The sequence below is a fragment of the Lycium barbarum genome, chromosome 5 (assembly GCF_019175385.1).
Source record: "Lycium barbarum isolate Lr01 chromosome 5, ASM1917538v2, whole genome shotgun sequence".
NCBI lineage: Eukaryota > Viridiplantae > Streptophyta > Magnoliopsida > Solanales > Solanaceae > Lycium > Lycium barbarum.
Window position 1 is genome coordinate 17,169,368 of NC_083341.1, and position 144,179 is coordinate 17,313,546.

The following is a 144,179-nucleotide window of genomic DNA, read 5'->3' on the forward strand; positions in this document are numbered from 1 at the left end:
CTTTGTTTCTGTTTGCTAGGACTTGTAGGAGTAGTTAACTTCTTTGGACTTTTCTCTTCACAATATAGTTTGAAGTAAGTGTGGGGTTAAGCCACGACCTCATCATTACTAATCTAAACCTCTCGTTTGGTAATGCGTTGTTTTGCAGGCAAAATGGTTCATGCTAAATCCAAGGGCAAAGTTGTCGCCTCATCCTTCCAAGGTATAAAAAGAGGGCGAGCACAAAACCCGCCCAAAGAAAAAAAGGGGCAAACATCCGGAAAAGGCAAGCATCCCGCGGTTGTGATTCCTCCAGCAACTAAAAGGACCACCAACTCCCGTCTCTCGGGGGAAGAAGCAGAGTGGTATGCGGGGTTTGACACCTCGAAAGGGTACAACCATGAGCGAGCAATCAGTGGGGCCCCTCTGAAGAAGACTTTTCGGAATATCCACGACCGTATAGTTGCCATGGGATGGACGTTTGTGTTCGAACAACCGGGGTCTGTGAACATCGATTTGATCATGGAACTTTATGCGGGCATACCAATCCGTCGGGCTCGAGATTCTGTGTACATTCGACAAAACTGGGTACCATTGTCGACATCAACCTTGTGCGGGGCAATCGGAGTCCCGGATGTGCCTGTCGAGCCCTTACTAGAGTTCATCAAAAGGCCGGATTATAGGGCTATCCGGGAAACTCTGTGTGGAGCCAACTCAAAAGCTCAATGGGCACGATATTCAGGACCTCTTCGAAAGCACCGAAGTATGAGCATGAGCAACTTTTATAGAGAGGCCCGAGTGTGGCTGCGCCTCCTAAATGCGAGAATAATGCCACTTGATCACTTCTCGGAGGTACAACGGGAGAGAGTGTGCATTGTGTACTTCCTGATGACAGGGCAGCCGGTAAACATAGGGTATTGGATGCTACAGGAAATCCGTCGAGTGCGTGCTGGGAAGTCGAAAAGGCTAAGTTATGGGAACACTCTCACTTCCTACCTAATGCGGCTCGACGGTGAGTTAGCGTACTCTACTGACAGAGTACTTGAGGCACCCATTGACCCACTGGACATCTCCAATGTCATGGCCCCAGCAAGCGTATCCGGACATCACTTGACCCCGGCGGAGGAGAGGTCTGCCCAGTCCACCGTACTAGCTCAGCTGTACTCGGGGATGAGGGTTGCGAGTGAGAACTTTAATATTGATCTCACAAGGGTCTTTATTGATAACTCACACACTCCACATTCTCAGGCACTGGTGGGCGAGCTATCTCAGTTACCCGCGGATGAGGACGAGAACTCGGCTGATCGAGTAATGGCCGCATTCGAAGAGGAGGAGGAGGCGGAGTCGCTGATTCAAGGCGACGACGATGAAAAGGAAGAGGACGCCGAGCCAGATAAGGGCGCGGCTGATGATGAGGAATTCCTTGATGAGGACTACTAGGCCCTAGTGGGCCCCAGGGAGTATTTCTTACCTCGCTTGTGCTTTATTTGTTTTCAAATCTACATGTATTGAGGACAGTGCATACCTTTAAGTGTGGGGTGGGTAAATACGTCCCTGGTTTGTAACACCATGTTTTGAGGTTGCGGATGATGATTCGTATGCCGTAGGAATTGTTTTTGGATTATTTTTAGTTTTGCATCTTAGTGTCGAAAAAAAAAAGATTTTATTTTCTTTATTTTTCTTTGATAACTTCTTAAGCCCCTCATTAGTAGGCATTCATCATCCACCCCCTTTGGTTTTCTTATGGCCTCGGTTCTTTCCCGAGGGGGGGCCTTTGAACCGGGCGTAGGTAGATTTTTTTCTTTTATAGTCATAGAAAGGGTTGTTCTTGATGACGGGTGGATGACAACCTGCTTGAGGGAAAATCAGTCCGTAGGATAGGTACATTCAAATGCTAGGTGCACGGGATAGGTAAAGTCTTGGCATATGAGCGATCTTGAAATGTTTTATGAAAGCATGCCGTGAAATTGTATTACTTTTCTTGGAAACACTTGAAAATGGTTTTTGTGTTGACTCGTATGACCCACTTGGCATTGTTGATTTCCATTGTGTTTGATTGTTTCGAGGGACAACCGGATCCTTCTTGCGTTGATTATATGACATGTGTGAGTAAGGTTTCGTTTTTTAATCCATGTTTGGTATTGACATCTAGAACTTGCCCTGTGTGTGCACAAAGCGAAATGAAGTTTGGTTGAGCCTAGAAAGTGATAGAGGCGTTTCTTTGATTAGTCACTAAAAAGCCTCAAAAGTTATCCTACCAGCGTGCAAATAACACCCTAGTTAACCCCGTTGAGTCGTTAGCCTTTTCTTTGATAGCAGTTAATTAGCCTTACCCCTTCGTTCTACAGCACTCAATGTTTGATCCAAAACACTCCTGAAGCACTTTAATCAATTTACATGCATAATGGGAGTTGGGAGGCGAAAAGAGGGGAAATGGTTGTTAACTGTAATCTAGGAAGATAATACGAGCACCGAATGAACAGAACTAATTCACGTGTTAGTTGGGAATTGATCGAGAAAAAAAAACTAAAAAAAAAAAGTTTCCCTTCTAACTTGTGTGATTTTAAAAAGAGTGGTGCTTAAACAAAGAAAATGGGTGAATTGGGAGAAACTTAAAGGTTGGTTGGTATCGAATAAGGGCTAATAAAGAAAGCGTGCAAGAATGTATAATGTATTAAAGTGCTTCGGGAGGTTAGTCACTATTATCCAAATAATCCCTACCCGTCCCGTAGCCTACATTACAACCCTCGAAGTCCTACTTGATTCTAGACTCGTCTTACTTGTATTAGTAGAGTGGTTACACTACGGGCAAGCATATGGTATGTAGTACATTACATGTGATGTTCTTTGCGAGAGTGAGTGCATTTATTGATTTCAGGTCCATTGATTTAAACATGTATTTCTTGATGAGATATGGACTACTTTGTTGAGGTGAGGGCACATAATTAGCAATAGAATGGTGAAGTGTTGATTTCTCGATCATAAGGTTACCTATATGCGTTAAAGTGGTGTTGTTGAGTCAAACTGTTTTGAAATTCGAAATGTTTTCGTTGAAAAGAAGTACTTGGTGCTGAAAATGAGTTTTGTTTTTAAACCTTTGGCATGGCCTTCGCAATCTGGGTCGCTGGTTTGTTTTGAAAATCTCGCTTCAAGAGTTAGCCATACTAGCCGAATCCCATTGCAGACCTGTTTGAATGAGTGAGCTAGAAGTGTAGTCTGATGTTGGTTTGTGTCTGCTCGAGGGCGAGCAGAGTCTAAGTGGGGGGGTGGTGATATTTGGCACAAATATCATGTTTTGTGTCGTATTACAACTTCTTCTTATGACTTTTATCGCTTAATTCATGAAGTAACCGTCGTATTTGAAGTTATGTCATTATATTTTATTTGTATAGGTACGATGACGACAAATGATGGGAAATGTGCTTGAAGTGATTGGAATTCGTAGCATATGTCGATAAGCTGAGGTGAAGAGTCGACGAACGAAAACAACGAACTGAAAAGGAGAGTTAATCGACTGCAGATCCTCGCTCGCGAGAAGCTCCAGAAATTCAGGCCATCGACCCGCATCGCGTGAAGAAAGCGGAACAACCAAACTCAGTCATCAGGGTGCGCGATCGACCCGCATCGCGTGAAGAAGGCGAGAAGCTGCAGATCATTGCGCGATCCTTCCGCGATGCGGAAGGAAAGCGGGACTCTGCGGATGTTTTCCCGATTAGACTAGGATTTGGATCCCTTATTTATTATTTTTACCCTAGCCTATATATAGACGTTTTTACAGCTGAGAACGGTATTATGGGATTATTCAAGGATTTGTAAGCCACCGTTCTCCTTTTTATCTCTCTAGGTTATTTTATTTTTCATCTTTTTCAACCCTAGTTTATTCATGGCTTCTTTTGTCTATGATCGAATCATGAGTAGCCAAATCTCCTAGTTCTAGGGTTGTGGCGAAAGACTTAAAAGTTGATGTGATGACAATTATTATCTATTGACTTTCCATAATGTGGGTTGCTTATTTATTCTTGATTTCAATTGTTTGATTATCTGGCCAATAGTTAGACACTATCTGTGGTGCGTGGGTTGAACTTGAGAAAGGGAATTCACGTACGTAATAAGAATAAATAGAGTTTGTTTGATTTAATCGTTTAGCTAATGAGGATAGAGATATACCCTTTAGCCCTACTTAGTTGAATACGGTAAAATAAATGCGTTCTTGTTACATCTGATGACCATAGAGATATAGGCATTAAGGTAACATCTACAGGCTTGTGAGTAGTTCGAGAGAATATCATAAAGCTTAATTAACCCGTTAACTAGTAATCCAGGAAAGAAAATAGGTGGAATTGTCTGAAGATCAACTGGATTGTCGAAAGCCATAACCCTAGATCTTTCTCTCATCTGAAATTTCTTACAATCTTTGTCGACGTAGTCCCAGTCATAAAAACACCCATCGCAAATTGTTTACTTTTCAATTTTAGTTTAGTACCACAAACAATCTTGATTTTCACTTTCTTGAATAGTTTCAACTGGATTTGAATTAGTTTAACAGTAGAATCTAAGTCTCTGGGGGATTGATATCTGGACTTAACAGTCTATATTACTTGTACGACCACGTATACTTGCGTGTGTGTTTGAGAGCAACACCACTCTTTGTAATTGATCTATATTCTTTTTCTTCTTCCTTTTTCATTTACTTGTATAGTCTCTCTCAATTGTCAAAAGAGTTGATTGGTGTATTGAGGAGAAAGAAGCAACTGAATTGCATTGTTAATACTACTACTTCTATTATTTATTTAGATGAACAATATTTAAATAATAGAAAAAGAAGACGAGAAAGCTTAGAATACTTAAAGTCTTTTCTCTACAAATTGAGTGTTAACTCTCTTCCCCCTCGGAGAGAACTGTTCTTGGAGAATATTATATGCTGGCTATTTTACATGATGAATTTGCTTTTCTGTTTTATTTCTTCAATATGGTTTTTTCCTTAATACATTTTATTTTTTATTTTTCCTTTGCAAGTATTGGATTATATATTTGTTGGTTTTATTTTTAGCACATCAAAGTTTTAACTCTTCTATATCAAGAAATTTATACAATGAAATAAGATATCGCGTGAAGCGCGTAAGCTTGATCGAGAATGTCTTTCATGAGTTTGTTTAGCCAAACAAATATTATTTGAAATAGAAATAGATGAATTGCAACTAGAAAATGGTCATATCGTGGATGTAGGTGCATGTACGTAGTTCAACATTTCAACCAATAGGTGCTGATACAATATACTTTGTTGAGACAATAGCTATGAACTAATATGCATATATAATAAGCTTTGACTGCAATCGCATTTGTTAACCTACTCACAGATTGGATAGAAAAGTAACTACTCTCTAATTAGGGCGGAGCTAGAGTATCAACTTCGAATTCGGTCGAACTTAATAACTTTAATTCAAACCTTTATATTCATCTTAAAAATACATTGAATATATGTACATATTATAAATTTAAAACCCAAAAACTTAAAAAAGTTAGAATCGATATTCATAAATTTCAAATTTTGTCTTTCGCCTCCGTCCCTAATCACATAGCTAGGGTTGGGAACATGGCTGCTTAGCTAGTGTTAGAAAAAAGTACTGTTCCGTCCTAAAAATGATATTAGGGTTGTTAAAGTACATTGACCAATGCAAGCATAAATCCAAATATCTATTCTTAACTTTTAGAATAAAATTTGTGTATTTAAAACTACATGAAGGTATTGTAAATCACAGTAGTTTATAGATAGAAAATCACATATCAAAGAAAAATAGTTATTTGACTCTTTGATGTTAATATTTGGGGATAACCAGGTTTTTTCCATAATTTTTAATATTTTAATTTACTACTAGTATTTCATCTAAATATGTAAATTTAGTGTTTTTTTTTTAAATCAGTGGATTTTAGTACTACATTATTAAATAAAAATACAGTTCAAAAGCTGCCTTTAATTCCTTTTCTCTCTCTCTCAACCAATTTAACATTGCATGCTATCAAATCAACTATTGATAAAAGAGGGTCATATTGCTAATCAACATATATTCTTCATCAAGAATATAATGTTACTTTGTTGTGTTCCCGTGATTAGTGCACCTCTCATGCGTTGTCACACAAACGAAGAATCTTTGATAAGATAATTACTTTCATGCATGTTTCCCACTAATTACATCCAATTGATACAATAATTATTTTCTATTCCATTCACTGGATTTGGATAATATACGGCTTAAGCAGTTTTGACTTAATTAAGACATGCTTTATACTAGGAAAGTTATGCCAATTTTGGAACTTTTCTGTAGCAAAAAAAGAAAAATAATTAAACAAACACCATTTTAAGTGTCTTGCTATTTGAAATTCTTGATTAACTATTTCTACGAGAAAACAAAATTCTAACAAACTTCTGAATAAATTAGAATTTTGGCGAAGCACAAAATCTTGATCGTATATCGTATCTTTGAACGTGCAATTATTTTAAGTTTTTTCGGAAAAATACTAGAGGAAGAAAGGGAAGATTCAATCATCTGCCGCCTGCCGGCTCTATATAGATATTGGAATTAAAGATAATAATAACAATAATAATAATGATAATAATAATAATAATTTATTGTTATTTTAATAAAAATTTAGCATAGGATGTTTACACCAAACCAATGCAATTTATCATGGTTAAGTGATTTACAGCATACCCACAATGTGTGATCTGGAGAGGACAAGGTGTATGTAGACCTTAAATCCCACAATGTGTGGTATGAGGAGGATAAGGTGTACGTAGACCTTATCCTTACATCGAAAGGTAGGGAAGGGTGTTTCTGAAAGATCCTCAGCTCAAGAGAAAACATGACGTAAAAAAAGTCGAATAAGGACAAGCAGTTCAAAGCAGTATGGAAATGAAATTAACGAAAACGAAAAACCCATGATAAAGCAGTCTGAAAAAAAGAGCAGTAGCTACCACAGATAAATAGTGAAGTGAGTATATACATTAATCGATCATGGTTAAGTAATAGTTTTAAATTTTCAAACACATGTCATACATTCATTAATTTGGTGTAAACACCCGATTTAAGGTAAAGTACGTACACACACACACATATATATATATATATGGGTTTTGCTAACCTACAACATGAAGGTTGTAGGATAGCAATGTACCCACTTTTTATTTCACTAAAATGCCCCTAATTTTTTTTATGCCAATACATTAAATGCAAGGACCTTTTTGTCTTTCACCAAGATTTCTCTCCTTTTTCTCATCCCAGATAGAACCCCTGCTCAAAACATGTTCTGCTGCCTCAGTCTCTTATTTTTCCACCTCCATCTCTATCTATCTATCTCTTTGTTCCTTTTTCTTTTTCTCGTAATAAAGTTTCTAATCCTTTTAAGCATGTAAAACCAGCAACTAAAAGCTAAACCAAATCTAGTCCATTTCATCGTTATATTTGAAAATGTAAACCCAGTAACTAAGAGCTGAATCAAATCTGAACAATGAGTTATAAAGAAAAAATGTAAACCCAACAATCAAAACCTAAACTAAATTTAACCTATTTCCTTGTTATAATCTGAAAATTTAAACATAACAATCTCTTTAAGCTAAATTTAAAAATGGGTTCTATTTAAATTATTCTTTGCAATGTGAAATTACAGCAACTTAGTTTATTTATGCCCTCTTTAAGTAACCCATTCACAATCCCCCCTAATTCATGGAGACCCATTTACAAATTAATGCACCAAAGAATTAGATATAATGCTTGTTGAGCAAAACAAAATGTAATTTTTAAAGAGAAGGAAAAGAAATTGGAAGCTTTTTGCAGGAGGGAGATGAAAAAAAGAAAAGAAAATTCAACATAGAGATTAGAGATAGGGAGAGAGACAACAGACAGAGAAATGAGGAAGGTGTAGTAAGTTTAACTTTTTGGCTAAAAGACTGAAAGCCTTTTTCATTCAAGAGGACTTAGAATAAAATTAAGGGCATTTTAGTGAAATAAAAAATCGGTACATTGCTATCCGGAGAAATATTTATGAAACGTGACGATAGTTTTTAATCTACAAAACATAACATTATAAAACCTATACAAAACATTACTTAAAAAAAAAATTGAAGTAATTTTTTAATCCTTTGAGCAAAAAAAAAATATTTTTTTTTAAAAAAAATATTTTCTGAAAAAAATAAAAAAACGAAAAATATATGAAAATCCGTCTCGTTTCGTAAAATACCGTTATGTTTTGTAAGGAAAACTATCTATATATTTTGTAATACAGAGTTTTAAATAGGTACCCTATGTCATTTTACTTTGATTTTTTGGGTAAAACTCTCACGGGCCAGCCTGTTTTGACACTGCAATCTAACATATATACATGTATTTATTAAAACTTTGCACATACATCCACTTTAGACTACGATAACTGAAGTTTTGGTTGACAAAATCAAGCTTCAGATCATGCAAGTTCAAGCAAAACTGATTGGACTTAAACCATTTATGCTTGACCTTCAGTCATATTAAATTTTAGATAGTGTGTCTGACATTAGACTTTGTTAAGAGTGACTTCTGACATCATATGTCTAAAGTTATTTTGAAATGGTTCACAAGCAAAAATTTAAAAAACGAACAAAAATTAAATGGCGGTGTCAAAATCGAGTAGCCGTGCTCTTCGCCAATTTTTGGGGTGTTGTTTTTCACCTCCAAAAGTGGGGTTAGATTGATGTGTTTAATTAAATTTACAATGACTTACTATTAATTAGTTGCTGTGTCATTGTTCTAATTGAAATAATATTAACTTATTGTTGCATTACTGCTTTTTTGTCGCAGTCTGGCGCGAATGGCATTATCTTAAAGTGAATATCCATAGAACATTGCACTTCAACTTTTTAACTCTTGTCAATTTTGAGGGATGAAATTACATGGTTTGTCCTTCAAATGGGTTGGTCTTTACTTTTGTCCTTCAAAATCAAACTTATTATACCTAGAGGGCATAAGTTACACATCATAATATTCACGAGTTATGTCAGCGCCCTTAAAAAACGTATGCCCCGCTAGGTATGTGTTCGATTATAAAAGCCAAAAATTAAAGACCACCCAATTTGAAGGGAAAAAATTAAAGACCAGTCCATTTGAAGGGAAAACCGTGCAATTTCTTTGGCCTACCCAACTATCCATTGGACATTATGATGCAAAAATATAAATTTATGTATCCACGAAAAAATTGTTTGTTATAAGGGACAAAAATTAAAGACGAGCTCAAAATAGGAGGAAAGTGCAAGTGACCCATTTTGAAGCGGGTAGTCTAATGGTCTTGGACTGAAATTATAGCCTATGTTTGGATATCAGCTCCTGTTGGGCTGACCCAACTTGCAACCAGAGTTGCAGCCCAAGTCTATTCCCAGCCCAAGCTCTGAGTGATCTTAACTCAGATTAAGTGGTTTAAGTGGGCCAGTTAATCCAGCTCCAGAATTTAGGGGTGTGCAACTGTACGTAGTTTGGACAAACCCAAGAACCTTTTGAATTGCTAGTTTGGATTTTCACATTACGGATTGAATTTTGAATCTAATTTTTAAGTTTACTGGATATTGAATTGGATTTCGAATTTGGAACTTTGATGTTTTGGATATTTCAAAATTCGAATTTCTTATATCTTATATTTAGTCCTACCCAGCTATCATCGGACATTAACGCATTAATTATATGCAGAGATGGATCCAAGATGGGAAATTTGCACGATTTTCCTTATTTGAGGGGTGGTCTTTGATTTTTACCCCTCAAATTGTTGGTCTTTAATTTTTGTTCTTCGCCTAAAAATCCATGAGTTCCGAGTTTGAACCCTCGCTAAGTCAAAATCTTTTAAAAAAAAATTGCAAGGCAGAATTTGGATTTCGCATGGCAGAATTTCCTGCAAAACTCTACCTTAAGGCAGGCAAAACTCTCCCTTAAGGAAGAGTTTGCTACCTTATAGCGCAGAGTTTGCTACTTAAGGCAGAGTTTGCCTTCAAGCATAAGACAAACTCTCTCTTAAGGTGGAGTTTGAATTCAAAACTCTGTCTTGCGAATCTAAAACTCCATCTTGCGATTTTTTAAAAAAAAATTTGACTGAGCGGGAGTCCGAACCCGGAAAACATGGGTTTTAAGGCGAAGGACAAAAATTAAAGACCAACAATTTGAGGGGCAAAAATTAAAGACCAGTGCCTTTGAAGGGAAATCCACCCAAAAAAAAAAAAAAAAGATCCAAAATTTGAAATTTATGGGTTCCCAACGATCTCAAATTGAAAAAGTTTTTTTTTTTTAAAAAAAAAAAAAAAAAGAGACAAAGTAAAGACTTGCGTGGTTTCTTGTAAAACAAAGCGAAAAATAGGTTCCACCTTTGCCACTAAACCAACCGTCCACTTTGATACTAGGTTCCCAATTAGAAATTTGTTATATGCTTAGTGGATTTTCATAAGATCCGAGCAAAAGTTACTAGGTTCCCGAAACCCCCACCTAAATACACTCATTTCGCCCTTGTTTATATGTTCGATCTTATAAGTAAACATACCCTACTCACTAGACATCAGCTCATATACTAATATATTAAGTCCAATATGTTTGTATTTGTTAATTTTCAAGATGACTATTTAGATTTTTTTTCTTCTATTTATTGTCATTGTCAGCGTATTCTATATTACTCTGTAGGACTTGTTTATTCGCAGGGTCTTATTACTGCTTTTGTTGCATTTACTTGGTAATAGTCTCATTGCTTGAATGAATACTTTATATAGATGGTTGTGATAGGAATGATGAACTACTAAGGCAATCTGATATGAATATACTTTATTTGGATGTTCATTTTTGTAAGAAGAAAGAAGCAACTTAACTTATAAACTCAAAATAAAATAAAAAATTGTATTATTCCAAACCGATTAATCTGAAACCAAACTTAAGAAATTGAATCCTATCCGAACTTAATTGGATCGGATTGAGATTACATTTTGCAAAATTCGAAAACTGAAATATATATATATATATATATATATATATATATATATATATATATATATATATATATATATATATATATAACTGCAATTCCCAAATCCCAATTCCAATCCAATCCATTCCATGCACGGCCCAATAGTACTTCAGATCACTCGAATTTGGGCTGGGAATGGACTTGGGCTAATCCATCAACCTCAGCTTCAAAACCTCCCTTCTTCATCCATAATTTTAATTAATTAATTCTGAGAACATGGATATGTAAGTACCTTAGATTATTGGCAAAAGATTGATGCTTTACTCAGTCAGAGAAATAAGATTCCTCCGAGTAGAGCCTATCAGAATACATGATTAGTACAACCTGCATGCTGGATCTTTATTATAGAGTAATAAATAAAATTAAAGAATAAGTGGAAAATTTATGAAGATTCCTTTTAGCTAATTAAGATCATGTACATTCATGGGGTAACATGCAATTAAAGGTCAACCATTACTTCTTTACATTTTTCTTTGCCTACACGACGACATCCTTCTTCTTGAGAAGGAAATGTATGTATATACAGTATATTTATATATGAATATGGTAATGGCATGCAATAAGTTTAATTGAAAGTCAACTCTCTGTTACTCCATTATATTTATTCATATAATAATGAAGTATTTCATCATTGGCAAACTAGTTCAAAGCCAGCTTATCTTGCATGAAAAGTTCAAATCATGCATGGTACTTCATATCGACTAATTATTACTATAAATAACCAATCTGTGTCACATACCAAGAGCATCAAATCCAGAAAGAAACAAATTACTCCAATTTAATTTCTCTGTTTCTAATATTTCCAACAATGGCTTTCCCAAGACTAATTTTCCAGTTGTTGTTTGTAATTGTTCTTGCATTTGGCCTTTGTAATGCACAAGACTTGAAACTTGGCTACTATGGTAAAACATGCCCAGGAGCTGAGGCTATTGTGAAAAAGACAACTTCACATTACATCTCAAGAGCACCAACTCTAGCTGGTCCTTTGCTTAGGATGCATTTCCATGATTGCTTTGTTAGGGTAAATTTGCTTTATTTTTTTCTCATTTCCATCTTCCATCTTTATATATATATATATATATATAATGAAAATAACATTGTGCTCAAAGATTTTTAAGTTCTTTATGTACTTCCTTTGTCCCGATTTATGTGGTATTATTTGACTAGTATAGGCACATAGTTAAAGAAAGAAAGGAAATTTTTTTAAACTTAAGAGTAAAATGAGAATTGTAAAGTTAAAGTGCTCTAAATTGAGACAGGTGATATTATTTCTTGGACAGACTAAAAAGGAAAGTGTGTCACATAAATTAGGACAAAAGGAATACTTAATTAGGATTTAAGTTATCCACCGATAGTATGAGATGGTCACGCATTTCAAGATTTTTTTTGGAATTACCCACCTGATAGTGTAAACTGCAAGTGCATATATATATATATATATATATATATATATATATATATAACTTAAACTCTTATTAATATTAATCATTATTATATCTATTTACCAAAAAAAAAAAAAACAGTAATCATTTCTTTTATAAAAAAAAAGGTCCTTATAAAAATGTTTCTACAGGGATGTGATGGATCTGTATTGCTAAACTCAACCAAGACCAATCAAGCAGAGAGAGATGCCATTCCAAATCAATCCCTTAGAGGATTCCAAGTGATTGATGCTGCAAAATCTGAATTAGAACACAAGTGTCCTGGTGTGGTTTCTTGTGCTGATATTCTAGCCTTAGTTGCTAGGGATGCAGTATCTATGGTGAGAGATTAATTAACTTTACTTATATGTAAATTAAGAAGAAAAAAATCATTGTTAAGTTTTAATTAAATGGTTTGGTTTTACAGATTAAAGGACCATATTGGAAAGTTCCTTTGGGAAGAAGAGATGGAAGAGTGTCAATCATGTTGGAAGGACTCACCAATTTACCAGCTCCTTTTGCAAATATTACTTCCCTTAAAGCTCAGTTTGCCTCTCTTGGTCTGAATGCAAAAGATTTAGTTGTTCTATCAGGTAATATTATAAGTATTTGGTTTCAAATAATAAATGGGAACATGGTATATTCACTCATTTTTTTCAAGTTTTGCTAGCCTATGCCAGATTTTAATTATAAGCAATTTCAGAACTCATAAATAATTTACATCGACAAATATTTAATCAGTCTTAATTGTTTGGTGTTTTTCTTTAATTTATCTTTACTTTTCACACTATACAAAAGTGACATATTTCTATATCTACAAAACACTTTTCTCTTACATTATCATTTTTAATGATATCAGTATGTTTATAGAAATTTTAGGGTGTCAAATGCAACTACGGTGAACTTGGGCTGATCAAAATAAGCGAAATTAATAAATGAGCATATCATCAATCAGATGAAAAATTACTCTTTACGCGGAAGGTCCTTCAAAGGCACTGGTCTTTAATTTTTGGCCCTCAAATTGTTGGTCTTTAATTTTTGCCCTTCACCTAAAAATTCATGGGTTCCAAGTTCGAACAAAAATAAAATAAAAATTGGCAAGGTAGAGTTTGAACCTTATAAGACAGAGTTTGGACAAAAGTCTGCCTTAAGGCCTAACTTTTGCCCGAATTGACCTAATTTTGGGCAAAAGTTAGGCTTTAAGGCAGAGGTTTGCCTTAAAGCCTAATTTTTGCCCGAATAGGCCTAATTTTGCTATAAACTTCTGTCTTACGAAATTCTTTTTTTATCTGACTGAGCCGAGGTTCAAACCCGGAACCTCGGGGTATTAAGCGAAGGGAAAAAAAATTAAAGACCAACAATTTGAGGGACAAAAACTAAAGACCAGTGCCTTTGACGGACAATCGTGCAAATGACCCAAAATTACTTGGGCTGGGTCAAATAGTTATAGCCGAACCTGTTCATCTCTAACCAAGTTTTATTTTTGTATTTATTTTCTTATAATTTATTTAAATATCAAACATAAATTAACTAAAAAAAATTACTTTATTTTGACTATGTCTAACATATCAAAGAAATGAAAGTTTTTCTCAAATATGTTGACTAGTTCTCTTATGGTCAATTTGGTCTACATACTTAGCTCAATTCAACCCAACATTCAACCCAAATAACTTTGGGCCAAAATTGAACCCCTGTGAGAAAAGTGCTCAGCCCAAATTGCCAAGAGCTGGCCACATTTCATGGACAAGTTACCCATTTGGCAAAAATAATTATATTTGCTAGCCAACTATATATTATTTTGTATCAAAAATGTATATTATAAATGAATATACAAATACATTTGTTGGCAATTATTTTTGTAAGCGACTATTTAAGTCAATTTTTCTATTTTTTTCATAGACTAATTTTGTCATCCTCTAAGAAAATCAACACTATTTTGTTGTGAAGCCTATAATTAGAGGTGTACATTTGATCTTTTACGCACACTTGGAGTTGTTTCGCCATAGATTTTGGCTAAAGTTTTTGAAATAATATTTGACAATTATATTTCAAATAAGTGTTTATTCATTAAATTGGGATAACGGAACTAACCAATTGTACATGTTGTTCAGGAGGGCATACCATTGGAAATGCTCATTGCTTTGCCTTCACAAACCGAATGTACAACTTTACAGGCAAAGGTGACACTGACCCAACAATGGATCCTAACTACATTGCTCGTTTAAAAAGCAAATGCACCTCAGTTAACGACGTGACAACAATTGTGGAAATGGATCCAGGAAGCTTCAAGACATTTGATGGAAGTTATTACACTTATGTAGCCAAAAGGAGAGGACTTTTACAATCTGATGCTGCTCTTCTTGATGACAAAGAGACTAAAGCTTATGTCAAATTACAAGCTTTGTCACATGGATCAACTTTTTTCAAAGATTTTGCTAAATCAATGGAGAAAATGGGAAAGATTGGAGTCTTAACTGGTAAAGCTGGTGAAATTAGGAAACGTTGTGGTTTTGTAAATTAATTCATTTAACTTAAAGGCAATTAGCTCTTCATGTTTTTCTTTTTCTTTTTTGCTTTACCTTGTTTATTTTTTGTTTTTGTTTTAGTTATTTGGTCTACCTTCATAGCTAATATTCTTATCTTTTGATTATTTATATGTTCTCTTATTAGAAATAATAATGGTTGTGGTTGACTTATAAATTGTTATGCCCTATTAAAGTTTTTTTCCTTCCAAATATCAAATTCATTGATATTGTCCATAATTCTTCCCTCATCCCAAATTTATGTAATGATGATTGACTAGACACGGAGTTTAAAATGAAAGAAGAACTCTCGAAGCATGTGATTTAAAACAAATCATAATTCTTTTTTTGATAACAGCTGTAAATACTACCATTAACTAATATAAAACAAATACACCTAACGAATACCTAAACTTCAAAACCACCTTATAAGAAAGGTGTTATGAGTGTTAGGCCTACAACAAGCAACTAATTACACAAAGAATCTGTTGATTAATTGCCTCAGTTATTGCAGTAAAAGTTTAAAAGAAGTTGTTGGATTGTTTCATGTTTTTTAGCCATTTTCAGTAATGTTAACTTGGTTGTTGATTTTTAGGAGTTTGTTCAGATTTTAGGGGTTTGTTGATAATGGAATCATGTGCAAAGTAGTTGCTTAAATCTAGGCTCTAGTTGTTGAATTTTTCTGTATTTAAACACCATTTCAGTTCAATGAAAAGATATCTTTCCAGCAGCAAATTTTTCTTCTATTCTTCTTGCCTTTATTTTTGTTTCTAGAGTTGTAGTTTAGCTTAAAAACTCCAACAAAGTGGTGTCAGAGCTCTCTTCTTTAGGGGCATATAATAGAGGGAAATACATCTTTTTTCTTCTTCTATGGATTCAGAAACTCCTTTCACTGCACTAGCACCACCTGTCTTCAAAAATGAAGGCTATCAGATCTGGGCAGCAAGAATAGAGGCACATATGGAGGCAAATGATCTCTGGGAAGTTGTTGAGGAGGACTACGAAGTTCCTCCCTTGCCTGCAAACCCATCCATGGCGCAGATAAAGAATCAAAAAGAGAAGAAAACAAGAAAATCAAAGGCTAGAGCGACGTTATTTGCTGTAGTCTCATTTGAAATCTTTGTCAGGATTATGACAATGAAATCAGCGTTTGAGGTCTGGAATTTCCTAATATAGGAATATGAAGGATATGAAAAGATCAAAGGAATGCGTGTTCTCAACCTAATCTGAGAATTTGAACTTCAAAAGATGAAGGATTCAGAGACAATCAGAGAGTATTCTGATAGATTACTCAGCATTGCCAATAATGTAAGATTACTTGCCTATGAATTTCCTGATTCTAGATTGGTTCAAAAAATTCTCGTAACAGCCCCTGAAAGGTTTGAAGCAACCATTTCCTTGCTGGAAAATTCCAAGGATCTGTCAAAAGTTAGTTTGGCAGAACTATTGAATTCTTTGCAGGCACAAGAACAGAGAAGGCATATGAGGTCTGAAGGGTCTGTCGAGGGTGCATTACCTGCAAAAGTTCAGTCAAACCAGGGAGACAAAGGGAAAAAAAAAAGTGGAACAAGAAGGAGAACTCAGGTTTTGATTCTCCTAGGTTCAATAGGGAAACAAAACATGATTTTCCTCCTTGCAAGCATTGTGGAAAGAAAGGTCATCCACAGTTCAAATGCTGGAGAAGACCAGATCAACAGTGTGAAAAATGTCAGAAGATGGGACATCATCAAAAGATTTTCAAGAACGACACTCAGCAAATAATGTTGCACAGGTTGCAAATCAGGAAGATGAGGAGCAACTCTTTGTAGCAACCTTTCTTGCAACTAGCAGCTCAAGTGACAAGTGGCTTATTGATAGTGGTTGCACCAACCACATTACATTTGATCATGATCTCTTTAAGGAGTTGGATACTTCAGTGATTTCAAAAGTACAAATTGGCAACGGAGAATATCTTCCAGCTGAAGGCAAAGGTACTGTGGCAATAAAAAGCTCTTCAGGTACAAAACTAATCAAAGACGTGTTTTTTGTACCTAATTTAAGTCATAGTTTGTTAAGTGTTGGCCAGCTGCTTGAGAATGGTTTCAAACTTCTCTTTGAAATCAATTATTGTCAAATCAAAGATGTGGAAGGTAATAATCTATTCAAAGTAATGATGAAAGCAAAGAGATTTACATTGGATCCTTTAGAGAATGAGCAAAAATCTTATTCTGCAATTAAGATCAATGCAGAAGTTTGGCACAAATGGCTCATACATTTCAACCATGCTGCTCTACTGAACTTACAGAGGAGAGATCTAGTTCGAGGGTTGCTTAACCTTGAAGCTGAAATACCAGATTGCAAAACTTGTCGATTGGGAAAGAAAACAAGGCTTCCTTTCAAGAAAGCAACCTAGAGAGCTACTGAGAAACTAAAATTAATCCACACATATCTAGCTGGTCCTCACAGAACTCTATCACTCAAAGGGAGTAAGTATTACATAGTCTTCATTGATGACTATACGAGAATGTGCTGGATTTACTTTCTCAGGTTCCAATTAGAGGTTGCCACTATCTTCTGGAAATCCAAGCAGTGGATCGAAACTCAAAGTGGCTGTAAGATTCAATCTTGAAGGTCTGACAATAGCAAGGAGTACACATCTAATCAATTCAATGTATTCTGTGAAAAAGTCGAGATTGAACACCAACTCACTGCTTCATATACTCCACAACAAAATGGAGTTAGTGAGAGGAAGAATCATACTATAATGGAGATGGCTAGACGTTTTTGTACGAGAAGTGTTTGCCAAAAGAGTACTCGGCAGAAGCTGCACATACCTCAGTCTTGCTACTCAACAGGCTTCCAACAAAGGCATTAGAAGGAAAGACACCATTTGAAGTCTGGTATGGTTATAAACCTTTTTTTTTTAAAAATCAAAGTGTTTGGATGCATGTGCTTTACTTATGTGCCACAGACTAAAAGAGATAAGTTGGATAAAAAGGCGGAAGCTGGAATGTTTGTAGGTTACATCACTGTTTCTAAGGCTTATATAGTTATCCAACCTCATACAAGGAAAATCCTGATAAGCAGAGAAGTGCATTTCATGGAGGATGAGCAATGGAACTTGAAAGAAGCACAATCAATATTAGTTCCATATCAAAGTACAAAACTCCAGCTGGAAGAAGATGAATTGGTAGATGACGTTCCCGTAAGATGCATGAGATCTCTCTCTGATAGCTATTAGAGATGCAATATGGTTGTTCTTGAGCCGACAACTTTTGGGAAAGCAAAAAAAGATCCAAAATGCAAAATGAAAAGCTGCAATGAAGGAAGAACTCATCATGATTGATAAGAATCAGACCTAGAAACTATTGAAAAGGCCTGAAGACAGGATAGCCATAGGAGTGAAGTGGATTTTTAGAATCAACCTGGATGCAGATGGCTCTATCAACAAGCATAAAGCCAAACTTGTTGTAAAAGAGTATACTCAAATTTTTGGTATTGATTTTTCTGATACATTTTATCCTGTTGCTATATTAGAAACCATCAGATTAGTGTTGGCTATAGCTGCACAAAAGGGTTGGAAAGTGTTCAGTTGGACGTTAAATCTGCATTCTTGAGGAGGAAATTTATGTTGAGCAACCGGAAGGATTTGCTGTCAAAGGGCATGAAGATGAAGTGTATCGGCTCAAGAAAGCTTTGTATGGACTAAAGTAGGCGCCCAGAGCTTGGTACAGTAGAATTGATGAGCATTTGTTGCAGCTCAGTTTTAGAAAAAGCCTTAGCGAAGCTACTCTCTACATTAAAGGTGATGAAATCAATTTTATTGTTATATCACTATATATAGATGACCTGCTGGTTACAGGAAGCAATAATGAACTTGTTAAGAAATTTAAAGAAGATATGCAGCATACTTTCGAGATGATAGACTTGGGAGAAATGGTTTATTTTCTGGGAATGGAAATCAAGAAAGAGCAAAATTAAGTGTTCATCTATCAAAAGAAGTATGCAAAAGACATTCTAAAAAAGTTCAGAATGGAAAATTGCAAAGATACAACTACTCCAATGTGTCAGAAGGAGAAGCTGAGCAAGAATGATGAAACTGAAAAAGTGGATGAGATTCTTTACAGAAGTATGGTTGGATGTCTCATGTATCTTACAACAACTAGACCCGACATTTTATATGTTGTAAGTCTTCTATATAGATTCACTAGTTGTGCAACTAACACTCATTTTAGAGCAGCTAAAAGGGTGATAAGATATGTTAAAGGAACACTGAGTTTTGAAATCAAGTTCTATGCAAATCAGAAGTGCGTGTTGCAAGGGTATTCTGATAGTGATTGGGCTGGTTCTTCTGATGACATGAAGAGCACTTTTGGTTATTGTTTTAATCTTGGTTCAGGGGTATATTCTTGGTGTTCTAAAAAGCAGTAGATTGTTGCACAATCAACGGCTGAAGCTGAGTTCATTGTAGTAACAGCTGCTGCAAATCAAGCCTTATGGCTTAGAAAAGTGGCGCTTGATCTTAATCTAAAGCAAGAAAAGTGCACAGAGGTGTTTGTGGATAATCAAGCAATTATTGCTATCTCAAGTAATCCTGTTTTTCATGGAAAACCCAAGCATTTCAATATCAAATTATTCTTTTTCAGAGACGCGCAGAAAGAAGGATTTGTTAGGTTAAAGTATTGCAAGACAGGTCTTCAACTGGTAGATATGTTTACCAAAGCCTTGCCAAGGAGCAGATTTGAATTTCTCATAGAGAGGCTTGGAATTTGCAGCAACTGAAGCAAGGAGGAGTGTTGATTAATTGCCTCAGTTACTGCAGTAAAAGTTCAAAAGAAGTTGCTAGATTGTTTCTTGCTTTTTAGCCATTTTCAGTAATGTTAACTTAGTTGCTGATGTTTAGTAGTCTGTTCAGATTTTTAGGAGTTTGTTGATCATGGAATCAAGTGCAAAGTAGTTACTTAAATCTAGGCTCTAGGTGTTGAATTTTTCTATATTTAAACACCATTTCAGTTCAATGAAAATATATCTTTCCAGCAGCAAATATTTCTTCTATTCTTCTTGCCTTTATTTCTTTTTCTAGAGTTGTAGTTTAGCTTAAAAACTCCACAGAATCTGTATCAATATACTACACCTTTGGGACTTCTTAGACAACCTAGTTATGTCTAATCTCTCTACAAATTCTTTTGAAGGTCATTTTAATTTTGATTCATTATGCATTATAATCGAATTCAACTTATAGAAATATAAATCTACTAATGTAATTGTCCTTATCATAGAAAAAAACTATATGGTAACTATTTTCAATCAGCATTACTCCCTCCTCTTTATCAGTCATTGTGCCATTTATATTTTACTGTATAGAAGCATGAGTTGGGGTGGTTTCGTCGTTCACCTTCCAATTAAAAAAAAAAAGTGAATCCCATACTAAAAAAATCAAGTAATGTAATAATAAAAAAAAATAAAAAGGAAAAAAAGAGTGGACCCCACTACCTCCAAACTCATGTAAAAAAAAAGTGAACCCCATATTAAAAAAATAAGCAATAACAAAAAAAAAAGTACACCCCATATTAAAAAATTAAATAATATTCATGTAATTCGCAAAGTATCCCCATTAAGTCAATAATAGTGAATTCATTGTCACATGCATATCAACCCATTAGTGGGAGCAAATGAAATTATTGTACAGCAAAAACATAAACCCCATATTGCTTTTTTTCAAAAGGTTAAGTAACCAAACCATACAATTTCCTTTCTTTTCTTATGTTAGCTTGAGATCTAATCTAGACATTTAACTGTTGTATTTACTATTCCGCCATGTCAAATATTTGTTATGTTTACTAAAATAAATATACTTAAAATATTTATATTTTAAAATAAGATAGAATTTAATTACTTTTTCATTTTTATTCTTACTCTAATAAATGTGAAAAGAGATTAACGTCGTAAAATAAAAAATAATATTAAATGGAGATCAAATAATAAATAAAGTAAATTAGTCAAATTATAATTCTAATTGACGTTTCTTAAAAAAACGTGCAAAAGAAACATGACAAGTAAAATGAGCTAAACCAAATATATTCACCAAAAATTAAAAAATAGTAGTTCTTCGTTTAAGTAGAAAAACAAATGTCTACTTTGTTTCATTTTAAACATGTAAAATTAATTAAATAATTTGAATTAGAATTATCCAAATCAAAATTTGATAAAAAAATAATAAGTATTGTTTAAGTCCAATCTACATACATTAACAATAGAATATTTTACACTTTTAAATTAATCGAATTAAAATTTAAAGTATCAACTGATGTTCGAATATTGCTATTGTTTTGTTTCAAAGAGAGGAAAACAGTTTCCTTTTAAACAAATCTTCTCTTTTAAAAAGTATTAATAAATTTTTACAAACTTTGTATTCGTAGCAAACACTAATATAATAAATTTTTGGATACGGAGCACAAACTACAATGTTATATTAATCGTGTTTTGAACATAGTGTGTGTTTGTGTGTGTGTGTATGTATATATATATATATATATATAAACAATACAAACTTATGTATGGTTATTAGCAATATAAAATATATATATTATCACTACCTAAACACAACTACATACACATAGATACACTATAATCCAAAGTGTGCACGGGCATATGCCATCTAGTAGTATAAAATAAAAATAAATTAATGCAGGAATCAAGCACCTATTATTTCCCCTGAAAATTATAGAATAATCGCCAATTCTACAAATAATAGCAATCTTGTAAATCCTAAACAAACAAAAAAGTAAAAAAAATTGTCATTTCTGACAGTCTAATAGTTATGATTCTGATTTCGATGAATGTTGTGGCTGTCTTCATAAGGACTACTGAAGGCTGTGATAATTTAATATCAATTAGCTTCATTAGACAGATAAGGCATCACTAAATGTAGTTGAGACTGTCATATTAATAAAAATAGCACAACATAACAATAATACAAAGACTCGAAAAACAAAAATGAAATTTTCATATATCTAAAAATATGAATAAATTTGGTATAACTGAAAATAAACAAATTTAATAGCAAAGCTTTAAAGCAAGACAATGAGAAATGAGAAAACCTGACTATCCTCACAAGTTTAATATTAGGTACTCTTGGTTGAATCACTGATTGTTGACGCTAGCGTGCGGTGACAAAGCTGATAACGATGAAACAAGGAATCCTTTTGCGAAATACTCCGTCTGTCCATTTTTACTTGTCATTATACTAAAAATAGATGTTCAGTTTTGAAACCTAAGAGATAATTTACCTTTTCATACCTACTTTACCTTTATTATTAATTATTGAGTTTGAAACTTCAATGCATTGTTAGTGGTTGCACAACTTTTAAAGTATTTTTGATTGATTTCAATCGATAAATGACTAAGTAATAATTAGAGGTGATAAGATAAAATTGTCATTTCATTTCTGACTCCTTAAGGAGCCAAGTCAATACAGAACAAGTAAAAATGGACGCAAGAAATATGCAGCAACACTAATGTCGGCAAGGGTGATTGAAAATCTTGGCAGGAAGATATCCTACCGAAGATTGTTGCAAAAAGTTATTTAATCTCTGTAAATATCTAATTTTGTTGTGCATGCATTCATAAATTTGAATTGAAAATTTTAGAATGGAGTAATAAATAAGAATATTTTCTAGATCTTTTAAAGTTGGAGACATTGATAACTTTGGTTGTAACTATAGGGAAGTTTTGTCCAGAATTCTAAGCATCACTAACTCTTCCATTGCTCCTAATTAATACTCCTCCTTCCATTTTTATTTGTTCTATATTGACTTGACACATCCTTTAAATAGGCATAAATATAATGACAATTTTACTATATCACTCTTAATTATTACTAAGTCATCTAATGATTGAAATGAATCAAACATACTTTAAAAGTTGTGGCACTACCAATTCTTTGAAGTTTCCAGCCTAATAATTAATAGTAAGGGTAAAACAGGTATGAAATATAAAATATCTCTTGCTTTTTCAAACTAGACATCTATTTTAATATATAGGAGAGGTAAAATTGGACGGAGATCTTTTAAAGTCGGAGAAATTGATAACTATGGCTGCGACTATACAGAAGTTTTGTCTAGAATTCTAAGCATCACAAACTATTGCATTGCTCCTAATTAATACTTCATCCGTCTCAAAATATTTGTCGTCTTTATTAAAAATACTTATCTCAAAATATTTCGTTTTATTTACCCAAGATAAAATTAAATAGTTTATTCTCATTTTACCCTTTGTATTAGTTACATCAATGGGCTGATTTTGTGAGTTCACATACTAACATTTAAAAGTTGTGTAGTCACTAGCAATTCTTTAAAGTTTCCAACCCAATAATTAAAAGTAAGGGCAAAACAGGTATGAAATGATAAATTATTTCTTAGTTTTCCAAACTGGATGAGTAAAAATGAACGGAAGGAGTACATTATACATCATGTTCTTGCCTTTAAAACATGAACCATATTAATTATGCATCAATGTGTAATAAACAATGAATAAAGAAGGCTAAAGTCATAGATAGATCCCTGAACTTGTCTTGATTTTCCATTTAGACCCCCAACTGAAACGTTGACCATCTGGACCCTCGAACACAAGCTAAACTGTGACATTTGAACACAATCCAGATCAAGTGCAGTGCATGAGCTATACTTACTGTGACATGGAAAAATAGACCAATAAAAATAAGTCATGTCAACAAAAAAAATTAATTTTAAGAAAAATTAATTTTAAAAAAAATCTGAAAAACCCAACCCATCCTCCCCCATAGCCCACTTCGCCGCCGTCACTGTCGCCGCTTCAAAATCTATTTAAATAATTAAAAAAATGGTGTCGTTTTTTGTCGGAGATTTGTTTAAATAGATTTTGAAGTGGAGCGGCGGCGGAGGCAGTGGCGGCGGGGAAGTTGGCTATCGGAGAGGATGGGTTGGGCTTTTCAGTTTTTTTAAATTATTTAAATAGATTTTAAAATAGATTTTTTCTTAAAATTAATTTTTAATGATTAAAAATTTAAAAAAAAAAAATTGGTCTCTCATGCTCTGTTTAAAGTAGGGGTGGGCGTTCGGTTTTTCGGTTCGGTTTTATCAAACTTCGGTTTGGCTATTTCGGGTTCGGTTTTTTAAAGGTGGACACCGCACACCGAACCAAACTAGTTCGGTTCGATTCTTTCGGTTTCGGTTTTTTAAAGTTCGGTTCGGTTTCAGTTTCGGTTTTTTCAATTCGATTTTTTTATTATGATATTAGAAGCGATTCCCTTGACACTAATTCATATTCTCAAAAGCAATAAAACATAAAACTGATAAATTGAAATCAAAATCAAACAAACAGGATATACAAGAATAGAAAACTATAACCATGATATAGGATTACTAGGTGTTATATACATACCGTAAGAATAATTGAGAAAACACATAAAGGACATACATTAATCCTAAAGACACATCCTAGTTGCCTTCCTTAACATATTTGATTTTCTCAACTGAAGTAGAAAATTAGGGATACAAATGCAAAAGGGGACTTGTTACAATTGAGTTTTTTTGGCTTTAAACTTAATGGGTCTGGACTATTTTAATGTTTTTGGGTAATGTATTAAATTTCGGTGTGTGTTCGTTTTTTGGTTCGGTTTTATCAAACTTCGGTTCGGCTATTTCGGTTTCGGTTTTTTGAAGGTGGATACCAAACACCAAACCAAACTAGTTCGGTTCGGTTCGGTTTGTTGAAGTTTCGGTTCGGTTTGGTTCGGTTTTTCGATTTTCGGTATTTATGTCCAGCCCTAATTTAAAGCAGTGTACTGCACGCACATGCCAAGATGGCACGATGTGTTCAAATGGCACAATTTAGCTTATGTTCGAGGTTCCAGACGGTCACCGTTTCAGTTGGGGGGCTAAATGAAAAATTAGGACAAGCTCAGGGGTCTATCGATGACTTTAGCCAATAAAAAAGAGATAATGGAAAGGTCATAATTCTATTCACCTGCCTAACCTGGAGGTAATAAATGTTGAGAGAAAATAAAATGTCATTTCCGTACGCACTTATATGAAGCATTTTTATTCAAAAATAAAACGAAAATGAGAGAAAATAATATAGCTTTTAAAGGGAAAAATGGTCGTTCAACTATATAAGGACAGTTTGGCATTTCAACATTTTACTTTGGTAGTTCCCACTTATAGTATAATATGTTGATGACAAGAATCTAATATGTTATCAATATGCTAAAACAATAAATAATTAACCAAATTTTGATTTTTAAAAAGTATCCAAATATGGAGAATTGAATGACGTTATTTTCTTTCTAAAAGAGTTAAAGCAACATATCTGATCCTATTAATTGCATCCTCATGTATCTTCACAAATACGTTCTCTCTTCTCAATTTAGTTATCTATATATACACCTCTATATTTCACCCCTCAAACCACATTACTACTCAAATGTCATTCTCGCGTTTTCCTTTGAATAAATTTTGTTTCTCTTTTAATTTCCATCTTCATATATACATGGCTACTTCATATGAAATAAACACTTGTCGTGACTTCATCTACGATGAAATTTTGATACAAAGAGAGAGGAGGCTGTAAATTCTTGATCGTGTTCATCGATCCTTATGATTTCTTCATTGTGAAATTTTGACTAGTCACGATATATGATTAGGGACGGCGCAAGGTTTACTTAACCTTATTTGCATTTACAAGAAATTCATAGTCGTTGATGCTTGTGGTTATGCAAGCAACAAATGGAGAGTTTCCCACATTTTGGATAACTTCATTTCGAGTACGGACGGCTATTAATGATTTTACAGTCTGGATCAACAACAAACAATTGCTTATTACAGTAGAACGTTTTCTGAGGCAGTATCATAATTTATACGAGTATGATTCTGAGATCAATGGATATATAAAAGCAAACATGTGCTCTTGTCTCTTCATCCTTATTATACCCATTGATCTTAGAATCATATTCATATAAGCCATGATACTGTCTCAGGGGATGTTCTACTAGGAAAACACTTGTTTTATGTCGATCCAGACTGGAAAATTAATAATATAGTCGTCCGGACCTGAAACGAAGTTGTCCAAAATGTGGGAAACTCTCCAATTGTAGCTTGCATAATCATAAGCAACAATGACTACGAATTACTTGAAAATTTAAATAAGGGTAAGTAAAGTAAATGTAGGAATTACTGGAGAGGATGATGATGATGAACATAGAAGATATCGTCTTCACCGATGATGAAGAACAACTTAGGACATATCGAACAAAAGTCCTAAGTGTTCATAGTGGTGTTAATGGGCTGCTGCAATTATTTTGGGTTGTTTGGACTATTGGGCTCAAAATTAAGCAGAACAAGGATATGGCCCGATATCATATTTTTCTCAAGATTGCATCCTAGCCTTCTAAAAGTTGATAAATGAATATTAGTCATGTGATCAATTAATCTTTATGAACAAGGACAAGTCACTATCATATTTACATAGAAAGGAATAAAGTTAGTTAGAGAGTAGCCAATAGGATTTAGACAAATTGTATAGGAATTAAACATTATTCTTTTATTCTTATTTAGGATACATGTATAAATAAGTGCACCTTCTTTTCAAGAATACACACAGAAAATTCCAAATAATCTTCCATTACATTTTGTACATGGTATTAGAGCAGTGAGCTCGATCCAATCTAAATATCAACATAAATCATATTCTGTGTCTCTTCCTCAGTGAAGTCAAATGCCTTAATCAACACCAACTATTGCTGAAGCAAGCAGCACTGAAAGAACAATCACATATGACGCCAATCACCCTTATCATCTCAATAATTCAGATTCACCAGGAATGACACTAGTTAATAGTGTGTTTGATGGTAGGGGATACCCGGGATGGAGGAGATCTATCCTCTTATCTCTGTTAGCCAAGAAGAAGCTTGGTTTCATCAATGGAACCTGCAAATCTCCAGATCTGAACTCTGCAGAATATGAGCAATGGTCATGTGTCAATGATATGGTCATTACTTGGATCACAAATGCATTGACAAAAGACATTGCAGATAGTGTGATACACTCTAAGACAGCAAAGGAACTATGGGAAAGTCTAGAGCAAAGGTTTGGGAGGTCAAATGGTGCCAAACTCTATCACTTACAAAAAGAGATAACAAGTCTGGTTCAAGGTAATGATGATGTTGCTAAGTATTTCACCAAACTCAAGAAATTATGGGATGAATTAGATGCAATTCATGTCATTGTATGCTGCTCTTGTCCTTGTGTGTGTGAGGGTAAAGCAAAACTAACAAAATCTCTATAGGATCAAAGACTAATTCAGTTTTTGATGGGGTTAAATGATATTTATACACAGGCAAGAGGGAACATTCTAATGATGAATCCCTTGCCTAGTATGGACCTTGCATACTCACTACTTTTGCAAGATGAGAACCAGAGAGAAATTTATGCAAATGCACACTCAACTTTTGATTCTGCATCTTTTATGGCTGCTGGATTAAGTAAACAACCCCATGCTCACTTATTTTCTGAGTTTGCAGCTTTCATGGCATTAGGGAATGGCAAACATGTTCAGAAATTTAAGAACCAGCCATTCAAAGGAGGAAACACACCACAGAGGTTTAACAATTCTGCTTTGAGGTTTGTTAAGCCACAACAAAGGTTTAAAGGAAAGAAGAAGTATAACCCAAATGTTAACTGCACATATTGTGGGAAAACAGGACACACACAGGATGATTGCTACAGATTGCATGGATTCCCTCCTGATTTTGAGTTTACTAACTCTAAAGACTATCAAGGGACAATCAAGGGAAATGCAGCAGTGACACATGAGGAGGAAGAAAGCATGGGTGGATATAACAATGACATCAACAACAATCTGGCACAACAATACACCAAGGGAGAAATCAAGGAAATGATGCATTTATACAAGCAAGCAAAACTGGGACAATCAGGAAATCCAAGCATAAATGCTAATGTTGTGGCTGGTACTATTCTTAAATACTATAGTTCAGTTTTTAGCAGTCTCAAATCAAGCACCTGGATAATTGATTCAGGAGCATCAGAACACATGTGTTCTAATCCTAATTCATTCATGTTTCTCATTCCTCTTCCTGTACCTTTGAACATTAATTTACCTAATTCTTTCAAGGTAAGTGTTACTCATACAGGAAGCATTCCTATTCTGCCAGGTCTTATTTTAAAAAATGTTCTTCATGTTCCAGAATTCCAGTATAACTTATTATCTGTGCATAAGTTATGTGTTCAAATCAAGTGTGATGCAATATTTACATGTAGTAAGTGTCTCTTGCAGGACCATTCAATGAAGAGTCCTCAAGTTTTTGGTGAAGTGAGAGAAGGACTATATCTACTGGAACCTACTGATTCTAAGTCTAGGTGTTTATTTAATGCAAATGTTCTTTCAATTCCAAAAGGAAGAATTCCAATTCAGAGTCTGTTCCTATTTCTGCACATGTTAAAGCTACTTCTGATGTAAAACTTTGGCATGTAAGGTTGGGACATCTCCCATTTTCAGTATTGAAGCATTTACATTTCCTTCATTGTGATTCTATTTCTGATTTTATCTGTGATGTGTGTCCTAAAGCTAAACAAACTAAGCTTCCATTTCCTGTGAGTAGTATCAAAACAAAAGGAATATTTGAACTCATTCACATTGATACATGGGGACCATACAAATCAACTACTTACAATGGGTTTAGATATTTCCTAACTATTGTGGATGATTTTAGTAGAGGAACTTGGACATTTTTGTTAAGTACCAAGAGTAATGCTTTTCCTATTCTCAAGAGTTTTCTTTCTATGGTTGAAAGACAGTTCCATGTGAAGGTGAAGATGATAAGATCTGATAATGCCCTAGAATTAGGAAAAGGAACACAAGAAGCAGCTTATTTTGCTTCAGAAGGTATCATTCATCAAATGTCTTGTGTAGGGACCCCTCAACAGAATGGCATTGTTGAAAGGAAACACAAACATCTCTTAGAAATTGCAAGAGGTCTGATGTTTCAGTCCAACATGCCTGTTACTTACTGAGGGAAGTGCATTCTAACAGCTACATACATTATTAACAAATTGCCTTCTAGTGTTCTCAAAGGGAAAACTCCTTATGAAATAATTTTCAAACAACTGCATGATTATTCTCACCTAAGGAACTTTGGGTGTTTGTGTTATGCCTCTACTCTAACTCAGGAAAGGAGTAAGTTTGATCACAGGGCAAAGGCTTGTGTGTTGCTAGGATATCCTTTAACTCAAAAAGGATACAAATTGTTAGAATTAGATACCAAGAAAATTGTGGTATCTAGAGATGTCAAATTTCATGAGAATCATTACCCTTTTGCTATTTCTACTGCCTCTAAGCTGCCTATTTTTTCAGATCATTCATCACATATCTTTTTGGATACCATTTCTTCATCATTTGATATAACTAATCCTGATGCAACACATGATCAGTCTACTCCTAGTTCTTCCAGTTCCCTGACAAATACACTTAATTCTTCCCTATCTTCTCATTCCCCTTCTGATCATTCTGATCCTACTACATATCTTGTCTCTCCTCTTATCTCTACTGATCTAACCCATACTGTTAACACTCAACTTGAACCAGAACCCAGAAGGCCAGCTAGATCAAACAAAGGAACTCTTCCTTCCCACCTTAATGAATACTTTTGTAATACTATTTTTCTTAGTAATGTTACAGAGTCCTGTTTTGCTACTCCCACCATTCTATCTTTCAATGCCCTTTCTAAGCCAAATCAACTCATTTTAGACTCTGTTTCTACAATTAAAGAACCTACCAGTTTTAATCAGGCTTGTCATCATCCTGGATGGATGAAGGCCATGAAAAATGAACTAGAGGCACTACAATCAAATCAAACTTGGGATTTAGTTTCTTTACCCCCAGGAAGAAAAGCTCTTCCTTGTAAATGGGTATACAAAGTCAAACAACATGCAGATGGTACTATAGAGAGGTTAAAGGCTCGACTAGTCATAAGGGGGGATATACAGACTGAAGGAGTTGATTTCAATGAGACCTTCTCCCCAGTAGTTAAAATGACTACAATCAGATGTTTGCTAGCTATTGCAGTAAAGAAAGGTTGGGATGTTTCACAATTTGATGTGAATAATGCCTTCTTGCAAGGTGATTTGCAAGAAGAAGTCTACATGAAATTTCCTTCTATTTTAGATCCACCTACTCCTGGTTTGGTGTGCAGACTTAGAAAGTCTCTATATGGTTTGAAACAAGCTTACAGGTAGTGGTATGCCAAGCTTGCAGGTGCATTAACATTTAAAGGATACACAGCCTCTCTCAATGATTACTCTCTTTTCTTTAAACATACAGGGTCTTTGGTTTCTATTGTTGCAGTGTATGTTGATGATATACTTATTACTGGAAATAATCATCAGGAAATTAGGGATCTTAAGGTGTTTCTTCATTCAGAATTTAAGATTAAGGACCTTGGTCTCATCCACTATTTCTTGGGAATGGAAATCTTAAGGGAAGATCATGGTATGATTATCAGTCAGAAAAAGTATACCTTGGATCTCCTGGATGAATTTGATATTTCCCACCTTGCCTCTGTCTCTTCTCCAATGGATCCATCAGCAAAACTATCTGTAACAACAGGAGAAGTATTATAATATTCCACCATTTATAGACATCTTGTTGGAAAATTGAATTATTTGACTCATACTTGGCCGGATTTATCTTTTGCTGTTTTGACATTGAGTCAATTTATGCAAACACCTACTATTGATCACTTTAATGCTGGATTGCGAGTGTTGCGTTACCTTAAGAAATACTCCTGTCATGGGATTCTCCTCAATGCTTCACCGAGTTTTTCTTTATCTGCCTTCTGTGACGCCGATTGGGCGACTTGTCGTGACACTCGTCCTTCTGTAAGTGGGTTCTTTATTAGCTTGGGTGGATCACCTATTTCTTGGAAGTCCAAGAAACAAGCTTCCGTCTCTTTATCCTTCGCCGAGGCTGAATATCGCTCCATGCGGCGATTGGTTGCAAAATTGACCTGGATGACTCGTTTACTTTCAGATCTATCGATTCCTTCTCCGATTTCGGTGCCTGTACATTCTGACAGCAAGGCGACTATTGACATTGCTCGGAATCCCATGTTTCATGAAAGAACGAAACACGTTGAGCTCGATTGCCATTTTGTCCGGCAACAGTATCTCTCCGGCTTGATTTCTCTTTCTTTTGTGCCGTCAAAGGACCAGCTTGCCGATATTTTTACAAAATCTCTATCTGGGCCGTCGCATCATCATCTTCTTCGCAAGCTGGGAGTCACTACGATCCCCTCCAACTTGAAGGGGGGTGTAGGAATTATTGGAGAGGACAATAATGATGAACATAGAAGATATCGTCTTCACCGATGATGAAGAACAACTTAGGACATATCGAACAAAAGTCCTAAGTGTTCAAAGTGGTGTTAATGGGCTGCTGCAATTATTTTGGGTTGTTTGGACTATTGGGCTCAAAATTCAGCAGAACAGGGATATGGCCCAATATCATATTTTTCTCAAGATTGCATCCTAGCCTTCCAAAAGTTGATAAATGAATATTAGCCATGTGATCAATTAATCTTGATGAACAAGGACAAGTCACTATCAGATTTACATAGAAAGAAATAAAGTTAGATAGAGAGTAGCCAATAGAATTTAGACAAATTGTATAGGAATTAAACATTATTCTTTTATTCTTATTTAGGATACATGTATAAATAGGTGCACCTTCTTTTCAAGAATACACATAAAATTCCAAATAATCTTCCATTACATTTTGTACAGTAAACGCTGCGTCATTCCTCACAATATATCGCAACCAGTCAAAATTTCACTACTAGATGAAATCACAATGATTGAAAGTTTGAAACAACTCTGGACGGTCAAGAATTATAGCCTCTTCTCTCTTTGTTTCAAAATTTACTGTAGATGAAATCACAACAAGTGTTTAATTTGTTTGAAGTAGCCATATATATATATATGTAAAAAGAAGAAACACAATTTATTCGTACATGGTGTTGTTGGCATTTGGATTTGCCCTCATATAGCTTTTTTAAAAAGAATATAGGGGAAAGACTAAGTTTTTTTTTTTTTTTTTGGTTGAAGAAAGAAAGACTAAGTTGTATATCTAAGTTAGAAATATGATTCCTCAAAAGAATCACATATCTGAAAAAATTGTTACTTAACTTTTGTTTACCCGATTTGCTTTTGTTTTATCAGTTTATACAATTACATTATATCTAATAAAATTGTAATTTTCATTTCTGTTAAACTACAAATAATGACAAATTGTAGTTTGAGTTTTTCTTATTGTTCCAATTTTATTTAATGTCCCCCGAATGGACTAGTTATGAATTCTTTCTTTATGTGGCTTCAATTATGTGTATCGTGGAATTAATTTCATTACTAATGCAAAACTACAAGAATCAATTAATAAAAAATCTAATTAAATATCTTAATATTTGCAATGTTTTCTCTGAATGGCCTAATTATATATGGTAAGAAAAATTATTGCTTCAAGTCTAAAGAAAGTTACACTGACCAACTTTTTAATGTTAATTTTTACTTTTATTATTAATTCTTGAGACACACCTTAATTATTCTCATTCGGGTATGTTTGGAGATTAGCGTACGTTTTCTCATATTTATTTGATATATTCTTATATACATAGTTTCTTTTGTGTGAATTATTGAGAAAAATTTATACTTAAATATCGTTATGTTTTCTATAAACATAATTGTTAAAGTGAGGTGCAGATTCACGGTCTTATATACTAGATATGAACAAAAAGAAAATTCATCAAGTAATAAAAAATTGTAGGTTAGCAAAAAAACGAAATAGCCAACCCTTTAGTTTTGTCCATTTATTAAAGACTAGACTGCCTATGCCCGTGCTGCGCACGGGCCCAACACTTCGGATTATAGTGCATCTATATATATGTTGTTGTCTTTGAATAGTGATTATATATATATATATTATGTTCAAAACACGATTAATATAACATTGTAGTTTGTGCTCCGTATTTAAAATTTTATTATATTAATGTTTGCTACGAATATAAAATCAGCAAATTTATTAATATTTTTTAAAAGAGAAGACTTGTTTAAAAGGAAACTATTTTCCTTTTTACCAAATTTTGATTTGGATAATTCTAATTCAAATTATTAAATTAATTTTACATGTTTAAAACGAAACAAAGTAGAAATTGATTTTCTATTTAAACGAAGAAATACTATATTTTTTATATTGCTTGATTTTGTTAATATGGGGTCCACTTTTTTTTTTACAGTGAGTTTGGAGATGGTGGGTTCCAATTTTTTTATTATTATTATTATATTGCTTGATGTTGTTTAGTATGTGGTCCACCCTTTATGGGGTGCACCCTTTTTTTTGTTAGATATTATTAGTTTGTACTATTTTTATGCATATATTATATATACATATATTATGTTCAAAATACAATTAATATAACATTGTAGTTTGTGCTTCGTATCTAAAACTTTATTATATTAGTGTTTGCTACGAATACAAAGCCAGCACTTTTTTTTAACATTATATTTTTTTTAATATGGGTTTCACTTTTTTTTTTTTTTTTGATATTGCTTGATTTTGATAATATAGGGTGCACTTTTTTTTTCCCATGAGTTCAGAGATGGTGAGTTCCACTTTTTTTTTCTTCCTTTTTTTTATTGCTCGTTGTTATTTAGTATGGGGCCCACCCCCTTTTTTTTAAGGGACAACGGACGACGAAGCATGGATCTAAACCCATGCTTTATATAGTTTCTTTTTTTATTTATTTTTTTATATTGCTTGGTGTTGTTTAGTATGGGGCCCACCCTTTTGGACATTATTAGTTTGCACTATTTTTATGCATATAATATATATATATATATATACTATGTTCAAAACACGATTGATATAACATTGTAATTTATGCGCCGCATCTAAAACTTTATTATATTAGTGTTTGCTATGAATATAAAGTCAGCACCTTTTTTTTTTTGACATTGTTTATTTTTTTAATATGGGATTCACTTTTTTTAATATGGGATTCACGTAGCAAACGCACGTGGCAATGAATCCATCATTATTGACTTAATGAGATACTTTGAAAATTACATGAATATTGTTTGATTTTTTAATACGGGATGCACTTTTTTTTTACATTATTAATTTGCACTATTTTTATGCATATATATATATATATATTACTACTAATATAACATTGTAGTTTGTGCTCCGTATTTAAAACTTTATTATATTAGTGTTTGCTACGAATACGCACGTGGCAATGAATCCATCATTATTGACTTAATGAGATACTTTGAAAATTACATGAATATTGTTTAATTTTTTAATATGGGGTGCACTTTTTTTTTGACATTATTAATTTGCACTATTTTTTTAATATTAGTTGTTGTTTAATATATATGAGGCCCATAATTTATTTATTTATTTACATTTGTTGTTGTTTAATATATATGGGGCCCATAATTTTATTTTTTTATGGGGCCCATCAACGGACGACGAAAGTGCCCCAAACTCGTGCTTCTAATAAGTAGTAAAAATTGTTTGCTATTTTTTCTTTTTCTTTTTTGGATTCGAGGAGTGTTGAGCTAGAGAAAAGGAATTAAGGAGTAGCATATATTGGGCACTTACTTAGGCCCCGTTTGGTCATGGTTTGAAACCATGTTTGGACATACAATTTGGATATTTTAAGTTGTATTTTCTCTTATAGACATAAAAATCTCACAAATTGTGAAAACTATCAAAACATTCTCAATTCTTATACAATCTTAACAAATGAGCAAATCATAGTTTATAACAAAATTAGTACACTACTAGAAGGCTTTTCTAAAAAATGCAACATCAATTAATCAAACTTTACTTCAATAAAATCGAAAATTTAACATGAATAGTAATGTAACTATTATTTAATATAATCTTCCCACATAAATTAAAGGTTGGTAGACATAAATAAAGGTTGGTGGAAGTTAATGAGATTGGTAAATAATTGATGTGGGTAATTGTTGAAAATATTTACCAACTTATGAGCCTTTTTTTTTACAAAATATCAACTTATGGGTTAAATTTTGTATTTAAAAAAGTTGAAACCATGGTTTCAAACCCAAACCATGCTTTTTGGATGATTTGGGTTCAAACCATGGTTTCAAACCAGGTTTCAAACCATGATTAAAAATTGATGACCAAACGCTGGTTTGAAACCATGATTTCAAAATTGATGGCCAAACGCCTACTTAGTATAACAATTCTATCATTGGATTTAGTTAGTATGTCTAAAGGGCAGCCCGGTGTTAGTTAGTATGTCTATTAGGCAAAATATTATTCTCTCAGTTCTTTTTGTGTGACACTGTTTCCTTGTTCATTTGTATCGTCAAAAACCGTACATGCATTTCTATATATAAACATAATTTAACTATGAATTTTCAATTTTTTCTTTAATAGCAACAAAACTTTAACATATTTAATTTTCTGATCATCAATTGTAGAATGATGTCGGAATTATAATAGTGCCCCAACGACTAGCGCGCTGGAAGGAACAGGAGACTAGTTAAATTTTGTTAAAAGAATATTTTGTTGTTTTAATATTAGGTAAATTAGCATTTTATATGATTTTTACATTTATTTATCTTTAAATAAAGATAAGATTTATATATTTAGATGTTGAAGATAAAGAGTCTTAATTATTTAGTATTCAAATCTAATAAAATTTTGATGTTCAGCTATGTATTCAGATTCAAACGATTTAATTTTAGTAAATTCAACTGGGCCTTTGGTCTGTTTAATTGTTTCTACTTAACGATGGAGGTTAGAATCTGAATAATTTATATTTCAGTTCATGATGTGAATTTACTTTACTACTATATATAGAGGAGAACCAAAGGGCTTTTGTAGTCCTTACAAAAGTTTCTCATAAAATATCAAACTTTTCAATTAATTACTTTTAGATCCTGATCTTATTTTTTTAAAGTAAAAATTTACTTTTTTTTTCTTATGGTTTACTTTTCAAAAGCTGTCGAAACTCCTATCTTGCTTTTTTATTTTTTTATTTTCTCTCCGGTGTCAGGTACCCGCATTGGATCCTCATTAATCCGGGTTCGCGTCGAATAGGGCCTAATTGGGGGAAGCACTCCCTACCCAGAATTTTTTCATACTCAAACTTGAACCCAAGACCCGTGGTTAAGGGAAGAGCAACGCCATCCGCTGCACTTTATTTTTCCTGGTGCTTTCTTCTATTGATCTTATATATAAACCTTAAATATAGTCATTTATTCGCCAGATATTCTTGCTTCTTGTTGCCCTCTCATTTTCTCCTTTTTCATTTGTTGCTTATTATAGATTTTTACATATGAGCATTTCTTTTACTTTATATTTTTATTATGAAATTTGAGAATTTCTGAAAATTATTTTACTTATGCATACATTTCTTTTACTTTATATTTATACTTTAATGAGCTCGTGTAAAGAGCTCAAATGTGTTTACAAAGATTATTACTAAAATGATTTTCAAATAGTTTTAAAAATTATTAAATGATGCCATATACTGTTGAAAATGAAGACAATGTTATCAGTCAAGATTGAATTATCTTTAAAATTTCTTATTTGGTTAACTAAAATTAATCTTTTAAACACAAAATGAGTTTGACGCAGGGCGGAGTTAGAGTTTCAGCTACCAGTTTGATCGAATTCGGTAGCGCTTTTGTTCGAATTCTGTATTTGTCTTAAAAGTTCATTAAATGTGTATAGATTATTAATATAGAACTAAATAACTTAAAAAATTAGGATTCAAAACTCATAAACTTCAAATTATGGCTCCGCATTTGATTTGAAGTAAATAATTTCATCAAAATAAAAGTTTAGATATTAAAGGAGTGAAATGAAAGTTTTTCTTTTTATATTTAGAAAATATACTTATTTGAAATTATTACTAACATAAATTATATTTTTTTAATTAAAATATTTATTTTTATATCTTGAGTTTGAGCCCGGGCTCAGCACGGGCCTTTTGAAAATGGTATAAGGGAGAATCCCCAACTTTTGTAGCCTCAAATGATTTTTTTTTTTTTTTGTCCCCCTATTGAAACTTTAATTATCTTAAAAGTTATCATCTATTTTAGTAAATTTCAATAACTATGGGGGCATTTTAATACTACAAAGAGTGATGATATGTAAAAGGTGGTAGTGACCCTACTAAAATTTATTTTTCAACCAAATTGATATATTTTTTTATCCATTTTACCCCTAATTGAAGTTTTATGTACCTTGCAAGTTCTTGCTTATTTTGGTAAATTTGAATAACTATATGAGCTTTTTTAATGCTACAAAAAGTGAGGATGTGAAAAAGATGATAGTAACACTACCAAAAAATCTATTTATTCTACCAAAATTTAAAATTTGATCAAAAAGTTTGTTGTCTTTCTTTTATGTGTAAATGATTATTGAACTTGTTTCAAATTATTTGATTCCTATAAAATTTATTATAGACAAGTAAAAAAGTTATCATTACATTCTCTTTCTACGTACCTTAGTACATGCTTAGTTGTTAAATTAAAAATTATCTCTATATATAGCTAAAAATATTTGAAAAGAGTAATTACATATTTAAAAATAAATTAAATTAAGAAAAAATACATCATTTCTTAACATGCTTTTTTTAAGGAAAGAAAAGATCAAAGTAAGAAAAATAAGTAATTTCATTAACTTTTCAGTTCCTTTTGTATGATTTTGTTTGAAGGAACATCTACTAAGTATTTTGTCATATCAAGACTTTTATTTTTTTTATTCTAAATGTTATTTTTATTTATAAGTCAACTTCATTGACGTCATCATACAACAGTTTGTAGCATCAAATATTTTTTATATTACTTGAATACCGTATATATTTTACTTTTTCCCAAAAATGGGTTAGCAGTATAAGTTTATTGAGAAAAAAAAAAGTCAATCCAACACTAGGACTCAATTTGAAACATTAAATACTTTAACCCCAAAAAATTCAGTATAATAAAAAGAAGAAGAACTTTGGTGCAGGTATTTGTTTGAAAATAAAAAGGAAGTCTAGATATACTCTAAGAAAATGTTGTTTTCTAACTTACAATTTTTTTTATATGATTCAATATTTTAGAAACATTGAGAAATTGTCGAACTACCTTTACAACTAATATAGTGTTACAAAAACAAAACAAAAGGCAAGAGTAGCAAAAAAAAAAACGTTGTAAATATAATTTATAATGTAGTTTGGGCCCGGGCTCAGCACGGGCCAAATGACACTAGTAAGAAGAATAAACAAAATAGGCGTCCACCCCATTGCTTAAACCAAAAGTAACCAATAGATATTTAATACGGAAAAGGGTCAAATATACCCCTGTACTATTGGAAAAGGGCCAAATATACCCTTTGTTATAATTTGGGTCTAAATATATCTCTGCTATTATACTATTGGTTCAAATATATCCTTCCTCCGTTAAAGTTGTCCAAGGTGGACATCCGATCCTATGTGGTACTAACATTTGATGAGTTAGATGCCACGTGACATACCACCTCAACACCCCTTACCCATTTTACTCCTCCCCTCTATTTGTTCTCCATCGCTAAAATGCTTTCACTGTGATGAAGAGCTAAAGAAGTGTAATTGTTTTTGCTAATTCACCTTCTCTTTCTGTTGTGATGGAGAGCAGAGGAGCAATGGTGGCGGCAATGATGGTGGAAGGGAAGGAAATTTTAGTGGTGGAGAACAAATAGAGGGGAGGAGTAAAATGGGTAAGGGGTGTTGAGGTGGCAAGCCACGTGACGTCCATCTCATCAAATGTTAGTGCCACATAGGATCGGATGTCCACCTTGGACAACTTTAACGGAGGAAGGGTATAATTGAATCAATAGTATAACAGCAGGGGTATATTTATCCAAAGTATAATGAAGGATATATTTGACCCTTTTCCTGTATAGGCCCACGTATAATATATGTATAATTGTCTATAATCAATATAAAATTCTGTATACTGATTTAAGAAAAAGTAAACAATGAATCCGACCGGCTTATTATATAAAAGTTACTTAATTAATCTTTTTTTTTTGGAAGCACTTATTTGCTTTTAATGGGTATAAATCATTCAAATATTGCAAAGAATTTTGAAATCATTAAAACATTCACTTAAAAGTTATTACAAATACCGCTATGCTCCATCAATTACAATCACATAACAATTACCTCCACCGCCATAGATTCCACTTTTCTAAATTGTACCCAGCTACTACAATCACATGCATCAGTATGTTAGAAATTGTTAAGTTGTCACATGGACCTCTTGGGATAAACCTATGATTTGCTGATTAATGTTCATCTGAAAATTTGAACTAATTTGTGCTTCACACTTAGCTTAAACGCTTATCATTTGACAGATTCACTAACGCAAGAGGTTTTAAAAAGTTTCTAATTTGCTTAGTCTGAAGTCTAAGGCTGTCTAATGGGATCGGGATATCCCGACCCATAAGCTTAGTGGGATGAGACGGGATAAGGGTTTCGTCCCTATCCCGTCTCACTTCTGTCCCAGTCCCCCCATCCCCTTAATAAGTCCGTCCCCATCCCATTCCGTCCCACTCAAATCATCCCATCCCTCGTCCCAACCACTCGCATCCCACTTAAATTAGAAAAATCATGTTTGTACGTTTTAAATTTGCAATGTTATCAATTTAGTTTTGAAGTTCACTTTAAATTATTGTCATTTACTAAATGTATGTAGTTTTGTATTACACTATCATCTATTTATAATTTTTTAGTGCTTAAATATTTAAATTAAAAAAAAATCCATTAACGTGCCCGATTCGTCCTGTCACGTTAGCTTAGTGGGATGGGACAAGCCTAGTGGAGCGTTCGTCACCTCTGTCCCGTTAACTAACATCCTGATCCCGTCAATAATTCGTCCCGTCAAGAATTCGTCCCCTTTTGTCTCGTTAGACAGTCGTAGTCTAAACTAAAAAGAATTATATACTTAAAATTTGAATATGAATTAGCTAAACAAAGATGATTGATAAATATTAGTCTACACCAAGCTTACTGATTCCTAAATTGATCTAATGTGCTCTAATCTTATGTTATCTTCTTTATAAAATACAAAATAAGGTTGTCTTTTGAAGCAATAAGAGCTATAAAAATGGTACCCTACAAATTCATCATCATTAAAATCTGCCAAAAAAACAGGTGAAATAGGAAAATGAAAGGAAAAGAAACGAATATTAACGTGACAAGTGACTTTATGAATGCCTCAGAATCCTTGTAGAGGTAGCACATGCATTAACAATCTCTGTCTGGACTTTTCAAAGTAAATCCAACAGAAAACACATGGTCCCCTAAATTCAAGTTTGAAGTTCAGTTTAAATTTGTGTTCATTTACTAAATTTATGTAGTCTTGTATTACAATATCATCTATTTATAATTTTTCAGTACTTAAATATTTAAATTAATGAAAAAAATTAAAAAAATCCCACTAAGGCTAGTGGTTCGTCACCCCTCCGTTCAGTGGCGGAGCCAGGATTTATGTCAAGGGGGTTCAAAAATATAAAGAAGCCATAAATGAAGAAGCTAAGGGGGTTCAACGTCTACTATATATACATAAAAAATAATTTTCACCTTATATATACAGTGTAATTTTTCGCCGAAGGGGGTTCGGATGAACCCCCTCGGCTCTATCTACATCCGCCACTGCCTCCGTTCACTAACGTCCCGTTAGCTCAGTGGGATAGGACTAACCTAGTGGTTCGTCACTCCTATCCCGTTCACAAACATCCCGGTCCTCCTATTCTGTTAAGAAATCTCCTCGTCCCGTCCTATCCAGTCAGACCACCTTACTCTGAACTAAAAAGAATTGCTTACTTAAAATTAGAATATGAATTAGCTAAACAAAGATGATTTTTATTTTAATTGAATACCACTAAGCAAGCTTAGTAGGGCTTTTATTTATATGGAAATAAAATAACAAAACAAAAGTCCAAATAAAGACAACAAAACGAAAAAACAGGAACAAAAAGAAAATATCAGGAATCTAGGAGCTTCCACTCCAAAAAAACACTCCACATCAAGCTCCATCTCTAAATCTTTGATCGATTTTCCGAGCTAATATTAGTCTACACCAAGATGATTGATAAATATTAGTCTACACCAAGCTAATTGATTCTAAATTTGATCTAATATGCTCTAATCTTATGTTATCTTCTTTGTAAAATACAAAATACAGTTGTCATTTGAAGTAATAGAGCTACCCTACATATTCATATCATTAAAATCTGCCCAAAAAGCAGATGAAACAGTGAAATGAAAGGAAAACAAACGAATATTAACGTGACAAGGGATTTATTATTGCCTCAGAATCCTTATAGAGGGAGCACATGCATTACCAATCTCTATTCTGGGTTTTTCAACGTAAATCCAACAGAGAACATATGGACCCCTACCCCCCTGATTATAAGAAGGAAAATAAACTCTTGCATTATTAACCCAATTATTTATGACAACATGGCCAATTACTATACGCAGCAATTGCTTAATAAAATTGGGCAATAAATTAAGAGAAAATTTCATAAATAGCTATAGCTTAGAGCATAATTACAAAACATATCTATCATTTGCGTATTCACAAAACGTAGCTAGAGTTGCTTTATCAGGCGAGTATCAGCTGTATCAGGCGAAAGAGTTGTATCCAGAAGGTAAAAAATTTATCAGGCGGGTATCACCTATATCATCGCATACTGTCAGCTGAATCGCGCGAAAGAGTTATATCAAATGGATACTATATCAGCGTTGATCAGTGTTTTAAAAGGCGGAAGCGTGAGACAAGGCGTTTTATTTAGCACGGGCGAGGCGTTAGCCCTGAGGCATGGGACCCATGGATATTTAATATTTAATTTATAATATAGTAAAATAGCATAAATAACACAAAAATTATATTAAAATACATTAATAGTTTAAAAATATTAAAAACACTAAAGAAAACTCATAGAAAATAAAACTTCTAACATGATATTACAAGTATAAATAATGCAATGATATAAAAGTTATTATGAGATGCAAATCAACTCTAACATCTTACTTTCAAACAAAAAAAAGAATCACAATTTCTTAAAATACATTACTTTTATACTATGCAATTTACCCCTTGAAAGAAAAAAATCAATAAACTTTATTTGTATGTAATTAAAACATTACTACATGAATAAAAGCAAAATTTCAAATAGTGAAATAATAAAATATGATAATTTTGAGACATATAGGACATAAACATGAAGACCAATGATAAGTGAAGATGTAAAATTCGTCAATCTATTTTTAAAATAAATTGTTAATTGTTATTCACCCTCAATTAGTGAGTATGCAATGCCAGGGCTTGTTACTTGAGTTACTCTCAATCTTCTTATTTCTATAGATGAAAAAACTATTAAACATCATTTTATTAAAGAATTATGAGGGTCAACAGTGTTTAACTAAATACTTTGACACATAATTTGTGTAAGAACTCTTAGGCGAGCCCCGAGAGTTGGGCGTTAGGCGTGTTTAGGGCGTACAGTCGGGCGCTTAGGGCGTAAGCCTCACAGAACTTAGCCCTACCCGTAAGCCCCGAGGCGAGCTCCGAAACTGCCTTTTAAAACACTGACGTTGATAGCTACGTCTCATAAATTTTTGAAACTATAGCTACATTTCGTAAATACAGTAAATGTTTGCCACGTCGCCTTTTTTTTTTTTTTTTGCCACAGTTTAGAAATTTTATTTCTTGAGAATACAGACAGTGTTAGGATCTTCTGAAAATTAAATTAATTTGTTCCAAATTTATAAATTGAAGTTGTTAGTTGCTGATGAAGTTTTAATCACGTACTGCCATGTTCCAATTTCTGAAAACAGAACTATCTTTTGACTTGCAAATAGTTGTTATTACTCTATTAGTCTCTACATCTAAATCTAATTAGTTGCGTTTAATTATAGTACTAGACGGCCTATATCCGTGCTGCGCACGGGCCCAACACTTTATATTATAGTGCATCTATGTGTATGTAGTTGTCTTTGAATAGTGATTATATATATATATAGTATATATTATGTTTAAAACACAATTAATATAACATTGTAGTTTGTGCTCCGTATCTAAACTTTTATTATATTAATGTTTGCTATGAATACAAAATCGGCAAATTTATTAATATTTTTTAAAAGAGAAGACTTGTTTAAAAGGAAACTATTTCCCTCTCTTTGAGATAAAACAATAGCAATATTTAAGCATCAGTTGATACTTTCAATTTTAATTCGATTAATTTAAAGGTGTAAAATACTTATTATTTTTTTATCAAATTTTGATTTGGATAATTCTAATTCAAATTATTAAATTAATTTTACATTTTTAAAACGAAACAAAGTAGAAATTGATTTTCTATTTAAACGAAGAAATACTATTTATTAATTTTTGGTAAATATTTTCGGTTTAGCTCATTTTCCAACAGTTTAATAACTAGATTAGATCTCAGGCTAATATAAAAAAAAAAACTGTATGGTTTGACTACTTAACTTTTTGAAGAAAAGTAATTTCATTTGCTCCCACTAATGGATTGATACGCACGTGACTATGAATCCATCATTATTGACTTAATGAGATACTTTGGAAATTACATTAATATTGTTTGATTTTTTAATATGGAGTGCACTTTTTTTTTTGACATTATTAATTTGCACTATTTTTATGCATATATATATATATATATATATATGTACTATGTTCAAAACACGATTAATATAACATCGTAGTTTGTACTCTGTATCTAAAACTTTAGTATATTAGTGTTTACTACGAATACAAAGTCTGTACTTTTTTTTTGACATTTTTTTTAATATGGGGTTCACTTTTTTTTTTTTGATATTGCTTGATTTTGTTAATATGGGGTTCACTTTTTTTACAGTGAGTTTGGAGATGGTGGGTTTCACTTTTTTTTTTTATATTGCTTGATGTTATTTAGTATGAGGTCCACCCTTTATGGGGTGCACTTTTTTTTTTTGGACATTATTAGTTTGTACTATTTTTATGCATATAATATATATACATATACTATGTTCAAAACATAATTAATATAACATTGTAGTTTGTGCTCCGTATCTAAAACTTTATTATATTAGTGTTTCTACGAATACAAAGCCAACACTTTTTTTTTAACATTATATTTTTTTTAATATGGGGTTCACTTTTTTTTTATTTTTTATATTGCTTGATTTTGATAATATAGGGTCCACTTTTTTTTTCATGAGTTTGGAGATGGTGAGTTTCACTTTTTTTTCTTCCTTTTTTTTTTATTGCTCGGTGTTATTTAGTATGGGGCCCACCCTTTTTTTTTAAGGGACAACGGACGACGAAGCATGGGTCTAAACCCATGCTTTATGTATTTTTTTTTTATATTTGTTTTTTATTTTTTATATTGGTTGGTGTTGTTTAGTATGAGGCCCACCCTTTTGGACATTATTAGTTTGCACTATTTATATATATATATATATATACTATGTTCAAAACACGATTGATATAACATTGTAATTTGTGTTCTGTATCTAAAACTTTATTATATTAGTGTTTGCTACGAATACAAAGTCTGCACTTTTTTTTTGACATTGTTTATTTTTTTAATATGGGATTCACTTTTTTTTTTTTTTTATATATATATATATATTGCTTGATTTTGTCAATATGAGATACTATGTTCAAAACACGATTAATATAACATTGTAGTTTGTGCTCCGTATTTAAAACTTTATTATATTAGTGTTTGCTACGAATACGCACGTGGCAATGAATCCATCATTATTGACCTAATGAGATACTTTAAAAATTACATGAATATTGTTTGATTTTTTAATATGGGCGGCACATTTTTTTTACATTATTAATTTGCACTATTTTTTTAATATTAGTTGTTGTTTAATATATATGGGGCCCACATTTTTTTTTAATTAAATTGGAACGGATATATATATATATATATATATTAGAATTATGGGGCCCATAATTTTTTTTTAATATTAGTTATTATTTAATATATATGAAATTTAATATATATGAGGCTCATATTATTTTTTTCTATTAAATTGAGACGGACGACGAGAAAGTGAGTTGGACTCGCTCTTCTTAACGGTAGTAATAAAGTAAAAGTAAAAGTAAAAGTAACTTATCTGGCTGAATAAATTTGAAATAAAACAATAGTTAACGATTTGACAATGGCATGCCAAAAAGCAGGTACTAGCTCCTATTTAGTGATACAACTTGCATGTAGATATTTCCAGGAGCAGGTGACTTTTTCTTTTTTCAATTCTAAAAGCAGCCATCAAAGTAAGAAATAATTAGAGGGACAAAGTAAAGAACAAACACAAGATTTGGTTTTCATGTGTCTGTATATGTTTGTATGTGTAAAAAATTCCCGGCTCAATTTATTTGGCATAGTTTGATTTAATACGGGAGTTTTTTAAAAAAAAAACTTTAAATTTCTGATCTTAAATATGTCATAACATTTGTGTTATTTTAAGACTTTTGACACTTGTGACCGGTAAAATTTCCTGCATACATCCTAAATAATACAATGATGTAGATTTTTCGCTTGACAGTTGACATGTATATGGTGCAATTTCAGACTAGAAATTGTTTGAACGTTCACAGTATTGTTGTCTTGTCGGTAGTAGTGTTGCATTGTTAAAAATGGCGTAAAAGAAAATATTACATTTAGTTTAAAAATTGTTACTCAAATTTTTTTTTTTTAAAGAAAATAAAAAATTGTGGCCTCAAACATATATACCATAACATTTGTGTCAAGGCCAATTAATGCGACACAACCCAGTAAATTCGGCTTAACTTCGGCTCACATCCTGTATTTTTGTGTATTAAACATTTTATTTAATTTGTACAAATAATGTATTCAGAACTCCACAAGAAAACAAAATTGTGATCCAGAGCTCACATGCTAAAAATACTGACTCCACCTCTGAATTTTATGTGGCTGTAAAAGTTTCTTATTAAGGAAATATAGAATGCATCATTCTTTTCTTAATGGACTAATAGGGGATATATAATGCCAAACAAAGTGAAACAGAGGGAGTAATAGGGTGTGTCCGGTACGCTGGAAGTAAATTTCTAGAAAATAATTATTTGAAAAAGCGACTTGTTTTTTGAAAAATATACTTGGAAATAATAATATCAGAAAATCGGATAATATCTTAATTCGATAAATTTTTTGAGTATTAAAGATGAATAATGATGACATTTTTTAACTAAATCAGATAAGGAGTTTTTATGCATAAAAGAGGAAATGTCGGTCTGATTAAGAAATATGAAACTCACTGAACGAGTACAACAAGAGACAGAGTGTGACTAATTAATCAATCAAACAAGTAGAATTATAGAAAATTACAAGTATAGTACTAAAAAAGCACATGCTAGTTAGCTTGTCAAAGTTCAGTGCCTATAAATTTCCATTTGGAATTGAAACAAACACAACAAAGAAAAGTAAATAAGCTAGTACGTACTACACTCTCTTTTGAAGATAAGAAACAAAATGGCTACATTCAGCTATTTGTGTCCTCTAATATTTATGTGTATCATAGTGTCTAGCCATGCTCAATTACAACGAAACTTCTATGCCAAGAGTTGTCCAAAAGCAGAGAAGATTATTTTAGACTATGTCCAGAAACACATTCCAAATGCTCCATCTCTTGCTGCTGCCTTAATAAGAATGCATTTCCATGATTGCTTTGTCAGGGTAATTAATTATTACTCCCTCCGTTTCAATTTATGTTTGTTACTTTTCATTTTTAGTTTGCTTAGAAAAGAATGTCCCCCTTTTATGTTTAATAAGTTTGAAATAACATTCTTACTTTACCTCTGTGTTGTTACTCGGACTCTCCAAAAATATTGCTCAGATCCTTCAAAAATGTACTACTTTTGGAAAATTCAACATGCACCCGCCATTAATTTTGAAGAGTGCGAGAAACATAGTTTTATCTTAATAGACTCTCTGACATGACACTTAAAACCACACATCTCAAGTGTTTTTTTTTTATATATATATTTTACTTTCTTAAATCTTGCCCTTCAAACAACAATAACAACAACAATATACCCAGTATAATCCTACAAATGGGATCTGGGGAGGATGTATGTATGCAGATTTCTTTGTGAGATAGGGAAGGTGTGTTTCCGATAGACCCTAACTATGACATAAATTGTTTGAGATGGAGGGAGTAGGATACATATCTTGTGCTATTTCACATGAAGATATTCATTTGACAATTGCATATATAGCTAAAGTGCTATTTTCTTGGTTCTTTTTTCTTACCTTTTGGGGTTGTCATTGTAGGGTTGTGATGCATCTGTGCTCTTGAATTTCACTTCAAGTACAGGAAACCAAACTGAAAAAGTGGGAATCCCAAATCTAACACTGAGAGGTTTCTCATTCATTGATGATGTGAAGAAAATAGTTGAAGCTGAATGCCCTGGAGTAGTTTCTTGTGCTGATATTATTACCTTAGTGGCTAGAGACTCTGTTGTGGTCACTGTAAGCCAAGGACTTGAACTATCTAATTTCCAACTTATTCAACCATTTTCCATTTGTTAATTGTCACCATCTTTTTTCTTTTTTGGGCATGATAGGGAGGTCCTTTTTGGAATGTACCAACTGGAAGAAGAGATGGAAGAATTTCTAATGCTTCAGAGACATTATCAGACATCCCAGCTCCAACCAGTAACTTTTCCACTCTACAAACTGATTTTGCTAGGAAGGGTCTTGACCTCAAAGACTTGGTCCTATTATCTGGTAAGTCAAATTATTACTCTTCCGTTCCATTTTACGTGACCCTATTTTCCATTTTTATATTTGGAAACAACTAACTACATAAGCTTTTCATTTACCCTTAACGAGGAGATTTTGCAACCGCACAAATGATATGATATGCTTAAGTCACAAGTTTCAAAAGTCTCTATTCTTCGTTTGAACTACGTCCCGAGAAAAACTATCACATAAATGAAAATAATTTGACTCTCCAAATAGTGATAGCACCCCATATAATTCAAAATAATTACAAAAGATATTTCAATAATTGCAGTAAATGAAAAACCTATTTTGCCCTTCAAATAATACTAGCTCCACAAAAAAACAGAAGAGAGGCAGTGCACTCAGTTTTGGTCCTTTTCCTAATTTGCCACGTAGAATAAAAGAATCTCTTGTATATGATAAGGAAATGATTACATGTGCTTACTTACAATTTAAATAGAAGAAAATAATCTTACAAAAATCTTGTGTTTCAATTCCTTCAGGTGCTCACACCATTGGAGTCTCTCATTGCTCGTCATTCTCAACGCGTCTATACAATTTTACTGGGACTTTTGGTACTCAAGATCCATCTTTAGACAGCGAATATGCAGCTAACCTTAAGGCCAAAAAATGCAAATCACTCAACGATAACGCAACAATAGTCGAAATGGATCCGGGGAGTTTCAGGACATTTGATCTTAGCTACTACAAGCTCTTACTCAAAAGGAGAGGCCTCTTCCAATCTGATGCAGCCTTAACAACAAGTACAACAACAAAGTCATACATCGACAAACTTGTCGAGGGATCACTTAAAGAATTCTATGTTGAGTTTGCTAAGGCCATGGAGAAAATGGGAAGGGTTGAAGTTAAAACAGGTTCTGCTGGTGAAATTAGGAAGCATTGTGCGGTTGTAAATAGTTAAGATGAATCTTTGGTTTTTTTGGTTCATGATTTTGAGTTGGTATTTTTACAAGCCCTGCATGAAGATGGTTTAGGGCAACATGTATCATGTTCCCTTTTTATTTGTTTCTTCATTCTTTTGTAACTTGATGGTTGTTTAAATAAAGGCTGAATATATATATATATATATATATATATATATATATATATATATATATATATATATATATATATATATATATATATATATATATATATATATATATATATATGCAGCCCCTTAAATTTATAATTTCATATAGACACTTGAACTTGTTATACCTAATGAACACTTAAATTCGAGTCAAATTGTGTCGATTAGACACAATGTGATGAAATAGTTAAGAAAACAAAATATTTGTAGTACACACGCCAGTAATGTGGCAAAGAAGCAAATAAACTAATGTCACGTGGCTTTGATCCCAAATAATTAAAAATAAAAAATAAAAAATCTTTTGAACCACAAAAAAAAAATAAAAAAATTACTCCATTTATCTTAATCTATGTGATACTTTTCGTTTTTCGAATCGCTTTGACTAAATTTTAAAGCTATATTGGCTAAATATTTTAACTATCTATATTCATAAGCTTAATATATGCAAAAACATTTTCTTAAAGAGTGGTGCAGAGAGTTTCACATTTTTCATTTTAAATGGGTCGCAACACAGCGAGTCATGTCCATCAATTGTAAAAAGGAGGTACGAAAATTAAATATCTTTTATTGTCCTTTTTGAAATATATTTAAAGTGGAAAAGGGCTAAAAATGCCCTTATCCTATCATATTGGGTTCATGAATGCTCATAGGGATGGCAAACGGGCGGGTCGAGTCGGATACGGGTCGGGTCGAAAATGGGTTAATCAAAAACGGATCAGTTACCCGACCTCCCCGTATTTAATACAGATAAAAAATGGGTTACTCGATGGATAATATGGACATATTATCCATATTATCCAAAGTTACTTTAAAGAAGCTGGTTTCATGTAGCTAATATGGAGAAGATTAAATTATCTTCTTGTCCACAAATTCAATCCCTAGCACATAGTTGCGCCTCTGCATTTGTGGGAAGAATAGAATTTAGGAACTTTCCAATGACACGACCTCCAAGAAAACATATTTCGGAAATTACCACCCAAGACCCACCATCCCCCCGGCCCCGCTCCAAGCCTTTTAGAAACAAAAAAAGAAAAAAAAAAAAAAACTTCAAAAACTTTTTTTTTAAAATTGGTTTTTGAGGGTGGTGGGGTGTGGGTCGATTTGTGGGGGGGAGGGGTAGTGTAGAAAACCAAAAAAAATATTAGAAACTTTAAAAAGAATTTGGAGGGGGTTGGGGGTTAGTTGGGTGGTGGTGGAGGGTATGGTTGGGGGAAGGGAGGTGTAGAAAACCAAAATAAAAACTTTTAAAAAAAATTAAATTTTTTTTAGGGATGGTGAGGTTGGGGGGTGGGGGAGGGGTAGTGTAGAAAACCAAAAAAAAAAAATAGAAACTTTAAAAAGAATTTGGAGGGGGTTTTTTTGGGGGGGGGGTGTTAGTTGGGTGGTGGTGGGGGTGTAGAAAACCAAAATAAAAACTATTAAAAATTTTGATTTTTTTTTGGAGGGGTGGTGAGGTGGTTGGTGGGTGGGGTAGTGTAGAAAATCAAAAAAGATATTAGAAACTTTAAAAAGAATTTGGAGGGGGCTTGGGAGTGTAGGGTTAGTTGAGTGGTGGTGGGATGTGTGTAGAAAAACAAAATAAAAAATTTTAATTTTGTTTTTTGGAGGGTTGGTTCGGGGGGGGGGGGGGGGGGAGGTTTAAAAAAAAAATTGTTTTTTAGGGTGGGGTTGGGGGGTGGGTACTGTATAAAACTAAAAAAAATATTAGAAACATGGAAAAAAAATTGGAGGGGGTGTGGGGTGGGGTGGTTGGTAAAATGTCAAATGTGGGAGTTGTTTTCATAATTTCATTAGGGAAGTCATTTTTCTCATTTTTAAGGAACTTGTTTTTTTAAAGAAAATATTTTTAAAAATCTTTAAACAAACCAACATGAGAAAATGGGCATACCGAACACACCTTAAATGTTGTGGGTTTTATCCATTTTACCCATTAAATTACCCATATTTTAAGTGGATAATATGGGTTGACTCATATTGGACCCATTTTAAATGGGTTGGGTATCCAACCAATTTTAAAAGAGTTGAATCAGGCGGATAACCATATTTTTTGAACACTTGACTCGAGTCAAATTACGTCGATTAGACACGATGTGATGAAATAGTTAAGAAAACAAAATATGTGTAGTACACACGCCAATAATGTGGCAAAGAAGCCAATAGAATAATGTCACGTGGCTTTTGATCCCAAATAATTTTTTAAAAAAAATCTTTTGAACCACAAAAAAAAAAAAAGGGAAAAACTTAATCCCTCCATTTCAATCTATGTGATACTTTTTACTTTTCGAGAGTCGTTTTGACTAAATTTTAAAGCTAAATTAGCTAAATATTTTAACTATCTATATTTCTATTATATATAAGTGGCTAAGAGGGACCAACACCGCAATACCTAAAGCTTTACAAATTGTACACGCAATGAATGCTTGTACCAAAAGCTATATAACTTGTACACTTTAACCAATTGATTTTTTATCCCACGTGGACATATGTCATACTGCTTAATATTTATTCCCTTCTCATATATATACGTATACACTTCAATTTTAATTCTCCGACACATTTATTTCCTCCGTGCATTTTTACTTGTTCACTTTTGACTTTTCACGTTCTTACTGAATATTTATTCCCTTCTCATATATAGACGTATGCAGTTCAATTTTAATTCTCCTACGCAAATTTATTTTCTTCGTGCACTTTTACTTGTTCACTTTTGACTTTTCACGTTCTTTAAGAATTAATAAATCCCTCGTGGACATATGTTATAGTACTGAATATTTATTCTCTTCTCATGTATACACGTATGCACTTCAATTTTAATTCGCCGACACATTTATTTCCTCCGTGCACTTTTACTTGTTCACTTTTGACTTTTCACGTTCTTGCTAAATATTTCATATGTCATAGTACTTAATATTTATTCCTTCTCATGTATAGACGTGTGCACTTTAATTTTAATTCTCCGATACATTTATTTCCTCCGTATACTTTTACTTGTTCACTTTTGACTTTTTACGTTCTTGCTAAATATTTATTCTTTTCTCATGTATAGACGTATGCAGTTCAATTTTAATTCTCCCACACAAATTTATTTCCTCGGTGCACTTTTACTTGTCCACTTTTGACTTTTCACGTTCTTTATGAATTAATAAATCTCACGTGGACATATGTCATAGTACTAAATATTTATTCTCTTCTCATGTATACACGTATGCACTTCAATTTTAATTCTCCGACACATATTTATTTCCTCCGTGCACTTTTACTTGTTCCATGTATACCCGTATGCACTTCAATTTTAATTCTCCAACACATATTTATTTCCTCCATGCACTTTTACTTGTTCACTTTTGACTTTTCACGTTCTTGCTGAATATTTATTCTCTTCTCATGTATACATGCATGCATTTCAATTTTAATTCTCCGACACCTACTTATTTCCTCCGTGCACTTTTACTTGTTCACTTTTGACTTTTCATGTTCTTTAAGAATTAATAAATGAAATACTCCATCCGTCCCATATTACTGGCCACATTACTTGACTTTTCACATTCTTTAAGAATTAATAAATGAAGTACTCCCTTCGTCTCATATTACTTGACCACATTACTATACTTGACTTTTCACGTTCTTTAAGAATTAATAAATGAAGTACTCCCTTCGTCCCATATTACTTGGTCGTACACTTTAACCAACTACTTTTTTATCCCACGTAGACATATGTCATAGTAGTGAATATTTATTCTCTTCTAATGTATACACGTATGCACTTCAATTTTAGTTCTCCGACACATTTATTTCCTCCGTGCCCTTTTACTTGTTCACTTTTGACTTTTCACGTTCTTTAATAATTAATAAATGAAGTACCCCCTCCGTCCCATATTACTTGGGTCCAAGAGGGGCGAACACAACAACAACAAATAAGAGAAAAAGAAAAAAATTATGGAGACTCACTACGGAAAATCGCAGTATCCTTTGCAAAATATGCAAATAATAAAGACTAACTAAATTGAGTAACCAAATTAATTATGTTGGGCCCCGTGCATCGCAGGGCATAGTTTGCTAGTATATAAGCTGAAGGCCAAATCCATCGACCACCTGTGGTCGTTCGGATTTTTCAACTGAACACCTCAAGTAACCTTTGTTCCATTTAGATACCTACGATAAGATTTGACTGTGTCATTTAGACACTTTTTACTGACATGACAACTTGGGTGGATTGTACACCAAATAGGTGCGTGAAGAGCCCAAAAAACAGATTTTTTTTCTTTTATTTTTTTCTTTTTAGTTCTTCTTCTTTCTTCTTCATTCTTTTTCTCTACTATCACCAAGCTTACTCCTTTAATGGAGGTGGGATTCGACTCAAATCTGTTACCATCGCTATTGCTGCTATTTCCACCACCACTACTGCTACACCTAATAATCAATCTACCAAAATTTCATTTCAACATTTGCTTCATTTGGATTCTTGAAAAAACCAAATTGGTAATTGATTTTGTTCTTAATGTTCTCAGATTGATTAATTCAATGTTGTCAATTCATTTCTCATTCAGTGCTCAGTATGAAAATATTCTTACGCATAATTTGCAGAAAACACTAAAAAAAATTAAGTGAACAAAAAAAAAAGATTCTTTTTTTAAATCTTTTGGGAAAAGAGCAAACTCTTCAACCTTAAGAATTCTTTTTTTAAATCTTTTGGGAAAAAAGCAAACTCTTCAACCCTAAGAATTCCTTTTTAATCTTTATCACTGAAAACCCGAATAAATTTGCAGATGGATATGAACATAAAAGCAAGATTTCATCAAAGACTAACGATTGCATGAAAAAACAAGAAACTTCATTGTTCCCCCGTGCATTCTTCTCTGCCATGGAGGTTTGGGCGGGGAAGATAATCACATATTGGGGGGGGGGGGGGGGAGAGACAGAGATGATGATGGAAAAGGAGGGGTATGGAGGAGAAACTCCTTTTTTGTAATTATTTAGGTGTGTGTATAATATGGTTGGGGGGGGGGGGGGGGGGGGGTAGGGACTTTTTTTACTTTTTGAAATATTATTTTTTTTCTCAAAATTTATTTTTAATATTATTATTTGATCAAATGCCACATGTCATAACTTAATTTGTCATTTCGCCACGGCGAGTGTGTTACGCACATTTTACATATTTGGCTGATTGTGCAAAAAGTGTCTAAATGACACGATCAAACCTTATCTTAGGTGTCTAAATGGAACAAAGCTTACTTGAGGTGTTGAGGTGAAAAATCCGGACAACCACATATGTCTATCAATGGATTTGGCCTAAGCTAATATATGCAAAAGCATTTTCTTAAATAGTGGTGTAGAGAGTTTCACATTTTTTCATTTTATATGGGTAGTGGTTGAAGGTCCCAAGTCCCAACACAACAAGTCATGTCCATCAATTGTAAAAAGGAGGTACTATTGAAATATATTTAAAGCGGAAAAGGGTAAAAATGCCGCTATCCTATCATATTTGGTTCATGAAAGCTCATAGTTAATCTATTGGTTCACCAATGCCCTTATCCTTTTTTTGGAGCTCATATTTGCCCCTAAACTAACAGATCCAACATCTATCAAAAATCATGTGACGTGTAACTCTTCTATTGGTTTTATCTCAATTGAATTAAAATACTCACCCACAAAGTGGGATCTGGAGAGGATGGAGCGTACACAGACCTTATCTCTATCTTACGAAGGCAGAGAAGAATAACCAAAAGATAAAGCTAATCAAAATAAAAATATGTTCAATACCAATGAACATATCCGAGAAATTAAAATCAAACCGACAAATTTCGCAGTGAAGTATTACTTACTTTAGAACGGGAAAATTTGCAGAATCTACGTTATACGTCATAAAAGTATAAAAACCATTAGGAGAGTGACACGTCACATGATTTTTAACAGATGTTACGTCTGTTAGTTTAGAGGCAACTATGAGCCCAAAAAAAGGATAAGGGGCATTTTTAGCCCTTTTTCGTATTTAAAAAGAGGGAAAATAAAACTCTATGTCTATTTGGAGGAAATATTTACCTAAAATGGAGCATATTTTTAATTTTACCCAAAATGGCCCTTTTATACATTATTATACACTGTATACAAGGTTGATACATTATCTACGGTAAGTGTATAACGTTAAACACTATTGCAAAAAACTACGCGGATGCAAATTAAAGATGTGACTATGTGAATGTAATATTTTATGTTAGATTGTATATTATTGAAATTATATAGCGTGTCACATAAAGGTAATAAAAGTAAATATTTTAAAAAAAAATGTTACTAGTAAATAGAGTACTATACAACTTTAGAATGTGCAGAAGTAATAGTAGTTGATGGGCCTGACTCAGTCCAAAAACAGTTTATCTGATCCAAACCAAGAGGAAACTCAAGTTTGTGCAGGCCCATCAAGAATCCTAGTATAATAAGGCAAAATTTCTCAAATGACTACCTTATTGTAGCTTCCTACCATTTGTAACTACCCTTTTTAATATTACCATTCGTAGCTAAAAATCTGCTTATTTGTGTATGTTTTCGGATGTAGTTGTTGTCAGCAAATACATGAGCATACGGTAAAAAAAAGAACAGTTTCCTTTATTTTAGCCTCTAAACGTGGTGATATTAATTGAGAAATCAATATATTTTTTACCTTCCTTTCCACAAAATAAGCTGTAATATTCCCTTTCCTTATACGTATCTTTTCTTCCATTCATTCTTCAACAGTCAAAAACGTAAAAATTCAAATTTCAAATTAAATCTTTCAACACATCTGAAATTACAGTAACAAACACAAACACGTCAATCATCAGGTAATTCGTGCAAAAACACATTTTTTTTATTTCACAAATTTCGTCTATTCAATTTGTATTTATGTGATTTCAATTTTTTTCTTTGATCATAATGTCAGAGTTGTTTTATTCTTCTGTTTTTTTTTAAATTTTCTGATTTCTGTCTTCATCACTGATATTCGAAAATAATGATGTAATCTCATTGTAAGCGTGTCAATGAATGAATAATGCTTTTGGAAATTTCGGTTGAAAGTGTGTTAATGTACATGAATGGTTAGGAATCCAAAAAAAAAAAGGATCCAGATCATATCTTTTATTTTTCTGAAGCTAAACTATGTTTTTCTGAACTAATTTTCATATTTGTAGCAATTTATGCTAAAACTAAGTATTTCTGAAGTGTCAAAATATATGTATGTTATATTCCAATATGTTTTCTCTTTTACACGTTCCAATAACTTTTCGAAGTGTTCATCAATAACTTTCCGAAGATCCAGTTCATATCTTTTTTGTTCATCATTCTAAACTATGTATTTCTGAACTGTAACTCAATATCTAAACCATGTATTTCTGTACAATGTGAACTGAACTATGTTTACTATGTATTTTTATAATATCCAAACTATGTATTTATGAACTGTTTAAACTATGTATTTCTGAACTATATAAACTATGTATTTGTCAACTATTTTTCATATCAGTTTATGCTAAACTATGTATTCTGGAGTGTAATTCAATATGTGTATTAACTATTAGAATTATTAGTGAGTAATTCTAATTTATATAAATTATTTAAATTTGAACGTGAATCTTATGTAGGGCATACATATTACAGGTTTTATGTTGACACAGTGATTCAAGGAATTTTTTATTTTATAAAATGGCCAATATTTCATCGTTGATTAGACACTCTGGTATTTGGAACGACGAGAATAAATACGTCAATTACAAAATCGATGCTGTGACTTTCAAGGAGTATTCGACGTATGAGGAATTGTTACAAACAGTTGTAACACAATTGAATTTGGACACGAAAATGAAAAATATAAGCATAAAATACATGGTTGAAGGTGATTATATTCCAATGGAAATTCACAATGACATGGGTGTTAGGGTGTATGTGGAACTGAAGAAAGAGAACAAAGCATTACCAATGTACCCATTATGTATCATTACAACTGATAGAAGCATGGAGATATGTATATCGGATGAGAGTTGTGTTGAAGGTGATTATTTGCAAATCGGATACACGAATCAAACAGTTGGTTCCCATGATTTTGCATCATCAAGTTGTGGAAAGGCTGATTTGTTATTCGAAAACAACAAGGGTATGGTTATTGATGACAAGAACCAAAAAGTAGTTGTCGTCGATCAAGTATACAAGGATAAAGATACATTAAAATCTGTGATGGTGAATTATGCAATTACGAATAGGTTCAACTATCGGACAGAAAGGAGCAATGCAATAAGGTACTAAATGTGCATTTGTTTATGTATTTGCAACTGTGTGTTGTTATGTATTTGAAACGTGACAGTGTATGTTTGTTAATTTGTACGAGTGGAAGTATTTCTCAGCATGTGTATGTTTATTATAAAGTAGAATCAATACTGATTTGTATGTATTTGTATTCATAAATAATGTATTTGGTCTGGTTTGCATTTGATTAACTTATTTACATATGGTAAAGTTACTCATCTGTCCTTTGTATTAATAAAACAAGAATAAATACATTACTGATGCATTTTACATTAATCTGTTTTTTTATTTATTTATTTATTTCTCTTGTTTTTTTGTTGTAGCTACACTCTTTTGTGCGTATCAGGAGAGTGTGATTGGAAATTCAGGGCGTCAAGTGTCGGTAAGTCAGGAATGTTTAGATTTAGGGAGTTTCAAGACAAACATACATGTCCATTGAAGGAAAAGGTTTATTCCCAATGCCAAGCTACAAGTCGGTTGATAAGTGGGATTGTCAAACCAAAAATATCAAATCATAAGAGGAAATATACGCCTAAATACATTGCGGAGGACGTCAAAAATGATTTCGGAATGGATGTGTCGTACATGGCTGCTTGGCGGGCCAAAGAAAGGGCGATGAACAATTTAATGGGTGAACCGGCTGATTCTTATAAAAGACTACCTGGATATCTATACATTTTGGATAAGACTTACCCGGGTTCACATATCAGAATGCGTAAAACCCGTGAAAATGAATTTCTGTATGTTTTTATAGCACTATATGCATTTATCAAAGGCTTTGATTATTGTCGGCCAATTGTGGTGGTTGATGGAAGCCACTTAAAAACACCATACAATGGAACATTTGTCTCGGCAAGCACATTAGACGGTGCAGGTATGTCAAAAAAATACATATTAAATTATTACCTCAATATATATTTTATATGTTTTGGACAAATACAAAATGTATTATATTTTTTTTTTTCTTCTTAACTATATCTCCAGGAAACATACTTCCCTTAGTATATGGTGTGATTGATTCTGAGAATGACAGATCATGGACGTGATTTTTTGAGCGTTTCAGAGAATCATATGGAATCAGAGAGAATATGTGTATCGTATCAGATAGGCATGAAAGTATAAACAAGGTTGTTTGTCGAATTTATCCAGAAGTTGCACATTATGCATGTATTTGGCATTTGTGGGGTAATGTATGTAAAAAATACAAGAAGAGCCATGATGTGCTGAGTCCTGTTTTTTATTCCATGGCAAAGGCATACACGCAGGATGATTTCGATGAGTTAATGGGAAAGGTTCAAAAGGTAGATATGCGCGTGGCAGAGTATTTGGAATCGGCTGGTAGAGAAAAGTGGGCTAGATTGTATGCATCTGTTAACCGAGGGTGGACAATGACTTCTAACATAGCAGAGTGCATTAACCGACATCTTCTAGCAGCTAGAGAACTGCCTATACATGACTTTCTCGAAGAAGTTAGAAGGATGTTTGGGAGATGGAATTATAATAACCGGAGAAATGGAACATACATGTTCACTACACTCGGTAAAAAGTTTCAGGAAATGCTAATCAACGCGTAACTATGTCTACGAATGACGGTATGTTTCATTTTAATGCGTGTTATAATTTATTTGACAAACTTGTACCTGTACTAATCTTGTGTTGCTACACATTATACATTTGTGTATTTGGTATCCATGAACAGTTAGTGTTAATGTAAATTATATGACTACCTTTGAAAATTGATATGTATTTGTTTAATGATTTGTTCATTTATTTTAAAATTCTGATTGTTTCAATAACAAATACATGTAATATTTATTTTTTCAGGTAGAACCGTCAACAGAATTCGTGTACACAGTACATGATGGAGGACGACGATTCATTCTTAATTTGAATAGCAAAACTTGCAGTTGTCGTATGTTTCAACTAGATGAAATCCCCTGCCCGCATGCATGGGCTGTCATTAAAAAGAAAAATATGGTTGCTGAGGATTATTGCTCTGATTTGTTCAAACCGGCGACCGTGTTGAAGACATATGATGTACCTGTGGATCCTTTACCCGACGAGCGTGAATGGAACATTCCTAACCACATCTTGGAGGATGTGGTTTTGCCCCCAAGATACAAGAGACCGCCTGGTAGGCCAAAGAAGAGGCGTGATAAGCCTTTAAGTGAATTGTTGTTTGGAAAGGGCAGACATGCTTGCACTACTTGTGGACAAGCTGGGCACAACAGACGTTCATGTAGTTTTGAACCTCTGAGGAAGTGAATTTTTCTTGTGTTCCTATCCATTTAACTTTTTTACCGAAGATAGATTGGTTATTTAAGTATTTGAACACCTGTGTCAAAAACTTCCATTGACACTTGTTGTAGTATTATAGAAATTTTTGCAATGAAATGAATGTCCCATTCAAAATGATCTTAATTGAATTTTTTTTCACGATACGTATGGTGTTTTTTTCAACATCAAAAAATAATGCGTACTTGGTAAAATAACATACATATTATATCTGTAAAAATGATAAAGGTTGTTTTTATTTTCGAATTTTTTTGGATTGGAGGATCGTAGTTGTGCTGGTAATGTCAACTTAAAATTATGTATTTATTGGCCTTCTGAAAAATTGTATAAACTGTAATAGAACATACATGGTTTTTGTGATCCTGGTGTCTGAAATTACACGGTAATGTTCATGTATTTTTAACACAAAAAAAAGGCAAACCATGTTCCGGTATGAAAATGGTGTTGTCTATTCAACCTCGTAGCACAGCATATGTGGTATAAAAACGTACGTATTGTTTCCGAAACTGATGAAGATGGTTTATTTGAATTAATTTTTTTTTATTGAAATCATATAGTTGTGCTGGTCATATCAAATACGCAAGATGTGTTTATTACCTAAAATATATCTAAAACATACATATTTTGTGAACCTGGGGGAATTAAAAATACATATTTTGTGAACCTGGTTAATAAATGTATTTGTGGATTCATGATGTCGCATTTTACTGTATTTTTTCGAAACTTCAGATTTATTTGACAATATATGGAACTAAAGTACATCAAACAGATGGAACATAAAACCACTGAGATTTCTTTGGTTAAATGATAATTATCCAACATAAGTCAAAATACATCTAAAAGCATCAGATTGTTTGTTGTAATGAAAAAAAGGACAAAAAACATTGAATGCACGAATAGTATTTATCAAACATCAATTGCATCTACAGTGTCGTAATCGATTGTTGGCCAAATCGGTCTTGGTGGAACTTCATTATCACTCTCTGCATTGTCAGCAACCTTGCCTTCAGCGTAGTCCCATAAGAGTGCACCGTATCTCATACGCTACATGTGTGCATCAATGACATCTGGAATCCTTTCACCCAATGTCAAATACTCGACATACGCTGCCACAAAAATACCACAGTCCCTCAAAAAAAAAAAATAATAAGAACTTGTATTAGAAAATATATGTTTCTAGTTCTAAACAAGGTATCTCAAGTTCAAACAACTCATGTATTTTTGAAGAATAATAAATTGATATGATATATCATGTATTTGATACTCTACAACTTACATGCTACCAGCAGTTTGATGCGGAAGATTATCAACATAGACAACTTCAAGGATATCGATCTGTCCCTTATCCGCATATGCTAGGTCTTTCACCAAATCTATGCTTTTTTTATTTACATAGAATCCAGCCAGATGTAGGAAATGTGGCAGCAGTGTGGCAAGATTTTTTATTTCATTCCCAACAACTGCGTTGTGCCCGGCTGATTGATACGAGTTGTAAACATTCAAACGCATGTACATTTAAAAAAAATAAAAATTCAGCGGCCAATTAATGAATGAAAAACTAATGATAAATATTTAATTCATCATTAAAAATACCTGTCCTTGAATGAAATAAGTACCAATAACCAATGATTTTCTTCTTGTATATTCATCGGTATTAGCACGTTGTCAACGGTATGCCACGGGACATTGGCAATAAGCTTGTGGCCCTTAACATACTCAATCAATACTTGCTCTTCATTTGTCACATTTGTCTGTGTTTCAACATTGCGATATGCGTGGTGGACCACATCAATTCTCTGCTTGAATAGGCAGTCAACAGTGGTGAAGCTGAAATTGTTCCTTTTATCGTACTTTCCTTTCTTCCGAAAGTAATAGAAAATGACGTCAATGCGCCGGAATTGTTAAAAAATACATAAATTAGATCACAGTCAAATACATAAAAAACTTTGTAGTAGCAAAAATGTGGATTTCAGAACCTCTCTGTATTTTACAAAAACACAGCAGACCGAATGTACTGAAATACATCCATCTTTGTATTTTACAAAATACACAGCAGCTAAAATACACAAAGTGCACTTGTAAAACAACTAGTTGATAGGCATATCATTGCTGATAAAAATCACCTCGTCATTCCAAAGCTGACCATCCATCGATAACAGGTAAACCCAGTTCTTATCATTGACAGTTGTGATGCCAAAATTGAATTTGACTCCATTGTCAAAAACTGTCATTTTTTTTTGTAATGGTCTTCGTTGTTCTTTCTGCGGCAACAAAAAAACCAAATACATCAACTTATTAACAAAAATCATGCGGAATCACTATGTGTAAAATTGGGAGAAAAACACATACTTGCTATCGTGCCTCACAAGCAGACCGTTTCGGAGCCAAGTACGGTATTCATCCACCATCTGTACATCAAGTGGACCAGTAATGGGATCTATCTGGAATGGATATTTTTTATCAAACCCATGTACATGATTCTTGCCCGAACTACTACCTGTGTATTTGGTCTTTAAACATTAACAGTTGCGTATTAAAAAAAAAAAACAAGTAAATTAAAAAGTAGATATATACCAAAATCTGTCACAAACGGTGAAGACTTGTATTTACTGGGGCGTGTAGCTCGTGTGACTGATGGATGTAACATGATTTCTTTCCCTGGGGTTTGTCTTGGTAAATACTCATCAGGCAACAACCACTGAGACAACGGCTGCGCGTTACAAACTGCTGTCTGGGGTTCCTCTAAGACAGTTGAGCTGGTGTTTTCCTTGGTTTTTTCTGCGTGAACTTGTTCGTTGGTCATTTCTGATTCTGCTATATTTGCTAGCACCTGTGCGATCATCTACACAAAAAAAATACAAAAAAGAAACATTATTCAATCACTTGTATGATACATTTTAAAACCGAAAAAATGGGTGAATCAGAATTCGTTGTTGTCGAACCTCAGAATTATTTGAATCATCAGAACATTTTTGCTCTTCCATAGTATGTTTCCCCGAACGTTCAACCGAAGTCTTCGGTTCCCCTGAAAGATCACCTCCTTCTGCAATGTCTTCGGTTGAAGCTTCCATCGTATCGCCGCTCTCATTGCAAATATCAACTTGAATATCCGGTGCAATACCCTTTTCCTTAAAAAAAAAACACAGGCCAAAAGTCTATAAAAATACATAAATTTAATAGATAAAGAACTATATAAAATACATAAATACATGAGAAAGTATTTGTTGATGATGTCCAAAAGCAGTAAACAAATACATAAAGAAACAGTGAACAGTCATGGTGTGAAACAAACAGTACACAAAAAAATACATGACACTACTCTTTGTCATATTAATATCAAATACATAATATTTTAAATGCCAGTAGTTCCGAAATTTTCAGCATACCTGAATTATATTTTTTTTAAAATAAGATATACAAATGAATAAAAAAAATACCTCTGTTGGATCCACCGGACGTTCAACCGAAGTCTTCGGTTCTCCTGAATGATCACCTCCTTCCGCAATCTCTTCGGTTGAAGCTTTCAGCGTATCGCCGCTATCATTGCCAATACCGACTTGAACATCCGATTCAAGACCCTTCTCCTTATGAAAAACACAGGCCAAAGTATATAAAATAAATGAATGTAATAGATAAAAAAACAATATTAAAAACATAAATACATAGAAGTATTTGTTGATGATGTCCAAAAGCAGTAAACAAATACATAAGGAAAACAGTGAACAATCATGCTGTCATACAAAACAGTACACAAAAAAAAAATACATGACACTAGATATTATAAAGTCCATAATATTATAAAGTCCAATAGATCCCAATTTTTCATCATGTCTGCATTATCTTTTATTAAAAAATAACATATAAAAATGATTAAAAAATGATAAATACATTAAATATATATATATATATATACCTCTGTTGGATGCAAATCACCCGTATCAGTCTCCATGTGAATATCGTCACCATGGTCCATGTAATCATCAGCTTGTTGATGTATGTTGCCATCATGTAAAGGAACATGAGTTTCACTGTCATCTTCCTAAAAAAAATATGTATTTGTTAGATACATATGCTTCCTACTTCACACTAAACGCAATCGTTTGAATATGTATTTATTGATTTTTTTACCTTTTTTGAGTTTTGTTTCCCTTTGACATGTTCCAAAACCTTTTTGAAATTTTTATCAATAGTTTTGCGAAGATCCTTGAGCTCAGTAAAAACAACCTTAAATTCAGCAAGCACCTATATGGTAAAAACAAAAAATTCATCGTAAAAATCCTCATTTGCTTGTAGTTTGATGAATATCAAAATAAAATTAGAAAACATACTTCCTTCTTAAATTGATTAAGTTCATGCCTCAAACTTGTGAGGTCAACTGATTTGCTGGTTGATACGTCGTCAACAGGAACGCGGTGGACACTTGGAGCAGCTTTTTCTTTTTCCTTTGATTGAACTGGCTTATCTACCACCGAAGCAGATTTTTTAGATGATTGTCCAACTGTAGGTTTTTTTGGGATAGTGGTTGGTGACTTCTGAACAAGCAATGCTGCCGTCGACATCTTCCTGGTCTTCTTGTGCGGTGGAGATTTTGAAGCATCGTTCTTTTGAGTTTTCTTGGCAGCGGCAACATGTGGAGGTGTTGTGGTAAAATCAGCATATTCATTTTCCTCCTCTTGGTGTGTTTGGGGTGGTGGTGCACGTCTGTTGACCAGATATGCACGCAGACCAAGCTTCTCAACCTCTGATATGGTCGGAACAATGTTGTTGAATTTACAACTAATGTCCTGCACATAATATATTGTGAACTGTCAGTTCAGAACCTCTGTGTATTTTACAAATACACAGCAGACCTATATTGCTGGAAAAAAACCCATATGTATTTTACAAATACACAGCAGCAAAAATTACGCAAAATGCACGTGTAAAAACTAGTTGGTAAGCATATATTTAATGTAAGTATTTTACCTCACTGTCCTTAAACATGCCCAACATCAAGTAGTTAACAGATGGCTTTGGGTTCACTGTTCTCCAATTAAACATTCTTGGGATTCGGCTTCCGGTTTTAACCATTAAATGAGGGTCAACATTAGAGCAACACTCATATATCCACACTTGCATAGCAAAAGGGAAACCCCGTAGACAATAAAACTGCTTCGGCTTGTCCATCTTGTGGTGAATACTCTTAATCAAATCATCAAATGCTTCCTTACCCCAAGTATGTTCATTGTACTGTTCACTCTCCACCAAGTCAAAATGATGTCTTGGGACTGTGACGTTCCTCTTTTCACTTGAAAATATGTAATTATGAATGAAATACAGGATAGCAATCTTTACAGCATCTTCATCTGCGTTATCACCAACCCCCCAATCTTTGTCTTCAAAGCACTTATTTAAAGTCATCTTTAAAACACTATTACCAGAACCACCGAAATATTGATCCAACAATCTATTAGAACCCTCGTCAAAAACAACTTCATCCCCGTAACACTTCAAACCAGTAATTAAAGCAAATTCAAAAAGACCGAATGTCAATTCGGTCCCGTTAATATCGATAACAAACGCATCGCTATTACTACGCTTCAACTCCCTAACCATAAAACACCTAAATAACTGACCCTGCACCTCGGTGTCAACTTGCATCTGCATATATTTTCCAAAAACAGTTTTGAAAAATAGCTTGAATTGTCTATCTATCAGTTTTTCCTTCAACTCATATTTAATGTTATGGTTCATATATGAAGCATAACGTATCGGTTGAGTGGGGGGACGATTAACCAGGAATTTGGAGGCCTGAAAGTTTGAATATAATGGCAACACATGAGATACAAAAATACATACGAGTGCTATCACAGTAATTAAATACATGCAAACAAAAAACAGTCATTAAGATGTTTAGCTGACAAAAGTTGAACAAATACACCTTTTATCTGACACATACACATGTCTGCTTTTTAAAACATACATAACCTGTTATTAATTTGAAAATTGTACAAATGTGAGGAATTACAAATACATGATACATAGTTTGATAGCAAAAATGGTTAGTGAAATACATGACACAATTGTATGTATGTTTTATATACAAACTCTTTCAAAACACAACAAAAATAAATATGAATGCTATCCCGTATGAATTGTTCATATCAATAAATACATGGAAACAAAAACACAGTTATTAAAGATGTTTAGCTGATAAAAGTTGAACAAATACACCTTCTGAACTGACATTTACACATGCCTGCTTTTTAAAACATACATAACCTGTTATTAAATTGAAAAAATACACAAATGTGAGGAATTACAAATACATGATACATAGTTTTATATTTTGATATCAAAAATGGTTAGTGAAATACGTGACATAGTTGTATGTATGCTTCATACAATACAAAAATACAAAACTAATTCAAACAATACAAAAATACATACGAAGGCTATCTCCTCTATTAATGAGATGTTCAGATCAATAAATACATGCAACTATACTTACGGAAGTGGTCAAAAATACATCAATCATTAATCGAAATTGGGCAACATGTACAATATAATTTTATTCACAAAATATATATATATATATATATATATATATATATATATATATAATAAATGAAAAAATATTTGCTTGTTCATAGTTAATTGTTGTTCTCCGGCATCTGTCTCTACAACATTCTTCCCTTTGCTACTATAAGCAACATCGGATGTTTTTCTCCTCTTTGTGGCAGTATCAACATCATTTTTTTCTCCAAATTAACAGTTGAAGGAATTCTGATTCTGGAAGGATCATGGATTTTCTTAGATCTCCTTTCAGCAACAAATTTCTCAGCAGAAGCTGCATCAACATCATGTTGTTGCTGAGAAATACCCAAATCAAAAGAAGGAGAATCTAAATTTTGAAGAGTACGTGGGATACTTCTTGTAACCCTACCAGATGTGCTTTCATCCGCCATTAATTGATGTTTTTCACTACTCAAAATGGGAAACTCTAAGCATTGAAAGTTAAATTTTTTGAAAACAGACAAGAATATTGAATTAAGTTGACTAAAATTCACAAAATAATGAAAACTTACACAAATACACAGCCACCCACGAATCTCGGCAAAGTAAATGTAGTGGAATCGTGCTTGATGGTAATGGATAGATTCTGAGGAGAAAAAAACGGTTAAAATTAATGGAAAGGGAGAGAGAAACTAACGTATATTACGTGCGTTTCAAATATGGGAAGTTGGGATAGTGTTTACCTTTATTTACGGTATATTTGAGAACTGATAAGTGGAAGTTACTGTTGTATCTAGAATGGGTAATTTAGAAAATTAATTAGCTATTATTATTAATTTTAGTAAAAGGTAGTTATTAACATTAAATAGGTAGTAAAAGTAGCTATAACAAGTAAATTTTCCGTATAATAATCCTAGCACCCATCAAATTTCATATCTTTGCGCGGATTGTCCTTCATTTGGGGTGGTCTTTAATTTTTGTCCTTCAAATTGGTGGTCTTTAAGTTTTTTCCCTTCGCCTAATACCTCAACGTTGTGGGTTCGAACCCTAGCTCAGTAAAAAAAAAAAAACGCAAGACAAAATTTTTTCTGTCTATGCAAATAAAATTTTGCCTGTGCAAATTCTACCTTAAGGCCAAAATTTTGCCGACCTTGCGATTTTTTTTAAAAAAAAATTGACTGAGAAAGGTTCGAACCCGAAACCAAGAGATTTTTAGCGAAGGGCAAAAGTTAAAGACCACCAATTTGAGGGACAAAAATTAAAGACCACCCCCAGCGAAGGCCAATCTTGCAAATAATCCTCCCTATTCCATTCTAGAGATAATTACGGGACATAACTAACTACTACTATCTAATTATATTTAGTAGCTATAGTTTCAATTAATTACATCCTATAGCTAATAGTTGTATCTTAATGACACTTAATAACTATTGAAATAAAATAAAGTAAGGGAAGAAAGAAAAAAACATTGGAAATGTTCGTTCTTCTTTGACTCTCTCGCGGTACTTACCCACCTTTCCTCTTCTTCTTCCTCTTCTTCTTCTTCTTCTTCTTCTTCAACTATGTTCTCTCTCTAAAAACACACACCCGTTTTCTTTCTCTCTCTAAAAACACACAACAATTCTTTCATTTTTTAGTTGTTTCTGTGTACTTTGTTGAATATCTTCTTTCATTTTTTTTATTTTAACAAAAAAACGTTTCTGACATTGTTAGGGTTCTTGAACAAGCTTCGATTTTATTTTAATGGCAGAGTTGGTGACGATGACGATGAAGGATAACATCGGCGGTTGTTGGTGACAGCGATGTTTTCGTAAATCTGGTAGCGTCGGTGTCAGATCTGGCCGAAGTTGTCGTATTCACGAATACGGCGATTGTATTTACTTTTTTGAGCCTTTTTTTGTTAAGTTTTTCAATTGTATTCATTTTTTAGGGGGTATTTGTTAGCATAAGCGTCGTTGTTGTGAAATTTCCGGCAATCTGGCTAGAACTAGTGGTTGATGTTGTTGTATTCATGAATAAGACGGTTGTATTCACTTTTTTGAGCTTTTTTTTTTGTTAATACTTTAGATTGTATTCATATTTTTTAGGGTGTATTTGTTAATTTTTAGAGTATCTATGTTTTTATGTATTCAATTTTACTCGCTATATTCATAAATACAACGAGCCCGTTTATGAATACAGATAGTCATTTTCATGAATACAGTGTAAAAAAAAATTGTTGTATTCATGAATACAACAAAAAAAAAATGTATACAGCGAAAAAACAAAACGAATACAGCGAAAAAAAGAAAAGTAGCTATGCCATGTAAATATTGAAAATATAGCTATGACAATTTTTAAATCCCAAAATGTAATCATTTATGTAAAATTCCCTATATTCTACCTCGGTATATCCTCTTTTCATCACCTTATTCTTGATATGTTGATTGCCGCATCCTCTATTCCTTCTCTTGTCTCTCTCTTAATATATTCAGTTCCTCTTTACTGTTACATTTTAACTTTCTTTTATTGATTCTCATTACTATAAATAAAGACTTTTTTCACGGACAATCAGTGAAAAAAATTTATATTATAAAACATGATTTTTTCCCACTAAATTAGTTCACTGGAAAAACTCATGGAAACAGTTTTCCTTTAAACGCCGAAAAACTTTTAAAAAATTTCGTTCGAAAACGCTATTTTTTTTCACTGATTTGGAAATTAGTGATTTTTTAATTGTGTGCAATGATGATACAATTTGTGGACTAGAGTTTCTGATCTGGGGATTTAGACCCCCATTGGTTGAAGACAAACCCTTGGCTGTCTGAGCACACTTTTCTTTATAATTTTTTTTTTTTCATTTTGGATTTTTAAAAGATTTTAATTTTCCACTTTTTTTCTGCTACCAAAATTTTTGTTAAAATTTGACTCGAAAAAATTCCCAAATCAAGCTCCATCTCCAAATCTTTGATCAATTTTCCGAGCTAATCCTTTCAAAACCATAGTCTTTTTTGTGAATCCATAGCAACAGTGCTCCATCAACCAGATTTGGCTTTCGAAGGTGGATTTGAGCACAATCTTCCGATTTATGGACTTCCATCCTTCCATAGAGTGAGCAATTGGTATTAGTAGGCGTTTGGACATGCAATCATGAGATGAAATCAGCGTTTGGACATGCGATTTGATGTCATGGGATGAAATCCAAATAATCCAAAAAGACATGATTTGAGATTTAAAATCATGATTTCAGAAAATATAAATATAAAATTTGACTCATGCGTTTATATTTTATAAAAAAGACTCATAAGTTGGTAGATATATTTATCAATCATGTTTACCAACCCTTTGTATTAAATATTAATCTGCAAGTTGGTAAAATATATTTACCAATCATATTTACCATATGGAAGGATTATATTAAAGAGTAGTTACATTACTATTCATGTTAAATTTTTTGTTTTTATTGAACTAAAGTTTGATCAATTGATGTTGTATTTTTAGAAAGGCAATCTAGTAGCGTATTAATTTTATTATGAACTATGATTTACTTATTTGGTAAAATTGTATAAGAATTTTTTTTTTTATATATAGTTTTCACAACTTGTGGGGTTTTTATGTTTATAAAAAAAATTACAACTTAAGAAATTCAAATTGCATGTCCAAACATGATTTCATCTCATGAGATGAAATCATGTCCAAACGGCTCCCTAGTCTACACCAAGATGATTGATAAATATTAGTCTACACCAAGCTAATTGATTCCTAAATTTTTATCTAATATGCTCTAATCTTATGTTAACTTCTTAGTAAAGTACAAAATACAGTTGTCATTTGAAGCAATAAGAGCTATACACCCTACATATTCATATCATTAAAATCTGCCCAAAAAGCAGATGAAACAGTGAAATAAAAGGAAAACAAACGAATATAACGTGACATGGGATTTATTATTGCCTCAGAATCCTTATAGAGGGAGCACATGCATTACCAATCTCTGTTCAGGACTTTTCAACGTAAATCCAACAGAAAACAGATGGACCCCTAAAAATTTTGAGTATTAAAGATGGATAATAATTTTGAGTATTAAAGATGGATAATAATGACATTTTTTAACTAAATCAGATAAGGAGTTTTTATGCATAAAAGAGGAAATGTCGGTCAGCGTGATTAAGAAATATGAATCTCACTGAACGAGTGCATACAACAAGAAACAGAGTGTAACTAATTAATCAATCAAACAAGTAGAATTATAGAAAGTTACGAGTATAGTACTAAAAAAAGCACATGTTAGTTAGCTTGTCAAAGTCCAGTGCCTATAAATTTCCATTTGGAATTGATGTGTGTATAACACAAACATACACAACAAAGAAAAATAAATAAGCTAGTTGTACGACACTCTCTTTTGGAGATAAGAAACAAAATGGCTACATTTAGCTATTTGTGTCCTCTAATATTTATGTGTATCATAGTGTCTAGCCATGCTCAATTACAACAAAACTTCTATGCCAAGAGTTGTCCAAAAGCAGAGAAGATTATTTTAGACTATGTCCAGAAACACATTCCAAATGCTCCATCTCTTGCTGCTGCCTTAATAAGAATGCATTTCCATGATTGCTTTGTCAGGGTAACTAATTAGTACTCTCTCTGTTTCAATTTATGTTTGTTACTTTTCATTTTTAGTTTGCTTAGAAACGAATGTCACCCTTTTATGTTTGATAAGTTTGTAATGACATTCTTACTTTACCTTCGTATTGTTACTCGAACTCTCCAAAAATGTTGCTCAAATCCTCCAAAAATGTACTACTTTTGAAAGATCCAACATGCATCCGCCAGTAATTTTGAAGAGTGCGAGAAACATAGCTTTATCTTAATAGACTCTCTGACATGACATTTAAAACCACACATCTCAATTTTTATTCTTTTACTTTCTTAAATCTTGTCCTTTAAGCAACAATAACAACAACATACCCAGTATAATCCTACGAATGGAATCTGGGGAGGGTGGATGTATGCAGACCTCTTTGTGAGATAGAGAGGGTGTTTCCGATAGACCCTAACTATGACATAAATTGTTTGAGATGGAGGGAGTAGGATACATATCTTGTGCTATTTCACATGAAGATATTCATTTGACAATTGCATTTATAGTTAAAGTGCTATTTTCTTGGTTCCTTTTTCTTACCTTTTGGGCTGTCATTTGTAGGGATGTGATGCATCTGTGCTCTTGAATTTCACTTCAAGTACAGGAAACCAAACTGAAAAAGTGGGAATCCCAAATCTAACACTGAGAGGTTTCTCATTCATTGATGATGTGAAGAAAATAGTTGAAGCTGAATGCCCTGAAGTAGTTTCTTGTGCTGATATTATTACGTTAGTTGCTCGAGACTCTGTTGTGGTCACAGTAAGCCAACAACTTGAACTATCTAATTTCCAACTTATTCAACCATTTTCTATTTGTTAATTGTCACCATCTTTTTTTCCTTTTTGGGGAATGATAGGGAGGTCCTTTTTGGAATGTACCAACTGGAAGAAGAGATGGTAGAATTTCTAATGCTTCAGAGACATTATCAGACCTCCCAGCTCCAACCAGTAACTTTTCCACTCTACAAACTGATTTTGCTAGGAAGGGTCTTGACCTCAAAGACTTGGTCCTATTATCTGGTAAGCAAAAATTATTACTTCATCAGTTTCATTTTATGTGACACTATTTTCCTGTTAGTCTACTTAAGAAAGAATAACACATTTTTGTATTTGGAAACAACTAACTACATAAGCTTTTCATTTACTCTTGCTGAGAAGTTTTTGCAGCCACACAAATGATATGATATGTTTAAGCCACAAGTTTAAAAAATCTCTATTCTTCGTTTGAACTACGCAAAAACTATGTCACATAAATGAAAATGGAGGGAGTACTTCGTACGTTCAAATTTTATGCAGTAAGCATTAGAGTATGAGAGTCAAACTAAACAAAATTTCGATGAGAATCTGATCAGATATAGAATTTTCAAATTCAAAATAATAAAAATGTATTTCAAAAAAACCGTAATCAATGAAGAACCTATTAATTTGACTCTCCAAATAGTAAGAGCACCACATATAATTCAAAATAATTACAAAAGATATTTCAATAATTGCAGTAAATGAAAAACGTATTTTGCCCTTCAAATAATATTAGCTCCACCAAAAAAAAGAATAGAGGCAGTACACTCAGTTTTGGTCCGTTTCTTAATTTGCCACGTATAGTAAGAGAATCGCTTGTATATGATAAGGAAATGATTACATGTGTTTACTTACGATTTAAATAGAAGAAAATAATCTTACAAATATCTGCTTTATTTTAATTCCTTCAGGTGCTCACACCATTGGAGTCTCTCATTGCTCGTCATTCTCAACGCGTTTATACAATTTTACTGGGACTTTTGGTACTCAAGATCCATCTTTGGACAGCGAATACGCAGCTAACCTTAAGGCCAGAAAATGCAAATCAATCAACGACAACACAACAATAGTCGAAATGGATCCAAGGAGTTTCAGGACATTTGATCTTAGTTACTACAAGCTTTTACTCAAAAGGAGAGGACTCTTCCAATCTGATGCAGCCTTAACAACAAGTACAACAACAAAGTCATACATCGACAAACTTGTCGAGGGATCACTTAAAGAGTTTTATGCTGAATTTGCTAAGGCCATGGAGAAAATGGGAAGGATTGAAGTTAAAACAGGTTCTGTTGGTGAAATTAGGAAGCATTGTGCGGTTGTAAATAGTTAGGATGAATCTTTGGTTTTGTTGGTTCATGATTTTGAGTTTGGGGCAATATGCATCATGTTTCTTTTTCTTTTTTTTTTCTTCATCCTTTTGTAATTATTCCGTTCTATTTTGTAACTTGATAATAAAGGCTGAATATATATATGCAGCTCCTTAAATTTGTTATTTTCATTTAGACACTTGAACTTGTTATACCTAATGAACACTTGAACTCGAGTCAAATTATGTCGATTAGACACGATGTGATGAAATAGTTAAGAAAACAAAATATGTGTAGTACACACGCCAATAATGTGGCAAAGTAGCCAATAAAATAATGTCACATGGATTTTGATCCCAAATAATTAAAAAGAAAAAAGAAAAAAATCTTTTGAACCACAAAAAAAAAAAAAGGAAAAACTTAATCCCTCCATTTTAATCTATCTCATACTTTTCGCTTTTCGAGAGTCGTTTTGACTAAACTTTAAAGTTAAATTGGCTAAATATTTTAATTATTTATATATAAGCTAAATATATGCAAAAGAATTTTCTTAAACAGTGGTGCAGAGAGTTTCACGTTTTTTCATTTTAAATGGGTAGTAATTGAAGGTCCCAACTCCCAACTCCCAACTCAGCAAGTCATGTCCATCAATTGTAAAAAGGAGGTACTAAAATTAAATATCATTTATTGTTCTTTTTGAAGTATATTTAAAATGGAAAAGGGCTAAAAATGCCCCAATCCTATCATATTTGGTTCATGAATGCTTATAGTCCCTTATCCTTTTTTTCGAGCTCATATTTGTCCCTAAACTAACAGACCCAACATCTATCAAAAATCATGTGACGTGTCACTCTCCTATTGGTTTTAATATAACTTAATTGAATTAAAATACTCACCCACAAAGTGAATTTGGAGAGGGTAGAGTGTACGTAGACCTTATCTCTACCTTGCGAAGGCAGAGAAGAATAACCACAAGATAATTAAAAGCTAATCAAAAATAAAAATATGTTCAATACAGTGAACATATCTGAGAAATTAAAATCAAACCGACAAGCTTCACGATGAAGTATTAGTTACTTTAGAATGAGAAAATTTGCAGAATCTACGTTATACGCCATAAACGTATAAAAATCAATAGGAAAGTGACACGTCACGTGATTTTTAACGGATGTCGGGTTTGTTAGTTTAGGGGCAAATATGAGCCCAAAAAAGGATAAGGGCATTGGTGAACCAATATGTTAACTAGGGCCATTCATGAACCAAATCTGATAGGATAGGGGCATTTTTAGCGCTTCTCCGTATTTAAAAAGTGGGAAAATAACACTCGGTCGATTTGGAGAAAATATTTATCCGAAATGGTTCATATTTTTAATATTATACAAAATGACTCCTTTATACATTATTATACACTTTTATACAAGATTGATATATTATATACAATACATGTATAATTTTGTATATCGTGTGTATAAACACTATTGCGAAAAAAGAAGGGAAAACAACATGAAATACCCATAGACATCAAAAATATTACCTGTATTTGCCCCCAAGTAAACTAATTACATTACCTACCCTTTTGGCCAATCATTACTACCCGGACTACCCGACGTCCCTACCCAACATCCAGATGAGGCCTTTTCCTTCTTTATACTAACACGTGGAGAAAGTGTCCATATGGTCTCAATATGTTCTTTTTTGGCTTAATGCATATGGAGTCCTTTAAATTTGTCTTTTTTTTATTTTTTATTTTGGCATCTTAACTAAGTGTTGTTCCTATTGAACTTAGTCTTAAGTGTGTCTATCACACACAATCTGACTTACATGTGAGTTTCATTTTTTTAGTCTTGCGCGTGAATGTCAATCGCGTCCTACGTGGAAAATTCAACCAATTAAAACACCCCACCTATTTTAATAAAACCCAAAACTGGAAAATAAAACTGGAAACTATAATTGGAAAATAAAAAAAAAAACTGAAAAATAAGAAACGGAAACCAAAATTGAAAACTAAAAAATCAAAACCAAAACTTAGTTCAAAACCAAAACTTAGTATCTAATGTGTATAATTAACATGGATACGGTGTTTTAATTGGTTGAATTTTTCACGTAGGATGCGATTGACATTCACGGGCAAAGCTAAAAAAAAAAAAAAAAGGAAACTCACCATATATGTTATGTAAGTCGTATTGTGTTTGATAGACACACTTGAGGCCAAGTTCAGGAGTTCAATAGGAACAACAATTAGTTGAGGTGTCAAAATGAAGAAAAAAAAAGGACAAATTTAGGGGGCCGCATATGCATTAAGCTTTCTTTTTTATATGTTTTTTGTATCTTTCTATTTGATCTTTTTCCTTTTATTTTTTGTCTTTCTTTTCAAGGTTGAAAAAAATATAATAATATAAATATTAGCTAATTATTTATACTCCCTCGGTCTCAATTTATGTGGCACTTTTCACTTTTCGAGATTCATACTACATGAACTTTGACCAACATTTTAAGATGTATTTTTTCACCAAATTGATAAGGGAAAAGTTTGTATTTTTTTCACAACTTGATATGGAAAAGTTGCAACTTATATTACTTTCTTGTAGTTTTCAAATATATAAATTTTAATCTAAAAATATTGAGTTAATCTAATTCAATTTGCTTCAAAATTTTGTCAAATTGACTCTCGAAAAACGAAAAGTGTCACATAAATTGAGACGGAGGGAGTACAACAATAACAATAACACACCAATGAAAAGGTAATTATTTATAGACTAATAAAATATTAAAAAAATTAAATAATTAAACCACAACAAGAAGTAATTAAGAAAAATAATTAGACTAATGTCACTAGCTTATTCATTTAATCTAAGTTGATTGAAACATATTTTTATAATTTTAATTTTATTTTAAAAATGCAAATAAAATGTATATCTAAAATATGACTCTCTTTTTTTCACAAGTAAAACTCGCTAAAAATAATATAAAAGTTAACATATGAAAATCAACTTGTCCTCTATGATACCCTGTTAGTATATGATAATACCAGATTGGTATCTAGAGGACTAAGCTTTTTTTTAAGGAATGAACCAATCCTCTATCATACCTTATAAGTATTATAACATATACCACGTTGGTATCATAGGGGAATGAGTTTTCTTTTGGAACAAATGAACAAGTCTTCTAGAAAACCATGTCGGTATATGATATATACCATGTGAGTATCACAGAGGACTGAGGAGTGTTTTTTGAAGTAATAAACCAATCCTCTATGATACCCTATCATGTACTGGTGGGGTATCACAAATGACTAATTCATTCCTTCAAAAGAAAACACTTCTTAGTACTCTATGATACCATCTGCGTAGATTTATATACCATGATGGTATCATGAACGACTCTTTTGAAAGGCTGAAGTAGTCTTTCATGATACCATTATGGAATATGCGGTCCTTTATGATACTATTTCAGTATATGGTATATACCATGATGGTATCATGCAAGACTGCTGACACAGGTGAAGGACTCAAGAAGTCCTTCGTGATACCATCTCAGTAGATTTTTATACCATGATGGTATCATGGAGGATTGGGGTCTGTTTCATTCAAGGACTTCAACAATCCTTCAGGATACCATCAGAGTATATGGTATATACCATGAAGGTATCACATAGGACTCTTGAAGAATGTCTCATTGAAGGAATGCAACAATCCTTGGTGATATCATTTCAGTATATTTTTATATCATGATGGTATCATGGAGGATTGGGGACTATTTCATACAAGGACTTCAACAATCCTTCATGATACAATTTGAGTATATGGTATATACCCTGATGGTATCACGTAGGATTGTTGAAGAATGTCTTATTGAAGGAATTCAACAGTCCTTCGTGATACCATCTCAGCATATGATATATATACTAGGATAGTATCATGGAGGACTGATGAGTGTTTCATTCAAGGACTTCAGTAGTCTTGTGTGATACCATAATAGTATACAAGACATACCATATTGGTAGCATAGAGGACTAAGAACTGCCCTTCTTTTTTGTTGCATTTGACAAAACAAGGCATCTATACTAATAATATGTAAATGTGCATATTATTTTGATATCGTAAGTATTTTATTTCGATACTGTAAGCATTATAAATATACTGAGATCAGTAAGATGGTATCATATAGTAGTATAATTTGAAGGAATGATCTAATTTTCAATGATACCTTGCCAGTATATAATATATACCATGTGGGTGTCATAGAGGATTGAGTGTTTTTCTCGAAGGAATGATGGCCCCCTATGATACCCACATGGTATATTCATACCCTGTCAAAGTATGATATACTATTTGAGTATCATAGAGGGTCGAGTAATATTTTTTGAAAAAATGATCTAATCTTCTATGATACCATGTCAGTATATGATATATACCATGTGGGTATCATAGTGTATTGCAATAGTATACTTCAACTGCTATTGATTTTATATACTATATGCTAAAATATGTCCCCTCTAGTACCCCAAACAATATATTTATACTCTGTCTGTATATGATATACCATTTGGGTATCATAGAGGGTTGAGTACTATATCAGTTGTCTTGTCAGTATATAATATATACCATATGAGTATCATAGAGGATTGGGGAGCGTTTTTGTTGAAGAATGAATCATATCTCTATAATACTCTGTGAGTATATCATATATATCATGTGAGCATCATAAAAGACTAAGCAATGTTGGAATAAATCTATCGTCTATGATACACTATCAGTATATGATACTATGTGAGCATCATAGAGGAGTGTGTAAGGGATAAATCTGCCATCTATGATACCCATATGATATATATCTATACTGACAAAATATCTAGATTGCGAATTTATTCATTCGAAAATACTCCTCAGTTCTCTGTGATATCGTGTCAGTATATGACACAAACCATATAGGTATCATGGAGGACTGTGGGGTGATTGTGAAGAAATAAATTTGCAATCTAGATGCTCTGTCAGTATAGATACATACCATGTGAGTATCATAATATACTGCAACAGTATACATCAACTGGCACTGATTTGGTATACTATATGCTAGAATAAGTCGTTTTTGGGATATAGGAAAAAATAAAAATAATAAATAAATGTACTATAACGGTTATCTTTTCTATTGATATAAAGAAAATGAACAAAATACAAAATAAAGGAGCTGAAAGGTGTATAGAATTAGATTATGAAAAGAATAAAAAATAATGAAAAAAATTTGAAAATAAAATAAAAAAGGAGAAAAGGTGAATGAAAATTACCAGAAATTAAAAAAAAAAAAAGCAACAAAAAATGAATGAAATTAGATTACGGAGAAAATAAAAGTGAAAAAGTGAATGAAATTAGATTATGGAGAAACAAAAAAGAATTAAATGAAATATAAAAATGAACAAGAAATAAAGAATAAAAAAAGAAAATAGAAAAAAAAAGAAAAAGAAAGGAGCTAATGTTAAATATGGAATTATATTATGGTGAAAAATAAATAAAGAATAATATAATCTAAAAATATTAGTGAACAAAAATGGAGAAAAAAGAAAAAAATGAGAAAAAATAAAAAAATAAAGAAAAAAAGAGAAAAAAATAAAAGGAGAAAAGAAGAGAAAAAGATAATAAGTAGAGAAATAAAAAAAGAAAAGAAGAAAAAAGAGACAATTACCTACAAAAGCTACAACGAGTAGAAATGATAAATAGTTTTGAGGGTATAAAAATAAAATGAGCATGAAAGAGTAATTATTTTATGTGTAGTAGGCGTTGGTGTTCTTTCCCCAAAAAAGAAAGTGCATAAGTAATAATAGTTGATGGGCCTGATTGAGTCCAAAAACAGTTTTTCTGATTCAAACCAAGAGGAAACTCAAATTTGTGCAGGCCCATCAATAATGCTCTCTCAACCCTAGTTGTAACGCCACACAAGAACCCTAACACCCATCAAATTCTAATCCTCCCTATATATTTCTACTTCTGCACATCTTCTTTCATCATCTTATTCTTGATATGCTGATTGTCATGTACACTCATATTCTCTTCTTAACCCTTTACTCAAATTCTTTTCTTTCTTTCTTAATATTCAGTCCCTCTTTAATGTTACATGTTAACTTTCTTTTCTTGATTGTCACTACGTAAACACTACTGTTTTTTTTTTTTTTCACTGATTCAATCAAAATATATATGGAAATAATCACTGAAACATTTTTCAGTGGAGAAATAGTGATTTCTTAATAGCGTGTGTGATAAAATTGTGTGCAGTGATGATACAAGTTGTGGACTAGAGTTTCTGATCTGGGGATTTAGACCCCCATTGGTTGAAGACAAACCCTTGGCTGTCTGAGCACACTTTTCTTTATAATTTTTTTTCTTCATTTTGGATATCTAAAAGATTTTATTTTTCCACATTTTTTTTTCTGCTATCAAGATTTTTGTTAAAATTTGATTCCATGGTATTGCTATGCATAATGAGCTTTTCAGAAAAAAACCATATGTGTATCAATGTTTATTTGTGTATACTTGTATAATTTTGTTGGAAAAAAAATTAATTCTATATCTAGTGAAGATTAATTTGTTAGAGAGGGGCTTATGATGATAACACAAATTATCTTAGCGGATTTCAGTGAGATTTAATTATCAATGATCTGATTGTTACACACACTGAGGCCCTTTTTTTTTTTTTTTTTTCTTATAGTATTATTTTTCTTTGTAAAGTAGTGAAAGTTTTCTAATTAATCTACAAACATTGATTAATAATAATGCTGTGATGAGGTGAAGCACCATATGGTGTTTAAGGGCAGTGGAAGAGAGTTTAATAGCTTTCTCCGTGAGCCTATTTTATTAACGACTTCTCCTTCCACTGAGCATTATTTCTCTTTTATACGCTTGTTAAGAAAAGATTAATTAACACTAGTTTTGACTATTTTATCTTCATTTTTTTATATAGTGATTCTTTTGATGATGAGTCTAGAAAAGGCAATAAATTAGAGTCTCTGGTACACTTTGTTCAATAGTGGTGTATTCAGCGCTGTACGTTGCCAAGAATGAAATGAGGCTGAGATTCTGGCACAAACGCTATTTCCAAGTGTCCTTGTGCATTCAGATGCCTCTACATTTTTTGATTGAATACTTCCTCAGATTCAGGTATAAAAGAAGTACCTAATAATTATGTTGTTTTTATAACTTATCTACAACAAGGAACGCATGGCAACAAAATTTGAAAAAAATTAATGGACTAATAAGTAGTAATTTACTGGAGATAAGAGGTAGTCAATATCCGGTAGTGGATTACCTTTGAGGCGATTTGGCATTTGCAGTCCAGGCAAATATAAGATTCGCGCCACGTAGTGTCTCACGAATAGCCTTGTAATCGGGCCTTCTGTGAAAGGGGCCAAACTCATCATCCTCGTGCTCAGAAAGCTGAACCATTGTGTTGATCACATCGCAGAAGAACCTCACGCCTTTGCACCTTTGACAAATATCACATACTCCCACTTCAGATAACCATCACTAAGTTCTAGTACAGCGTCAGGCACCATGTGTGGCCGTCAATGCCTGAACCAATGCTCACCCTATGGAATCATGGCTCGGCCTCTAAAACGCTACACAAATTTAGTTAACAACTTCTCCTTCCATTGAGCATTGTTCCTTTTCTCCATTTTTTTGAGTGCTAAAAAGATGTAATGGTTTAAAGTTACAGAAACTTTTGAGTCTGTTATCAGTTTGATCCAACTCCACACAGTTTGTTCCCTTTTCATTGATGTGGTACACTAAGGAGCTGTTTTGACATGGTTTGAAATCATGTTTGGCCATGCAATTTAGATATCTCTTATAGACATAAATACTCCACAAGATTGGTAAATGGTCAGTGGGAGTAGTTGTTAAAGATATTTATCAACTTATGGGTCTTTTTGTATAAAATATAAATTTATGGGTTAAATTTTTTATTTAAATTTTTTGAAATCATGGTTTGAAACCATTAGATGAAATGCATGTCCAAATGATGATTTCATCTCATGGTTTCAAACCGCATGTCCAAACGCTTAGTAAAAACCAACCTAATAGTGAGAAAAAAATTCTTGCAATTACAAAAACTAAACAACCTCATTGAACAAACATTTTTTCAAAAAGACTGAAGAAGTTGCCCCATTTCTACAAAAGGCAAAAAATTAGTCTCTGGTGTGCTTTGTTAATATATAGGTATTAGCCAAGAATGAAATGGGGTGGAGATTCTGGTACAAACACTATTTGCAAGTGTTGTGCATTTAGATGCCTCTACATTTTTCACATTTTGTATTGAATACTTTATCGGATTCTGGTCATAAAAAAATACCTAATGAATATACTTTTATGGTTATGCATAACAATTATGATAAGGAATACAAGAAAGCTAAATTTTGAAAGAAAAAAACAATTAATGGACTGAAGATAACAAAACTAGCTCATGTTTTACCCAAATAGCACAAATTTTAGATCCGAACTCCCCTTGACGTTTTCATTTACAGCAAATTAATTTTTCAAACTTGAGTAATGTCACGTGGCTTTTGATCCCAAAGTGTACAAGTTATATAGCTTTATGTCATATATATACGTATGCACTTCAATTTTAATTCTCCGACACATTTATTTCCTCCGTGCATTTTTACTTGTTCACTTTTGACTTTTCACGTTCTTACTGAATATTTATTCTCTTCTCATATATAGACGTATGCAGTTCAATTTTAATTCTCCTATGCAAATTTATTTTCTTCGTGTACTTTTACTTGTTCACTTTTGACTTTTCACGTTCTTTAAGAATTAATAAATCCCACTTGGACATATGTCATAATACTGGATTCTCTTTTCATGTATACACGTATGCACTTCAATTTTAATTCTCCGACACATTTATTTTCTCCGTGCACTTTTACTTGTTCACTTTTGACTTTTCACGTTCTTGCTAAATATTTCATATTTCATATGTCATAGTACTTAATATTTATTCTCTTCTCATGTATAGACGTGTGCACTTTAATTTTAATTCTCCGATACATTTATTTCCTCCGTATACTTTTACTTGTTCACTTTTGACTTTTTACGTTCTTGCTAAATATTTATTCTTTTCTCATGTATAGACGTATGCAGTTCAATTTTAATTCTCTCACACAAATTTATTTCCTCGGTGCACTTTTACTTGTTCACTTTTGATTTTTCACGTTCTTTATGAATTAATAAATCTCACGTGGGCATATGCCATAGTAGTGAATATTTATTATTTTCTAATGTATACACGTATTCACTTCAATTTTAGTTCTCTGACACATTTATTTCCTCCGTGCCCTTTTACTTGTTCACTTTTGACTTTTCACGTTCTTTAACAATTAATAAATGAAGTACTCCCTTCGTCTCATATTACTTGGGTCTAAGAGGGGCGAACACAGCAACAACAAATAAGAGAAAAAAAATATATGGAGACTCACTACGGAAAATCGCAGTATCCTTTGCAAAATATACAAATCATAAAGACTAACTAAATTGAGTAACCAAATTAATTATGTTGGGCCTCGTGCATCGCAGGGCATAGTTTGCTAGTATATAAGCTAAAGGCCAAATCCATCGACCACCTATGATCGTTCGGATTTTTCAACTGAACACCTCAAGTAACCTTTATTTCATTTAGACACCTACGAGAAACTCCTTTTTTGTAATTATTTAGGTATGTGTATAATATGGTTGGGTGGGTAGGGACTTTTTTTACTTTTTGAAATATTATTTTTTTTCTGAAAATTTATTTTTAATATTATTATTTGATCAAATGCCACATGTCGTAACTTAATTTGTCATTTTTTCACGGTGAGTGTGTTACACACATTTTATATATTTGGCTGATTGTGCAAAAAGTGTCTAAATGACACAGTCAAACCTTTTTTTAGGTGTCTAAATAAAACAAGAGTTACTTTTGGTGTTCAGATAAAAAATTCGAACGACCACAGGTGGCTATCAATATGCAAAAACATTTTCTTGAATAGTGGTGCAGAGAGTTTCACATTTTTTTATTTTAAATGGGTAGTGATTGAAGGTCCCAACACGACAAGTCATGTCCATCAATTGTAAAAAGGAGATACTAAGATTAAATATCATTTATTGTTCTTTTTGAAATACATTTAAAATGGAAAAGGGTAAAAATGCCCGTATCCTATCATATTTGGTTCATGAATGCTCATAGTTAATCTATTGGTTCACCAATGCCCTTATCCTTTTTTTGGAGCTCATATTTGCCCCTAAACTAACAGACCCAACATCTATCAAAAATCATGTAATGTGTCACTCTTCTATTGGTTTTATCTCAATTGAATTAAAATACTCACCCACAAAGTGGGATTTGAAGAGGATGGAACGTATACAAACCTTATCTCTACCTTGCGAAAGCAGAGAAGAATAACCACAAGATAAAAGCTAATCAAAATAAAAATATGTTCAGTACCAGTGAACATATCCGAGAAATTAAAATCAAACCGACAAACTTCACGGTGAAGTATTACTTACTTTAGAACGGGAAAATTTGCAGAATCTACATTATACGTCATAAACGTATAAAAAACAATAGGAGAGTGGCACGTCACATGATTTTTAACAGATGTTAGGTCTGTTAGTTTAGAGGCAAATATGAGCCCAAAAAAGGATAAGGGGCATTTTTAGCCCTTTTTCGTATTTAAAAAGAGGGAAAATAACACTCTATGTCTATTTGGAGGAAATATTTACCCAAAATGGTGCATATTTTTAATTTTACCCAAAATGACCCTTTTATACATTATTATACACTTTATACAAGGTTGATACATTGTCTACGGTAAGTGTATAATGTTAAACACTATTGCAAAAAATTACGCGGATGCAAATTAAATATGTGATTATGTGGATGTAATATTTTATGTTAGATTGTTTATTATTGAAAATATATAGTGTGTCACATAAAGGTAATAAAAGTAAATATTTTAAAAAAAAATGTTACTAGTAAATAGAGTACTATACAACTTTAGAATGTGCAGAAGTAATAGTAGTTAATGGGCCTGACTGAGTCCAAAAACAGTTTATCTGATCTAAACCAAGAGGAAGCTCAAGTTTGTGCAGGCCCATCAAGAACCCTAGTATAATAATCCTAGAACCCATCAAATTTCATATCTTTGCGCGGATTGTCATTCATTTGGGGCGGTCTTTAATTTTTGTCCTTCAAATTGGTGGTCTTTAAGTTTTTCCCTTCGCCTAATACCTCGAGGTTGTGGGTTCGAACCCAACTCAGTAAAAAAAAAAAACGCAAGACAGAATTTGCGCAAGTAAAATTCTGCCGACCTTGCGATTTTTTTTAAAAAAAATTTGACTGAGAAAGGTTCGAACCCAAAACCAAGGAATTTTTAGCGAAGGGCAAAAGTTAAAGACCACCAATTTGAGGGACAAAAATGAAAGACCACCCCCAGCGAAGGCCAATCTTGCAAATAATCCTCCCTATTCCATTCTAGGGATAATTACAGGATGTAACTAACTACTACTATCTAATTATATTTAGTAGCTATAGTTTCAATTAATTACATCTCATAGCTAATAGTTGTATCTTAATGACACTTAATAACTATTAAAATAAAATAAAGTAAAAAAGAAAAAGGGAAGAAAGAAAAAAGCATTGGAAATGTCTGTTCTTCTTTGACTCTCTCTCTGTACTTACCCACCTTCTTCTTCTTCAACTATCTTCTCTCTCTAAAAACACACACCCGTTTTATTTCTCTCTCTCAAAACACACAACAATTCTTTCATTTTTTAGTTATTTTTTATGTGTACTTTGTTGAATATCTTCTTCCATTTTTTTTATTTTAACAAAAAAATGTTTCTGACATTGTTAGGGTTCTTGAACAAGCTTCGATTTCATTTTAATGGCGGAGTTGGTGACGATGACGATGAAGGATAACATCGGCGGTTGTTGGTGACAGCGATGTTTTCGTAAATCTGGTGGCGTCGGTGTCAGATCTCACCGGAAGTTGTCGTATTCACAAATACGGCGATTGTATTCACTTTTTTGAGCTTTTTTTGTTAAGTTTTTCAATTGTATTCATTTTTTTAGGGTGTATTTATTAGCATAAGCGTTGTTGTTGTGAAATTTCCGGCGGATCTGGCCAAAACTAGTGATTGGTGCTGTTGTATTCATGAATAAGACGATTGTATTCACCTTTTCGAGCTTTTTTTGTTAATATTTTAGATTGTATTCATATTTTTTAGGGTGTATTTGTTAATTTTTGGAGTATCTATGTTTTTATGTATTCAGTTTTACTCGCTGTATTATTAAATACAACGAGCTCGTTTATGAATACAGATAGTCATTTTCATGAATATAGTGTAAAAAAAAAAAATCATTGTATTCATGAATACAACCAAAAAAATGTATACAGCGGAAAAACAAAACGAATACAGTGAAAAAAAGAAAAGTAGCTATGCCATGTAAATATTAAAAATATAGCTATGACAATTTTTAAATCCCAAAATATAGTCATTTATGTAAAATTCCCTATATTCTACCTCGGTATATCCTCTTTTCATCACCTTATTCTTGATATGCTGATTGCCGCATCCTCTATTCCTTCTCTTCTCTCTCTCTTAATATATTCAGTTCCTCTTTAATGTTACATTTTAACTTTCTTTTATTGATTCTCATTACTATAAATAAAGACTTTTTTCACGGACAATCAGTGAAAAAAAATTATATTATAAAACATGATTTTTTTCCACTAAATTAGTTCACTGGGAAAACTCATGGAAACAGTTTTCCTTTAAATGCCGAAAAACTTTTAAATTTTTTCGTTCAAAAACACTATTTTTTTTTTCTCACTGATTTGGAAATTAGTGATTTTTTAATTGTGTGCAGTGATGATACAATTTGTGGACTAGAGTTTCTGATCTGGGGATTTAGACCCCCGTTGGTTGAAGACAAACCCTTGGCTGTCTGAGCACACTTTTCTTTATAATTTTTTTATTTATTTTTTCATTTTGGATTTTTAAAAGATTTTAATTTTCCACTTTTTTTTTGCTACCAAAATTTTTGTTAAAATTTGACTCGAAAAAATTCCCAAATCAAGCTCCATCTCCAAATCTTTGATCAATTTTCCGAGCTAATCCTTTCAAAACCATAGTCTTTTTTGTGAATCCATAGCAACAGTGCTCCATCAACCAGATTTGGCTTTCGAAGGTGGATTTGAGCACAATCTTCCGATTTATGGACTTCCATCCTTCCATAGAGTGAGCAATCGGTATTAGTAGGCGTTTGGACATGCGATCATGAGATGAAATCAGCGTTTGAACATGTGATTTCATGTCATGGGATGAAATCCAAATTATTCAAAAAGGCATGATTTGAGATTTGAAATTATGATTTCAAAAAATATAAATATAAAATTTGACTCATACGTTTATATTTTATAAAAAAGACTCATAAGTTGGTAGATATATTTACCAATCATGTTTACCAACCATTTGTATTAAATATTAATCTGCAAGTTGGTAAAATATATTTACCAATCATGTTTACCATGTGGGAGGATTATATTAAAGAGTAGTTACATTACTATTCATGTTAAATTTTTCTTTTTATTGAACTAAAGTTTGATCAATTGATGTTGTATTTTTAGAAAGACAATCTAATAGCGTATTAATTTTATTATGAACTATGATTTACTCATTTGGTAAAATTGTATAAGAATTGATTTTTTTTTTATAGTTTTCACAACTTGTGGGGTTTTTATGTTTATAAAAAAAATTACAACTTAAGAAATAAAATTATATGTCCAAACATGATTCATCTCATGAGATGAAATCATGTCCAAACGGCTCCCTAGTCTACACCAAGCTAATTGATTCTTAAAATTTTTATCTAATATGCTCTAATCTTATGTTATCGTCTTAGTAAGATACAAAATACAGTTGTTATTTGAAGCAATAAGAGCTATACACCCTACATATTCATATCATTAAAATCTGCCCAAAAAGCAGATGAAACAGTGAAATAAAAGGAAAACAAACGAATATTAACGTGACATGGGATTTATTATTGCCTCAGAATCCTTACAGATGCATTACCAATCTCTGTTCTGGACTTTTCAACGTAAATCCAACAGAAAACATATGGACCCCTACGTCCCCGCATAATAAGAAGGAAAATAAACTCTTGCATTACCAACCCAATTATTTATGGAAAACTTACATAAATGACTACATTTTGAGGGTTATTTTTTAGACATAGCTATACTTTAGCTAATTACATTTCATAGCTACCGTAGTCGCGCGTTACAGTAGATTGTATTTAACATTCGGATTGTATTCAAAATTCGGCTGTGTCAGATTTTGGTGCATTCAAGTTAAATTTCACTGTATTCAAGTCAGATTTCAATGTATTCAAGTTAGATGTATTTAACTAAGTTGTATTCAAGTTAAATGTATTCAACTCAATCATATTCATTTGTAGCTACTTTTACACTATATTCACTTTATTATATTTAAAAAAAAAACTTTTGAAATTTCTAGCCTTAATATGTCACAATATTTGTGTGATTATAAGACTTTTGAAACTTGTAGTTTTAAACATACCATAACATTGGTGTCAAGGTGGAGCCACAATTAATGCGGCATAAGCCAATAATTCGGCTCAATCCTGTATTTTTGTGTGTTAAATTTATTTAATTTGTACAAATAATCTATTTAGAACCCAATAAGCAAAAATATTGTGATCCAGAACTCATATGCTAAAAATACTGACTCTACCTCCGAATTTTATGTGGCTGTAAAAGTTTCTTATGAAGGAAATATAACATGCGATCATTCTTTTCTAAACGGACTAATAGGAGATATATAATGCCAAACAAAGTGAAACAGAGGGAGTAATAGTGTGTGTCCGGTATGTTGGAAGTAAATTTCTAGAAAATAATTATTTGAAAAAGCGACTTGTTTTCTAAAAAATACACTTGGAAATAATAATATCAGAAAATCGGATAATATCTTAATTCGATAAAAAATTTGAGTATTAAAGATGGATAATAATGACATTTTTTAACTAAATCAGATAAGGAGTTTTTATGCATAAAAGAGGAAATGTCGGTCAGCGTGATTAAGAAATATGAATCTCACTGAACGAGTGCATACAACAAGAAACAGAGTGTAACTAATTAATCAATCAAACAAGTAGAATTATAGAAAGTTACGAGTATAGTACTAAAAAAAGCACATGTTAGTTTGCTTGTCAAAGTCCAGTGCCTATAAATTTTCATTTGGAATTGATGTGTGTATAACACAAACATACACAACAAAGAAAAATAAATAAGCTAGTAGTACGACACTCTCTTTTGGAGATAAGAAACAAAATGGCTACATTTAGCTATTTGTGTCCTCTAATATTTATGTGTATCATAGTGTCTAGCCATGCTCAATTACAACAAAACTTCTATGCCAAGAGTTGTCCAAAAGCAGAGAAGATTATTTTAGACTATGTCCAGAAACACATTCCAAATGCTCCATCTCTTGCTGCTGCCTTAATAAGAATGCATTTCCATGATTGCTTTGTCAGGGTAACTAATTAGTACTCTCTCTGTTTCAATTTATGTTTGTTACTTTTCATTTTTAGTTTGCTTAAAAACGAATGTCACCCTTTTATGTTTGATAAGTTTGTAATGACATTCTTACTTTACCTTCGTATTGTTACTCGAACTCTCCAAAAATGTTGCTCAAATCCTCCAAAAATGTACTACTTTTGAAAGATCCAACATGCATCCGCCAGTAATTTTGAAAAGTGCGAGAAACATAGCTTTATCTTAATAGACTCTCTGACATGACATTTAAAACCACACATCTCAATTTTTATTCTTTTACTTTCTTAAATCTTGTCCTTTAAGCAACAATAACAACAACATACCCAGTATAATCCTACGAATGGAATCTGGGGAGGGTGGATGTATGCAGACCTCTTTGTGAGATAGAGAGGGTGTTTCCGATAGACCCTAACTATGACATAAATTGTTTGAGATGGAGGGAGTAGGATACATATCTTGTGCTATTTCACATGAAGATATTCATTTGACAATTGCATTTATAGTTAAAGTGCTATTTTCTTGGTTCCTTTTTCTTACCTTTTGGGCTGTCATTTGTAGGGATGTGATGCATCTGTGCTCTTGAATTTCACTTCAAGTACAGGAAACCAAACTGAAAAAGTGGGAATCCCAAATCTAACACTGAGAGGTTTCTCATTCATTGATGATGTGAAGAAAATAGTTGAAGCTGAATGCCCTGAAGTAGTTTCTTGTGCTGATATTATTACGTTAGTTGCTCGAGACTCTGTTGTGGTCACAGTAAGCCAACAACTTGAACTATCTAATTTCCAACTTATTCAACCATTTTCTATTTGTTAATTGTCACCATCTTTTTTTCCTTTTTGGGGAATGATAGGGAGGTCCTTTTTGGAATGTACCAACTGGAAGAAGAGATGGTAGAATTTCTAATGCTTCAGAGACATTATCAGACCTCCCAGCTCCAACCAGTAACTTTTCCACTCTACAAACTGATTTTGCTAGGAAGGGTCTTGACCTCAAAGACTTGGTCCTATTATCTGGTAAGCAAAAATTATTACTTCATCAGTTCCATTTTGTGTGACACTATTTTCCTGTTAGTCTACTTAAGAAAGAATAACACATTTTTGTATTTGGAAACAACTAACTACATAAGCTTTTCATTTACTCTTGCTGAGAAGTTTTTGCAGCCACACAAATGATATGATATGTTTAAGCCACAAGTTTCAAAAATCTCTATTCTTCGTTTGAACTACGCAATAACTATGTCACATAAATGAAAATGGAGGGAGTACTTCGTACGTTCAAATTTTATGCAGTAAGCATTAGAGTATGAGAGTCAAACTAAACAAAATTTCGATGGGAATCTGATCAGATATAGAATTTTCAAATTCAAAATAATAAAAATGTATTTCAAAAAAACCGTAATCAATGAAGAACCTATTAATTTGACTCTCCAAATAGTAAGAGCACCACATATAATTCAAAATAATTACAAAAGATATTTCAATAATTGCAGTAAATGAAAAACCTATTTTGCCCTTCAAATAATATTAGGTCCACCAAAAAAAAGAATAGAGGCAGTACACTCAGTTTTGGTCCGTTTCTTAATTTGCCACGTATAGTAAGATAATCGCTTGTATATGATAAGGAAATGATTACATGTGTTTACTTACGATTTAAATAGAAGAAAATAATCTTACAAATATCTGCTTTATTTTAATTCCTTCAGGTGCTCACACCATTGGAGTCTCTCATTGCTCGTCATTCTCAACGCGTTTATACAATTTTACTGGGACTTTTGGTACTCAAGATCCATCTTTGGACAGCGAATACGCAGCTAACCTTAAGGCCAGAAAATGCAAATCAATCAACGACAACACAACAATAGTCGAAATGGATCCAGGGAGTTTCAGGACATTTGATCTTAGTTACTACAAGCTTTTACTCAAAAGGGAGTTTCAGGACATTACCTACCCTTTTGGCCAATCATTACTACCCGGACTACCCGACGTCCCTACCCAACATCCAGATGAGGCCTTTTCCTTCTTTATACTAACACGTGGAGAAAGTGTCCATATGGTCTCAATATGTTCTTTTTTGGCTTAATGCATATGCAACCCTTTAAATTTGTCCTTTTTTTTATTTTTTATTTTGACATCTTAACTAAGTGTTGTTCCTATTGAACTTAGTCTTAAGTGTGTCTATCACACACAATCTGACTTACATGTGAGTTTCATTTTTTTAGTCTTGCGCGTGAATGTCAATCGCGTCCTACATGGAAAATTCAATCAATTAAAACACCCCACCTATTTTAATAAAACCCAAAACTGGAAAATAAAACTGGAAACTATAATTGGAAAATAAAAAAAAACTAAAAAAATTTGCACGATTGCCGTTATTCGAGGGTGATATTTAATCTTTGCCCCTCAAATTGCTGGTCTTTAATTTTTGTCTTTCGCCTAAAAATTCCTGGTTCCGAATTCGAACCCCCGCTCAGTCAAAATTTTTAAAAAAATTTGCAAGGCTAAATTTGGATTTATAATAAGGCATAGTTCTACCTTACAAGGTAAAGTTTGCCTTAAGGTAGCAACTCTACCCTTAAGCTGGAGAGAGTTTGCATGAAACTCTATGCAAACTCTGCCTTAAGCGGCATAAGGCAAACTCTGCCTTATAAGGTAGAACTCTGCAAGGTAGAGTTTGCAGACAAACTCTGCCTCGCGATTTTTTTTTAAATTTTTTTTGACTGAGCGGGTGTTCGAACCCAGAATCTCAGGGTATTTTCGGTCACTTTTTTAAGCGAAGGGCAAAAATTAAAGACCAACAATTTGAGGGGCAAAACTTAAAGACCAGTGCCTTTGAAGGGCAATCCACACAAAAAAATGAATCTTTCTCACTATTTCGTCCAGACCTATCACAAAAAATTGCGGATTGGCCTTCATATGTACTGGTCTTTAATTTTTGTCCCTCTAATTGGTGGTCTTTAATTTTTGTATCTATTTCTCATTTAATGAAAATTTGTGGGCCAAAGTACCTTTATTCGCTGGTCTATGAAACTAAATATTCGGGTTCGAACATCAGCAGAGGAAAAAAGAAACAATTTCGCAAGACAAGATTTCATAACAAACTATGCCTATTCGGGCAAAAGCTATGTCTTAAGGCATAATTCTATAGTACTACAGAACTATGCCTTAATGTATAGTTTCTATGTAGTTGCTTTTCCGACATAGAAACTATGCCTTGTGACATAGTTTGTAGAATAACTTAATTTCTACAAAAATATGCAAGACTAGACATGCTTTACATAGACACTATGCCTTGAGGCATAACTTTTGCCTGAGTAGGCATAATTTGCTATGAAATCTTGCCCTGCGATTTTTTTTATACTCTGTTGGGTTCGAATCCAAAATCTCAGAGATATTTTCGGTCACTTAAAGTGTCGAAGGCCACCCGGGAAATAGGGCATTTGTGCGAATGACCCGAACTATCAAAATGGTCTTTAGTTTATGAGGTTTGGATTATTTTGATGCTTGATACATAACATCTAATTGAAATTACTCCTATATATAAGAGGCAATCCAAAGAATTTTGTAGTACTTAGTTACATTGTAACCATTTAGTTGGCTTGCCAACTAAAAATGATTTGCTCTTTCAAATATTTGCCCTTATATTTGTTATTTATTACTTCATATACCAAAATATGTTTTCAATAAATCAAGATATTTTCAAACCCTTTTTGGTAATACATGGCCCCTTAGACTAACTTTTTGGAGGTGAGGTATGTACCATGATTTTTTTTTCTATGTCTTATTTTTGCCCCTACATTATTTCTTTTTTACTTGGGTTGCCACATCCAATAATATGGTACATATAATTTAAGCCCTTTAAAAATATTTAAAAAGTTGTGCATGGTGATGATGTCATCTAATAGAAATAGCTATGCACAAAGATAATCTAAAATAGTAATAATAATAATTTTGGAGACTCATTTGGTACTGGCAGAGCATCAACCATATTTTCTTAGTAATTCTAAAATTGCCATTAAATTTCTCTTGATCTAAATTTTATTAAAAAAATCATTTTGAATATATAAATTTCAAAATAAAAAATAAATATTTAGAAAATAAATTTCAAAATCGATCCCTAAAGAAAATAAAAATGAGAAGGAACAAAATTATTAGATATATACGTCGTTGCATCGAGACATGATGTAATTATTTAAATTTAGCGAATGCTAATGTATTTGGGGCTATATCATAGTTATAATATTATTATTATAACGCAAATTTAGAAAATATATTAGATAAAGAAAAAAGAAAAGAAATATCATTTGCTCAACATGCATTTCTTGAAAGGAAAAGAAAATTTTTAATTAAGAAAAATTAATATTTTTTCATATATCTTTTAAATATTTTGAATAGTCAAGTATTGAAATTTATAGTACTTTTCACATAATTTTTAAATATCTAAATTTTCAAGGACTTAGAGATTTTTTGCCCGAATTCACTGTTAAAATTAAACTGTTTGACTCTTAAAATTTAAACTGTGTGATATAAATTAAAACTTAATGATTACTTTATTACCTTGATCTTGGACCGGGCTCAACACCGGCTTCCCGACACTACTAGTGTTAAATGTGATCATTTTAGTCCTAAAACGTAACTTTGTTAAGAAAACACGGTTGCTCTCCTCTATCAATTAATCGTCATAAACACGCCCGTCCATTAATTTACAGATCAAATTAAGAATACCAGAATTTAACCCCAAATACATTTCAGATTTTTCTGATATTTTTCGGAGAAACATTTATCTCAAGAAAAACAGAAAAAATGAAAATGAAATTTCCTACTTACTAAATAAAAGCACTTACGAGTACAGGTAACACTGGTTATTTGTTTTTCCTTAACAGCCATGTCCATTTGATGTTATTTGGGTTTATTGTCATCTGTTAAAACCTCCATTTTCTTTTGATTCTTGAATGAAGAAGAGATTAACAAAGAATTAGTGGCTTCAAAAAATAATAGGGAGGATTAAAATTCATTTTCTCCTAATAAATTTTACGCTCTTGGTCTTTGACTATCGTATTACTTTGTGGTTGTTATTGCTCTATCATGCTTTTATAGTACGTTGCCATAGTTTATTCGTTTCCGTTATTTCTTTTCTCATGCTGTTTGGAATTGTTTGTCCTTATAGCGAGGGTCTATCGAAAACAAACTCTCTACCTCCCAAAGGTAGGGTAAGGTACGCGTACACTCTACCATCATCAGACCCCATTTGTGGGATTTCACTAGGTATGTTGTTGTTATTGTTTCATTTACCGGAGAGTTTTCCTGAATGATATATGTATTCTTTTAGCTCTATCACATGGCATTTTAGGTTTTTAACAGAGTTAGGGTTTAGGACCAAAATGCTCACATTTTGCATACATTAAGGGCTATTTTGATCGTTTTCTCTAGTTTTTATTGGAGGTTAAAATCTTGAAGATTAGCAGGTATGTTTCAAATTTTTGTATTTGATTATTGAAGATTTCACTTGTATTGGTGTATAGTTTATTTTTTACCTACATATGAATGTATGGCGAAATTTTATGGGCAAAATAAGCTATCATGTGCCTTTTGATGATTGTATTCAAACACTTGGTCTAGTCGGCTTTGAGGTGTGTTTTGATAAATAGTTGGTGATGGTTGAGGTTGGAAACGCAGACACCTAATAGTACGAAACTCGCAAAAAAGTGATACGTCAAGTGTGTTTTTGACCATTATGTCTGTACAAATCTAAGTCAGTAGTGATCAAGTAGCTAATGCCATACTGAAGTTTTTTTGACTCAAAATCGTTTCATGCTGTCAAAGAAAATAGATGTGAAGCTGGTGCCTAGGCTTACAATCTTTTTTGTGTGCAGTGTGAGCGGTCTGAAATCATGTACGAACAGTGTTTTGCTGCATCCAGTTCTGGAGTTTTTTTTTGTTGATAAGTAATTCAATTGGGTCATTACTGAAAGCTGTTTATCATTGTGTGATGATTTTGCCTATGAATCAACTGCCAACTTTTTCATATTAGTTGAAGTTAGAGAGACCGCTTTTGTGGCAGGCCTGCTTTTGTCTTCTGTATCTGTAAACCTGCTACTCATTCAACATAGCATTCAGCTTTTTGCATTGTTACTCAAGTTCAACTTAATCTTATGGACAGTTATGTGCTTCAATCACATGACAACAGTTGAATATAATGCATAGCTTTTGTTTCTCCTTTAGGTTTCTTTAAGTTCAAGCCGGGTTTGTTTTCGTTGAAAATCAAATGGAGGAAATAGGCTTGAAGATACAAGCAAGAAGACCAGTAGAAGCTTTTGAAATCAGATTTATTATTACAGGTGATGATCGAAAGCTCAACCTTGATCTATCTTGTCGGAAAAGCAACAGAAGGGGCGATGTAGATCCTTTGCTCAATCTTTTCCATCCTCCAAGGTCCGGTAAAATGGTCCTGAACTTAACAGCTCTTTCAATGTTCCTTACGTTCCTTCTCCTTCGACTTCCCTTTTTTCTGCTTAATGAAGCAGAAACATGAACAGCAGGGAAGCTGCAACAAGAACTCCATTTTTCTCTTCTTTTAGTAGTCGTCTGATCTGTTACAGAATATCAGAAAATCAGTATGTATATATGGGGCATTCCTGTCTTCGATATGTATTTTCTCTTTTATTTATTTGTCCCGTGATTGTATTCCCTACAGATAAGAAGATGCCTTTCTTAGGAGCCATAAGCTATTCAAGTTGATGATGCCCGAGGAAAGGTGGTTCCTTTTGCTTTCCTTTCTTTGAAGGTAAGATTTAATGCTAACCAAAAATTGTTTTTAAACAATGCAAACGCCACTCCCCTTGGTAGCTACTTTCCTGCCTTAAAACTTTTGCTTGCCAGCAAAAGCTTCATTTCCCATCTAATGAATGAGAAAAAGAGGAAAACAAAAGGTAGGTTGCATTAACCAAATCTTTTGGTTTTTATGTTGCCGGAAAATGTTTGGGCCTCTGCAGTAGTGCCGTACATGGTATATCAGTAATTCTTTTTTTCACAAAATTGGGGAGAAAGTCACTTTTAGGGCGGCTGCTTAAAACATAGTCAGCATTTGCAATGTATTTAAATTTTAATCACTTCTTTTCCACATTGGTTCTTCTCCTCCTCATCTCACTTAACCATCCATCACAATTGATGGTGTCTTTTTCTTGGAAGTTCCAAAATCAATTGAAAAAATAATACATCTTCTTGAGTGTATACTTGGAGTGCAAGTTCAGTGATGTAGCACATGACGAGGGTGTGGAAGTGAGACTTGAGTCACAGGCCATCCAAAAGCGAGGAAGTTTTAAGTACCTTGGGTCCATTATCCAAGGAAATGGGGAGATTGATGATGTCACACATCGTATTGGGTAGGGTGGGTGAAATGGAGGCAAGGTATTCCCAAAGTTTAAAGGCAAGTTCTACAGAGCGATTGTTAGACCTACTTTGTTGTACGGGACGGAGCGTTGGCCAGTCAAGAAATTTCACGTCCAGAAGATGAAGGTGGAGGAAATGAGGATGTTGAGATGAATGTGTGGGCATACTAGGAAGGATAGGATTAGAAATGAAGTTATTCGGGACAAGGTGGGAGCAACCTCGTTTAAGGACAAGATGCGGGAGGTGAGACTGAGATGGTTTGGGCTTGTGCAGGAGAGATACATGGAGGCCTCAGTGCAAAGGTGTGAGAGGTTGGCTGTGGACGGTTTCAGGAGAGGTAGAGGTAGGCCGAAGAAGTATTAGAGAGAAGTAATTAGGCAGGACATGGCGCAGTTACAGCTTACTGAAGACATGACCTTAGATAGAAGGTTGTGGAGGATGCAGATTAGGGTAGAAGGTTAGTAGGTGGTAGAGCGGGTCTCGTGTATCCTTCCATACCAGTAGGTGTAGTATTACCTTGGTAGTTTCTTGTCCTTTGATTTCCTGTTATTATCTGCTATCTCTTGTACTTCAATTATAGTATAGTTTGCTGCATTTACTGTTACTTTTCTTCATAATGCTTATCTTTACTATTTTGCCATGACTTCTTTACTTTCTTCAATCCTTTCTAACTTTTTGTCATGCTTTCTCTTGAGCCGGGGTTCTTTCGGAAACAACCTCCCTATCTCCCAAGGTAGGAGTAAGGTCTGCGTACTTCCCCAGACTCCACTTGTGGGATTACATTGGGTATGTTGTTGTTGTAGTGTATATTTCAAATTTGATCATGTTGCTCAAAGCGAAAAGATAGTTTTCATACTCAAAAGCTTGTTTGTGGAAAGACACATTGAAAACCAATGTTTTCAAAGTAGTAAGTGACCAAAACAAGTATCAACCTGATTACACCGGTTCTTCTCCTCCTTCTCCTCCCCTTTTTTTTTTCCCTCTTATCTAGGATTTGAGATTACCAAAAAATTTGCTATTCATTAATCCCGGATTTGAATTGGTTTTGTTTCGCTTTACCTGAAACAATAAGTTCACGATGGTTGAAAATCTTGAAAAAACGTTGGAAAAGCTTGAAAAACAATGACAAATCACCATTGTTGCAAAATGGGTTTATTAGGTCTATTGTTGCTTTGGCAAGTTGATGATTTGGGTTTGTTCTTTATGGTACATGAAACTTGCCTTTGAAATTTGAGTTTATTTGAGGTAGATTTGGTTGTTGAATCATTTGTTTGATTGTTGAAATTCGAAGAACGAGTTGCCGGTTCTGTGCAGAAATTTGTTCATCTGAACGTCGTGAAAATATCTGACGTGTAGCCAAATAAATGCCTTGATCTCATGCGAATATGTCTAAAGTTTGGCGTTTGGACTTTGCCTAGTAAATCGTCGTTCCTAATCTTGTCTCTCTTAATATACCCACAAATTCATCTAAGCATCATCATTTTCGCTACCTTCATCTTCTAAACGTGAGAGTTCCTGACTAGCTAAAATTCAACCTCGTACAACATAGTTATTAAACTTTGATGAATTGATTTGAAGAAGAAAACTCGAACTGAAACAATGGTGATTGCACTGCAATGGAGTTCACGAGTAGAGAGAGAAAGTGTGGAGCAAAAATCTGAATTTGTGAAAATGAGAACTCAAATGTTTATTTCCACTAACTGAAAGTTATATACACATTTACAACTCACTTTACAGCTGTCAACAGCTAAGCATGACGAACTAACTCCTAAACTAACATACTCTAATCATTAGCTAACTATAATGTAATTAACTAATTAATTTAAATTGATATCTTCAATACCCCTCCTCAAGTTGGTGGTGATGATTTCACAGCCAACTTGATTAGCATAATTGAGTGTTTGATTCCAGTGAGAGCCTTTGTGAGAATGTCCACTAATTGATCAGCAGTGGCTCTGTGATGCAAGGAAATGAGCCCCTCCTGTAGCTTGTCCCTAACAAAATGACAATCCACCTCTATGTGTTTGGTTCGCTCATGAAAAACAGGGTTTCTAGCTATGTGAAGTGCTGATTGACTGTCACAATACACTACAATAGGAGACGGACAACAAATAGTCAGTTCATTAAACAGTCTTTGTAACCATGCTAGCTCACTTAAAACTTTTCTCAATGATCTGTACTCTGCCTCTGCTGAGGACAAAGAGACAGTCTCTTGCTTCTTTGACTTCCAGCTCACAGGACTATTCCCCATTAGAACCAAGTATCCACTAACTGATCTTCTAGAGTCTGGACAAGATGCCCAGTCAAAATCACAAAATGCTTTTACTGTGCAGTCTGGATCATTTGACATGAAAATACCCAAAGTAGGATCCTTCTTCAAGTATCTGAGCAGATGAAATGCTGCTTGTAAGTGTGGTTCCCTAGGATCCTGCATGAACTGACTCAACTGTTGCACACTGAAAGCAATTTTTAGTCTGGTGTTGTAATGAAATCAAGCTTTCCTATCAATTTTCTGTAATATGTTGGATCAGTCAGCGGTGTCCCCTCCTTGGCCCTGAGCTTCATGGTGGGATCGAGAGGTGAAGAGAAAGGGCCAAGAGTGGTGCATTCATATTCCTTGAGTAAGTCAAGACCCAAGAAGTAGTGTAATTTGCCAGGGTCTTTAATCTTGAATGTGTCATGCAAGTATAGCTTGAGATTTTCTGATTTCTTTAGAGTCTGTCCCTGTTAGAATAACATCATCAACATACACAGCTACAAACACCATTAAAGACCATTTTTCTTGTAGAACAAGGAATAATCATGATGAGAATGTTGATAACCTCTGAAGGACATTGCTTCAGTCAACTTGGCATACCATTGCCTACTTGCTTGTTTCAAACCATAGAGTGATTCGTTGAGTTTGCACACTAAGGTGGTGTCAGTCACATCTAAACCTTGGGGTACTGTCATATATACTTCTTCATGGAGATCCCCATGAAGAAATGCATTGTTGACATCAAGTTGAAACATGTCCCAACCCTTCTTGACTGCACAGGCTACTAAAGTTCTAACAGTAGTCATCTTGACTACTGGAGAATATGTTTCTGTATAGTCAATACCAGCCTGTTGAGTGTATCCTTTTACTACCAATCTGGCCTTAAATCTCTCTATTCTGCCATCTGCTCTATGTTTGACTTTGTAAACCCACTTACAACCAATAGCTTGTTTCCCTACTGGTAGCTGCATAAGATCCCAAGTGTTGTTTGCATAAAGAGCCTGAAATTCTTGTGACATGGCAGCTTGCCAAGCAGGGTTCAAAGCTGCTTTTTCATATGATGAAGGCTCACTATCGTGACAAACACTTTGAACAAAAAGCTGACCAGTAGGGGTCAGTGCATCAGGGGCAACATGGTGGTGTTTTGAAAAATAAAGCATTGAGGGAAAAACAAAATGTATGTTTTTAGTTTTATAATTAATTAAAATATTATTAATTTAAGAAATATATATCAATTATTTTTTACAATATTAGTTACAAAATATGATTATCAATTGATATAGTTTCAAGAAACAATATATATCTTAATACCTAATTTAGTATCATTTATAAATGCACATATTTGTCAAATATTAGCTTTTAAATTTTGATAATTAATTTTTATTTTTAAAATTTAATCAAACTGTAATTACACTTGTGCAACCAAACAGTACGCTTTTAATTACACTGTAATTACGATATGACAAACAAACAGGTCTTCGTAACTATTATATTGCGTAATTACTACCCTAGTAATCACACCAATTCCAGTTACCAGGTGGCTTTCCAAACAGACCCTAAATACATATATGGTAAGCAATTAGCAACAATCAAATGCAAATCTAAATTAGATCACATCGTGTAACGTATTTCAAATTTATTCAATACCTTTGCACTTTTTAAACTGATTGGTAACTCCTTTTTTTATTTTTTAAAATTTAATTGTTTTAATAATAAATAGGCTGGTAGACGAAAAAAGATGGTAACTACTCCTTCAATTTCAATTTGTTTTTTTTGGATTTGACTTGACACGGAGTTTAAGAAAGTAAAATAGACTTTTAATCTTGTGGTCTTAAACTAAAGATATGATGAATGTACTAAAATGCCCTTTAATCTTGTGGTCTTAAACATGCCATGTGGAAAGTTGAAACTAAAGAGTTGCCAAAAAAGGAAAGAGGTTTAAACGAACTAAAAAGGAAAGAGGTTTAAACGAACTAAAAAGGAAAGTAAGACAAACAAATTGAAACGGAGGGGTACCTTATATAAAGTTAAATACACAGATAATGTAAATATTTTTTCTACTGTTAATTTGTGTATCCTAAATAAAATAAAAGGATGGGGGTTGTTTCTTGTTGAGAGATTTATGAGTTTTAAGTATCTGACATGGAATTCAGTGCAAAATTTGCTTAGAGACCGAAATGGTATTTGCAGAAAGTTAATGAGTGATTGTCCAATTGTGAAAGTGTCTATTAGATTAACTCAAATTTAAGAAGGTTCACTAACTTTTACCGTTACCTCTTTTGTTCGGAGCTTCGGAGGTCAAGAGTTGCAGTAAAAACTGTTGTTTGTTTGTCACCTAAAAAACTTTGACTTGGACAACCAATTGATTTCTTTTTCTTCTTCTGCTTGGTTTTTAGGATTGGCTTCTATTTTGACTTCGCCTCTAATATGAATTAACACCTCTTTATTCATTTTGCTTTATTTAGTTATTTATTACTATGGGTAAAATATCAAAGGATAAAAAATCTCTAGGTCCTTTTCTCCCTGTGTTGCTCGGTCTCTTCGGAAATGTCGACGGGTGCGTGTGAGATTTTCCAAACGTAGTGCATTTTTGGAGAATCCGACACGGGTGCATCACCATTTATCCTCTCTATCTCGCAAGGTAGCGGTAAGGTCTGTGTACACTCTACCCTCCCCAGACCCCACTTGTGGGATTACACTATATATACACTATCTTCTTTTTATTTCTTTCACTTTTGCATGTATTGTCACTTACTATACTTTCAATCACCCCTTATAAAGCTTCCATCTTTCATTTCCACCATCTCATTCTCTCAATTCAACTCTCTTTTTTATCTCTCTCTGTGTGTGTATTCTTCTTTGCATAATCTAAGTGGGATTTTTATTCTTGAGGCTCTTTCTTCATTTTTCCTAATTGTTCTTGCTCAAATCTTCTTTCCCTTCTCTTGTCTGCGGTTAATTAAGGCTTTGCTTTTGGTGATCATGGCCAGTTTGGAGGCTCAACATTTGTAAGATTTTACGTGTTAGATCGCCAGTTATTTTATAGCAAAAGCAACTACGCCTCAATGTTATTTAGTACTTACCTTTTTAATGCTTGATACACTTGATAATCTGCGCTTGTCTACTTTTCCTTTGATTTCTAACTTTATGAGAATTTTTCCCTTTGTTTGACTGTTTTTAATCATGCTTCTCTGTTAATTTGTTTGCGTTTTTTAGACTTGAACAAATCATTCTCGATTACATGTTTAAAAGAGGTTTCCATCAGACTGGCGCGGTATTCTTCTGCGAACTGTTTACCAATCAAAATCATGATGGTAAGTAACTCTTTTTAATGAATTCTATTCGTTAATCAGATGCTTAAAACTGATCCTCTAATGAATGAAGATATGTGTTTTAGGCCTTATTTTTTTTCATTAAGATTAAGACGTCTGAATCTGAATGAACATTTGAATGATTAAGATGTTTTCTCTAGATCTGAACACTGAATGATTAAGACTGTTTGTTTTTCAACATCTATTCGTACATAATTTATTTATTTAAACAAAATAAATATACAAGTTAAATAAAAAAGGAACTAAATAGTAGAAAATAAATATAAATTTAATAAAATAAAATAATTATTAAACATTTATGTTCGCTAGTGATCTTTGTAGTGGTGGTGTTGGTGATGGTTGGTGCTAGTGGCTAGTAATGGTGGTGGTGATATTTATGATGGTGGAGGTGGTTGGTGTTGTAGTAACTGGCGCGCTGGTGGCGGTTGGCGGTGGTGGTGGCTGTGATGGTGAAGTTGGTTGATGTTAGTAATTGGTGGTGTTGGTGGTGGCGGCTGAAGAATGTGTAGTGGTTGATGATGGTGTTGGTGGTAGTTGGCGGTGGTGCTAGTTATGATGGTAGAGGTGGTTGATAGTAAAGACTAGTAACAGTGATGGTGGTGTCTGATAGTGGTAACGGGATGGAGGTGGGTGGTGGTGTGTGGGGGTGGTAGGTTGAGAGTGGATGGGTGGTGGGGGTGGGGTTGGGAGGGTGGTGGTGGTTGACAGTGGTAGTTAGTGGTGGTGGGGGTAGAGAGTGGGTTGGGGTGAGGGTGGATAGGTGGTGGGGCGCCGGAGGTTGGGAGGGTAGGGGTGGGGTGGTAGTGGTGGTTGTGATGGCAAAGGTGGGTTGTGGTGGTGGGTGGGGTAGGGGTGGAGAGTGGGTTGCGATGGTGGTGGGTGGGTGCTGGTTTGGAGGATGAGTTGGGAGTGAAGTTGGTGGTTGTGGACAGAGTAGTGGTAAAAATTATCCGTGAAAAAGTATCTCTTAATGATATTAAGGCTTTTCTCAAGATCTTAATGATTAAGACCTATTCAGACCAAATAAGTGGCTAGATCTTAATGTAAACAAATGCACTAATGACCTAAGGTCTGAACCATTCATATTCAAACCTCCATTAAGTGCAAACAAATGAAGCCTTAGTAATGGGTTTTTTATTACACCTGAAAGGGTCATAAGTTTCTTATGCTTAATTAGTTTGGTAATTCTTACTTATGACCATATGGTGCATTGCTGATCATGTTGTTCTTGAAATTTGTTAATAAGTTGAGGGCATTCTCCTTGATTGATGTGGTACATTATAGTTACCTAATGTTGGATGTTTTAACTGTATTAATTGCCATTTACTATCTTGAAAAGATGTTTGATGGAGTTGACGTAATGTGATAATGTGATATCGAGCTTTGGAGTGATGATTTTTGATTTTGTGATTCGTTTCAGCCATCGATTCTCCTCATGAAGCATTTCTGCAAGCGTGTTGGGGTAAATTTTATGAAGCATACAACTTTATCTTCCCTGACGTTCCTTTATTTGCTGCCGAATCCTTTGATAAGGTGTTACCCATGGACCCTTTATATGCCATGTTCATGTTTAACTGATATGAAATAATTTCGAACTCAATGCTCGATCTCTGAATTCTCAGGTCGAACAGACTCTGGAAAATGTTGTGGCTGATAGCGGTCCCGCAAATCAATTCTATGCTTCTGATCATACGGGAGCAAACATCTCTAATGTGATGCCGTCACCTCATTTGACGGCATCCTCTGCTGTGATGGAATCTAGCGGCCCTGATCATATGGACGCTAGATTTTTAGACTTGTTGTCATCTTTTGATGCCTTTTATGCTTTACCGGATTTATCAGACTTACAGCTTCCTGGGTAATAGCATGTTATGATTATTGCTAAACTGATCATTTTTGCCTAGTTACTTGAACAAGGATTATGGTTGAGTGCTTGACGCGATGTGGATTTTGTTTCCTTAATTTGTCTGATATCATTGTCTTAAAACTGCTATGGCAACGAAAGAAGATTGACCAAAATCACGTTCTTATTTTGTCTGTGTATTGCTATTAATTATGACCTTCTGATATATGAAATGTCAAGAGTTTCTTGCAAAACTTGGCTATTAAGGAATGCTCTTTAGTCTAGTAACTAGAACCAACTGCTTGGCGTGTAATATGAGAGATTTTTCACAGTATCTTGATAGTCCAAGCATGTTTTGTATATGAAACCATTACTTTGGTTGTTGGGTTTGCATATCAGAATCTTCTAATTCTGTATGTTGTATGTTCATGTCCTTCAGCGATCAAATGCAGCAAATGCCAACTATTCCTCCAGAGTGGAATGCAAGAGTATGTTTACATTCCCCACACATTTGCAAGCTTTTTAATAAAAAAGTAGTTGAAAATAATTGACAAGTTTTTATTCCTTCCAGGATGACATACCTGGCATAAACTGGGGAGAACCTACTCGAATGGAACCAAATAATCATGCCCCTGCTAATGTTTTGCCTGCTTCACCAGAATTTTCTGATGCGGGTTTGTTTGTAATTTAGCTTTAAACATTTTGCATTTAGTTTATATATGTTTTTGTCTTTTGCCATGATAATGGCTGATATTTGATTATTAAGATAATCTGTAATTATTTTTAGCATAAACAATTCATCAGAAGGATAAATGCGCATATACTGAAGAGGATTGGCTCACTTTTAATGTGTGTATATATACCTCTATCACTTCGTCATTTTCGAATTGAAAAGAGGAACTGCATTGTTGAAAGACGCACATGTAATCAGATTAAGAATGTTCAGTTTTTGCTAATATATGAAAACGTTGACTAGGTTTTGCTGATCTACTTGTTACCTATCAGTCTCTCGAGGACAAATTAAACATTCCTCTTTTTAGTAGGAAACTAATAACAGATGCTTTGCAGCTCTTGCTATCGGGCTCTTCAACCACCTACTCCCGGATGCATCAAACTCTCCATCCAAATAAAGATTGTTTGATTATTATCTTGCTTTAAGCATAGGATGGAGAAGTTGATATTTTGAGAAAACTGCTACTTAGATTCTATATTTAGGAAAGAAAGTCGTGGGAAAAGAGAGAGGTCACCTATTATCCTTGAAAATGATGAAGAGGCATGAGTAGTCTGTTACTTTTATGCTCCTGTAAAACAAGCTTTATCCATGAGTAACCCGAGTGTATTGTGTTGCATAACTTCTGATACAAACATTTCAAAAATTATTAAAGGAGTATTCGATGATAGTGATTGCTTTCTCCCAAATTATTAAATGCTTGTTGCTAATTTCTGAATCAAATTAGTCAACTAAGATTATATATGACACACTTCCCCATTTGGGTAAAGATGCATGTTCCAAGTTGAAGTAAGAAAAGGATGAGCATATGGAAGCGGTTAGGAATAAGATCCACCAAAGCAAGTATGCGGCAGAGGCACTCAGTAAAGTTCTTAAAATGGAACTTTTATACAATGCACTTTCCCTTCCCTTCTTTTTATCTTTTGGTTTTTGAAGATGACTCTGTATGTGCAATTAATTCCATTGACTTGCTGACCAACAGTTACTTACTATGGTTTCTTGGTTCTAGTTCCAGTTTCATTTTCAAGTTCGATTCATTATCAATTGGAAGTTATCACGGCAAAAGACACTAGGCAAACTAACATGGAAGGAAATATGAAATAAACAGACAATCTTTGAGACTCAGATTCAGCAAAATAATCAGTGTGATGAGTGCTCTTCATTATAATCACCACAAGAAGTTAGATTGTACAATGTGCCCAAGTAGCTCAGAATTAAGGCTTAGTTTTTGTTGATATATTATATAATGTTCCATCAGGATAGTAGATCTATTGGCATTTTTATTCACTTTTAGATCTCCTTATCATTCTTTTTAGAATTTTAAATTTCTTTTGATCTTCTTTTTGAATTGTACCTGTAGATCTCCTTATCTTTCTTTTTAAAATTTTAAAGTTCCTTTTGATCTCCTTTTCGAATTGTACCTGCAGGGAACAGCAGATCTCTCCAACAAGCATCTCATCAAGGATGGCCATCTGTTGTGAGTACCTTAAACTTTTGCATCGATAGAAATGTATAGTCCATTAGGGTGTTTAGGTTCAGTTCAACTTTTAGTTTGTTCATTCCTTTCATATTCAACACAAGGAGTTGGCTGAATTCCCCCAGTCATTAGCCATCAAAGTTGTACATCCCAGTGTAATAGTGCCGACTAAAAAGGTACAGTTTCTGAGAACTACATCCTTTCATCAACAGGATGTTTTGCCAAATGTTGCAGTTCAAACATTGGATCCTGCCTCTGCAAGTTCTGGTGATTTCTTTTGTATGCTCACTCAAGCTAACTCGAGTGGAAAAGATGCAGGCGTAAGTTGAATACTCAAGTAACCATTTCGCTCATAGGGATTGTAATTGGTTTTCAGAATTTTCTGATCTTTGAAATCTCTTTGTAATACCTTGGAAATCAAGTTATTATTAGTAAAAATAAGAACCATAACTTAAAACTCAATTTTAAAAGGAGGAACCTATGTAGCAGAAAGAAAAAAGAGGCAAATTTTTTTAGAGTACTTGCATAGGCCAGCAATCAACAGATTGAGGGACAAAATAGAGGCTATCCTACTATACTGATGTGATCGAGATCTTTTTCCTGCCTTACTTTTCTTCTTGTTTTCTTGTTTCTGGCATTGGACAGATGCTTGGTGATACAAGAAGAACTCCGGAGAATCTACCAGCTGACCAGCAAATAATTGCTTCTATGGGAGGAGTTATGAGAAATTCTGGAAAGCAACCTGCAGTGCAGAGTGGCAGAAAGAGGAAAACTCTATCGAGTTCTCTGGCACCTGTAAGATCATTTTTCTGCATCTACTTCTTAAAGCCCTTTGTGTGCTTGTGTTTGCATTTCACTGTGTCTCTGACAGACATCGGCATCGTTTTTGGGGATTGAACAAATGAGTTATATATGGTCGTCATCAATGTTATTCTTGCTCATTTCATGTCTTCCTGAGCTGTAGGTTGGGAGAGAGAAAGCTACTGCCGTTGGTCTGGTTGATGCATTGACGGAAAGTTTTGCTGCGCCTGCACACACTCAAGCTGAACGGGAAGGTAGGTGACAGCAAGCTTAATGTTTCCTAAGAAAATTAATATTAAAAAGGTGGCAATTTAGATAATTGACAGTTGACAGAAATAGTTAATCCTCCATAAGTGGTATCACTTTTTGTTTGGTTCTATACTCACCCAGCTAGGTTGTGCATCTAATGCTGTTATATTGAGGAAATAACTTTACCCCAAGAGAACCCAATCATGCAGGTTTTATTAGCATTATACCCTGCTTCATTCTTCCAGATGCCACTAGTGTTTTAGGAACTATACTGAAAGCTTCATTGCACATATCTGGAGGTGTATGGTTGACCATTGATATATGATATTGTAAATTGTCACGAACCTCTTTGCTTAAAAGCAAGTAGTGATGTGGCAGCTTCTCATGGTGGTAAGTAGGTGTTATCATCTGTAAGTTCCTCTCGTGAAAAATTGCAAGATCTTACATTTGTTCAGTATAACTGTTTTTAAAATGAAAAAAAAAAGGATGGAAAGGATGTGGTGTCACATCTAGGTTTTAAGATTAAGCACTGTAGCTTCTGACTTTGTCAGTCTCTTACCCTGATGGATAAATTGCTAGTCATCGGCACAAAGGATAATTGACTTCATATTGCTTTGCAGTCATCTCTTTCAAAGAGATTAATAACCTTCAAACAAAGAGTAAGCTCCTATGTTGCCACTTCAACTCACAAGGAGATTTGTTGGCTACTGCTGGAGAAGATGGGAAGGTTGGCCTTATTTATCGTCAACAGCATTCTAGTTGGTCAAATTAGAGAGGGCGCCTCCTGTTATCTTAACTTTTCCTGTTAACAAATTGTACTGCAATCTATGTTTAGGTTCTGATTTGGGACTTGGGAAATGGCAATGTTAATTCTGGAGAAGGTCATGCTCACTTTGTTACAGATATCCGTTTTAGACCAAACTCAACGGTGTTTGCAACATCTTCCTTTGACAGAACTGTGATGATATGGGATGCAGCCAAGGTACTACCTCTATTTGCGATTGCAGATCCTTGGTCGAATGAGTCTTTCAGTTACTTTTCTTTTAAGTTGTAATGGCTCAGAAGTAGCAGTCAGCACAGAGTCAAATCACCAGGATATATATTCACTAGTTCTATGGTTTCGTTGTTCTTGGACTTTTCTTCTGATTTCTGTGTTAATTTTATCCTGATTCTTTTGCTTGTACTTAGACGAGAACATATATATTTTTTAGCTGCTCGGAGAATTGTCGATGTGACATTTATTGCCACATTCTTTATGTCTGTAGTGAGGATGCTCAAAAGATTTAATCGTAATCATATCAAATATCAGCATCATCATGTTTTGCTGTCTACAATACATTTCATTTGAGTCAATAGTTGAGGAATTTGTTGGTATCAAAACGTCTTATGCAATCTTTAGATCTTCAGAATCTTTAGTTTTTCTTTTGTTCTGGTTATCAGGATTTCTCATAATGATAATTGTCTAATCTCTTGAATTGCTTCCTTTTGATCCGTGTCTATTACAACCATGATACTGTACATATCTCACCATTTTGTCATAATCCAGCCAAGCAACCCTTTCCAAAACCTTGTCGAGCATACTGGGCATGTGATGTCAATAGATTTTCATCCAACAAATGTGGGTCTCCTCAGTTCTTGTGATAGCAATGATGATATTAGACTGTGGGATGTCAGTACGGGCGATTTCAAACTCATTTTAAAGGTTGGTGTCTCCATTTCCTTCCTTTTTTTTAGATGTTGGTAAAGGGGTATCTCTATTTGACATACAAAGGCTCCATAATTTGATAGTTAGCTGTTTTTTCTGCTTCCATTTTAATTTGGAGATTACTTAGTTACCTGATTATGAATCATTGTTGAATCTGTTTTGTCATGACTTCCTGCATTTGTTTGTAGGAAATGTTTTTCTTATTATTCTTTCGTTTTTCATTCCAAGCAATTTCAAGATTTTCAAGATCAGTAGTTGGTTGCATGTGAATACACATGCAAAAAGATAGTTTAGGAAATAAAAGGGTTTCGTACTGTTATTTGAATCAACATCCATATCACATACAGCAACGCATTGTACAGTGTTATAAACAGTGGTTTATTGAGAATTAGCTATCATTCATTCACGAATTTTTTTATTGATTAGCTCTTGGTACAGATGCAGGGAGGTGGTAAACAAGTTAGATTTCAACCTCAACTTGGGGACACTTTGGCAGTTTCGAGCAGAAATATTATAAATATCTTTGATGTCGAAACTAACAATATCCAAAAAAAGTTACAAGTAAGATGCTTATTCTTGATTATGGATCAAGCGTGTTTTAAATTTGTTATCTGTTACTATATCGTATCAATGTGGGTTCATTTACTTTGATTTATAGGGACACGTCAAAGACGTCCATTCAATCTGCTGGGATATGAGTGGAAATTTCATGGCATCCGTTTGTGAGGATAGTGCACGGATATGGTCTGTTAGTGAAGGAAAGTGTATACATGAACTGCGCTCCAGTGGCAATAAGTTCCAGTCGTGCACTTTCCACCCTCGGTACGGTCAAGTGTTGGTGATTGGTTCGGATAAGGTATGCTTAACGCAATGTGGACATTTTCTGCTGAAGCTTTGAGCTCGATAATTCCTTTGTAGACTTGGCTCGATTAATGTTTATATATATTTGCAAACCAACAAATTTAACTTAGGATGCTCATAGATAAGTTCTTTGTAGACTTGGCTCGGTTAATGTCTCTAGATATTTGCAAAATAACAAATTTAACTTAGGATGCTTAGATATTGAACCATCCTGAAAAAGAAAGAAATGAAACAAAGAACTTCTTTGTCAGCCAAAGCTAAGAAATGGAAAAGGAATAATAGGAGGGTAAGAATACGTGATATCTGCAACTTTGGGTTCTGGTGTCACAATGATATGTCTTAGGGTGCACATTTGATATGAGGTTTGCTTCCGATAGTACCATTGTTATTCTTGCTAATTTTTTTTTTTTTTATCTCAATAAAGAAAATGTTGATTGCATATTAATTTCATCTTTTGCTTTCCTACTGGTGTCTGATCATTCCGCGGGGCTTAATCAGTGACTACTTCTGTGTTGATGGGAATTCAGGATTATTAGATCTCTAAACTACTGAGTAGTTTCGATGTCAAATGAAATTGTTCATGTTTGAAGCTTATTCACATTTATAGTTCTTGATTTTTCTTTCTCCTTTTCCCTCTTCATCTAATAACTATTGCATATTGTTGCAGTTTCTGGAGTTGTGGAATCCAATCTCCCAGAGCAACATAACTTGGCCATGCAGTGCACCTGATGGTATAATTTCTTCATTAGCAGATTCACCTCCGAATGGAACCATAGCTTCAGTGAGTCATGACCAGTGGATCAAGATATGGCAATGACGTTTCTTTGTTGATCAAGAAACAACAATCATTTTTTCTTCTTCTTTCTCTTGTTCAAATTACATCAATATCTGAATGAAACCTTTCGCTAACAACTAACAAAGGTGCATTAGAGACCAAGGAAGGTGACAATATTCTTGGCGAATCACATGTAATGAGTTATCCGAAAGGCTGTATCAGTCACAAACTTTGACCATTGTTTGAAACTCATCTGTTCTATTTTATCATTTTGTAGTTAATATTTACAATGTTAATTAGACTTGTGTGTTAAATAACATTTAATACATATAAAAGGTTATACTTGAATAATTAAATGAATTTAAATTCTTAAATTGGGAAGTCGGTAAAAAATAATACCCAGTGTTATCCCAGAGGTGGGGTTTGCAGAGGATGGGTTTTATGTAGATCTTACCCCTACCAGAGGGGCTGTTTTGGATAGACCCTCGACTCAAGAAAAATATTTCAGAAACAGGTTTGACAAATATAAGGATAAAAGCTATGGCGAAAATATTTTAGAAAAGAAAATCACTAACAATAAAAATAGTAATGACAAACAAAGTATTAGAAACCACAGTAGTAATACAATTGTAGAATAAGAGAATAGTAAAATAATAATAATAAGTAGAAGATGGAGCAGACAAGGTGCTCTAAGCTAGAATCATGCTCTCCCATATAGAAAAGACATGAATCGCTCGGCTACGTACTAACTCTCTATTCTAATCCTCGATCTCCATGCTTTCCTATTTAGGGTCATGTTCTCGGTGAGCGAAAGATGTGCTATGTCATGTCTAATCACCTCTCCCTAATTCTTCCTAAGTCTACCTCTAACTCTCCTTAGACCTATCATTGCCAACTTTTCACACCTCCTCAATGGGGCATATGTGCTCCTTTTCTTTACATGTCCAAATCATCTCAGCCTCGTTTCCTGCATCTTGTTCACCATTGAGGCCACTCCGGCCTTGCCCCGCATATCTTCTTTCCTAATCTTATCTCTCCTAGTGTGCTAACACAACCACTAAGCATCTTCATCCCCACTACATTGATCTTATGAACGTTTGATTTTCTTGATTGGCTAATAATCTACCCCAACATAGTTGGTCTACAACCACTTTATAGAACTTACCTTTATGTCTCGCTGGCACATTTTTATCACATAGTAACACTGGCTGAGAGCCTTCATTTCATGCAGCCTACTCCAATACGATATGTGACATCATCGTCAATCTTCTCATTTCATTGGAATTATTGATCCCAGATACTTGAAGCTTCCTCGATCACCTGTGTATCGATCCTCACTTCTGCATCTGCCTCATGTGATGCGTTACTAAACTTGCAAACATACTAGTTTATGATTACGTGCGTTGCACGTGTATCCCATTATCTGTACAAACGTTTGAGATGGTAGATATAATATTGGAATATATGCCAGTTACTTTAAATTTGAAAGAAAAAATGCAAGTTCAAACTGCTAATGGTGATCTATGAGTTTATTCAACTGATGTTTCTTATCATTACAAAGCACATTCGTACTAAAAATGATTTTTAAAGATTATATCTTTATTTTCAGGTGGTGAAAGTTGAATTTTGGGAAGATATTTTTTTTTTAAGTATTTACTTTCTACTCAGTAACCATTACAGTTTGTAGATGTGTGCAATCAACTGAATTGGTATCACAAATTTTCAGATTAAAATTTATTTTCGTTTACCATAATGTGTTGTTTTGTTTTTATATTTATACTATTATAGAAGCATGAGTTTGAGAATAAGGATCGTCGACCAATAATTTCACAGCCAACATTAAAGCATTTCATTTGATTCTTCCATGGGTCCCAGTTCTCATTCAAACTCTTTCATTTGTATCTTCAATATATTTTGCTGTGCTCATTTACATATGTACGATACTACAAATGATGTCATTTCAAATAGCATGTAATAATTATTAGCTAACCACATGTCACTTTTTACACTTTTACTTTTCACTCTTTTCTTTATGCTCACATAATTTTACTTCATTTCATCTATAAACTCTTTAATACTTCTATAGTCAACGGCATGAATATACACTATTTATATTTAGTTGGGTATTTTATTTACTCTTTTGGTTTCAATTTATATGACATTTTTTTTTAGTTAATTAAAAAAATTGACATTTTTTATATATTTCGTAACAATTTAATTTCAAACGTTCCATTTCATCCTTAATGAAATGATTTACAATCACATAATTTTTTATAACTTATTCTAGATTAAATTTCAAAAGTATTTCTTTATTTTTTAAAACTCCGTGCCCAGTCAAACACCATCATATAAATTGTGACGGAGGAAGTGATATATTATGGCATATTTTCTTAAATATCCAAACAAAGCTTTATCGTTTTAGTAATTAATTTCACTGGCTTTATTAACTAAATCGAACGTTCATATGCGCCTCTTTTATAAAATATTTTGATTATATAATTAAGAAGAAACTAATCTAACTTATAAAATACACACAATAGTAAAACAAAACATCAAAATCTAATGCAATAAAAAACGTTTGGGAGTAAATTAATTTTGATGGAGGATGAAATTCAAATAAATGATGGAGGATGAAATTCTTCAACTTTTTCTGACTTATAAAAATGTTGTTGAAGTACTTTCCAGAAGAGCTTAATCAAAAGTACTAACAAATAAGAAAACGTTAAAATGCGTTTCTTCTCATTATTGTTGTATGTTAATAGCAAATGATGTTATTAAAAAGGTTCTAAGTTCAGCATTGTAATAATTTCATTCCATTCACAAAAAATATTAGAAAGTTGGAGAAAAACAATTTTTATTTTTATTCCCAAATTCTTTCAAAAAATATATACTATATGAAACAATATTTTTCTTAATAAATAGAACTCTTTATCTCAAATCTATGTTTATTTGGGGAAAATATTCCTTAAATCTTTGATACCCAATAAACACCGAATATATTAGGATAGATATTATCAAAGTTGACTTCAAAGTAGCAAATTTTAATTTCTTAGTAGTCTATGTTTTCCGAAATAGTATTACTTTAACATTAACTTAAAAAAGTTGTGGAAAGAATATCAATTAGCATACAAAATTTCTACTATATAGAAGAATCTAGAAGCAGCTCATGTGCAACATGTCTACTTCTTGGCAATTAATTTACTTTTAAGGGTATTTTCTACTTTTAGCATTTAGTGATTTTTTAAAACTGTTTAAATTTAATTATTATCAAAGATAAAAATATATTATTATTTTAAATAGATTAATCAAATTAAAACAAACAGTGTAACAAGGATTACATTAATAAGCAAAAACAATGCACGAGCCAATTGCATCTAGTATATTGCTAATATTATGTTGATGAATAAAATTCAATGCAAATGAATTTGAATGACTTCAATTATACAGTTTTTCTATAATAGCAAATATTCAGCTTGCCTATTTTTTTGTTGTTTAATATTTCAACAACATGAGCTTTAACAATGCACGGGCCAATTGCATCTAGTATATTGCTAATATTATGTTGATGAATAAAATTCAATGCAAATGAATTTGAACGACTTCAATTATACAGTTTTTCTATAATAGCAAATATTCAGCTTGCCTATTTTTTTGTTGTTTAGTATTTCAACAACATGAGCTTTAACTGTGAATATGAGCAACCGTCGCCTATATATTAAGAATTTATTGAAAGTAGTATTTTATAAAAATTGTACATAACTTAGATCAACATGTCTTCCTTAGAATAATAATAGGTTATTCTCAATTTCGTGATGCATACCTGCAAAGAAGTACTCCCTCTATCCCAAAAAGATTGACATTGTAACACCTCAGACCTTTAACTTAAGTTTTGACTATGATTCTAGACTTAGAAAACCAGATAAAGAATGTGGGAATTGAAAATTTCTCTTCAGTTGTCAGATGGGGATTTACGCCCCAGAATACGGACCGTATTTCAGTATACGACCCGTATTTCAAATCGTAATTTGGCATCTAAATCATTGTGCATTCTGGAATTTGGCTTGGGGAATTTATATTGTTAAATACAGACCGTATTTTGCAATACGGCCCGTAAATTATGGTCGCATTTGAGGAGGAAAATAAAGCAGTGTTTCTGTTTTGAAATATGTTAAATTACGGTCCAGGTTTACGAACCAAAATTCAGAATACGGACCGTATTCGGGTCCGTATTTCTCAGCCCGCACTAGAAACTCTAAATACCTGGTTTCAGTTCTAATTTTATTTTTACAAGTCCCTAGACCTTAGAACGACCTGTTCGTCTCCTCATCACCAAGAACACCAAGGTAAGTCAATTCTAATTATCCCAAGTGAATTCTAACATAAGATTACGAACATTAAGCATGAATTCAATGTTCTTAACCTAGGGTTTTCAAGAAAACCCATTTAAGGGTTCAAGACTTAAGGTTTTGGGGTTCTTCTCAATTTCAGACCAGTAGTTACAAGACTTGGAGCGTATACAAATATGTGAAGCTAACTATCTACGTTAGGGAATGTTCATGATTCTCCCTACGCCTCATTCTTCATACTTCTCAGTAATTTGACTCAGAATACAGGGTAGGTCTAGTTTCATGATATGTTGTAGAACTGTTATCTTCTAGGGTTGCAGTTACAGAATTCGTTCATGGTTGTCAATTTGAATATCATGAACTCAACACGTAATCTTTATAGACTTATGTATTGTTACCACATGAGTCTCAGTCTAGAAATTCAGTATGCTCAGAAACAATCAATGTTTTCAGTTCAGTCCAGCATGCCTATTTCAGTTAAGTATTGTTCATTGTTGTTATGGTCTCAGTCTTTATTAATTAACCATAATTGAACATATGCGATTTTGCCCAAGGACACAGTCTTATGTTCACGTATAATTGGCCGAGGCCATTGACTGACGCACTACTAGGCTGAGGCCATAGCGTGCATTTATTATTGGTCCGAGACCCTACGTATACAAACACAGATAAAACAGTTGATTCAGATACAGAGCAGAGAGTATTCATATCTCTACTTCCTTTGCTATCACAGTTTACAGTTATTAGTTTCAGTTTCAGTTTTAGTTCTAGTACTTTATTGCTTCAGTTACTTTACATACCAGTACAATTCAAATGTGCTGATATCCCTTTTTATTGCTTGGGGGCCTGCTTCGCGACGATATACAGGTTGACGACTCAGCTATTTAGGAGTGCACGTATCAGCTATTGGTGAGCCCCAGATTCCTTCAGGCCGTTGTCAGCTATCCAGTTATTTCAATTTTTAGACAACTATATTATTCAGTATTCTTAGAGGCTTCATAGACACAGTCCAGACAGTAAGATATTTGTTATGTTAGCCTTGTTGGCAGTTATACTCAGTTGTTCAGTTGTTTTGGTTTAGCCATGTTGGCTACTTTCAGATTGTCTAAGTATTTCCGCATTATGATATTTCAGTCAGACTTCCAGTTAATCAACATGTGTTAGTTTTATTTTATAAATCAGTTACGTTTTGGTATCACATGTTGATTCAGCCAACCAGTTGGTTCGCTCGGTCACATGCAGTCAGGCCAGGTGCCGTGTTACGTCCAGGCCCAGATTCGGGGCGTGACAGACATTTTTGCTTTTCGAGAGTCAAACTTTTTAATTTTGACCGTGTGATTTAACATAGAATTTTTTTATTTTTTTGAAATAAAATTTACATATATGAAAACTACGTAAAAAGTACTATAAGTAACCATAATTAATAATTTAAAAGACGTATGAAAAAATTATGATCAAAGAATAACTCGTTTAACTCTCGAAAAGCGAAAAGTGCCAATCTTTTTGGTACGGAGGGAGTAATAGTTATTAGTGACAGAAATGATAGTTAATTGCTTTGTACAACTTCTTTTGTGGCGTATTTATGTACCTTTAGTGGTAATTGGTATGTGTAATCGCCACAAATGTTAGCCTTTAGAGGCATTACCAAAAGTCGCCACAACTAACATTCAGCAATGAAATTACTTGCAGCAAGGGAATGGTCGCCACTAAAACATTTTGTAGCGACTTTCAAGGATTTTTGTTGCGATATTTGGTCGCTACAGTAGGCCAGATTTCTTGTAGTGTTATAATTGTAATCTTACGCCAAAATGAAACTATGTTGCAATGCATGAGAGTATAAACTCACCTAACTATATATGTTTAAGTTTTCTAACTAACAGATATCAGTTTTTAACCAAAAAAAAAAAAAAAACTAAGAAATTGTAAACGTCTTTCACATTAGCAGTGCAATTCGACTAGTTATAATGAGTTATCACTGCATTATATCAGGCTGCCATATCATACTTAATAAAGAGATTATTTATTTTCGTAAACCAACTTAACGTGATAACATAAAGATTGTGTACATTATCCGTAAACCAAAACATAAAGGTATAATACATAAACAGGCCTTCAAACTTGGCCTCAGCTGGTAAGTATGCCCTCTAACTTTGTGTGTGTGAATAAGTAGACACCTCAACTTGTCTCAACTTTATCAGCTGAACACTTCAACTTACAAAATGATCGTCTAGTTCGTATAAATATTGTTTACATTATTCGTAAACCAAAACATAAACCAAGTAAAAGATAGTGCTCGACTCGACCTTTCACATCATTCCCTCATTAACGATTTTCTTTGAGACCCCATATATAGCAGTAGCTAAAATGTACAGTATCACCAATATTACAAGCCGAAGATTATCATTTGCGAAAATTGGAGGACCCTATGAAAGAGAGAAGATGAGAGAATATTCTGTATATTCCTTGATGAAAACAATGCTGTACAGTGTTGCTATAAATAGCAAAAGGAATGAAAATGAAACCTAACAAACTATACACTTGTCACTATTCTATTTGTTGTGTTCCTAACAAATTGTAAATCTGTATAATGAGAATATACACGTATACCACAGTGACGTATGTATGTGTGATGTAAGCAATTTGTATATTTCTTGTATTGGGCCAGTGTTGTGTATTCTGCATTCCCAATTTGTTTTGTCTAGCCCAATGTAACAAATAGGCCCAAAATGTGTTACTAAACAAATTTGGGTCCAATACCCGTTTAAGATCAGTCAACCACTTCATCCTTCTAGTCAACTACTTCAGTTGAGAGTAGCTTAGTTCTGTCCGCCACTTTACCATCTTCTTCTTCTTCTTCAATGGTGGTCGGACAGTCACCGGAAAAAGCTCCAACATCGCCCCTCAAGTTGGAAGGGGCGGTATGCAACCCCAACTTGCCCAAAATGTGTCGGTGAGAGGGGCTATTTAGGGGTTTACTGAAAATGTCTGCGATTTGTGAGTTTGAGGGTACGAAAGAGAGATAAATGAGTCCGACAAGGTATTGTTACCGGACAAAATGGCAATCTAGATCCACGTGTTTCATTCGTTCATGAAACACGGGATTTTTAGCGATGTGGAGAGCAGCTTGTGAGCCTAAGTGTAAGGAAATTGGAAGAGGTGGTGAAAAGGATAGATCTTCAAAGAGGCGAACAAACCAAGTGATTTCTGCGACTACGAGGCGCATCGATCTGTATTCAGCCTCCACCGATGAGAGGGAATCGAAGACCTGTTTCTTGGACTTCCAAGAAATTGGACAATCTCCAAAGTTGATGAAGTATCCGCTAATGGAACGACGACTTTCCGAGCAAGTGGCCCAGTCGGCGTCACAAAAAACCCTTAACTCGAAGTTTGGAGAAGAAGACATGAAAAGATTAAGGCCATGATTTGAAAGAACATATCTCAAAATGTGAATACTAGCATCAAAATGGGGTTCTCGAGGTGATTGCATATATTGGCTTAAATGCTGCACACAAAATGAAAGATCTGGTTTGGTATGTGTTAAAAAATTGAGCTTTCCTATTAATTTTCGATATATGGAAAGATCTGCTAACAATTTTCCTTGGTTTCTGTGTAATTTGTGAGATGGATCTAATGGAGAAGAAGCTGGACGAAGGTCGAGGCAATTGAATTCACTCAACATTTCCATGGCAAACTTCCTCTGGTTCAAGATCAGACCCTGAGGTTCGCGGAGTACTTCGATCCCCAAAAATATTATAAGTTTCCCAAATCTTTTATCTTAAATTCCAAGTCTAGAAATGCCTTGATTGAATGGATTTTACTTAGATCATTGCCTGTTAGCATAATATTATCAACATAGACTGTGAGGATTGTGATATCTAACCCATTCCTCTTAAAGAATAAACTGTAGTCGTTGAGTGAGTGACTGTATCCCTTGAAGTTAAGAGCTGAAGTCAATCTTGCATACCATTGACGTGAAGCCTGTCGTAGGCCATATAAAGACTTTTTCAACTTGCAAACTAAGTTAGGATAAAAAACTTCCATTCCAAGAGGGAATTTCATAGAAACATCTTCATTAAGCTCTCCATGTAGGAAAACATTGTCAACATCTAGCTGAAATAGACCCCAATTCCTCTTGACTGCAACAGCTAACAAACATCTGATGGTTGTCATTTTGACAACTGAACTATAAGTTTCATTGAAATCGATGCCTGCTCTTTGAATGTCTCCCTTGACAACCAATCTGGCTTTTAGTCTCTCAACACTACCATCAGATTTAAGTTTAACTTTGTAGACCCATTTGCAAGGGAGAGCCTTTTGTCCTTGGGGTAAATGAACAACATCCCAAGTTTTATTCAAAATTAGAGCATTAATTTCCTTACTCATTGCCTCTTTCCATCCTGGGTGTAGGCTAGCTTGTTTGAAACTGGTTGGTTCTTGAATGTGAGATAGAGCATTGAGAAAATATTGATTGGAGGAAGAGAGAGAAGTAAAGGAGAAAGAGTGAGGAGAGACAGGGGATAGGAAGCAACTAGTTGATACATTAGCTAGATAAACTGTGTCACAGATATAGTCTTTTAAATATGAGGGAGTTTTTGTAGCTCTTGTAGAATGTCTAAGGACATTAGAATTGGGAAGAGGTACATGTTGTTACGAAACAGGAGCAGGAGTAGGTTGATGCATGATAGGAGGAGTTGATGAACTAGGTTCAAGTGTGTGGGAAGATGGTTGTGAGGAGCTTGGATCAGGTGAACTAGGATCAAGATTGAGAAGTTCTGATTGTGAGTGTGTGAGATCAATGGTAGGAGTAGGATCAGAGGAACAGGGAGATGTAGAGGATGGTTGTTGCTGAGTTGAAGGATGTTGAGAGGTAGGATTAGGATCAGGTGGAGTGGATGCAAAAATAGGAGGTGTAGGGTGTTTCTGTGAGAAGGGAAAAATAGACTCATGGAAGATGACATTTCTTGACACAAAAATCCTTTTTTGAGACTCATAAGTTTGTATCCCTTTTTCTCAAAGGGATAACCCAAGAAAATACATGGTTCAGATCTAGGACATAGTTTGGACCTCCCTTGAACTAAAGTAGATGCAAAAGCAAGACATCCAAAAGCTTTAAGAGAGGAATAGTTAGGTTTGTTTCCAAATAATCTTTCAAAAGGTGTTTGAAATTTCAGTAATTTGGTGGGACATCTGTTTATCAAGTGAGTGGTTGTCATCAAACAGTCTCCCCAGAACTTGTAAGGAAGACTTGACTGAAACAATAAAGCCCTACTAACTTCCAATAAATGTCTGTGCTTTCTCTCAACTTTGCCATTCTGTTGAGGGGTTTCTACACATGATGTCTGATGAAAAATGCCCTGAGATTTTAAGAACTCAGAGGACTCATTACTAGCCCCTAGTTCCCAGGCATTATCAGATCTGATCTTTCTTATTTTCTTGTCAAACTGCCTTTCAATCATAAAAATAAAGGACTTAAGTACGGGAAAAGCATTGCTTTTGGTAGATAGAAGGAAAGTCCATGTGCATCTAGTGTAGTCATCAACCACAGTAAGAAAATATCTAAAACCATCATAGGTAGGTGATTTGTATGGTCCCCATGTGTCTATGTGTATTAGATCAAATGCTTCTTTAGAAGTAATGCTCTATTAGGGAAAAGTAACTTGGTCTGTTTTGCTAAAGGGCAAACTTCACATGGAACAACAAATTTAGAACAAAAAGAAGCTGGAATGTCATTGATATTTTTCATATTGGATAAGGGCATATGGCCTAGTCTTATATGCCATAGCTTACTAGTTACATCAGAAACAGAAACTGAAGATAAAGCTAATGGCCTAGTGCCTTTTGAATGAGAAACTGAAACAGACAGAGCATTACAAGATTTAACTAAACTAGAAGCTAATGGAGGACTTGTTTCTGGAGCTGACTTGAGCATATATAGTCCTTTGTGAGCCTTACCAAGGACTATGGGGCTCTTCATTTAAGGGCCCTGCATGAAACAATGAGAAGAATTGAACATTAGCCAATAATTGAATTGAAGGCACAATTTGTGAACTAAAAGAAGGTTATAATGGAAACTAGGAATAAACAAGACTTTGTGTATGATTTCTTGAGTGAATAATTTGACTGAACTTGCATGAGTAACTCTAACCTATTGAGAATTAGGTAGATTAATAGAGATCAGACTAGGTAAAAGATAGATTGAAACAAACTTTTTGTTAAAACTCATATGGTCACTAGAACCTGAGTCAATAATCCATGAATCACTATTTAGGAACTTGTTTGGGGAACTTGAATTAAAAGAGAAAGAAACAGTTTGTATACCAGCAAAGTTTGCATTAGGTTCATTGTTCTGCTCATTGTTTTGATCATTTGCCTTGAATTGACTTAGCATTTGTGCAATTTGCTGCAACTGGTCTTGGCTTAGATGCTTATTTGCATCCCCAGATTCATTGTGTGTCCAACTTTCTTGCAGTATTTGCAAGTAGGAGTGATTCTTTTGTTGACAACATTTCCTTTAGGTCCTTTAGCATCATTATAGTATGGTTTCTGACCACCTTGACTAGCAGCTATGAAAGAGGAGGTTTCACCTGGATACTTAGGTGTAGAATGCATCTCCTTTTGCTTTTCCTCTTGCATTAGGAGTGCATAAGCATTAGCAACAGAGGGCAGCAGATAGATCATCAAAATATTTCCTCTAGCACCACAGTAAATGTCATTGAGATCCATAAGAGATTTGACCAGTTTTTCATCTTGCTTAGCTTTGAGCATCTTTGTTTTTGCTTCACAGGTACACACACAGCTACAAATAAATGAATCCAGACTCTCAAGCTCATCCTAAAGCCTTTTCATCTTGGTATAGTAAGTTGCAATGTCACTTGCACCTTGTGTTAGGTCACTCAACTCCTTTTGGAGTTGAAATAATTTGGCTCCACTGCTCTGTCCAAATCTAGCTTCTAGGTCATTCCACATATCCTTAGTAGTGGTGAAATAGATCACACTTTCAGAAATTTCCTTTGAAAGTGAGTTTAGTAACCAAGCAATAACCATACTACTTGCTCTTGACCATGTTTTTTCCAGATCTGAGTCCCCTGATGGCTTTGATGAAGAACCATCTATGAAGCCTGCTTTGTTTTTGGCAGCAAAAGCTATGAGCATACCTCTCCTCCAACCAGCAGAGCTCTTTCCATCAAAAGAAGAGTTGACTAGCTGCATACCAGGCGTATCTGAAAGGGAAATAAAGTAGGGGTGTGATGCATTCACAGTCTCAGTGGTGACTACTGCAGTTGCAGCTTGATCTGTTTCAGTGTTATCACCTATATTTGATGTCTAGAAACTGGAAGAGATTGAAGAAAGTTGAAGAAAATGAAGATTTGATGAGAGAATATTCTGTATATTCCTTGATGAAAACAATGCTGTACAGTGTTGCTATAAATAGAAAAAGGAATGAAATGAAACCTAACAAACTATACACTTGTCACTATTCTATTTGTTGTGTTCCTAGCAAATTGTAAATCTGTACAATGAGAATATACACGTATACCACAGTGACGTATGTATGTGTGATGTAAGCAATTTGTATATTTCTTGTATTGGGCCAGTGTTGTGTATTCTGGATTCCCAATTTATTTTGTCTAGCCCAATGTAACAAATAGGCCCAAAATGTGTTACTAAACAAATTTGGGTCCAATACCCATTTAAGATCAGTTAACCACATCGTCCTTCTAGTCAACTACTTCAGTTAAGAGTAGCTTAGTTCTGTCCGCCACTTTACCATCTTCTCCTTCTTCAATGGTGGCCGGACAGTCACCGGAGAAAGCTCCAACATTATAACTTCGTTTGTCCACAAAGGTCAATTTGGAAAAAGGCACTGCATTTACTTGATCGATCCAAACTCTGAATACCATTTCTCATGTCGTTCAATGTCGCTTGCAGAAACTGTGGATCCCAGCTGAAGTAGGATTTTGGTGAGAAAAATATTTGCTACTCTGGCTATAAATTATCTAATTAAGAGTAAATTGAGAAGTCTAAAGTTAAATTATTTCTAAATAAAAAAATATGACATTCTTTTCTTGGATAGACTAGTAAAGAAAAGAGTAAACACATACATTTGGACTGAGGGAGTGTAGAATTTGAAAATCAATTATGGTTTTATCTTATATAAATTATTCATTAAATGAACAAATAAATTTCCCCAGTAAGCCAAAACAAATAAATTTCTTACGGATAAATCATTAGAATTTTATGCCTTCAACTCCTAATTGCCTTTGTTTGATATCTTGATATTTTATTGTCTTATTTCTCTTGCAATCCTGCATTGACTACGTTTCTTTTGAGCCGAGGGTCTATCGGAAACAATCTCTCTATTCCATAAAAGTAGAAGTAAGGCCTGCGTACATCTTACCCTTCCCAGACCTCACTTGTGGGATTACACTGGGTATGTTGTTGTTGTTGTTAACTCCTAATTGCCTTCAAACACACAATTGAAGTGTACAAATCTTTTTTTTCTTGATAACCGTGGTGTTTAGGCCAACTTGCGCGCACCTGACTAATTCCACCTGATACCTGTCACCTTCCATCAACAACAGGTACCAGGTAACTCTGTCCACTAAGGCTAGGACCGATGAGAAGAAATCACCTACTGTATTTGTCTCTGGTGAAATTTGAACTGGAGACCTCATAGTTCTTAACCCACTTCATTGATCACTAGGCCATACCAATGCGCATTTTTTAGCAGTTAAGCAACGGATATAACCAATAAATATGAGTTTTTGATTTCATGACAAAGGAAGTAGTTGCACAAGAGAGACTAGGTGTAACATTCATCATTTTCCAAAATTTACATTTTCTCGTTCATTTTTATTTTATAACTCAATCATATAAATTTATACTGTTTATGTAATTTTTTTTTTATAATTATACTCATTAATATAGGATACACGCGTAAAGTGCGTACAAACTAGTTTAACAAAATGAGTGAATAAGTAAAACTGATGGAACGATTAATTTTGAGCTTTATATTGAACTCGTATAAGCAGAGCTATTCTAATGCATGAGTTGTTTGTGAGTTTCCTGAGCAATGAATTCAGTATGTATAGTAGCCAGTATTAAGCAATTGAAAAAATGAAAGATACAAAATCTAAGAAAAATAATCCTTTTGAGAACTTATTTTAACGTTCATTTTTTCACGTTATGGTTTAAACTCGATTTTTAATTTTTGTTATAATATTTGAACTTCCTTTAGCTTTTTATTTGACTAAGTGATCAAAGTTTGTATAAGAGAAAAATATTTCCTCCATCTCATTTTAAGTGTCATTTAGAATTTTAGCATGTCCATCAAGAAAAAAATAAGTACAACATAAGCATGTAGTTCACTAAATTATTCTTATTTACTTCTTGACTATTATAAGATGGAGTTAAAAGCTTATATGATCACTCAATTTTGGATAATTGGTCATCATAGTCAATCAACTTTGTTTTGTATTCCAAAATCACTCAACTTTGAGTAAGTGACTTCTATAATCACTCAACTTTGTTTTGTCTTCCAAAAGTCACTCAACTTTAAGTAATTACCCAGAGTTGAGTGACTTTTCGAAAACAAAACAAAGTTGAGTGACTTTTGAAAGACAAAATAAAGTTGAGTGATCATATAAGCTGTTAACTCTATTAGATGCTACTCTTCCCGTCCCATTTTAACTGTCTCTTTAGCTTAAAAGAATTGTTTCAAATCATTGTCACTCTAGGAATTAGGACTAATGTTGACAATTATTTTCAATTATACCCTTAGCGATAAAGTAGTTCTTTTTAATAATAATGCTCAATATAAAAAAAATAATCTAATATATAGGGATACTAAATAGTGAACTGTACTTTATAGTTATTATTTTTCTTAATAGACGTGAAAAGGCTAAAACGACAGTTAAAATGGGACGACATGCGTAATATGTAAAGTGAGTATTACTAATCACTTTTGATCTTCTTTAATAGCAAGGGTAAGATTGAAAAAAGTAATTAATATCTGTCTCAATTTTTAAAATCTACAATTATTTTGGGATATTTGTTATGGGATAAACGACACTTAAAATGAGATGGCGAGAATAACATTCTGAACCTATATCTTATTTGTTCTAAATCAACGTCTTCCTATTACATCTTTTCTTAAATCTCCTTTAAGGAAAGAAATAGAAACCCGAGATTATATTTTTTATTTTATTATTTAGCTTTTAAACATGAATGGAATTTGTAGAGAGCGAGTCCAAAGGGCTGCAATCAAAATCTGTTAAGCAAAGAAGCATATCAACTTCCACATCTCAGATCTCTCCACGTGGCACACTTCCATAAATACCAATATACCTTCGACACTCAAAACTTCTCTAAATGTGGCACAAGTCTAATTATTAATCAAAGAAAAAACAAAACATTTACATACTTGTATATTCTTTTTGACCTTTCCTCTTTTCCCATCACTAGTTCTAATAGAAAAGCTCTTCCATATTTAGTTCATCATAACATATATTGTGTCAATCTTGTATTTTTGTGACTGGTGAAATGCTTGATTGGATCAAATTCCAATACCAACTAAGAGAATTTGATCAACCTATTTTCTTTCGTTAAGGTGGAGAACAGACAAAGAATTCTTGTTCTTCATCGTCAATCGAAAAGAATTAAATAAATTTCAAGAATAAACAAATAAAACAAAACAAAACATATTATTACTAGCTAGTAAGCGAGTTATGGAGGAAAATAAATCATTCACTCTATAGTCTGATAAATTTTGTGCAGAACTGATTAATCGGACGAGAATAAAGGTAGAGTCCCGTTCTACTACTTAAGGTTTAATGGATCCCTTATGTGAATTATGTGGAGTGGTGAGGGCAGTGGTGTATTGTAAGTCAGATTCAGCAAGGCTTTGCTTGCAATGTGATGGATATGTTCACTCAGCAAATTCGTTATCGCGAAGGCATTTACGTTCTCTTATTTGTGACAAATGCACTTCACAGCCAGCAGTTGTGAGATGCATGGATGAGGCAATGTGCTTGTGTGAAGGCTGCGATTGGAACGAAAATGGATGCATCGTGGCAGGGCATCGACTCCAGAAGTTGAATCCTTACAGTGGATGCCCGTCTCCCGATGAGTTTACAAGGATGTTATCACTAGTTCTTGAAATGCCTATTAGTAATGACATGACTAATTTTGGGAGCTTTGGTACTACTCCTTGTAGCTCATTGAGTATCAATGAGAATAATAGCAGTTTGGAGAGTAATAAAGGGAATGAAGGTTCATTGGTTGCTAGTAAGCTCAATGAGTTTGCTTCTAATTTTAAGCTTGAACCATGGACCAATATTCCTTCTGATCCCAATTACATCACTTCCTACAACAGAGATCCGGCACCCTTCTCCGAGGGATCTGCCCTTCCTAAGGTTATATACTGCTCTTCATTTTCTCATATTTCATTTTTTTTTCCTTGTTTGAATTTTTTTGATATAACTGGAAATGCTATTGGACTAGATCAGGTACGTCATGTGTGTGACCTGTCCTAGGAAGTGACTCCGGAGTCGAATTCACGATTTAGAGCCAGCGAGTTAAGAATGAGTGTGATCTTACTACAGTCAAATCTCTATAACACCGTAATTTGTCTGGATATTTTTTGGTTGCTAAAGAGAGATGTTATAGAGAACATATCGTATAATATAATATGAAAGCGGGTTCCAAAAGAAAAATGGCCGTTAGTGAAATGTTGTTATAGAGGATGACTGTTATAGAGAGGTCTAACTATTATACATAGTTCGAGCCAAAAGCAACGAGTTCATTTGAACCACAACCCGCCCTAGATGGCTAGATCCTCCTCTGCTTCATATATATAAAATCAGATAAGTCTTGGTGTTGAATATGTTGTATGCACTAACGGTACTTTAATTTGTTTTTCTTCAAATGCAGCAAGATTGTGCAATTAAGGATCTCGGATTACAGGAAGGTGATGATCTCTCAAAAGGTGTTGATTTTGACGACGTGACATTGAATTTCGACTGTGGTTATGAGATTTTGGGCAGTTCACAACAGAGTCATCCAAAATACTCTAATGAAGACAAGGAATTAGATTGCCTAGTGATGGAGAAAAATTCATCCGTCACAGGATCTAATCATGTGGAAACTTCTCACGAGGTTCGTGTTACTGCTCTCTTGATTTACTCTCTTTTAAAGACGGTACAGTCAAACCTCTATATTACAGTCGTACTCTATAACAACATTTCACTATATCAACCATATTTTTTATGGAACCGACCTTTCATGTTATGTCATAATGTATGTTCTCCATAACGGCATTCCGCTATAGCAGAAAACAAATATCAGGAAAAATGATGTTATTGAGGAGAGGTTTGAGAGTATACCGAATGTGCTACAAACCATATTCTATTGTTGACACAATTAAGCAACTTGTTTACAACTTTTTGTTCCAAGTATGACTCAGTTTTCGTGACTTATTAAATTTTTCAAAATAACTGTTACTACTTACTATAGATGTGCCTTTTTTTTTTTTGGTGTAGCTTTAGTTATTCCATTTGTACTTTTTGCTAGGCAACATCTTCAATGCAGCAAGAGTATTTGGGATTTCAGTCCTCACAAATGGTTGCAGCTGCGAGTTCAACGAATCTGTTGCAGACAATAAGTGCCACTGCTAATTGCATGTTTATGAATCCCACTTGCAACGGAAGCATTGGCTTACCGTTTCTACCTGCACCGATTCATCCAAGCATGTCATTATCACTCTCCAATATCACCGGAGAAAGTAGTGCAACAACTGACTATCAAGATTGTGGGTTGTCACCGGGGTTATGGGATATCAGTATTGAAAATTGTCCACAGAAAAGGCATGAAGCCAAGATGAGATATAACGAGAAAAAGAAAACTAGAACGTAAGTTGATCCGTACTCCTCCTACATTTGATCAGTCATAGCTTGTTTATCGCTGTTGTTATCTTCATTTCATTGTCTCAATAAAATTGCACCTTTGTTTCCAAAAGTACAGTCAAACCTCTCTACAATAACATCTTTTGTTCCGATATATTTTGGCTGCTATAGCAAAATGCTATTATAGAGAATATATAATACGTATAACATAACATGATAGATCTGTTTCACAGAACCATGACTGTTATAATGAAATGTTGTTATAGAGAGGTCTGACTGTATCTATATTCAAATAGGTGGAGCTTTGATGATCCCATCAATATAAGTCTTTCCCGTAATTTGGACAGCATACTTGCATCTAGAGTCCTCTTAATATTCTTTACTTTTCTTCACTTTTCACCTCGAGTAAACTTCTCATAGGTTCTCTTTATTCCCTAGGTACAATTTTCCAACAATTTCAATACCAAATTGCTACACCATTTATCTAATCTAACATTTTCAGTACATAGATTAGATAAGTGATTAATTAGCATAGATTAGATAAGTGATTAATTAGCAACTCTTTCCCATTATTGATAATATTATGCTTCCTGACATGAAGGTTTGGTAAGCAAATAAGATATGCTTCGCGTAAGGCTAGGGCAGATACCAGAAGACGAGTTAAAGGTAGATTTGTTAAAGCTGGGGAAGCTTATGATTATGATCCATCAGATTCAAGAGATTTCTGAGAATAAACCGGCTGATTTTGGTCTCCCTTCTACTTTGTCAACACTTCCCAAAATATTAAGGTATCTTACAACAACAATAGTCAAAATGATCAATAATTTGTGATGTCGTTTCTACATCTCTATTTGGCTTATCTAAGTATATTCACCATAATGGAAAACGTGGACGTCTAAATCAAAAAATTCTCAAGACTTGATACACTTTTTTGCCATTGTATTCTTGATGATCGAGTATTGGTATATTTCTCCGAACAATTTTCTTTGCTTGACTCTTTTTATCACCCCCAAGGGACCTTATAGGGTAGTTTCAAAACACAAACTATTTTGTTCCCTATAATCATGTCTTAACTTATGCTATGGCATAATACTAATTTGAACTACAAAGTAGTATTAATAAGTTACTGTAAACTACACTGACGGGGACTAATGCAGAATGATGATCTATGAAATATTAGGGTTCTTTTTGTTGAATGACTATAACTTAATTATTATTTGTGTATGCAGCCCTTTAATGAACACTCTGCACAACAAAGAGAGTTGTCATGATTTCCAATGGCATTAGCCGGTAGTTTCAACTAGACTCTTGCTTTCTCATAGGTACTTATAGCTGACGTTAATCTCATTACAATTCACGTTTGTGTTGCTGTATTTTGTTATTCTGATTTCGCTCTCAACACTTTGAAGGATCCAACAGTCAAGAGGATAAAATTGCAAAAAGACTCTGCCTTTCCTTTGCATTTGAGCTCAGAAACCTCATACAAGTCACCCTAAAATCTGGTGGTGTGTACAAATTATATCCGTTGCAGAGGTGCCTCCAACGTCTTCCATACCCATGCCATCTAATAAGCTTCAAATTATTAGCACTTAGATTTTTTGCTTTCACTTATTTGATGCTTTCTATTGAACTCGATTTTTATAGCTAGTTTATGGTCTAGAGCTATATTCATCTCATTTGAATTGCTTTAGCAATTGTTTAAATAAGGTATAAAGAATGACGCAGAGGTTTGTGACAAAAGTCGTCACCTTAAGTTTTCTTACTCTTATTATGTGAATGGATCATACATACAATTTGATACTTGTGGCACTTAGTGTGCTTTCTTGGCTTCCCATATGCTTGGATGCTTGAAAAATGTGATTCTATTTTTTTCTTAAAATGCATCCTTTTTCATTGTGACTTATAATGATACTAACAATCTGTATGCATCAGAAGTTTTATTAACAGGCACAGACTAAATTGAACTAAGGAAAGAGGAAATAGTAAAAGAAATTCTACTAATTGAGTCCAGTTCTATGATAAAGAGTATAAGTAGCTCAGCCAATTAACAATAATAAATTTCATAGTAGAAGGTTATGCCTACGCAGTTTATACCTTATGTAGTTAACTAAATAAAAATCTTGGTTAAAAAGATTACATTGTTCTTATAAACTATTCAAAATGCAAGATTAACCTTCATTAAATGTTTTTACTTCCCTCCTAAGTTGGAGAAGTACTGTAATGAACGCTTACACAGGAATTTCATATTTGGACAATGAAGGAGGACGAATATCCTGCTTGGCATTTTTCAAAAAAGTTATGCTAGATTATGCATTTGAGCTAACTGATAACTGACTTATGTCTAGTTGGCAGAGATGCATAAAATTATTTTCATAATCAACTGGATCAGTTAGTTTTTTCTTGTGCATTGCATGATATGTTTACAAGAAAAGAAAAAAAAAATGGAATGTAGAGCAAATACTCTAGCAACTTTTCGTTATTAGTAAAGTTGGTGTTTGGCTCAACTGGCATGCACCACGACTAAATCATAGGATTTTTGCATATGTAGCAACTTATGATAGATCAAACACTGAGAAGGGCTCGAAGTATTCAGGAAGAAGCATATATGCTATGAGCCGTCTTTTCCTGAAGGTTAGGTTTAGGGATTGGCATTCCATTAAAGTGCCAATAATATGAGTATGCAACATAAGAATTGGGGGGGTTTATTTTGGAGTCCCAGCGGAGGAGCTTGATCAAGGAGTCAAATTGGATAGTGTATGTGGCTGTTGCCTCTAATAAAAAAAGTCAGCCCGGTGCACTAAGCTGCCGCTATACGCAGGATCACATGAAGAGCCAGGCCACAAGGATCTAATGAAACGAAAAAATACATCTAATACATTTTGACCATGTCCAATTTCAAATTTCAAATTCTATATTTCAAGTTTGAATGGGTGAAGTGCACAAATACTCGATTTTGGGGTTGTCGTTTAAGCTGTACTTGAAGTTGAACTTTTTTTTTTTTTTTTTTTTTTTTTTGCAAATATACCACTTTGAAACCACTCAGATATACGGGACTGAAGTTGCAAAAATTGGTGCATGGAGTTTGGAAAACTTTGGATATTTTTTGCCTTATGGTCTTGTCAAGCCAACTTCGGACAATTTTGACTGAAGTTGTGGCTAGAGGTGTTCATGGGTCGGTTTTAGGTTAAAATCAAAACCAAATCAATCTAGTCGGTTTTTAAGATGATTTAAATCAAACCAAACTAAATATAATACATATTCATAGGTTTGGTTGTAGTTGGTTTGGTTCGGTTTGGGTCGATTTTTCGGTTTGTAAGAAAAATAACAGTATTTCTCTCTTTCATGGTTTTTTTTCCCTACAAATACGATATAACTTTCTATCCCTTTCCAACTTATAATTTGTTATCATCCTTTTATTATGGTAGCTATAGTTTTCTTGGATAAGGAGAAAATTTCTTAGGATTTATAACTTTTAATTAAGTGAATAAAGTTTATAAGAATTATAAAAAATAAATCTAGGTAAATTTCATTGTTGTATTTTTCAGTACATGAGTTTGAATTAATAGATTTCTTTTTAAAATGGGCTTAAGGTACAAATTTCATTAGTCTATTAGAGATAAATAAAATTTTACTTAAAAAGTATACAAATCATTTAAAAGTATTTATAAAATTAATATATTGTATATATATATATATAATAGTAAAAATTATGTATAAACTTTGTCAGTTTGGTTCGATTTTTTCTTCGATTTGCTTGTAGTAAAACCAAAATCAAAACAATTACTATCGATTTTTAAAAACCTAAAACCAAACCAAACCTAACCCAAATAAATATTGGTTTATTTAATTGACTTGGTTCGGTTTCTGAGTTCGATCGGTTTTTAACCAAATCGTGAACACCCCTAGTTGTGGCCTTGGCAATGCCAAACTTAGGTACTTTTATATCGAAGTGGTGGCCTCGGCAAGACCTAACTTTAGACGTTTTTTTTTTTTTTTTTTACTGAAATTGTGACCTTGACAAGGACAACCTTCGTACAAATCTGCACTTCAGATATTTTGGCAGGAGCTCAGGCATATATTTGGCTACACTTCAGGCATTTTGGCATGAAGTTCAAATGAACAAATTTTTGCTCGGAACCAACAACTTGTTCTTCGAATTTCAATAGTTTTTTTTATTGAAATTCAACACCAAATCTACTTCAAATGAGCTCAATTTGAAACATAAGGTTCATATATCATAAAGAACAAACCCAATCATCATTGGCAAAGTAACAACAAATCTAACAAATTCATTTTGCACAAGGTGATATGTGATTGATTTCAAACTTTTCCTACAACAAATATTATACTTCAATGCTATAAGTTCGAGAAATAATACTCCCTCTATCCCAATTTATATGAGGGTGTTGATTGGACACGAAATTTAAGAAAGAAAGGAAGTTTTTTGGATCTTGTGGTTTAAAACAAGCCAAACGATAATTTTAGAGTTAAATTGCTGCTAAATATAGAAAGATGTCATTCTTTTTTAGACTGGCTAAAAAGGAAAGAGTGTCATATAAATTGGGACGGAAGGACTATTATACAACATACCCCTAAAGGTAAGGTCTGCGTACATCCTATCCTTTCTGAAACTCACTTGTAAAATTACACTGTGTAGGTTCTAATTGTTGTAAAGATTATTGTACAACAACGAGGACGAGGATGACGAGAAGCAATTTTGTCTGGAATTACCTATAATTCGGAAACCAGTTAAACTTTTCAAAAAAGTGGGTACTGATTAAATGGGAGCGACCAAATAGAGTAACCCGTGAAACTTTTACAGTTTGAAATTGAAATAATGGGTCAATGATAAATAAATAACTATTTATAATAATCTTTAAATATTTCTTCAATTTTTTAAACCAAAACATATGTTCCAATAACGGCTTAGCCATAAGATCATTTACATTCATTTCGTTTTCGGAAACATTTCATTCCTAAAACAGGTAAATAATTAGGATTTTTAAAAGTTGGAGATTCTCTAGAATTCACATTTATCCCCAGCCAAACTTGGTATATATAAGTCCAACAATAACAACTAAACTTTAATCTATATCAACTAGCTAGTTTGTACTGCCAATATGTATCCTTTTCTATCCCTCTATTTTCAGTTTACAGCTAATCCGCATTGAATATCCTTGAGATTGTAGAATTTTCAGACAAGCTCCCTTTATCTATATTTAGCACATTTGGTTCACCATAATGTTACACCTAAATACCTAATAAATACTAGTGCATTTTGGTCTGCCCATGGTATGAACTAACCCTCCCAAGCAGGGCATAGCTAGGCTCAAGTACTCTGCAAGCAAGACAAATAAATTTTTTGACAAATTATAGATTATTGAATCCACTTGATATAAGAAAATCATTTATGTTGTGACAAAAGGAGGTTCATAAATTGCTTTAGGTCCTAAATTCAAATTCGAAATGGTGAAATTCCAGTAATTTTAAATTCCCTGGTTTGAATTTATGACTTCTGTGAAACTGGAACTGGAGTAACATTATCTCATTATCTTCTTTATGTGCTAATTGCACCATCCATATTACACTAATTGGTCTTATAATCAGATCAAATTACTGAGGATCAGATAATTGGAGTGTATATCAATGGTATATCTGAGCTCCGTACATTGGACAAGCACAGTTTTCACTGTGGACTCTGTAATGAATAAGCTAATAAAAAACTTGGCTTATTAATAGTTAACACATCAACATCTCCTTACACTTGCCAATAAATTTTATTTAGACACTTGAACTAAAACTTATTTCAATTGAACACTTGAACACGTGATAAGGTGTTTCGAAATCAATAGTAGTTAATCTGGTCCTCCATATTGTATAACTGTTGATCTGGAAGCTTATCTATCTGCTTTTTGCAGTTTGATCTGAAACACTTTGGTTATACTAGAAAAGCTGCGAAGTAAAACACAATAGACACTTTAGTACTTGCATAACAGAGTCGCACAACCACTACAAGGAAAAAAAAATTGTGCTGTCACATATTTGACTTAGTGGCGGATTTGTGACAAATTCTCGGCCATCACATATTTGCTCGTGTAAAAAAGAAAAAATTGACGCAATAATGACTCTGTCCCTGAGTTTGATAGATTTGTGAAGGAATATCCGTCTAAGACATATAAGCATGGGCTACTCAATAAAATTACTGGTTTAAAGCTAAACTTTAACAAGATGCCTTAAATATTTTTTAGGAAAAATTCATATATTTTTTCTAATTTTTACGATGCAAACTTGTTAATGCTAATTATTTTTATAAGAAATCATTTTCAATCACAATCAATATGAAAGTCGATAGTCTTCTTTTCTTTTTAAGATACTTTGTTTTTTGCCTCTACAAACTCCAATGTAGTCTAAAAAAGATTAAGCCGTACATTTAATTATTATCTTTTCATTCACTTTTACTTGTTCGTTATATTAAAAATAAATTTTCACTTCCATTTGTTCAAGTTAGCTTATCGAGAGAAAAATAATTTTTTTCATGTTTTACCCTTAGTATTAACTATTCATTCCCCAAATCATTTCCCACGTCCATTGAGACTATACACCAATTCACATGTGTATTACGGTAAACTATACACTTTTATTTTTTATGTGAAGTAAAAGATCAATTGTGAAGAAGTAAAAATGAACAGTTGGAGTATTGCAAATTTTTTAGGACCTAAAGATATTTTGATTTAGTAGTTTGGCCTTGAGCCCCACATGCGTATAGGTTTGGTTATAAGCATCATACATATCCATAATGCTATTTCTATCTACAAGCTTTCAATTTTGAGCATTTCATTACCAAACCCTAAGATTATGTTGGAGAAGAAAAAATTGTTATAATTAAGTTTATTTGACTAACTTAACAAATATAGGAGGTAGGGGTGTACAAAGTAAACCGACAAACCGTACCAAACCGATAAACCGAGAAAAAAACCCGATTAGTGGTTTGGTTTGACTTGGTTTGGTGCTAAAAAAAAAAACCCACCATAATTGGTTTGGTTTGGTTTTAGCTAAAAAAAGTCAAACCGAACCAAACCAACCCGACATTACATGTATTCAATTTTTAAAATATTTTATACATAAAAATATTTATTTGTAATGTAATTTATAAATATTTCTTAAATTTTTTTTGTAGTTTTTTTTATCTATTAGCATATTATTCAAGCTTGAAATTAGAATTTTGAATGTGAATAAGTTTTATATCCTATGGATGTTATTAACTCATATAAAGTCCAAACCAAAACCAACTCAACACTAATACTAACAAAAAAAATTCAATTTACCACTAGAAATGACAATAATGTAGGATATATCTCCTTTAGTTTTGCATAATTGGTTTAGAGAGTGAAAATACATTACTTAAGTTTTTTTTTCTTGTCATGTAATTAATACTTATTAGCCGTACTTATTTTTGGATGACTTAGTATTTTAGATTATGTTCATTTTCTTTATGGCTTTTTAATTAGCAATATTTATTTTAACGGATTTTATTATCTTTTGTTGAATATTTTAATACAATGTCATCACTCTTCTCACATTTTGTGTTATTTTCTTATGAAAGACTTTAATTACATAGTTGTATCTTACTAGGACTAAAGAAATATTTGAAGTAAAAGTTATATTATTTGTATCAAGACTATTCCGAAAACAACCCGAATAACCCGAGAAAACCCGAGGTTGAAAAATCCGAATTTTATTGGTTTGGTTTGGTATATAAATTTAAAAACCTGACGCAATTGGTTTGGTTTGGTGTTTAAGAAATTCGAACCAACCCGATCCATGTACACCCCTAACAGGAGGTCGTATATTTTGCTACAGCTTCCTTTTGTGTAACTCAAGCTCTAAGGTTTACAAGTTAAACAACTAGTACTTCTATTCTTTTATTTTTGTTTAGGTAGGAAAAATTTCAGAGCCCCTAGTCATATTAATTTCCATTGTAGTTTGTAAATGCTTACCTTTTCTTTACTTTTGTTTACTTATAACACTTTTCGTAATTTAACCAAACTGATTTGCCCTTCCTAACATTTTACTCTTTCGATTAATATATTTTGATAAATATGTTCTTCAAATCTTTCGCATAATCCATGAGAGAATTTCTATTTGTGTAAAAGAAAAAGGGATAAACGAAAAGAAGTAATCCCTCACGCCATCTCTAACTTTACTTCTGTGTGATCTCTCATCATAGTCTAATCATTAATTAATGGAAGATACAAAAAGAGTTTGCTACAACGATAGCTGGACTTGTTTATTACCAAATAATAATTCGAATTGCCAAGAAAATCGAGATAGTAACTCAAAAGGTCACCAAACTAACTATGGATAATTACCTATCAAAGTCATGTTTTTTTTTTCAACAGCAAGATCATTCAACTTTGCCTATATCACTTCAAAATTCACTCATTTAATATTTGACCAGCAAAATATGACATGACATTTGATTTAGTCTCACATGAACTTTTTTTTCCTCAATCGACATGGCAATAAACCACGACCCGACCTGGCCCAAACCCATTATCCAAATTAACCCTATTCACTTGGACAAAATCATGAGGATTAATATAGCTGATTTTATAACCCTTATGAAACACCATTAATTCATATCTTTTTTACGATACCATTAGTTCCTTTTTTACTTATAAGTGAGGATTAATATAATTGATTCATTTGAAATTGAGATATAGTTATCATTGTTTTTGTAAGTTTCTTGTGTCGATAATGAGTTCTTATTATGGATTTCGGATTATTCATATTCTAATATTTGATATTTAGATTTAAACTATGTAAGAAGAATGAAACACATCATACATTTGTCATTCTGATTTAAATATTAAATTTGATTAACTTTTTATTTTCTATATTCCATTCCCTCTTTATGTGAATCTTCTATTAATTTTTATTAAAAGCCAATTACAATTTACTAAAAATATATTGAGTAGGGAACAGGAGCAAATTATATGAGTGACTTTTCATCCCATTTGTTCTAATAGTCAAGATTTTGGCTTGTTTGGCTAAAGAAGGTATCATTTCGTATAGGTTTTTAGTTTTTCATCTAATGTTCGATAGTCAAGATGTTGACTTATTTGTTTTAGAAAGCTATCTTTTCCTATTTTAGTTTCTTATACACTCGCTTTGAAATCTCAACTGAGAAATGATAGGGTTAATTTGGGTTATGGGCTTGATCGAGTCGTGATTTATTGCCATGTGAATTGAGAAAAAAAAAGTTCATGTTGACTAAATAAAAGACCATATCATATTTTGTTAGCCAAATATTAATAGGGTGACTTTTGAAGTGATATAGGCAAAATTTGATGATCTTGTTGTTACAATAAAAAAAAACATGACTTTCGTACATAATTACTCATAGTTGGGTGACCTTTTGAGTTACTATCCCCAAAAAATCACCACAGAGTAGAAATTTCAATTACCAAACATAAAGATAAACGGATGAGGTTTCATCTCCAAAATTGAACTTTTCAAACATTTACACCAAGGGTATTACTTTTCAAACTTGAAAATTAAAGAGAAGGCTGAACAAAAGTAGGAGAAAAGAACAATTACTGCTTATATATTTTAACCAGTTTCTGCTAATTTCAGTTTCTGCTAATTTCGGTTTTTCAGTTTGTAGAATCTGTGCAGTTTCTGTTTTTCCTGTTACTGTTTCAAAGTATTTGTTGCAATACAGATTTAACAACAATCTTAAGGAAATTACTCTTATATATTTTAATCTGTATTCTATTTTCGAGACTAAAACCTTCTGGTTTTCTACTCCGTTGGAATTTTTCTACTCCGTTGGAATTTTTCTACTCCAACTTGAAGAACATAAAAACTTCGTTGGATTATTAAAGTTCATAACAGTGACGCGATTTGAAGAACATCAAAACTTCATCGTGAAACAGATTCTGGAAAAAAATAAATATATATATATCTTCTCTGTTTACTGTTCTGTTTCATTTGCCATTTATTAAACAGTTTGTCAATTATTGACAGTGAAGAATGGAAACAGAAAGTGATGTTAATGCTCCTAATGGAACTGCAACTGTTGGTGCGACTGCTGGCACTACTGTTGACGTGACTGTTGGGCCGACAAATGTTGCATCGTCAAGCCGTCCAACTATTGTACACGCGATGGCACGACAGAAAAACCAGGAAAGTATTCTGGTATCAACTTCAAAGGATGGCAACAAAGAATGTTCTTCTGGCTGACTACTCTAGGCATGCAGAAGTTCATAAATGAAAATCCTCCTGCTACTGAAGAAGGAATGCCTGAAAACCAACGCTTTATGATTACCGAGGCTTGGAAGCATGCAAATTTTTTGTGCAAAGGATACATCCTTAGTGCACTGGATGATGATCTGTATAATGTCTACAGTTCTGCCAAAACTTCAAAAGAATTATGGCTTGCACTCGAAAAGAAGTATAAAACTGAAGATGCATGCTTGAAAAAATTCGTAGTTGCCAAGTTTCTTGACTACAAGATGACAGACAGTAAAACTGTTGGAACCCAAGTTCAAGAACTCCAAGTCCTTATCCATGACCTTATTGCTGAAGGTATGGTGATCAACGAGGCATTTCAAGTGGCTGCTGTGATTGAGAAGTTGCCTCCTTCATGGAGAGACTTCAAAAACTATCTGAAACACAAGCGTAAGGAAATGTCGCTGGAAGATCTTGTGATTCACTTGAAGATTGAGGAAGACAATAAAGTTGCTGAAAAGAAGTCGCGTGGAAATTCAACGATTATGGGAGCGAACATCGTTGAAGAAGCTGCTCCAAAGAATAAGAAAAGGAAGAAACCTTTTGGAAAGAGTAAGGAGCATAACAAGAAAAAATTCAAGGGCAATTGCTATAATTGTGGGAAAGCTGGCCACAAAGCCCCAGATTGTCGTCTATCGAAAAAGGACAAGAACAAGTGACAAGTCAATATGGTGGAGAAGAATGATCACATGGATGATCTGTGTGCAATGTTGTCGGAGTGCAATTCGGTTGGAAACCCAAAGGAGTGGTGGCTTGATTCTGGTGCCACTCGACATGTTTGCGTTGTAAAAGAAGCATTTGCAACCTACGCTCCCGCTGGACCTGATGTGCCGTGAATTTCGGCACATTTTATGTCTTTGTCACTAGAAGTGTTGCTTGTTTTTAAGTGCTTTTACATCGTTTCTTAGTGGCCTGTGTTACGGTCCATCGCATAGTGGCCGTGACATCACGCTGACAAATGACGAACCGTAACCTGTGTTACGGTCCGTAACGATGCCGCGTAAGGGTGTTTTTGTCCAGAAACTTGGCGCGATTTTTAGCCCTATAAATACTTAAAGTAGGATTTTAGTTCATTATTCTGATTTTTCTTTGGGGAGCATTAACTTTAAGTCTTGAATATTTGAAGTGGTTAGAGCATTTAAAGCAACAACTTCACTTCCATTCCGTATTGTATTAGCATCGTAAGTATATTATGTTAACTTTTAAGCTTTCTTTGTTAACCAAAATGATGAGTAGCTAATTTTAATACTAAGGTTGTGGATCCCATGATGGGTATTATGTGAATGGGTTTCTGCTATTGATATATGCATAATGGTTGTTAGTATTTATTCTATCTTTGTGCGTTAGCGATGGGTAATGATTGCAAGCATTAGCCTAAGCCATTATACTAACTTTTCTTGGGAAAAAGAGTCAGTATTGGTAAGATTGAATCACAATGACTCGGGGCGTTAACCCTCATTTAATAGACTGACTTAGGGATAAGAACAAGTCTAAATTGGCATTATTGGTCGCTCTTCGATTTCAACTCTTTTACATTTGGAAAAATCATAAAGAGGAAATACGGCCTAACTGTTGGGAAACATTAGGAAGTCCTTAAGAGATCAAGTGCATACTCTTAGAACAACCATTAAAAATATATCACATTGAAACCTGAAGCATAATATCTAATCAAAATGGGGAACACAGCCTTGGTCTCTCTCTCGCATTAAGTACAATTCAAGTCAAAGTATTCAATTACATTACTCAACAATTATTTCAAACTGTGTGGAATAGGATTAAAGCCTTTAAAGACTAGTATCACATACAATTAGTATCCTTTTCTCTCCATATTCCCTGTGAGATTCGACCCCAACCTTGTTTGGGTTACTATATTTGACAACGTCCGATTTACGCCATTAATAGGTGTAATTTGAGTGTATCAAATTTCGGCGCCGTTGTCGGGGAATACGGTTTTGAAATTACTGTTTGTGCGTACTCTTCTTTAAAACTTTTTCTATTCCATCACACCTTGTTTGCTGTTGTGGTGAACCAGGTGAACATGGCTGGAAGACAGAATCGCAATCAAGGAAACCAAGGTGGACTCCAAGTGAACCCACCTACACTAGAAGAGGACGAAGAGGAGAATATATTTGCGGAATTCATCAATGAGGCTGATTATGCTTCAGCTGTGGTCCCTCCTAGGACTGGAAATGCTACGTTCAAAATTGATAGTTCTATCTATCAGCTGCTGAAACTTGAAGGTTATTTCCGAAATTCTTTGGAGGATTGTCCACTTCGACATTTGAAGAACTTCCTGCACGTGTGTGCTCAACAATCCCAAGGTGCTGTTTCTGCTGATGCACTGCGCTTACGGGTCTTCAAATATTCCTTGGCTGGCCAAGCAAGGGAATGGTATGAAAAGCTTCCCAGCAATTCTATCCATACCTGGAGCGAGCTAGCCAACACATTTCTGAAGAAGTGTTTCCCACCGAGCAAAAAGGCTGAACTTCGAGATAAGATCTTTGAGTTCAAACAGCTCCCGAGGGAACAATTATATTCAGCATGGGAGCGGTTCAAGTATTATCTAGCTCAATCTCCAACTCACGGGTTTCCAGATGCTATTCTCACGGAGAAATTCTACAAGGGCTTAGATACAATGAATCAGATTGCTGTCAATATTGCTGCGGGAGGATGCTTCATGGACAAGTCATTTATCGCCATCACCCGTTTGCTTGATAAACTCACCACCCACAATCAAGCTTGGCATTCAACTGATAGTGAGAGTCTCTCTTATGGTAGTCCATCACTAGCTGTCGTTGCAAAAGAAAACCATGAGAGAGATCATGCCTTTGCTCAATTGCAAACCACGGTGGATCTATTATCAAATAAGTTGGCAGAAAAGGATGCACAAGGGGTGAATGTTGTTGAGGAGTTACCACCTCATCCACAGGGCATATATCAAGTCCCTGAGGGAATGCACCAAGATGGGCAACAACAGTATGAAGATGCTAATTATGTCAACAACTCGCAAGGGGCTATCAAAGGAAAAATTATCAAGGTCCGGGCCATCACCCATGGAAAAAGTCTCAACACCAATTTCAAGGGAACAATTATAGCAGAAATGATCAGGGAAATCCAAATCAAGGGAATTACAATAACAACAATTATGGCAACAAGAGCTTGAACCCCTACATTCCACTAAGGGGGCAAACATCAAATTCCCAACAGTGGAGAGACAATTCAGTTAGCAACTCTGCTAATGATTCTGCGGAGCTGAAAAGTATGATGCAGAAAATGCTAATGAATCAGGACAGAACAGAGAACACAATCAAGGGAATGTCTCAGGTTCAACTATCTCATTCAGCTTCTATTCAGAAGCTTAAATCGCAATTCAGAGACCTTTTCAGAGAAGTGCATACTCCTCAACGTGGACAACTACCAAGTGATACAGTTCCAAATCGGAAAGGTAATGGGGTAAAATCTGTGGAGCATGTAGCTGCTATTAGCACCCGAAGTGAAAAAATACTTCAAGGTGCTAATAAAAAGGTGATTGATCTCAAACCAATTGTTGAAGAAGAAGAGCAACCTGATATATCTGATGTTATTGTGGAGGAAGAAACAGAGGAGGAAGTCCCTATTATAGCTGAAGAGGAGCAAAATCTTGATAATCTCAAGGCACAAGGAGAAAAACATGAAAAGGGGAAGGCAAAACTTTCTGGCGCTCTACGCCCTTTGAGCCAAATGTTCAAATCTTCATCGCCTTTTCCTCAAAGGCTGGTGAGGAAAATAGAAGATGACAAGTGCTTGCGATTCTATGATCAACTCAAGCAATTGACGATGAACATTCCTTTTATGGACGTTGTCCAAGAAATGCCTGGGTTTGCTAAGTATTTGAAGGATCTCTTAATAAAGAAGAAGAAGAAGCCATTGAAACACGACACTGTGGGTATGACTCATCGCGTTAGTGCCATTATTTCCAAGACCACAGTGCAAAAAAGGGAAGATCCTGGAGCATGCACCATTCTATGCACCATAGGGCAGTAGGATTTTGCTAAGGCTTTGTGTGATAACGGGGCTAGCATAAATCTTATGCCCCTTGAGATTTTTAAGAGATTAGGATTAGAGATACCAAGGCCAACTATCATGAGGTTGCAGATGGCTGACAGATCGATAAAAAGGCCAGTGGGGGTAGTTGATGATGTGCTTGTTCAAATCGGGGAATTGCTACTGCCGGCAGATTTCGTGATTCTTGACTGTGCTATTGATCAATAAATTCCTATTATTCTGGGGAGACCTTTCCTTGCGACAAGGAGGGCTCTTATGGATTCCGAGAAGAATGAAATCAAGTTTCGGGTGAACGATGAGGAGGTGACTTTTCACGCCAGCAAGGGTATGAAATTACCTAGTCTTTATCAAAGTATTTCAGTCATTAATTCTGTTGATGTGGTGGATGAAGAGGTAGAATTCAAAATGGAGGAAAAATGCTTGGGTGAAGCATTATCGGCCATTTTGGTGAACTTTGATGCAGAAGAAATGGAGGGATATATTGAGACAATGAATTCACTCACCGGTCTGGGATCTTACTCTTATGAGCCCAAGAAATTGTCTCTTGATTCAGAGAAAACGAACAACTCCTCCAGCAAAACCATCAATATTGAGCCACCGAAGTTGGAACTCAAGCAACTTCTATCCCATCTTAAATATGAGTTTCTTGGAGCAAATGCCACCCTCCAAATTATTGTGTCATCACTTCTGAATGAGGGCCAAACTTAAAGACTCATCGCAGTTTTGAGGAAGCATTTAAGATCTTTGGGTTGGACTATTGCAGTCATCCGGGGGATTCCCTCCGGAATTTGTGAGCACCGAATTCAGTTGGAGGAGGAAAGTTCACCAAGTGTTGAACATCAGAGAAGATTAAATCCACCGAGGTGGTAAAGAAAGAGATTAGGAAGTGGCTTGATGCTAGGGTGGTTTACCCGATTACCAACAGTCCATGGGTAAGTCCAGTCCAGTGTGTTCCAAACACAGGGGGTATCACCATTGTCCCTAACTCTAAAAATGAGTTGATTCCGACAAGAACTGTCACCGGTTGGAGAGTGTGTATGGACTACCGGAAGCTGAACACTGCATCTTGCAAGGATCATTTCCCTATGCCCTTTATTGATCGAATGCTTGATCGGCTAACTGGAAGGTCTTATTATTGTTTCTTAGATGGGTACTCAGGATACAACCAAATCAACATTGCATTGGAAGATCAAGAAAAGACTACTTTCACTTGTCCCTATGGGACATTCGCTTTCACCCGGATGCCATTTGGTCTTTGCAATGCCCCAGCTACTTTCCAACGATGCATGATGTCAATATTCTCTTAAATGGTTGAAAACTTTCTTGAAGTCTTCATGGATGACTTCTCTGTGGTGGGAGATTCATTCGATGAATGTTTAAACCATCGTGATCGGGTGCTGCAAAGGTGTGAGGAGACAAACCTCGTTCTCAACTGGGAAAAGTGTCATTTTATGGTAAAGGAGTGAATTGTCCTTGGCCATAAGATTTTCGAGAGAGGGATTGAGGTTGACCAAGCCAAAATCGATGTGATTTCAAAACTCCCTCCACCTATCTCAGTAAAAGGGGTTCGGAGTTTCCTGGGGAACGCCGGATTCTATAGAAGATTTATCAAAGACTTCTCCTAAATTGCAAATTCAATGTGCAAACTCTTAGAAAAGGAGTCCAAATTCAAATTTGATGAGAAGTGCATAAAGGCTTTCGACGAGTTGAAGTTAAAATTAACCTTAACCCCTGTTGTTGTGTCCCCGGATTGGTCGCTGCCCTTTGAATTAATGTGTGATGCCAGTGGTCTTGCAATTGGCACTGTGCTTGGTCAGCGGCTCAACACTATCTTGCACCCAATTTATTATGCCAGCAAAATGCTAAATGGAGCTCAACTGAATTATACAGTAACGGGGCAGGAACTACTTGCTATTGTTTATGCCTTTGAAAAGTTCCGGGCTTATTTATTGGGTGCCAAGGTAGTGGTTCACACTGACCATGCTTCCCTGCGGTACTTAATGGCTAAAAGGGATGCTAAGCCTCGGTTGATAAGATGGGTGTTGTTGCTACAAGAATTTGACTTCGAAGTCAAAGATCGAAAAGGGTCAGAAAATCAAGTAGCTGACCATCTCTCCACACTTGAAGCACCAGGGAGACCGAATGATGTGCTGGATATTGATGACACTTTTCCGGATGAAAGTGTCTTGGCGATCTCCAATGATGTGGCACCATGGTATGCCGATATTGCCAATTATTTGGTAACTGGCATTGTTCCTGAAGATTTGAAGGCATATCAAAAGAAGAAATTCTTGAGAGATTACCGACAGTATTATTGGGATGAGCCTTACTTATTCAGGACTTATGCTGACAATATGATCAGAAGATGTGTGGCTGAATCTGAGGTGATGGATAATTTGAAGGCTTGTCATGATTCTCCGGTTGGTGGGCATCACGATGGAAATAGAACTGCAGCCAAGGTGCTAGAGTATGGCTACTATTGGCAAGCCATCTATCGTGATGCGAATATGTTGGCACGTTCTTGTGATAAATGCCAACGCCAGGGCACAATAGGTCGAAAGCATGAAACACCGATGAATTTTGTACTTGAGGTGGAGCTCTTTGATGTATGGGGCATTGATTTTATGGGGCCCTTCGTGGGCTCATATGGCCTGAAATATATTCTTGTTGCGGTGAATTATGTCTCCAAGTAGGTGGAGGCGGTGGCCTTGCCTAACAATGATGGTAGGAGAGTCAATGCCTTTCTAAAAAAGAACATCTTTACTAGATTTGGCACTCCTAGAGCTATTATTAGTGATGGTGGTTCTCATTTCTGCAACAAACCATTTGCTGATCTTCTTGAAAATTATGGCGTGCATCACAGGGTTGCCACTCCATATCATCCTCAGACGAG

The 144,179-nt window shown here is 33.8% G+C and overlaps 10 protein-coding genes and 6 non-coding genes across 17 annotated transcripts; 14 read left to right on the forward strand and 2 right to left on the reverse strand.

Moving 5' to 3' along the window:
- The first annotated feature begins 11,806 nt into the window (after positions 1–11,806).
- Positions 11,807–15,281, forward strand: LOC132642344 (peroxidase 27-like). The gene is made up of 4 exons (XM_060359576.1): positions 11,807–12,019; positions 12,572–12,760; positions 12,847–13,012; positions 14,531–15,281. The coding sequence occupies exons 1-4, from the start codon at positions 11,807–11,809 to the stop codon at positions 14,938–14,940; spliced, it is 978 nt and encodes a 325-aa protein (XP_060215559.1). The 3' UTR covers positions 14,941–15,281.
- Positions 15,282–15,811: 530 nt separating this feature from the next.
- LOC132639253 (uncharacterized) lies at positions 15,812–17,333 on the forward strand. Its single transcript, XM_060355714.1, has 3 exons — positions 15,812–16,096; positions 16,190–16,648; positions 16,713–17,333. The coding sequence occupies exons 1-3, from the start codon at positions 15,812–15,814 to the stop codon at positions 17,331–17,333; spliced, it is 1,365 nt and encodes a 454-aa protein (XP_060211697.1).
- A 29,145-nt stretch (positions 17,334–46,478) lies between these two features.
- On the forward strand, positions 46,479–48,848 carry LOC132640580 (peroxidase 3-like). The gene is made up of 4 exons (XM_060357217.1): positions 46,479–46,753; positions 47,351–47,548; positions 47,644–47,806; positions 48,307–48,848. Exons 1-4 carry the CDS (start codon positions 46,550–46,552, stop codon positions 48,723–48,725), a joined length of 984 nt encoding a protein of 327 aa, XP_060213200.1. The 5' UTR covers positions 46,479–46,549; the 3' UTR covers positions 48,726–48,848.
- Positions 48,849–56,567: 7,719 nt separating this feature from the next.
- Positions 56,568–58,210, forward strand: LOC132639254 (uncharacterized). Its single transcript, XM_060355716.1, has 3 exons — positions 56,568–57,157; positions 57,488–58,038; positions 58,149–58,210. The coding sequence occupies exons 1-3, from the start codon at positions 56,568–56,570 to the stop codon at positions 58,208–58,210; spliced, it is 1,203 nt and encodes a 400-aa protein (XP_060211699.1).
- A 198-nt stretch (positions 58,211–58,408) lies between these two features.
- On the forward strand, positions 58,409–59,429 carry LOC132639255 (uncharacterized). Its single transcript, XM_060355717.1, has 3 exons — positions 58,409–58,703; positions 58,864–58,874; positions 58,989–59,429. Exons 1-3 carry the CDS (start codon positions 58,409–58,411, stop codon positions 59,427–59,429), a joined length of 747 nt encoding a protein of 248 aa, XP_060211700.1.
- Positions 59,430–60,365: 936 nt separating this feature from the next.
- On the reverse strand, positions 60,366–66,406 carry LOC132639256 (uncharacterized). Its single transcript, XM_060355718.1, has 12 exons — positions 66,212–66,406; positions 64,425–65,099; positions 63,788–64,243; positions 63,588–63,701; positions 63,373–63,498; positions 62,897–63,043; positions 62,402–62,587; positions 62,070–62,301; positions 61,826–61,956; positions 61,583–61,720; positions 61,076–61,255; positions 60,366–60,503 (listed from the first exon to the last, which is right to left on the reverse strand). The coding sequence occupies exons 1-12, from the start codon at positions 66,404–66,406 to the stop codon at positions 60,366–60,368; spliced, it is 2,718 nt and encodes a 905-aa protein (XP_060211701.1).
- Positions 66,407–68,669: 2,263 nt separating this feature from the next.
- On the forward strand, positions 68,670–68,769 carry LOC132643113 (small nucleolar RNA Z157/R69/R10). Its single transcript, XR_009583556.1, has one exon. It is a non-coding gene; the product is annotated as a small nucleolar RNA Z157/R69/R10 (small nucleolar RNA).
- A 1,493-nt stretch (positions 68,770–70,262) lies between these two features.
- On the forward strand, positions 70,263–72,857 carry LOC132640581 (peroxidase 3-like). The gene is made up of 4 exons (XM_060357218.1): positions 70,263–70,557; positions 71,137–71,334; positions 71,432–71,594; positions 72,284–72,857. Exons 1-4 carry the CDS (start codon positions 70,354–70,356, stop codon positions 72,700–72,702), a joined length of 984 nt encoding a protein of 327 aa, XP_060213201.1. The 5' UTR covers positions 70,263–70,353; the 3' UTR covers positions 72,703–72,857.
- Positions 72,858–78,935: 6,078 nt separating this feature from the next.
- On the forward strand, positions 78,936–79,035 carry LOC132643112 (small nucleolar RNA Z157/R69/R10). Its single transcript, XR_009583555.1, has one exon. It is a non-coding gene; the product is annotated as a small nucleolar RNA Z157/R69/R10 (small nucleolar RNA).
- Positions 79,036–79,266: 231 nt separating this feature from the next.
- On the forward strand, positions 79,267–79,353 carry LOC132643114 (small nucleolar RNA R11/Z151). Its single transcript, XR_009583557.1, has one exon. It is a non-coding gene; the product is annotated as a small nucleolar RNA R11/Z151 (small nucleolar RNA).
- Positions 79,354–79,441: 88 nt separating this feature from the next.
- On the forward strand, positions 79,442–79,552 carry LOC132643115 (small nucleolar RNA Z152/R70/R12). Its single transcript, XR_009583558.1, has one exon. It is a non-coding gene; the product is annotated as a small nucleolar RNA Z152/R70/R12 (small nucleolar RNA).
- Positions 79,553–85,563: 6,011 nt separating this feature from the next.
- On the forward strand, positions 85,564–85,663 carry LOC132643111 (small nucleolar RNA Z157/R69/R10). The gene has a single exon (XR_009583554.1). It is a non-coding gene; the product is annotated as a small nucleolar RNA Z157/R69/R10 (small nucleolar RNA).
- A 2,335-nt stretch (positions 85,664–87,998) lies between these two features.
- On the forward strand, positions 87,999–90,406 carry LOC132640582 (peroxidase 3-like). The gene is made up of 4 exons (XM_060357220.1): positions 87,999–88,262; positions 88,842–89,039; positions 89,137–89,299; positions 89,989–90,406. Exons 1-4 carry the CDS (start codon positions 88,059–88,061, stop codon positions 90,363–90,365), a joined length of 942 nt encoding a protein of 313 aa, XP_060213203.1. The 5' UTR covers positions 87,999–88,058; the 3' UTR covers positions 90,366–90,406.
- A 4,787-nt stretch (positions 90,407–95,193) lies between these two features.
- LOC132640583 (uncharacterized) lies at positions 95,194–109,965 on the forward strand. The gene is made up of 17 exons (XM_060357221.1): positions 95,194–95,211; positions 100,440–100,580; positions 101,145–101,242; positions 102,681–102,793; positions 102,883–103,118; positions 103,543–103,591; positions 103,675–103,777; positions 105,261–105,310; positions 105,523–105,630; positions 105,956–106,105; positions 106,275–106,365; positions 106,981–107,087; positions 107,196–107,342; positions 107,907–108,062; positions 108,492–108,626; positions 108,724–108,921; positions 109,594–109,965. Exons 3-17 carry the CDS (start codon positions 101,170–101,172, stop codon positions 109,741–109,743), a joined length of 1,866 nt encoding a protein of 621 aa, XP_060213204.1. The 5' UTR covers positions 95,194–95,211; positions 100,440–100,580; positions 101,145–101,169; the 3' UTR covers positions 109,744–109,965.
- A 13,781-nt stretch (positions 109,966–123,746) lies between these two features.
- LOC132642345 (zinc finger protein CONSTANS-LIKE 12-like) lies at positions 123,747–128,775 on the forward strand. Of its 2 annotated transcripts, none has more exons than XM_060359577.1 (6): positions 123,747–125,461; positions 125,979–126,203; positions 126,618–126,955; positions 127,551–127,737; positions 128,179–128,271; positions 128,359–128,775. In XM_060359577.1, exons 1-4 carry the CDS (start codon positions 124,880–124,882, stop codon positions 127,675–127,677), a joined length of 1,272 nt encoding a protein of 423 aa, XP_060215560.1. In that variant the 5' UTR covers positions 123,747–124,879; the 3' UTR covers positions 127,678–127,737; positions 128,179–128,271; positions 128,359–128,775. The 2 variants fall into 2 exon arrangements, with proteins under 2 accessions (XP_060215560.1, XP_060215562.1); XM_060359579.1 differs by having other exon boundaries at positions 128,369–128,775.
- Positions 128,776–139,725: 10,950 nt separating this feature from the next.
- On the reverse strand, positions 139,726–139,831 carry LOC132643034 (small nucleolar RNA R71). The gene has a single exon (XR_009583491.1). It is a non-coding gene; the product is annotated as a small nucleolar RNA R71 (small nucleolar RNA).
- Positions 139,832–144,179: the final 4,348 nt, after the last annotated feature.

Bases quoted from the DNA above. Each gene is read 5' to 3' on its own strand.
- LOC132642344 (XM_060359576.1), top strand. From the start codon at position 11,807: ATGGCTTTCCCAAGACTAATTTTCCAGTTGTTGTTTGTAATTGTTCTT. The intron at 12,020-12,571 runs GTAAATTTGCTT...ATGTTTCTACAG, and splicing joins TCCATGATTGCTTTGTTAGG to GGATGTGATGGATCTGTATT. The intron at 12,761-12,846 runs GTGAGAGATTAA...TTGGTTTTACAG, and splicing joins CTAGGGATGCAGTATCTATG to ATTAAAGGACCATATTGGAA.
- LOC132639253 (XM_060355714.1), top strand. From the start codon at position 15,812: ATGGATTCAGAAACTCCTTTCACTGCACTAGCACCACCTGTCTTCAAA. The intron at 16,097-16,189 runs GTCTGGAATTTC...GAACTTCAAAAG, and splicing joins CAATGAAATCAGCGTTTGAG to ATGAAGGATTCAGAGACAAT. The intron at 16,649-16,712 runs GTCAGAAGATGG...AATGTTGCACAG, and splicing joins AGATCAACAGTGTGAAAAAT to GTTGCAAATCAGGAAGATGA.
- LOC132640580 (XM_060357217.1), top strand. From the start codon at position 46,550: ATGGCTACATTCAGCTATTTGTGTCCTCTAATATTTATGTGTATCATA. The intron at 46,754-47,350 runs GTAATTAATTAT...TTGTCATTGTAG, and splicing joins TCCATGATTGCTTTGTCAGG to GGTTGTGATGCATCTGTGCT. The intron at 47,549-47,643 runs GTAAGCCAAGGA...TGGGCATGATAG, and splicing joins GAGACTCTGTTGTGGTCACT to GGAGGTCCTTTTTGGAATGT.
- LOC132639254 (XM_060355716.1), top strand. From the start codon at position 56,568: ATGGCCAATATTTCATCGTTGATTAGACACTCTGGTATTTGGAACGAC. The intron at 57,158-57,487 runs GTACTAAATGTG...TTTTTGTTGTAG, and splicing joins GAAAGGAGCAATGCAATAAG to CTACACTCTTTTGTGCGTAT. The intron at 58,039-58,148 runs GTATGTCAAAAA...CTATATCTCCAG, and splicing joins AAGCACATTAGACGGTGCAG to GAAACATACTTCCCTTAGTA.
- LOC132639255 (XM_060355717.1), top strand. From the start codon at position 58,409: ATGGCAAAGGCATACACGCAGGATGATTTCGATGAGTTAATGGGAAAG.
- LOC132639256 (XM_060355718.1), bottom strand. From the start codon at position 66,406: ATGGCGGATGAAAGCACATCTGGTAGGGTTACAAGAAGTATCCCACGT. The intron at 63,702-63,787 runs GTATGTTTTCTA...TTTACCATATAG, and splicing joins TTAATCAATTTAAGAAGGAA to GTGCTTGCTGAATTTAAGGT. The intron at 61,256-61,582 runs GTGATTTTTATC...CTATTCAAGCAG, and splicing joins GTCAGCTTTGGAATGACGAG to AGAATTGATGTGGTCCACCA.
- LOC132640581 (XM_060357218.1), top strand. From the start codon at position 70,354: ATGGCTACATTTAGCTATTTGTGTCCTCTAATATTTATGTGTATCATA. The intron at 70,558-71,136 runs GTAACTAATTAG...TGTCATTTGTAG, and splicing joins TCCATGATTGCTTTGTCAGG to GGATGTGATGCATCTGTGCT. The intron at 71,595-72,283 runs GTAAGCAAAAAT...TAATTCCTTCAG, and splicing joins AGACTTGGTCCTATTATCTG to GTGCTCACACCATTGGAGTC.
- LOC132640582 (XM_060357220.1), top strand. From the start codon at position 88,059: ATGGCTACATTTAGCTATTTGTGTCCTCTAATATTTATGTGTATCATA. The intron at 89,040-89,136 runs GTAAGCCAACAA...GGGGAATGATAG, and splicing joins GAGACTCTGTTGTGGTCACA to GGAGGTCCTTTTTGGAATGT. The intron at 89,300-89,988 runs GTAAGCAAAAAT...TAATTCCTTCAG, and splicing joins AGACTTGGTCCTATTATCTG to GTGCTCACACCATTGGAGTC.
- LOC132640583 (XM_060357221.1), top strand. From the start codon at position 101,170: ATGTTTAAAAGAGGTTTCCATCAGACTGGCGCGGTATTCTTCTGCGAA. The intron at 106,106-106,274 runs GTAAGATCATTT...CCTGAGCTGTAG, and splicing joins TATCGAGTTCTCTGGCACCT to GTTGGGAGAGAGAAAGCTAC. The intron at 107,343-107,906 runs GTACTACCTCTA...GTCATAATCCAG, and splicing joins TGATATGGGATGCAGCCAAG to CCAAGCAACCCTTTCCAAAA.
- LOC132642345 (XM_060359577.1), top strand. From the start codon at position 124,880: ATGGATCCCTTATGTGAATTATGTGGAGTGGTGAGGGCAGTGGTGTAT. The intron at 125,462-125,978 runs GTTATATACTGC...CTTCAAATGCAG, and splicing joins AGGGATCTGCCCTTCCTAAG to CAAGATTGTGCAATTAAGGA. The intron at 126,956-127,550 runs GTAAGTTGATCC...CCTGACATGAAG, and splicing joins GAGAAAAAGAAAACTAGAAC to GTTTGGTAAGCAAATAAGAT.